The 144,179-nt window shown below is 41.2% G+C and overlaps 1 protein-coding gene and 1 long non-coding RNA gene across 5 annotated transcripts; both read right to left on the minus strand.

Moving 5' to 3' along the window:
- Nucleotides 1-37,506: 37,506 nt before the first annotated feature.
- Nucleotides 37,507-61,037, minus strand: PTBP2 (polypyrimidine tract binding protein 2). Of its 4 annotated transcripts, none has more exons than XM_084266146.1 (11): nucleotides 60,891-61,037; nucleotides 60,366-60,509; nucleotides 56,979-57,143; nucleotides 56,791-56,901; nucleotides 47,854-48,049; nucleotides 41,290-41,429; nucleotides 39,777-39,810; nucleotides 39,236-39,328; nucleotides 38,642-38,858; nucleotides 38,473-38,550; nucleotides 37,507-38,322 (listed from the first exon to the last, which is right to left on the minus strand). In XM_084266146.1, the coding sequence occupies exons 1-11, from the start codon at nucleotides 61,020-61,022 to the stop codon at nucleotides 38,193-38,195; spliced, it is 1,440 nt and encodes a 479-aa protein (XP_084122272.1). In that variant the 5' UTR covers nucleotides 61,023-61,037; the 3' UTR covers nucleotides 37,507-38,192. The 4 variants fall into 4 exon arrangements, with proteins under 4 accessions (XP_084122272.1, XP_084122271.1, XP_084122273.1 ...); XM_084266145.1 differs by having other exon boundaries at nucleotides 37,507-38,325; XM_084266147.1 differs by having other exon boundaries at nucleotides 41,290-41,444.
- Nucleotides 61,038-72,956: 11,919 nt separating this feature from the next.
- Nucleotides 72,957-87,042, minus strand: LOC311193352. Its single transcript, XR_014617384.1, has 3 exons — nucleotides 87,015-87,042; nucleotides 85,328-85,358; nucleotides 72,957-73,048 (listed from the first exon to the last, which is right to left on the minus strand). It is a non-coding gene; the product is annotated as an uncharacterized lncRNA (long non-coding RNA).
- Between the last annotated feature and the right edge of the window lie 57,137 nt (nucleotides 87,043-144,179).

Here is a 144,179-nt window from a genome sequence, read left to right on the forward strand (position 1 = left end):
CCAGTGGGTGGTTTCATTAATTTTAGCTTCTGTAAAAATAGGAATATTTGGTAATGAAAGAACCCAGACTCCTGCAGACGGAAGGTCTTTCCGATGCAACCAATCGAAACGATGTTTTGAAAACAGTGAAATGCAACATTTTCACTTTTCCCAGCTCCCCACATGCCAGGATTTACCAGCTCTAGCAATGCAGTAAAGCTGACAGGAATTTGCTAAGCAACTCCACAGATCAGAACCCGCATTCTTCAGGGCAAGCAGGATTTGACTGGAAGCTGCCACCCAGCTCTCATCACTAAGGACAAAGACAATTAGCACCGGGCTGGAGAGCATCAGAACAAGCTGCCTCTTCCTCCTTGATCCCCAGCACGTTCTGCCTTCCAGGGACATGGCACCAGGTTGCTGGCTGGGAAAGGAATGGCACTGCTTTCCCCAGAGCCCTGGCAAGCCTCCTGAATTGCTGTGTGTTCGAGCTGCAGGAGGGACATCATCCACTGTTTGTGGGAAAAGCCGTTGGTGGGATTAAAGCAGGAGCTGTGGAGGTGGTACCAGGCTGCATGGCAGCAATGTGACCCTCTGCCTTAGGGTCTGGCTGGAGGGCTGGGGAGGGAAGAGATCAGATCTCCTCGACCAGTTAAAATCACAGGAGGAGAAAAGTTCTTTGCTCATGTGGGAAACAAGGCTCAGGAGGTACCTTTGGTAGGGGCTTTTCTGTTTGGTTGGTTTGGCTTTTCTCCTTTTAAATCTTGGTATTTGAAAGCTCCCAGCTGTTTACATCTCGCAGGCTTATGCAAACTGCTAATCTACTACGACATTTTTTGGGATCATGGGAGGGTTTTTTCTGCACTAATTTGTCACAAAAATCATTTTGCTATTAAAGAACTTACCACCACTCCTAGCCTTTGTGCAAGGCTGGGAAAGTACCGAATGTTAAAGGCCTTTTACTTGAGAAACACCTTCCCTTAACCTACCTAACATTTCACTCAGGAAAGCCATAGTGAAATCAGTGCAGCCTCTGGCATATATTAAGCACTCACTATTGCTGGGAAGGCCGGTTGGCAACACCGAGCCCTGAGCTATCATGTGTCTCTTCCTAAGCTATATCTTAACTGCCATAAATAACCAATGAGGTGGGATCTCTTTTTGCACCTCAGTATTGTGCTCTTTTAGTATAAGAAAAAAAAAATATATCTATTTTGTACCATAGTAATATCACTTAGCCCAATAAGAGGATTTACTTCTCACCTGTCCCCTCCTGCACCAAGCACCTAGACTGCAGTCTGATAAATAAAAACCAAAGAAAATGAAAAATATCAATAAAATTACACTGGTAAATTGAAATACTTACTATCTTGGGGGGAAAACCTGTTATTAAAATAAAAATACCTGAGATGGTGTCAGGCAGTGTGACAATGAAGATGTCATTACTAAATAGGACTCTTTGGTCCCTTAGCTGTCAATAATTAATACATTATTTACACTTGCACATTCTCATTTCCCAGCTTTCAAGATTTCATTTACACTCTGATCCTTTGCTTAGCAGCAAATTTAACATCATTGTGACCTTCTTCTGCCTGACACTATACACCTATCAAGCAGAGAAAGAGAATAGCATCTAATATGTGCATTTATTAAAGCAAAAAGCTTCAGTTACTGGAAGAAGTGACAAATGCCAGTGTTTGCCACAAACTGGAAGAGAAACAAATTGCTCCCAAAGAAAAATCAATTAAGAAGTCATCTTAATAATACTGTTTGTGGGAGCCTCAGCATTTGCATGTTTTAAGGAAATACAGCTGAAGTGTTTCTAATTAAAGCCCAAAAGAATTAACAAACTTATAAAAGCCATACCACAAACCGCAGGCACCCTTATGATAAAGATGCACCACTCTGTCTATCTGAAATTAAAATATTCTGTTAGGTTGAAATACTGTTTTTCCCATGAAGCTGAGGAGATGTATACATTATATATTCCCAGGAGAAGCAATGTCAAATGGTCATATGGGATGTAAATTGCCATTACGTCACGGTGTACAAAAATGTACATATTTATTTAGTATAAGAACATGCAAACTATCAGCATATAATTTAACATATGTTAAAGCTGTGCTGTAAGCAAGGGTTGCCAGTACACAGCTGACTGGGGCAATCCTTTTGAAGGCAGTGCCAATTTTTCTGTTGGAGTTAATTTTTCTGTTTCAAAAAGCAAGTAACCCTGGACATACACTGGCACGCTTGGGACAGACACCAGATGATCACAAATGGGGAAAAGCCCATAAATTCAGGGTTTGGGGGGTCTCAAGGAATTTTTCTGTTGACTTCAGGGAATTTTTGAGCATGTCCTGAGTGCAATCAGAACCTATTACAAGTAAGAAGAGCAATAGCCTTTCTCCAAAGAAGGATGAGCTGAGAAAAGGAGATAACCCAGAGATGCTTTTCCACACCCACGCTTTCTTCCAAAGCATTAAATAAAATTGTAAGGAAGTTGCTTTGCCACATTGGGCTGTGCAGAATTTATCATCATCATTTAGAGGACCCTCTTCTAAGTCTACAGAAATCTAAGATTCTCATCTTAATTTCTCATAACTTTGCAGAAGGGGGTTGTATTCTCTTTGCCAAGCAGGCACTTCCTCCAGCTGGGGGTTGCCCATGCTGCCAAAACAACAGGGTTGCATGCAGCAGGAAAGAGGATTTGTGCAGCCTGACAGGTTCAGTTCATACCATTGACTATCTCAGCCCTTCCAAGCACCTCTGCCCAGTGCTTGGCGCAGTGCCTGCAGGACTCCTTGGTGGGGGGGATGTCCTGGTTAACCATACAGAGCCCTGGCTGGGTGTGGTGTGTTCTGAAATGTCACCTCAGGAGCTGTAATGGGAGGGAAAACACAGTCACTCCGGACAGCTTCCACAAAACACAGTACCGCCTGCTTACCTGAGAGCAGCACAGCAGGCAGGAGGAGGTGCTGAAGTGATGTGAGTGTGTCATCTCAGCTAAGGCCAGGCGTTCCCACTGTGTTGGATCCACACGCTGTGGATGTGGGAATCCACCCGAGCCTGACTCAAATCTCAGCCCACCTCCACCAAACACCACAGCGGTCCGTTCAGCAGTGCCAGAAAGGGATTGCAGGGACAACCAACTTCCGCCTCCTTGCATTGCCAGCACGCAGCTGTCACTGTCAAAGCTACCTAAAACAGCAAAGTCTGCATTAAAGACATTAATATAACCACTCCAAATTAAAGGCATCATTAATTGATTTACCATTGCATGACATATTGACTCTAGTTTCTACAGCCCTGTCTCCTCTTTGTCATCAGCTGGTGATCTCCAGTTGGCACTGGCACATACTATTGCATCCTTGGTACCTGTTGCATCCCTCTCTTTCTCCAACCTGCTTTACAACAACTGATTGCTACACAGCCGTAAAAATTAGTTGATATTCAGCAAAAGGGAGCTCATGCATTATTTTGCACTCTGAGAAATTAGTATCATCCGCTGCAAATAAAAATTTCCAGGATGAATTCCTGCATGCCAGTTCTTAGCCAGGAGCACAATATATTGGTTGAATTGTGTTTTCTTGTTAGCAATAGAGATTTTATAGCAGAAGCCCTGGCACAATCTTTATGATGGAGGAGCAAACAGTATTGCATCCACTCTGCCATAAAAAGTAATCATTTCTGGAAGGCTCTAACACAGTAAAAAATCCAGGCTGTGGACTGGATTCAAATTGGTGAGTGCCCAAAATGTGTCCAAATGCCACCCAGTTGCAAGAAGATCTGTTCTGAATTCCTGAGCTGTTATGGGAATATAGTGTTTATGAGACATGCTGGATTGATGGCATCTGCATGCAAATCCTTTTTGCTTGCCATACAATAAGTACACATGGAAATCAGAGTGTAAATTTCCCTCAGCTGTCCGTTTCTGCAAATGACTTCTTGACAAGTGATGGGACGGCTTTATTTAACGGGTTAAGAAAATGGGTTGCATTCTTAGTACAATTGTTCTTCATTTCTAATTCTTCTCATCATCACCATTAACAGAAATATGAGTTAATAAAAATGAAGGGCTTTGCCACATGAATCATTTGAAAGAAATTTTGTTCACTCATGGACTGCAAGGGGAAAGCCTGGCTCTTCTTTCACCACTATGCACCTCTGTGACTACTGATGGTTTTGTTTTCCCAAATGCTGACCTAGAAATCAGCCAGAGAAGAAAGGACCTGGCAGAGCACATCATTGACTAAGAAGCTCCTTTGTTTTTCATCCTTTCTGCCAATACATTAAGCATGCATTAAGTTTGGTAAGAAAAAAATCAGATGCAATGTTTTCTTCCAATTTGGCAAAATCATCCATAGCCCATTCCCTCCAGGATATATTTATCAAAGGCAGGAGACTGAAAAGCACGAGATAATCACCACTGCTACTTCTCAAGCTCTCATTCCCATAACAAAAAAGAAGGCCAGATCACAAAAAAAAAAAAAAATGCAGCTCTTTTTGTTTTTAAAAGAAAAATCATCATAACTTTCTTCACCAGACCCGAACACTCCAGTGTGCTCCATGAGATAAGGAGGACCCACATACCCTGTTCCTCCTGCATCCTGTACATTTTTAGCCTGTAGAAAGCCTGGCTGAATGGAGGAAAAGAAAGAAAGAAATGGAGGAGCTATTTAAAACAGGGAGGAAAAGAAACCACTGATAAAAACAGAACAACTAAGGAAACAAAAAGTAAGAGTGGCAGGAAGCAACCAAGAGACACACAACACAGGGGCAGAAACCTGCCTTCCTTGTGGGCCTGAAGCAAGGGGCCAGCTCTGCCAAGGGATACCTGAGCCCAGGCTCATACCTGCTGCGCCCAGTATCTCTTGGAAGGCAGCCACGCTGGCCTGGCCCCAGGCTGAAGGTGGCCAACGTGGAGCCAGCCTGGGCCATACACAGTCATCTCATGCTCCTGTTCCTTCACGTGTGCACACTGTACTGGCTGCATAGCCAGGAACATTACAAAGGGAATGTGGCACGAAAGCACCGCAGCGACGCGCACGCGGTCATATACGTGGGTCCATGAATGTACTTCAGCAGAGACATGAACAGATCCAACAGGTAGAGCTGGGAGGCCTGGCAGTGTGCTTCACCAAATTACAGGCTTTTGGATTGGTTTTTTTAAGACATCTTTTGTCTTGAAGACAAGAGGAGACAGAAGCAGCTGTGGGCTTATATGGTCAGGCTTGCTGCTTGTGATAGTTTTGGAAGATAGCTGCTGATACATTCATATAACACAATTTGGCAGTGTCAGCCCACACTGTGCTGGCCTGTTGGGTGGGGGTGGGGATGGATGAGGATTGCAACACAAAATGTGAACACTGTGTGTAGAACCCTGGTTACTTATCTCCAGAAGAGGAGTTTATGTAAATTACGATTAAAGCCTTTACCCTTGTTTGCTGATAAATTTATAGACATTAGCATCAAGGTAGCAATCAGGAATTCATCAGCTTTACTTTTTTATAATCTGTTAGTCTCTGATAACTTCTCCCTTCAAGTGACATACTGTAACATTGTGCAGTATTAAATGATATGCACAAATAAGTACCTAATGGTAGATTTAAAGATGTTGCAGCAGTCCAAGTTCTTTCATTTTCCTGATTATAATGGCATTTGCATAATGTATGAATTCAAACATTATTGCTGTTAAATAATGCATAAATATTCTCCCATGCTGAAATACATCTATTTCCTCTCCATGAATTATTTTGAATGTATCATTCAGTTGTTTTTCTATTTAAAAATGTAGTTAGAACTCTGCATATATCAGTATTATGACTGGAAGAAGTATCATCACAAGTAGTTGGCTAACGCTCCAAACTGTAAATGAAGTATACATTATTAAATGGGCCATCTCCTTCCTTCTTCAGAAAGCATTATCACCAGAATACAATATTTAGTATTTCTGAAATGCCAGAAAGAAATGCAGGTACATATTTGATTATCTTACAGGCCTCAGCAAAGAAAAGAAAAAAAAAAAAAAGAAAAAACCCGACATTTTGCTCCTCAGCCTGAAGGGAATAGGAACATGGTCATACATAAAAAGAGAGAAATCTGTAAGAGATGATTGTATGAGTTGTTGAATAGCTTTTTGTGAAACTAAGCACCATCAACACCCATTGACTTCCAATCCCACATCCCTCACATGACGGACCCTTTTATTTATATTTGATTTTATAAAACGCGCCATCCAGCAGACTTAGATAAACCCTGTCAATGCTGTCACAGAAGTCAGTTACATCAATGACAGATGACAGGATGAGTACAAGGACTTCAGGATTCAAGTATCCTAACTTGAGCACAAAAAAACCCTTAACTTGGTACACAACATTTAGTAATAAAAACGTCAACACGAAAAGAACATAAAATGTACGTCCCTCCTGGGTCTATAGCCCAGTTGAAATGGTCAAAGGAGGCAAAGAATGTTATAAAACCCATAGGATTCAAAAATATCTTGTATATAAGCCTACTTAGAAATGTGCAAACATGTAGACTTGTATGCTTCACCCTAGTGCCTTTGTTTCCACTGCTTATGCCATTCCAACATCTTTGCTATAAAATATATGCTTTCTGCAACTGCAATGTTTAAAGTAAGGTTTAAGCATTGACTGCTAATTGTATTGCCTCTCTCTTATCCCCTCTAAAACTGGTGGCTTTCATTTTTAATAACTTTATACTTACTGTGTAGGCATGACTGGGTGTTTCAGTTTGGACCCTAACGTCCTGGATTGTCTTGTGTCAGTTTTCCATTTGTGAAGGTAGGAAACAAGTCTCCAATAAACATCATCTTTTTTTACAGTGCATCATCTGTTATGATTTGTCATAACACCAAAACATTTCTCTTCCATCAGTGCCATCACCATTACTCTGCCCATATAAACCCACACACCTATGTATACATATGTGCAAACTATTAACTCTGTCAAATAGATTCTCTCTCACTGCTCCTCCCTTTTCCCTTTACTGCTGTTGATGGTATAGTGAAAATGCACTTTTAAAACCTAATAAGATGATCCAGGAGTAAAATGAACATATTCTACTTACACTTTATGCAGACTCACTCTTCTAAGTCTGCATAAACTGAGGGACATTCTGAACTGGATTTGATCAACTTCAAAATACTGCAAATAAAGCACAGAAAATGTCATAGCTCTTAAATTCAATACGCTTGTTAGCCCAAATAAAAGACTGTGAAAATTCATGTTGGTCTCTAATGTATAGACATCTAAAAACAACAGTAAAAATAAAGTTGCTGTGCAAACACTTTACCATTAATAAAGCCCTTGATTTTCAAGACTGACTGTCATTCCACAGATTGAACCACGGAGCCATGAGCATTTAGTTTAAAATACTGCAGTTTTTCTCAGGAAAGGTACTGCCATTTTGGCAGAGAAAGGTCCCACCTGTAAAACCTCACAGTGCCCACCCAAACACTACCTAGTGAGCATTAACTCTTTCTTCCCCTTTAGTTTGAAGTATTTTCTTTCTGCAGAGGCAGGGTTTTTCAAACCACTTCACACCTGCATCCTCAGTACAGCAGGAGTGTCCGGGTAAGGGATGCGACACGACCTGTGCCGAGCAGCTCTCAGGTAGCTGAACATCTGGTTAACCTTGCACAGACCAAATATCACACCTGGGGTTTTGGAAACACTAAGTTTTCACATCCAGTTAATAAATCTGGGTTACTTTCTCTTGGGGAGAAACATCCACAAGTCATAGCTAAGCCAGAGACTTTTTTTTTCACCTGTTTGAACAATGTAATCGTGCAGATTCCCAACGTACAACTAGTGACAGGGTGAAGAGGCAACCGGGCTGCCCAGAGCAAAGCAGCCCTGCGCGGTGTCTGCTGTACCTCAGCAATTTTCACAACTCGTAAAGAAAGGACTAGGCAGGTGGAAAGTAATACACTTTGGTTAAAAAAGCCTTTGTTTAATTCACAAATTAATTAATGAAGTATGAAACTCACCTCCTTATCTTGTTGTGGGCTTACTGTCAGGAGCAGAGGAGCATAGTTCAGAGCAGTGACAAAAAAGAGCGGTGGTGTACATCTGAAACGCTACTTCCCATGGGTCCCATGCTTTGATTTCTGCCTTTAATACTGATAAGAAGTGACAGTAGTTGGATAAAACAATCAAAATTGGAGTTGAAGAGCTTATAAACCTCCTGACACTTCAATAAACCAAAAGCCAATACAACCCTTAAAAAAAAAAAACATATATCCATTTTGCCTCTGAATGGCCACATGGAGCAGAAGTAACATGCGCTCAGAGGGCTAGAAGTTACCTCCTGATTTATTTTACTCTCATTTCATAAATTTTAAATAAAAAAATAAATGCCAAATTCTACATGGAGAAGTAAAATCTTTTATAATCTTTTAGACAGTTGCTGCCAGTTCTCAGGAGAGCTTTATGCCTGCTGCTAAATGTCTACAAATCAATATTTAATATTTTGGAAGATGAAGTCTTAATTATCCATCTCCCCTTTAAGCATCAAACCCACTTTTGGTGAAAATACAACCATTCGCTGGCTGATGGATTGACTGCTGCTTATTAGCTCATCTTTTCCTGTAGGTCAGAGAGAGAAAGGTTTCCAATCACATTTCTTGTTTGCTGAAGGTAGCATACGATTCACCTGACTTTACCCATCTGTAAATTGATCTCAGCTGGTTTCTAAAACTCCTGCCATAGTCAGCGGCATCTCCAAGCACACGATTCAGCATATCAGACTTAACTCCCTGCCCTGGGTAGAACTGTCTGTTTCTGCACATAGGCAAGGGACCATAGGTAACTAGCCTGAACTATATATCCAGCATATAGAGACAGCAATCACCAAGTGAGAGGCAAACAGCTGATTTCTAAAACCACAGCCCACTGAAATTAAATGTGAAAATTAGAGACTGATATTCCTTTAACATTTTTAATTGGCAGTCCAGACAAATCTTACTGCAGAATACATTTTTCTCATTTGCAAGTACAACAGTCAAAGGTATGCTAAGTTTGTGTAGGAAGTTCTGAGGAAGGCCAGACTTTCAGATTTTGGGGCGACTAAGAATTCTGATGTCTCAGTATTTAACCATCCTGAGATTTTTAAATCTTGCTCTAAGTGCTCTAGGAAGTGATTCACTCACCTTCTGTCTAATGAGAGAAAGCAAAAGCACCGAATCCAACATGCTCTGGATCTGAATCCTTTGAAAGTGAGTCACACATCAAACACTTGGACTTTTGATAACATCTTTTAGGTTTCATATCTCCAGACGTGAAGATTTTTAGCAGAGACCAGTGATGAATTCTACTGAAACTAATAGGGACCTTCCAGCTTATTTCAGTGAACCTGGATGAGCCCCCAGGAGCACAAAGTCATTGCCGAACTTAAATACCTATACTCCCATTAAGTGGAGATTTTGACACAAGAACTATCTGTTCAAGTAGGGCTGAGAAAACCAAATGGATTTTTCTAATAGATGTCTCTATTTCAGACACTTCTTTGCTCCATGCACTTGATCCTCCACTGAAGTCCCGGACTGAATCTCTGACATCACATTTATTTATCCAGCAACAAATTTTGTGGTCACAGGCACAAGAATCTTCTTCCTTGCAGAAAATGAGTATGAAATAAGAGACTATAATTTGAAAATAAATGAAAAATATATTTCAATTGTCAACATGATACTGAAAATAAAAAGCCTTTGCAAACTTATAAGGTTTAATGTAAATCTAATTTTTTTTTGGGGGGGGGGGTGTTTTTGAAAGCTTGAAAGAAGCACAGTGCATCAGACCAAAGGTCCCTCCTCTAACAGTCTTTGACGCTTAATGAAGGAGTTTAAGGATAAAGACAAGACATCTAAAGTAGTTTCTCCTTGCTGTTAAATGCTCGAGGGCCTGGCAATCAGCACTTTTCCCCTTAGAGCAAGCATTTCTCATACTAATATTGAGAAATATCAGAAGTTGCACTATTTGCATATCCAACATCTGTGTTGTCAAAACACTTAATGTTCAGGTTAAAAAAAAAAAAAAGCCCACACCAAAACAAAACACAACAGAATACCAATGAGGCCACAGCATTCAGCTTCATATTCCACTAAATCAAGAGCAGGCCTCGTGTCAGTGGGCCTGTGTCTGTACTCTTCTGAACCAGCAACAGTAGGCCCAATTGTTTCTTGTTGTGTGAAGAGTCTAGGTATGAGGAAGGACATCTCAGGTGCCAGTACAAATCCGGTTAGTGTGACATGGGCAAATCTTAATCCTGTCACAGAACTGAAATCCTTAGGGAATAAAGCAGCACAGTCTCCTCTGTTACTCCAATCTCACTTGGCCCGCTGAGCTGCCCGAGGAATGCACTAGCAACTTGGCTCTGCCTTCTTTTGATCAGTGTATATTTTTAGGGGAAATCTCTTGCAGAAGATGACACAGTGTCCACACGGGACATTGTTTTGGGTAAGAGTACTGTTTCAGGTAACATTATGAGTAGAGGTTTGCTGTCAGACCCCAGTCGGGCACCTAATTTCATTGATGGTGAGGCGATTCCTCACGCAACGCTAAATTACTTGATTACACGATGCTCTCCATGAGCACCTCCTTCAAACCACCTTTCCAAAGAGCCAACACAGTCATACATATGAGCTCATGGCCCTGTGTGGTTAATAGTTTTGTCTTTTCCCTTCCCCCTTTAAGCAGGCTACCTCTCACGCCCACCAAAACCGGTACTTCAGCATCAAACTTGTTTGAAAAACCCCAAACCAAACAAAACCACTGAGTGCACAAATAGAGTCTTGCAACACAAGCGCACAGAAGATGTGCTCCATGGTGGCATGGTCACTACAGGCCACTGTCCTGCATGAACCTTGTGGGTGCAGCTCCCAGCCAACTTGGCTGCTACCTAGACTTACCTTTCAGCCTTCTAGTCCATGCCATGTGGAAAGTGTTCCCTGGCTATAAGCAGCTGCCAGCAGAAACTGCTAGTGCTCTGCAGCAAGTATGAGGCCATGAGATGGGATGCTGTCCACAGTACCTGGGAAGAGCCCAGAGGCAGGCAGTTAGTCTGGACCAGCTGGCGTGGGGCATTCTGGCTCCCTTTGAAATTATGACCCCTTGGCAAGGTCTTTCCATGATCAAAAAGCATCTGAGAAGTCTCACAGGGAAGGAAGAGGGGAGAATGGAGCCTTCAGGGCATCACGCCTTCAAAGGAACCAGCAGAGCAGCCTGGCAGCCTTCCTAGTGCAGGGAAGGTTTCCCTATCCCTAGCAGTGCTATGATGTGCACAGTCTCCAGTCAGCTATTTTTATGGTGGATTTAGACAAATGGAGAGTATATCGAAGATGCAACTCTTTAGCAATCGTTATTTCTTTGAACAGTTCTAGCAGAGCTGTAACATCCTTTCACCCTTTCCTATTTCATACTTGTGTTCATGCATTAAGAGAATTTCATTGCATTATTCAATGACAACCACAGGCGACAGACAACAGCGTGGCTCTGTTGAATTCAAGAGCACCATGCTGACTTACTCAAATTTCTGGCCACAAGCTACTTCAAGGGATTTCATTTACTACACAGAAAATTTCTTCAAAAAGGGTTTGTTTTTTTTTTCCCTAGACAGAAATTGTCCTCAATACCATGAGAGCACAGCAGCTGTATCAGGCATTTGGTCCACTAATTAAAGAACTAGAATAATCAGCTTTAAAGCTCTAATACCCGTCTCTAAATACCCCTAAATGAACTCAAACTAATTTTTACACAAGAAGTAGAGAGCGCTGATTCTCACACAGAAGCAACATTTTGGTGTGGCCTGAAGCATTGTTACTTTTTTCCTGGTTATATTTTAGGGGGGGGACAGTCATTAGTGACCTGATCCTGTCCACTTTAGGTTGAAAAGGAGACTTTGTTCTGGCATGAGTAGGAGCAAGATCAAGCCCTAAATATACATCTTCCCTAGAGGACCCGGGTTATGCTGATGTGAGAGATTGCTTCAGCAAGCAGAAAAATGAGCTGGAACTTCTCCTACTTTTGCTTTGTCCTTTGCATTTTTCATACTCTGTATTGACAGCTTCTAGATGTGCAGCATTCTGTGGCTGGTGATCCTTCCTACGCCTATGTACTTTGCTGTCTACAGCCCTATTAACCTCAGATTTATTAGCTAATTTGTCAGCCACTTACACTGCCAACTTCCCAAGAGACAAACACATCCCTATGTGAGGATGCACCAAAAAGACAGCAACGGGAAAATAAAGTACAACCCATCTCGCCCTTTTAAACTTTAAGAACACTTAAACACAAAGTGAATATTCTACATGTATTCAACCAAGCTTTAACATTTAATTCAAGCTTAAAACACACGTAGCAAACTAGTATTCATTTTACTTTTAGAAACAATTTTCTTACTCTTTAGTATTGCTTGGGGAGGGAGAAATGTGTTTACTTATGGAAAAAGATCACAATGGATATTTGGTAGGAAAGTAAAGTGTTAATAATGAAAAAAAGATAGATTGCTTTGTGTGATTAAGGCTCAGCTATAATATGTCCATGAGGTGTTATGTTGATTGCTGTGCTTGAAACTCCATTACCATGCTGTACTTAAACGGTGGGCACAGCATCTTGTTTCATCACCTACACATGGAGGTGGATACGACACACAAGGATCATGTATGTTCTTGAACAACATGAAAATCTGGATCTAAGCATCAACTAGAGGTCAGAAAACAAACCAGCAAGGGTACAGCAGGACCCTCTGTGAGACTTTCAGCTGGGTGGAAACGCAAAGGTGGGGGTTTGGGGGTCACACATTGGACAAGCAATGAAACTTTGCTAAAAGATAATGAAGAGTTTATCAGTTCTCCCCGTGTAAATCATCAGATGTTTTTTAGGCATGCTTCCACAGTTAGGATACCTTTGAAGAATAATCATTGTTCTCAAAGGCCTTCAAAACATATTCATCTTCCTGCATGATTTGCTCTAGGGTGAGTTCACCAGGCAACATAATAAAACATCAGTTGCCTCAACGCCACGGAGGCTATTTTTAACAAAACCTTTTCCTGTGTTTTCCCTGGTGTACATCTTTGACATTTAAAAGAGTGGGGAAGTGGTTTTATATTACCTTGTGAAAAAATTATGAGAATGCATGTAAACCTGTGTAAAAGGTTATAGGGGGAACAGGGAGGCAGTGTGGGGATGGATATACCAGGAATTTCAGAAACTAGTGTTAAGTATCTATCCATCCTATAGTTTATCTCCCTCTGTCATCAAGGACTTGGTGGTAACTACTGCACTGAAACTAAGATGCACCTGGGACAAACAAAACCTTTCAAATAATTTGCAATAAGTTCAAATGAGAAACAGTCTGACAGAACAGACTTTTTAAAGTCACACGATAGGAAAAGCACAACCAAAAGTTTAGCAAAAACAAAATAAATGATGGGCTACTGAAGCAACCTATTTCACTTATGGAGCAAGTACATTATTTATTGAGAAAATAAAAGGAATAGGAAGGGGAAAGTAGGAATACTTGAAGTTTGACAGTAGTTTACAATGATGGTAGTTTAATTCTAATGGCTGTGTTCTCAACCCTATATTCTTTTATCTCAACACAGGCCTTAAAAAGAAAAGTAACAAAAATTGGGAACATGCTTGTATGAAGTATGTTGGGTGTGCTTTTGCTTTTTGCTTTTTTTCTTTTAGTTTCCTTGTGAAGATGTTGAATGCACCAAGTGTCCTAAAATGTGGAATAGTACAAGACTCAGGATGTGAAGGTGGGTCCAGGTTACCTATGGGTGTTGCAGTCACTCACTCCTTTAAACCTTAAGCTTGCACAATGTCTATCAATGACTTGGAATCCACAAACATAGTCCTCAGAAAGAGTTAGTGCAGACCATCACACTCCTTCAGAGTACTTAACTGGAGGACTAATTTGGAGGAGTATATTCATTGCCAAGAATGCTGATTCTGTGGCAAGACCTGTCATCAGCCCTGTGGGTGAGCCAAATAGTCCTGGTCTGGTGTGGACTAAAGGGTATACTTCATTTCTGCACCTGCTGCTCAAGATTGGTCATATTTTACAGTCAAAATATTTGGCCCATCACAGAGGAGCACAAGGGCTGCTGACATGCAGGAATGGGAACTTCTGACTGCTGACACACTGCTCTGGTCTGCCTTGGTGCTGCAGGGCTTCCTCTTCACTACACTAACAGAGTCCTCAGACGCATTTGGCTAACACCACAGTAAGTGTGGTGGGCAGGCAGAGCCCTAGAATACTATCCTAGGACAGTGTGACTCCACACATCCAATGTTGCTTCACTGGACACTGCAGAGCTCCTACTGTGGGCCAGAATTACCATTGGATGAGAAGAGCTTCATAGAAGGGACTGACTGGGCAAGATTTTCTGACACTGGAGAGTTAGGGTGAAAATACTCACTGAGACCATCTGCACAAACTCAGATGTTATCTCCAGATGAAAGACTGGAGATTTGTGCCTACAAATGTATTTATATATGAGGTTCCATCAACTTTGAAAGACAGAAAGTCTGTGCTGGAAAACACTAACACAGTCTGCATAAAACAGCTTCTTAAGACAAGGTAACACAGGTGCTCCACACTGGGATGTGTGTAGGCAGATCTTTGAAGTGTTAATTCATAGAAGTGGCATAGCCCTCTCCCTTTGTGCATACAGTTTTTAAACTAAGGTATTGAAAGCTTTTACAGAGCGAAGTCTGGCCAGCAGCTTTCTTGCAAGGTAGGCTGAAGGCAAGAGCAGGGAACTCTGCTACCACATACCCCATCCACCCATTCCTTTCCCTTTCTTCTCTAGCCTACACAGGAACTTTTCCAAATGTAATGGGAAATTGGTAATTATCTTGACTTGTGCTGTCCCAATTATGAGACCTTTTGTAAGATCTCACCAGGCTGATTGCTGGAGAATAAGGTCGCAATATGAAAGCCTTCTTCACTTCAAAAACATCAATCACATAATTAAATCTCCATCTAATTCTCATAGTCAACGTTGATTACTATGCCAGGAGATTTTGCCTACAAAATAAATAAGCATACCAATCCCATTTTTTTTAATGTATTTCTAAACACTTACTATATTTGACATTTGAAGTTCCATATTTACTGCTGCTTACTCTTCACTATTGGGTTTATTGCTTGAAATGCCACTTGTTTTGTGCAGATAAAAGCAATGCAGCTTAGCCTTTTTCTGGTTATAAAGATGTGGTCAAACAGAAACTTCACTTCATTTAAAAAGGCTTGGCTACCACTTCCCTTGAGTTTGCTTCCTGCATACACTCTTTAAAATTCTGACAAGAATTATGATATAACGCCTATCAGTTCACCTCCTGTTTAGCAGAAACACTTCTATCAGCACAGTGGCTCCTGCAACCCCCTTTGCTAATAGTTATGCAGCTGTTTACGTGTTGTTTGCATGTGTGTGTAAACTGCAATATTACCTTTAACTAATGCACCTAAAAAGGAGATTTGTTGAAGAAGAAGTGAAACACAAGGAACTCGGGAACATTATGGAGCTGTAGAATGCAGATCATTGTTCTAACTGATCCATCAGGATGCCTAACTTGAAACCAACTGCAAGCTCTTTAATGGCTACAGCTAAATAGGATTCACCCCCCTCTAGCGATTGAGAGAGAGAGAGGATACAAGACTTGTCCTTTTCCTGAGGCAGTTTGCAGTTCAGATTACGTGGCCAATACTCACTGACAACCTGTGGTCTAGAATTTTAAAACCCAGGGATTTTAAATGTTATGGCAGAACTTCCTTCAAGGGGAAAAAAGCAGTATAGTGGCAAAGCATTCCCAGCTGAGAAATAATGTTCTCAATTTTTTCCTTTTCCAAATTATATTTTCATCTCTTAACAACAAAAGGAGCGGAAATTGGGTAAAAATGGCAAGTTAATACCTTGTTTCTCCTCTCCAGCTAAGAATGGTCCTTTTATAATCCAGTAATAGCTGTGATAATAGTCCATTCTTTCCCCTAGGAATGATGATAAGAGTATGCATTTAACATGCAAATGACCTTGCAAACAAATGTAATCAAGTGTAGTGTCCATGCCTATAGGATGCTCAGCCTGAACACAAAGTTTACAGATAGGTAAAATTCCCAAACAGAATCAACATCGTTATGGACAAAGAGAAAGATGGGGAAGGATAGCAAGAGCCAAAAGCAGAGGAAGAGAGTTGTAAAGGTCCCCAACACTAAGAATGAAACCTACAACTTGATACTGCAAAACCCAGAAAAATATTCAAACCACAAGATTCTTACTTCAAACCAGTCAGCATCTGCATTTTTCTATAGTGATAAGACTTTTATGTACTTTAAAATAATCAGAAGAAGAGAGAAGACAGGAGTGGAGGCTGAGGGATGCCCACTGCCTTGCAACAGCATGACCACCCCTGTGCACAAACTCAACAGATAGAGCCACTGCTAACCTGAAAAGGAGCTCTGGAGTGAAACAGGATAAACAACACCAACCAAGAGCTGCTCTATTGCCAGTATTGCTTTGATGTCAGAGGGATGAAACAACAGCCACAACAGACTTCTGATCATGTTGCCTATTTGCATATCTGTTAGCATGAGCTGTTGTCTACCACTATAAAAGTTTGTTCTTAACCTGCTTCCTGATGCTCAGTTTAACCACAGTGAATGAGACAAATGACTGCCAGCCCCCAGTCTTTTGGAAATGCAGGGTGATAGTTATCTAAGTTAGCATAAACCCCTTGTGAGCCATCCACGATTTATTACAAGTTTGGAAATGAGTGCTGCACATTTTCTTACCCCATTTTCTATCTTCTGCCAGCTGTGTAAGGACTCAATAAAAAAGCCATCCATCCTCTTTTGTCAACCAATAGTTCTCTAGTCTCAAGCTATAAATGAACAGCACAATAAATTAAATGTTTGACAGGGAAGATGTATGGCTTCACAATACTGTTTGATCTATGTTTTTAAGGAGAAAACATTGAAACCCATAGCTCGTTATGCTATTGATTACTTGAAAAATGTGTTCAAATAAAGACTATAGAACATCTCTCTTTTTCATCCTACCTTGGAAATTATCCTGATTCACAATCAGAAGAAACACTAAGAAAATAAGAGGAAGTAATTAAAAAAAATTATGTCAGCAAATCCAGCTTGATGCTTCAAACACAAAGACATTATTAAAAGGAAGAATATTGATAACTTAAGTTGCAAAGATACTTTTGGAAAACAGAGCAAAGGACAGAGCTTCCCCCACCTTGCTGTTGAAGTCACTAAATGAAGTCAGGATCAGTGGAGAAAACCTGTTACCTCCAGAGATGACTTCAACCTCTATCTCAGCTAGAAACCCATCTCTACACAGGTCAGACTGTCCTGTTGAGCTGCTTATCTGATGACTAATTTTGAGACCACACTTGATGACTGGTTCGGATGAGATGTCTAGTATTTAGGCAGCTAAATTTAGGGGAGATGAATCACACAAGAGTTTGCCTAGCTGCTGTTAAAAGCCAATAGGAAGACAAGTTGTATTTCAGTGGTGAGCTACAAATGGCAAGCTGGCCATTTTAATGATTTAGTCATGCTACTGTCATGCTGTAACATGCCGTACCAAAACCTGTAAGTACTGAGCTGTTAGAAACACTCCAGGATGCCTCTAATCCAGTTTAAGCGCAGCTTTCTGTATGTATCATCTGGGATAAAGTGCAGCCCAGGAAACCACTGATGTGGGCAATTTGTCTGGGTGGTTAGAATGGGTTTCAGGCAAGTAAAGCCAGGGAAGTTTGTGTTTAGTCACTGAAATCAGCAGAGCTGTAGACTCCAACCTGCATTCGGAGGGACCTGTATCCATGGGGGTACATGGAGCTGCTCCTGCGGAACCGTGGAACCTTACAGCACAAGTCTGTGGATAAGGAACAGCAACTTGCACCGTGGTTGAGAGAGAAGTGTCAATAGCTGGCAGTCAGGAGTGAGCCATAGTTCCAGGAAATGAGGAAAAGAGGTGCTCTGTGGTGCTCTGTCAGCCTTGAGGTGCAACTCGGCACGGCGGGAAAGAATCCTGCCTGCGCTGCTGTGTCTGAGGGTAGGCAGGCCCAGACTGAGCGTAAGGAGCATCAGCCAGTCCAAATTAAGCCAAGATCCCATCTGCACAAAGGATAACTACTCCCAACGGAGCAGCACATGGATGTTTTTTTGTAGATAAAAAGTCTGTTATGAAACACTTTCTGTTCTTCCCATGTCCATCTTTTCTTGACATATGAACTTTCAGCATCCAGAGCTGTGTGAAATAACTGCAATTTTCCTTCAAGCACCTATTAACAGTGATGAGCTGACAGATGGGAAGCACGTGATCAGCCCACTCAACTTTCTGCATACCTGCCAAAACAATGATGCTACAGAATGAAACCTGCCTTCGTCTTTAGGTATTTTATAGAGAGAAGCTGGTGTGAAAACTTTTGGAACATCTGTAAAGTAATAGGAGAATCAGTAGCAAACAATTTGTGAGGTGTCAGCCTGACATTTGTTTCAGATAGTACCTAAATAATGAAGTTCACATGGAAGAAGATGTTTTCTGCAATTTAAAGTTTATGCAAAGCATAATTTTAAAGAAACTTCCTTCCACCAACAAGTCACTAATCTGCCTGTAGGAGGCAATTTTCAAGTACTTCCCACTCAGAGACACAAAGATTACAGGCCCATCTCTACTGGAAACCTTAGACTCCTTTTTATTTCTGAGCACATTTTTCTTGCAAGAGGAACTATAAAAGACTGAGTAATCCAGCAGTTTAAAACAGCGTTTTAATCAATTCAGTTATCTGATGGGAAGGAGTAACAGAGAAAGAAAGGATTTCAGCCCAAGTTAACTCCTTTACTGATCACACTCAGGATTTCAGCCCAAGTTAACTCCTTTACTGATCACACTCTTTTAGGAAGTTCTCTGTGAAGACAAGAATCAAGCTCCCACCTGACACCCCAGAAAAACTCTGGACTCAAGCAAGAAAGTCTGCCCAAGCACTCTGGGTCAGCATAACCTCTGCCTTTTGTACTACATTTCCAACTGAACCACTCACTGCAAATGCTGCCAAATTCAGACCGAATTTGACACTCACTGGACACTACTGGATGTAAGAGAGCACTTTAAAATACCACAGGGGAACCAGCCATCTGGTTTCCTCCTTCCAGCACCCTGCCTGCACTGCAGCTTTGCCCCAGCTTTTAAAAAAGGCCTAAATCCTGTATTTCTGCATGCTCCCCTACTGAGCACAGTCAGGCCACAGTCAGAAACGCTGTGCTCAATCCCCTACCCAAACTCAGGTGGACGAGTGCCACCCCACACCTTCCACAGTGCTCCCCAAGCCGGAGACCCACCAGCCGGATGTATCCCAGAGCGCTGCTGTGCTCTCTCAGACTCGCTTCCTCCCTCTCTCCTGGAAAAGCCAGGACAAGTCTGCAGGTGCTCCTCTTTTGCCAGCCCAAGCAGCACACGTCCTGCTCAGCTGAAGTTAGGGCCAGACCTTAGACTGGGCGCCACGGGCACAGCCAGGTATGCAATATTAGCGATTAAGTTCCTCTTTCTTCTTCCTGCTAAATATGAATTTAAATACCTTAAAGACCAGTGCAAATCGTCCCATCAGTAGGTCAGGTGGCATTTGAAGAGGTGGCTGCATGGGGGGGAGCACTGCCTATGGCTGCTGTCCTGGGCTGAGCTGCACAAGGCTCTTGCGGCCGCGTAGCCTGGCGAGTGCTCAGCGGGCATCTCAGTGCTGCACTTGGAACTGTGGCTGCAAGCCCTGCTGCTGGGTCACTCCAGGCTCACTATCTTTCTGGTCTCACCCTGTATTAGCATAAAGAATTACTATTTTAGAGACACTGCAGTCAGAAAGCACTGATGGGTCAGCTAGGAAAGACATCCATCCCCCCGAGCAGCAGTTCTCTTGTTAGAGTAACCTTACCTGCCCTGCAGGCAGCAACGTAGGGGGGACACATCTTTCCCTGTTCCTATGCTGCCCCACAACTCATGCAGTACAGTCCTTGTTCTGAACTCCATGGATACACAGTAATTTGCCAAAACCTCACAGGCACAAAAGAAATCAGAGCCTGGAGGGACAGCTTACAGACCAGGTCCCTGCCTGTGGCACTTGCCTGGTCTCAAATGCGTTTGCTGCTCATTCTTCAGCATCTGGGGCATCTGGTGACCTCGAGACACGAAAGCCTGAAGTTCTGAGTGAGGCGCCTCCAAAGTCCTCAGACAGCTGGCATAAAAACCATTCCAGAAAAAAACAGTGCCAGTTCCTTTTATGTTTGTTATGGGAAATGTTGGGAGTTTCTAAACAATAGGTGCTTCCCTCTGTAACCGCTGTGTTGATCAGAAAGTTGCAGGACCAGGTGGAAGGTGGCCAGGGGTCTGTTCCAACAGCATCACGGCACCTCAGGAGCCTGCTTGGTGGGAAGATGACAAACAGTAGGATGCAAGTGCCAAGAGTGGTGACTGTAAGATTTGTGGGGAAAAATATACAAGCTGAGGCGTTTGCTGCAATCCAGGAGCAGGCTGCCAGCTACTGTTGATACCTCCTCCTATGCTAGTGGGGTCGAGACTCGCACGAATGTGCCACACATAGATTGTCCCTCTGCTGTGTAAAGGCAGTGTGAGTGTTTCCAGAAGAAGCGAGCTCTGCTTAAAAGATAGCAAGTAACCACCACCTGAAGAGCTGCAATAGCAACTGAGACATTTTTCCCTGAAGCAGAGCCTGGAAATCACAGTAAAAAGAAAAATCACGATTGAGAAATGGAATCCTGAAAGACTGTTCCTTTGAAGAGAGCTCAGTAAATCTCTCTAAATTAGCTTCTGAATAGCTCCAAATTAACTCCTATTCAGGACTAGATTAAGGCAGTCTGGGTTCAAAGGTGCCTTATGAGAGTGCCACCAAATGATGCTGCAATCATCCAAATAACGGGCCAGGGTAGCAGAGTGGATGCACATCCTGGGCCCCAGCTCCCTCTCGGGGTTGTGCTCCTCTGAGAGCAGAAACCTTCATTGCCCAGAGGGGAGATCAGCTCTGACAGACACCGGGGCAAGACTCTGGGCACTTCTTCTCCCTGCCACTCCAGTCTCTCACTGGTTATTTCAAGATGGTGCTTTGGCCTGGGTAGGCACTGTGGTACTTGCTGCAGCTTCAGGCTCCGGGGAAGCAGATGCAGCTCAAGCAACACTGAGCACAGCCAGGCTCTGTTGCTTATAAATTGCTGGAGACATTGTGGCTCCACATAGACCTCCACACAGAAAGAAAACTAAAAAATAAACAACCCCCTGTAATATGATTGATAATTCTTTAAATGCTTGTTCATGAATTCCAAAGGATCAGTGCTATTTTGAAGCAAAACTACTATCACCTACATCTGAACTCTCAGATAATTAGATTACTTTCACTCCATTGTATTCATACTTTGCCCAGCTTCACAAGTTTTGGCCTACATCGTGCAGCTGTTATATTTGGAGGGATTCCTGTAGCCTGCAGTAAAATGGAAGGAATCCTGCATACCTTACCCTGCCTTCCCTGTTATTTGACCCTGCTTTCTTTGTCCGACCCTCCCATAAAATAAACACCCTGCCATGAATGATTTCCCCTGCCCCACTGGTGCCAGTTTTGCTGGGTTCTGTGCCCCAGTCTAACAAATTCCCTGGCCTGACTGTCGTGGTATCAAGTGTCAGGGTTGCCTAGTTGCTGTTGCCCTTGCAACACTGCTCCCAGCAGAGGCAGCTTTCAAAGATGAGGCCTGATCCCATTGCTTGCCTGCAAGGAGCAATTTCATTATTCAGAAACATTGATACATATACATATATTTATATATCTATATAGTAGAGAGAAACCTGTCAGCTCTTTGAAACAAGATTCTGTTTTTAATTGAAGTGATAATTTCAAGCATCTCATCATGTGACTAAGGTTTGACTTAAGGAAACACTGACTAAACTCCACACTCCACATTTACTGCTTCTGCATAAGAAACTGGCACCTGTACTGCACAATTGAAATCACGAAGCACCAGCAATTGTGATTAATGACTGATATTAAAAAGCCTTCATCTTTAGAAAGGCATTAAGGCAATAGCTTACCTCCACAGAAAATTGCCTTGGCATGAAGAGCATCCTGAATTGTTAGTATTTATGTGAAAATGTGAAGTGCTAACTACTATAGATGGTCAAAACCTGCAGAAATGTAAACCTGTTTTCATGAGTATGCACTGTCATTCAAGTAAATTTTGTTTTGTGAAGTGACTTTTGCTAATATCATTTCCTCTCTTTTGAGCATGAAGAATAAATCCAGGCACCTCACAACTCCAGCAGTTACATCTTTCCTGCGAATACAGACCTGGCTGAGGGTAGCGATAGGCACAAGCAGCAGCAGAAGTGTCTTAGCAGGAACTTGCAAACAAAGGGGTGGGCACCCACAATTTTCCTCTCTTTTTCACACCTTGTATACATATACCCTAAATCTCCTATTTAGGATATGCAAGGACTCCACTAGATTGTACCTGTGGAGCCTGTTCTCCTTCATTTTGAGGGAAAGAGTACATCGAAGTTATAGTCCTTATCTCAGAGGTTTGGTTTCTCTTTTACCTTACACATTTTTAAAGAAGATATAAACTGCAAATAGCCCTCCTCTTCCATGGGATAGTCCAGTCCTCTCTGATGACTTCAGAATTGATAATTCAGATTGAGTTTGTGAGAGGGCTTCTCAAGCCAGTGACATTGTTCAGGATTCTAGCACCTTATAGATTACTTCAGACTTCACGAGTTTTAAAAGACACTGTAAGATGTGCATCACAAAGTTCTTGTAAGCAGGAGTAGTGAACTCACACTAATCATATTTAATCTCTTACTCCACATAATAAGTGTGAGTAGGAAAAAAGAGCAAACAATTGAAAACTTTATAATAACAGGTCTTCAGCTTGGTTTCTATGTGATAACTCTGCCACCAGCAGCCCAAAGTTAATTAAAAGACACTAGACCTGCATCACTGACAGAAGAGGAAAAGCTCCACAAACTTTTAGCCTGGGAGATGAAGAAGAAAAAAGGTCTGCAGAACGATATTTTCAATTAGCACCTTATATGCCTCCACAGCCCACAAGCTGCCTAAAATTAATGACAACTCTCGCGCACCCTGTGCTGATTTATAGGAACCAGTCCTGCCCATAAGGAAAGAGAGATGGAATAACTCCTGCCTTTACCTTGGTACCAGCTGTAAATATCTCAAAGCAAAAATTCACCGAGGGGAAGCATCAGGCACTTGGGGATGGTGTTTCTCTCCTCCTCACACAATGACGATCTAAGTCTCTGCGAATCTTCTGCTGCCTCTTGCTATGGGGTTTTGTTTAGTTTTGAACAGTTCTTCCCCTGGACCTGAGATCCATACCACCGCTGCTGATTATTCTTTTCAGATGGTTTCCTTCACTAACATCCTGAGACTTCATTCTTGTTACAGTACGCTCCCTACCCCGAGGAGCACAGCTCCTATTGACCAATACTCTGCTCAATTCTGATTATAATTGTAAAGGCACTGCACTGAGATTAAACCTCCTTCTTCCACATCTCATGCACAGCAATCTGAGAGGGTTATTAAAATAGACTCCCTTCTGATCATCTCTGTAGACATTTTAATCTTACATTCAGTGTTTTTATATCCAAACCTTGCTCCTCACACACAGGGGGGAGGGAATTAATTGAATTGAGTGGGAGGTTGATTTGGTGGAGTCCATTGGAACTGAGCAAAAGTATATCTCATCTATTGAAAAGCACTTACTCTGAATTCTAACAAAATAAGCCCAGTTTTAAACCGCTCACTTCAAAGGGAAGAGTGGGAATTGCTTATGCTCCATCTTTCCCCACTAGTGCTTCTATTATCGTTTTTCTTAAAAACAAACCAGGCACCTGGGAAGGGATGACACAACCGTGATGCGCAGAGCGGAGCGTGGCGGGGCCTTTTCCCTGCTATGGAAACCTGAAAGGCCTTCCAGTGGAGGCATGGGATGAGGATGGCCTGTGAGGTAGCAGTACTTCATGCCCGCTGCATGAAAGCCAATGGTCTGGCTTCACTCCCCGATTTTCTCACGTCTTCTTGCTGGTCTTTCACTGTATGCAAAGGGCACAAAGAGCAGCAACAGCGGGAGAAAGCATTTGCCTGAAGCCCCCGCTCAGGTCTATGTGCACCATGGGAACTGGGGCTGCCTCCTGTCAGGGCTATCAATCATCCCCTAATGCTCAACACCTCCCAGGACAGAGCATGCTTTAAGGAACAGACTTCAAGGTATGCCTTGGGAGAGAAGGGGCTTGTGAGCAGGGAGGATCATAGAATCATAGAATTGTAGGGGTTGGAAGGGACCTCAAGAGATCATCAGGTCCAACCCCCCTGCCAAAGCAGCTCCCTAGGACATATCACTCAGATAGGCGTCCAGACAGGTCTTGAATATCTCCAGAGATGGAGACTCCACCACCTCTCTGGGCAGCCTGTCCCAGGGCTCTGTCACCCTCACTGGGAAAAAGTTCTTCCGCATGTTGGTGTGGAACTTCCTGTGCTCCAACTTGCAGCCATTGCCCCTTGTCCTATCCCCACAGACCACTGAAAAGGGGCTGGCTGATTCCCCCTGCATCCCCTGCTTCAGATAATTATAAACTTTAATTAGGTCCCCCCTTAGTCTTCTCTTCTCAAGGCTGAAGAGTCCCAGCTTACTCAGCCTATCCTCATAGGGGAGATGTTCCAGGCCCCTAATCATCTTCGTGGCCCTTCTTTGGACTCTCTCCAGGAGATCCCTGTCCTTTATGGATGCTGGGATCACATGGGGTACGTGGCTAGGTTTACTCTCGTGCTCTGCCAGCACCTCTGGAGAGACATATTCCATAGGAATGAATCGGGATTTGCATGAGCCAAGGAAATGAGAACACAAAGTTGTGTGACACCCTGCCCGCACATTGAGGACTCCCAGCAAAAAGGCAGAACGTTTGCTGGGAAGGCCAGAGAGAACTAAGACTAACACTAATATTAAACATGGAGATACCCCTGTCTGACCCCCAGATTTGCAACCAATGCTCCAAAACCAGACCTGTTAAATCCCGATCCCCTTCCATCTCTTTCAGTGCCCCAGAACGTCACACACTAATATAGTACTTCAATGTAACACAGGCACAGGGAGCTCAAAACCTCCTGTCCGTTCCTGGGCCGTGTTAGAGCTAAAACCTGCGCACTGCCCAGAACTGCTGCGGAGCTCAGCTCTTGGATTCCAGGACCCAGGGGTCTCAGAGAAATTGCAGGCATGCCTCAATGCCAGTTACGTGCCCGTGTGGTCTCTGGAGCTGCACGTTTCCAGGTTTGTTATCCTTATTTTGCTACGACCCATTTCCATGTCTTTCTGGTAGGTAGGAGAATCACAAGCAAGTCTGACAAACATGACACACCGCAGCTCCAGAGATGCCTTCCTCCAATTAAATACGAGTCTGCAAAAAACATCTGGGTACCTGCAATGCAGCTGGAAATCCTGGCAGGTAAGGGCCCTTCCAACCCACACCATCCTATGGCTGTACGACCTTACGTTCCACCTCGCTCCAGTGGTGAGTTCAGGGTGAACAGCATCCAACACTGGAGCACAGAGAGCCCCTCCAGCAGGACCTGAAGTTCTCTCTGGCAAGTAACAAGGAGTCACAGGTTGTCCCTAACTTCAGGTGCATTAGCAGTTCTGTAGCATCATCCCCTTATGTGAAAGCTCCCCTTGCTTTCATTCAACAACAAATTACTGTCCTCCTCACTATTTTTAATTAATTGCTTTTATTTACAAGATTTTACATTTGCTAATCTGATCAATATCAAATTAACCTCACCTTCAAGGTCATTAGTGAATATGGGGAAAGGAACTGCTTTCAGAGAACCTCCTTTTTGACACTGGCAATCACCCTCTCTCATTTCCAGCCCTCCCTTTAGTAGATCAGTAGATTCTCATGATCTAAAATAACTAAACTAGCAACTCTGCCACATGCAATGAGAAACACATCCATTGCTGAGAAACAGCCCGGGCCGATGGGAGTGGGGGACAGAACTCATTTGGCTTTGCACATCAATAACATGTAAAGCTGAGGAGTGTGTTTCCTGAAGCGCTGCTACCCCCACTGCAACGTCAAGTAAAACATCTCTATTCATCCTGTATGTACATCTGTATAAAGCAGAGCCCCAAACCTTTGGCCCCACCACCCCACACCCCCAACATCAAGACCGATGCCATTACCTGGACTCCTTGTGGCTAAACCTTGCCGTGTTCCTCACACACAACGGGTCTTGCTCAAGTGTCCCATTGGACAACTTCTGATGTGCTTGTAGACCAGGTCTCTGGGGCCAGTACTCCATGCACGGGACTTGAAGGATGAAGACGGCACATCGGAAGGCAGCAGTCTCTGGGTACAGCTTTAGAGCTATTCAGTTCTGGCTGGGGAAGACAAGTGCTTGCTGGAACTTCACCCAACAGCTCCCGGGGCCTTACCCCTGCAGATGGCCAACAACAGAATTCGGAAGCTGGGGTTGCCACAGGACCATTACACCTTCACCAGGGAGCACAGAGAGCCCACAGCAATCGCATGGGGACCATTTATGGGGGTAAGATGCTGTACAGAGAACAAGGAGGCAGCAAACCCAGGAGGTGGTGGTACAAGGAAGTACAGGATGGGGAAGAATTCAGGAGAGCAGCTGTCAAAAATCAAGCAGAGTGCAAACAGTGCAAAAGTTGGGGTGGGACAGCAGGCAGGTGGTGTGGTAGGGGAAAGAACATTCATTTTCTTTAAGGTTTAATGTATCTCACCTGAGCTAGATGGGAACACAGGAAAGGAGAGGAGAAAGAGTAAAGAGGAGCAGGTGTAGAATTTCAGATGAGATGTAAACTGAGCCTGGCAGAACTTTTCCTTTCTCTTAATGTTCAGTCCCCTTCAGCTCAGAAGAACGGAGCTATTAATACGCTCAGAAATTTCGCACAGGAACTAGTCTACAGCTACCTCTGTAGCATGTAATCAGCTGTAAGTATGACACCGCTTGCTACCTTTACTTTGTCACTAGTTATAAACAGAAATCTTAGTCTATTCCTGAGAACCTCCCTTATTACAGCTTCCTAAAATACTCTCGTAGTACTGAATCAACTTGGTAAAACAGCTTTATTTTTGGCTCACTTTCTTTGACATCCAGATCCCAGATCTGTGTTAATATACATGGCAATTATGTTCTAACTAGAAATGCCACAATATTTTACTTTATTCATTACTACATAAATATGTAGATTTATGTGCATGGCTCATAAGTAGTAAATATTACCATTATCTGTCACCACAAAACAGTAAAAGCCTGGCTTGAGAAGCACCGTTTTCTTGCCGTTCTCCTCTCACGCTACAGCAAGGGGCAAACATCAGAAATGCTTCTTTGAGAATTGCTACGTCCTTTAAAACATGACTGACACCTCAAAGAGAAAGAGAGCTTTGCCTCAAGAAACCGAAGGTACAAATACCAGCCCGACTCCATCGGGTAAAAGCAAACTTCATTCGCATCAATATCAACAAGGAACTAACAGACTGTTTCAAAACAACATCTCTGGGAACAGAACAACACGAAAATCCCACCAAGATGACAACCAGGAACTTTAAAGAAGTCGTGCCCAGAGAATCCTCCATGGCCCTGGACTGGCAATAGCAGGAACACAGCAACAGCAGCAAGACAGGGAGGAGAAGACAGACAAACCACAACACACCACCACATCCCGCTCCCAAACCCACGCAGAATAATCAGCATGTCAAAGACCATCATCGTTAATCCATGATTACAAATATTTTTTCCTGCCTCATTGAAGAAAAAACACATTAAGAATTTAAATAACTTTACTTAAGCAAAACATTCAGCATAGCTGATATAACCCACTAATTTGGCAGCATGTGGCAAACTAGTTCATAAACTGCTGTTATCAAGTGATGTGTTTATTATGTTAATTTATATCTCTGTATAATATTTTAGTATTTTAGTAATTAATAGCATCTAGAACCTAATGAGGTTCATATTGGCACTTAGGTCAGTGAACACTGGTGTGTGTTCGCTGATGTCCTAGACCAGCTCAGTATTTCCACCTGTGTCTAACTTGGAAGCACTTCAGCCTTTGGGCTGGGACAACTCCATCAGCACAAGGTGTTTTAAAGCTGAGGTTTCATTACATTCCAGGCAGGCAGCGTGGCCTTCCCCTTCCTCCCAGGAGTATGCTCCAGCCACTCCGGCACTTCTCTAACCATTTGGTGGCTGGCTTCAGTACACTGAAGGGCAAAAACTACCAAAAAACAGGGGGAGGGGAAGAGAGAAGGTTGAGGGGAGGGGGGTGTAGGGAGGCTATCGATTTAGCAAGTTGAATCATCCAGTTGCAGACGGGCATCAGAGCTGGCAGAACAGCGCTTAGCCAGGAACGGAGCAACGTGACTAACACCTTCAACAGGAGCAACCATGAGAGCAGCTCTGCCATAAACCCAGGGCACCTCCTGACCAACCCCAGGCTACTTCTTGCAGTGCCAGCGGAGCCTCTGGAACCCTCTACTGGCCTTGAGAATGGCATCAGTGAAGGGATTAGGGAGAGAAGATAAGGGTTACATTGTTAGTATCAATATATTTGAAAGATAAATCTTCCCAATAACATTGTGTTTTGTTCAAACAGGCAGTTGTACTTCAGACACCTTAAAAATCCAATTACAACTTTCTGTGCATTAAGTATATTGGTTCTGCCTTCCTCTTACCAGCACCTGTAATCCTGCAGTTTCACTCGCCCCAGGTGCACAAACCAGACATTTTCCAGCATAACCCACTCAGCATTTGTGCAAATGATGTTAACAAGTTTCAGGTGACAGGAGCCTTTGTCATCCTTACGTGGATCACTAATGGAGAAGGCAGGTACTGCTTCACCAGCCTCATCTTCCCAAAGACCAGGCATATATACTGTACGGCAAGAAGAGCCCTGGCGTTTGTCACTGGCCACCTACACCAGTTTCCCAATACTCAGCATGTGGATGTAAAACTGCAAGTCTTGCTCACAAATTTAAAATACTTCTGCATTGGAATTATTAGGAATGTACATATGGTTTGGAGATTTTTTTCAGTAACTTGTTTCCAGTGATAATAAGTTTAATTATTACATGTTCTGTACAAAGAAATTAATTGCGGCAGTTGGGGCAGTGTTGGGGGTTATCTAAGTGTGAGCAGCAAAAACTGGATTTGGAACAAGGCTGACATCCAGAATATTTTAATTTTATAACTGCTCTGTCCTCCTTGCTGCTTGAAACAACTGCAAAAGGAGGTAGTTAAATGTTAACAAGCGTAAGACATCGGGACGCTTCTAAATGCACCAAACACAGGGGAAGAATAAAGGAAGCCAGGAACAAGCCTGGTACCTCCCGTAAGTCAGGCAGTTCAAAACATCAGCTCCCTCTGAGTGGAAGGTTGTTGGTGTGTCTGAACAACACAAGGGTAGAGAAGAGGCACACGCTGCTACCTGACAGAGGAGGGCACCTCGACCTACAAGCGCTTGCTGAATAGATTTACAAAAGCACATGTGGATTTCGCGTTACAGAGTACAGCAGCACAAAGACCAGAGTTGGTTTTGTGATGACTGCTTACCCCTAAAAGATTTTACTAAAATCACCAGTCTGCAGAGCCTCAGCTCAACTCCGTTCCTCGGAAATTTCACCTTTTACATGAATCACACCTGGCCCCACAGCAACCCACAGCCCATCTCCACACCACCGCTTGGCAAGTTGAAAACAACTCTGAAAATGGCAATTAAAAAAGTTAGAAGTTCATTCTTGAAAGTGAAAAAGCAGCAAAAGTGGGTTTCAAAAGGGGCTGACACCGGCTCAGGCAGCGCATGGATCAAAGACCCCATCTCCTTTCACCCGATACGTGCCGAGGAAGCTCTGAGCTACCGTCTCATCGCTGCAGAGCCGAAGCTCTTGCACAGCAATTCAGTATGTGCAGCATTTTCTCCGTTTCCTTTCCCTTGCATGCTCAGTCGCTGCATCTGGATGAAGTTTTTCTTCTCCCTAGAAACGTGGTTTGGCAGGGCAGATGTCTGCGAAAGAGAAAACCTCAGCGCTCAGCCAGCCGTTGCCTAGATACAGCCCCGCACTGGCAGAAGTCTAGACATGGTTTTTCCAGCACAGAAAATTAATGCCCATTGTTCCAAGTGCTAATCCTACTGAAAGTTCATTGAGTTCTACGCTATTATTGAGTTCTACTAACATCAGTGTAAGAACATTTACTGACAGATGTACCAAAAAATTACAAATTAGAGGACTGACAAGTATAACACAGGATTTAAAAAAAATTTATTATTATTATAAAAGAATGATTCAGAGCGTAACATTAAGTTTCTAAAACATTTCAAACAATGCGAAGCATTTGAAGAGCTTCTGTCTTAGTATAACAATTGTGTTGGTTGCTCAGGATTCCAGCAGCCAGACTTCATTTCACTAACAAGATCGAAGGATTTCCAATCAGTCTCAAACCAGACTGGGGAGCTCCCAGATTTTTCTAGGGCTACTCAGTGTCTTAATCCAGAGCCTGAAGGGCATACAGTCCTTATTTCCTTCTGCAGCACACACCCTCAAAGTTCTGAGGTTATGGGTGCAACTTGCTATGGCCATGGAAGGATCTCAGCAACACTGGAGAAAAGTCCTAGAAGCCACGGAGCCGGCAGGTCTTGGGTCCCAAGGAACCTCACAGCTGCACTATGCCATCAGGTTTTGCTCCATGCACAATGCTCACTGAGGATAATTTAGGCTTTATAACACTGTGCAAGTGCACCAAGCACTATGTGTTTCCTTTCCAGTACATCTGTCCAGAAGTTTATCAAGCAGTTGTAAGACAGCTGGAGACCCACTCCAAATTCGGATGAAAATCTCATTACTCCACCGCTGAAGAAAGGTTATAAAGTTGCCTATGTTGTTCCAAATTACCTTGAAAGAAACCCCATTTTACAGAATTCCCTTCCTCAGAAAGAGAGGAAACTGCTGTGGACTTAAAAAGGATGTCAAGGGGTGTATTCTTTCAGATCAGCAAAAAAGGGAGCTTTCAACTGGCTCAAAACTTGCAAGAGCTGGAATCAGAAAAGAAACGTTGAATCCCTTCAGAATAGCCACGTACAGCTCAACCTAAACAAACCAACAGTCTATGTTCCTGGGGAAAAGAAGTTGCAATGGGCTGAAAAGTGAATTGCTTTAACTGTTCCCAGGTATCCATAAGGAAACAGCAAATCAGTGTTACACTGTCCCACTGCCACAGCTGAGGACACATCACTTGGTGGACCAGAACGGGCTGCAGACTTACTCAAAAAAGGCAGGTAGTAACCTGGAGGAAAAAAAGCTATTTAGAGTTCACCCAGGGCAGTGCAGAAGTGCTTGGTGTTAACCATTTTCATTCTCCTTTTGTAATCAAGAGAGCAATTCAGTCGGAGTACACCCGCCTCTGCGCAACACGATGGCACCACACACGCCTTGGATTTGAAGGACCGTCGTGACTGAAGGGCTCCCTATGAGGAAAAGGTCATCTACTGTTAACCACGCATTTTGAAGTAACTGCACTCCACAGATAAGGTTTAGCTACCCATAACAGAGGCATTTGAAAATAGCTGCTTTCTAAAAACCAAAGTGGACTGAAACTGCAGCGAGAGATTTAGGTCAAGCGCAGTTTTTTCCCCTCTGGTCCAAGAGTAAGCACAGCAAAGCACTGGCACAGACTGGTGACACTAGTTGTGTGACTCTGTCTTCAGAGTTTAAACAGGTTAGGCAAAGCTCTGCCCAAAATGCTTTCAGTTTACCAGAATTTTTTTTAAGAATTGGGAGGTGAAGGTGTCCTCTGGTCTGTTTTCTACAAACATTAGCAGGAAAATCTCTCTGAAAAGAGAGGGGAAGACAGAAAAAGCCAAATCCTTGTTCACAAAAAGTGTACCCAAATTACCTTGGAAGTCAAATCTGAAGGTTAATATTCAGACAACAAAGCACAGCACGCTGGTTTTGTTGGCACAGCACCACAGCTATTCACTAGCTGTGGCATGTCAATGCTTTACAGCAGCAGCGAGGCCGGTGTCCCACCACAGGCAGCAAATCGCTGGTGCTTGTCAAGTGCTGCTGCCAAGAAACCTCTCTTGCTTCAGGAAAGAGCCAACCAGTCCAGCATTTCAGCTGCACAATGGAAATCTTCAGAGGATGCTGATGCTACAAGAGGTAAGCCCAGGGCTTTAAGGAACTCAAGGGGACGGGCCAGGCCAAAGGATGCTGGAGCACCGTTCCATGAAATACAGATGGCCAGAAATTTTGCAGACGTTTTCTCAGGAAAAAAACGCCGGTTTCCCAACATGTGTCACTTCTGATGACTCCTCTAACAAATCTCTTACCAGATCCTGCTAGCTCACTTTATCTAGCTCTTTGGCAAGCCATCAGTGTCAATCATCCTGAACTACCCTGACATGCAGCCTATCCTAGGGCTGGAGGCTCCAGGCTTGCGGTCTCACTGGCTTCCAGGGATGATCAGCACTCATCCTGGGAAAAGCAGCTTCTGCAGCAGTCTGCATGCAGTTGCTAAGCTCTGACACCTCAATACCTGCTAAGTGGGAAAGATACCACTTACCTTATCAGCTCCACTGATTTTGACCTGACTTGTGAAACCCCGAACAAACAGTTCAACCAGTAACTCTTGCCATACCAACCATTTTTAAGGGCGATGCATGCATGAAAACACCTCAAAGGAACCTACTGAAACTCCCTCAATGCCCAGCAGTGCTCCTGCTGCACAACTTCTACACCCACTACTTCTCTCCCAGTTCTGCACCCAGCATCCCCAGGCCCATCACACCCGCAGACGGTTAAGACACCTCCAGGTGCCCACACCATAATTCCTGCCAAAACAAAACCAAGGGCAGCAGTTATTTTCCTTTCCTCTCCTATAGCACCGAAAGTAAAGTAAGGGCTTCAACCCAGCAAGCCTTGTGTGCACAGAAACAGTAACACCTACCTGAGACCCCCATCCCCTACGACGGACAGGAACCCAGCCAAAGGGTGCAGGAGGGACGGGGAGGAGGCAGGGATCATGGAGGGAACAGGACATTCACATGGAGACACAGGCAATTACACAAGCCTTGTCTCCATACGAAACCAGGCTAAAACTCATAGAACATGCAGAACTCTTCAATAATAGGAGCACTATTTTGAGCTCATTTTCTTTGAGATATTTAAGCCAATCCACATTTAATTCATGTTCACTTGAGGGAAAGTTCCTTGCTTTTTTCCTGCAGCCTGTGTGCAGAACTAATCAAGAGATTTTGAACATCACATTCTGCAAACTTTGAAGCAGGAAAACCAAAGCAACAGACTCCTCTTCCCAGTCAGGTTTATTGACCCAGGGAAAGTTCACTAAATCCAGAAAGTGACAAGAAAGGTGTATTGTGCAGTAAAATGACATTTCAGGTGAAGCAAGAACTCACCAAGCTCCTTTTATTAATCGTGCTGAAGACCAAACACGCGCACGTGTATAATGCACCGCAGAGGTTTTGAAAGCTCGAGTGACTCAGATGAAGTAATTCTAAATGAATTCTTCCTTCAAAAAAGAAAACCAAATCCAAAAAACCCACCCAAGGAACTCTCTAAAGCTTCATGATTACAGCACAGAACTCCTCTGCAAGGCAGGAATCTTGTGACTGGTTCCAGCAAGCTAACTGTGGACTAACAGAACAATTTATAATAGATTATCTATCGTTCTCTACAGTTAGGTAACTGCAGTGCTCACCAAGGCCCACCAAGTAGAAAGCAGCATGCCAAACCCCTCTGTTTCAGAAAAATCAGTCTCTCTCCTTGTGCCCAGGGCAGACGAGAGCTGCACTAGCAGGCTGCAGCTGCTCCCCAAGAGACCAAGAGGGTACTATACTGCAGATGTTGCGTGACCAAGACCTGGGGAAACCTTCAAATACAATCTTGACCAAGCTCACAACTGAGAGCCCTTACTTTAAAAGAAAGCCACAGACTTTAAAAGAAAATCTGTTCACCTTAGGAAAACTCTGAACTTTAGGTTGCCTCAGTCTCCAGAATGGAAAACGGACAGCCATCTACAGAATTCAGCCTCATCCCCACCTAACAGAGCCAAACTCTTTTAAGCAGCCTTGGTGACTGTAAACCATTTAATACTGGGAAAACTACTTCTTGGCATAGACAAGTGGATTTATATACCTATTTGAAGAGAAATACGTAATCCCTCACCTTTTCCTCTGCTATTTCAGCAGAACTCCTTTATTATCTAAATATAGAATTAGACAAACAAATCTGGAGTAGAGGAGGGCATGAAACTGCAGCACCTTAAACACTGAACATAAATGCCTGATTGGTGCTTTCGTGCTGTAACTACACTCCAAGAGACATGAGGAAAACTACAAGGAGTCAGAGGGATTTTTTTGTGTGATAGCTTATAAAGCTATATATTAAAAGAATATATTAAAACTGCAATCTACAAATAGTCATATGAGCTGTTACTCCTGCAGGGCAAAGGTGCCTTTCATTAACAGGTTAAATTGCAATACACAGAAACACTTCAAGGTTCATTCACTTAACTTTGACATTTTGAAATAATTTTTGGTCAGAATGGCATCAGATTTTGGTTTACTTCATTCATTCAATAAACTGTATCGGCCAGTGGGCATTTCCTGAGCAAAGAATCATTTTTGGACTTCTCCAACCAATTTCACTGCTTCATTAGAGAAAAATCTAACAATTCACAAAAGAAAACAAGGAAACCAGCAGCCGCCCTCTGTCAAAACACCAAATCTGAACTGGAGTCTGGAGTATCAGCACGCCCATGGTGAAGTTCTGCTCAAGTAATCTGAATACTCACATTCCGTGGAGCGTAAGAAGTTATTCATAAACCTTATTTTTAGTAAAATTTTAATAAAAATGATGTTTTGCATTTTCACATTCTGAAGAGCTGAAAATACAACAGAAACTTATTTACATTTTATAACAAGAAAAATGTACAAATTGCTATACAAAATGCAGTACCACCTCAAGAAAAACAAGTTTTTGAAAGTTGTAGCAGTTAGGACATTAAACCTCTATTTTCTGAAAAGATACCGCTTTAAAGACTAAGTATCAATACCTGCACAATGATTTTCTTCACTGAGTTAATAAAAAACCTTTCCATGCCAATTATGACTACCATTACTTTTAATTTTGGCTGATACAAATATAACCTTGTAATAAAACCTACTGAATTTATAACAAATCAAATTCAATACATATTCTTTCCCTTGAGGTTTTTGCCACAGAACTTTTCAAAATGAGAAAAGTAGTATAGAAAACTTATCTTAAGGAAATAAGCCTGGCAAGAGGCGAGCAAGGTACCGTTTTACAAAACCCCTGCATTTGTAAACACTCGAGTGCTACAGATGTTTAGAGTTATTTCAAAATTATATATATGGCAATCACTTTATGCTATCTGATACAGATGTTTTAGAGTGGAAATAGTTTGGCAGAAGCTGCACCCCCAGAATGGTGAATTTTGATTCACACTTCCTCTCGAAACGTGCAGGCACATTCTGATATGCAAAAGGAAAGCTAACACGTTTTTGCTTTAAAAAATACGGGACATGACACTATATAGATGAAAAATCAGCTCAGTCAGACCCTTCACTACTGTTGAGTCAACCGAGAGATAAGCCACATGGGCACGCTGAATGTTGAATCTCAGGTTTCAAGTGTGGATGAATCTGATTCTACCAGCATTTCAGATCGGGTGGTGCCTGTCGTATCTGGAGTATACCTTCTTGGGTGAATTTCTGATAAAACAGAGAAGGACCTAATGCATTTTATTTAATACAAGTCCCCTACCTTAGACCATGACCTTTAAAAAGCTGATAGCTATTTATTGATTTGAAAGCCAACCCGAAGAAGAGACATCAGGTCACAAAGTAATCTGACATCAATAAATCTACAGTAGTTGTACTGGAGAAGTGACAGAGAAACACTTCGAGTTGAAGACTGACAGCTTATACCAAATGTAATGCGTCAGGATCATACAGTTACTCTTACAAGGGGACTGCGTACAAGTTTTAATCCTATTTTTCACTGAGGAGAAAAACCCCACAAGGATCAGTTCCAAGTATTATGAAGAAACACTATTAAAGTGCCCAAACTGGTTTTACATTCATTTGAACCCACGTCTCTGAGCAGGCAAAATACCCTGGGTCTGGACTATGTACGGTCCACGAATCTCACGTTCAAAAATCTGATACTTTAACCCATGAGTATACTGTATGATTAGTAGAAAATCTTTAGCAGACACAAAAAAATGAAAGATGAAACTGCAGCAAGAGAGCATGGCAAACCTGAGAGATCTATTAGTGCGTAAATCTGCTTAAAAACTGAAAAGATAGAAAGAGAGAGCTAACGAACTACAATAAAAGTTATGTCTTTAAAGCAGTAAGTTTCAACAGGGTGGGAAACATACGCCTGCAAAGGGGTCGCTATCTTTCTGAACGCAAAGAGCTGGTATTTTTCACAGCATCAGATTTATGGTAAAAAAAGCCATAAATTGTGGTTTTTAATATTATGCTTTTCCCACCCTGGCAGAGAATAAACATGAATTTAGAAGCACAGTAGAAGTGAAAAACAAAGAAGAGGAGAGATAGAAAGCAGCAGAGAAAGACAGAAAAGGTGAATACAGAGCTACAGAAGTGTTTATTGAGCATGCTACAGAGGTAAGCAGAGTACACACAAAATGAAATTAAACAACCGTCAAACCTCCCAACTTTGTTAGAAAATTAATTTTTAATTGTGCCACTTTCAAACTATACTGAATTTTACAATTCTAAAGATGTAAAAACTCAACTAATAGAAAATATACATGACCTTTTTTTTTTTTTCTACATAGATAACAGAATCTATGAACCTTGAAACTAAGTACATCAATTTCAAAAAGTATTGGTCATTTAAACAGAATCAAGGTAGCAGTTCAGACTGACAGAGAACTGCTTTCAAATTAACTGGATCTGTAGATTCTGAGCCATGTTTATAGCAAAGTCAGATCAGTTTCTAAATACAAAATATTTTGAAGAGATTTATTAAAACTGAATATTACAATGCAAGGTAAAATTAAGACTAAAGGCACATAAACTTTGGTCCCACCTGGTTGTCAGTTTTAGAAAACTGCCACAAAATTTCCTGCAAGCATTTGCAGCAAACTTTCGTCATCGAAAACACATGCACCATTTCCTGAACTAGCTTGACCAGTCTGTACATGCTCAGAAATCCACAACCATATTCCATATCTTAATTACAAACTAAAGATGGCAATATATATTGAAATGCACGTAAGTCATGTCAACTTCAAAAACATCTACGAAAAATATTCAGCCACAAACAAGACATTACTTAGTGCTGACATTTATATGATACATCCCACAAGAGTGTGTACGAAAAGGTTAAGATTCCACAATGCTTTTCACGCAGGGCTCGAAGTCACAGAATTCACTTTTTGTCCTTGTAAAAATTAATATTCTGTACCTTGTTAATTTGAACTAATGCCTACGTTCGTAACTGAATCTAGACCAGAACCATGGAATACAAAAGGCCTTTTTTATAAAAAAAAGCGCAAAGCATCGACTAGCAGAAATCAAACATCACCATTTTACTCTTTCAGCATAACGCATCTTCGCCAATTAATAAGAAAAAATAAGTGACGAGCCAGCAGATAAAGAAATCTATCAAGCAGGAGAAAAAAAACTTAACCTTTTTACACACTCCTGCCTAAACATATTTAAATTTTCATGTAACAATGTGCCCCAGACAACCAAATTTCCTTTCCACTAGCTATGCAATTCCAGCAGTACTAGTTTTCCCTTTTAAGGCACGTACGTCAACTAAGTTGAAAAACTCTGGGTTTAACTTGAAATCTTCTAAACAAAATGATGGTTTATCTAAACAACAGTTGAACAACAGCAGTTAGTATCACTGCTTTTGAATTTTTTTTTTTTTTAAACAACCAAGGAATGATAACAGCATGAAAAAAATTAAAAAAACCAACAGAAGACAAACTCTGGTCCCCACTTTCCTGAACAGTCAATAGGTGACAACACCAAACAATGCAATACACCCTCATTCTCAATCTGCCTTTTTAAATAGTAGACTTAGAGAAAGAAACTCTCAGATGGTGACTTTCTCCGAGGTTGTAATTGTGAAGATCAATCAAAGCCTGAATAGCTTCTTCTACTGTTGACATCTGAAGAAGGGCCATCTTGTGATCTCTTCTGAAACAAAATAACGGCATTAGGAACGCGAACACTACAGGGTGTGCTCCTAATGTTCGCTGTTCTCCAGCGCTTCTCCTTAGGACATGACACAGAAACGCACTCAGGCAGCCTTTCGTTAAGGCTAGGTACAGAAAGGTTACTTACTGAAAAAATTTAAATGCTTTCACAGTGCCTCCAGTGTTAGCAAACAATGTGCGTAGATCCTCTTCTGCTACTGACGGTCTACAGACAGAAAGGATACAAGCATCAGCAAGAGGTCAGCGTGCTGTGGTTCCCCCGTGAATACCACAGGGTAATGACAGCCAATACTTACGGAATATTGGAGAGATGAAGGGTTGCAGAAGGAGGGAATATATTTTGGAAGTTTTTTGAACCAGGCTTCTTGAAGCGATGCAGGGGTGAATTACCAAAATCTTTAGTCAGCCCTTGGTCATCAAGTCCCTCTCGAGGTAGTTGTACTGTTTGGTGTTTAGAAAGGGTAACCCGAATAATCTTTCCATACATTTTTTGTCCATTAAGATGGCTCATTGCTGAAAAAGACAAGGTTTATTCAATTCAGTGTTACTTTTCAATAGGCTGTGGTGTATCATACAACCCAATAAATAAGAAAAAAACCCAAGTAAACCAAAGGTCAGTGTGCTAAGACTGGAACAAAGAACTCTGTCTGCAGGATGTGCATGAGGATTCATTTTATTTAAATACCACACGAGATTCAGCTGTTGAATTAATTTAGGACGTTGTGCAGACCTTCTGAAATACAAATAGATGTAGGAAGGTTCTGGATCATGTGGGTAACCAGGATAGAAGACAAGCTGACAAAGGTAAACATGCTTAATTCACCTGATTTTACACAGCGTAATTTCGAGTATGTAGACTAACGGGAATATAAACAGAAAACTAATCTTACCCAGCTGTGACTGGTTTCCATCAGCCATCTGTATAAGAGCACTGTCTTTCTTATTGTATAAAATCTTCACACGCTGCACATCACCATAAACACCTTTTCAAAGTCAAAGGTAACCCAAAAGAAAAAGTTCATTTTAAAGCCAGTCACCAACGTAATACATTTTGACATATCAATGGAACACTCAGACAGCAACAAGATCACTCGCTCAAACTCAACACTCTCACAAATGAATAAAGGAGATAAAGATTTTGAATAGTGAATTTTGAAAAGAATAATTTCTGATAAACCCTCAAAGCTATGTGAATGATATTAAATTAAAGACCATGCAAAATATATTAGCATGCATTAAAAGAAAATTTGTGTCTATGGAGAGTTTTAAACAGCAAAAGAAAAATAGCAAAAGATTTACTATTCAACTTTAAGCCAAAGTGCTAGCTACAAATAAGAATTAAGGTGAAACAAACAAAAATAAAAACCAAAAAAACAAAACAAAAACCAAAATTAAATCAATAATAAAAGTATAGTGCTAACAATAACATACCGAAGAGGGTAAACAGACTTTGGGGCGTAACCATCTTTAGAAGGAGAGAAGAGCAAGCAGCGTAAGACAAGAAGAGAGAAGAGTCGAGGAAGAGCGGAGATGAACAGATCATCCATAACGAAGGGTGGTTCCCGCAGAATGGTGAGGTGGTCATGGATCATGGTTTCAAGGCGGTTAATTGGGGCAAGTTGGTCCGAGGAACATTTTGTTCAAGCACAGAAGCATGAACATAGGGAATGAAGACAGGGAACACAGACAAAGACCAGGAGAAGGGTAAGACAGGGAGGGGCGTGGGAATTTGGGTAAAGACAAGGAGAGGGGAAGTTGAACACAAAGGGAAAAGGATGAAATGGGGAATACAGCAATGCAGAAGGAAGAAAAAAAAAAAAGGAAGTGGGGAACAAAAAAAAATAAAATATAGGTCAGTACATAGGAAATGCAGGAATTTGGTCAGAAAATGGTTGGTTTATGTACTGTACAAGAAAAACTGAGTAAAATGTAGTCACCCAAGACAAATATGGGTAAAGTACATTCATATCAAGAGTAAACTACAGCATTTCATCTCAACATGAAAATAAATCAAAAAAGACATGCAATAGAAATCTTAAACTTCGATCTTTAACTGCGTAAGCATGGCTGGCTATGAAATGCAGGCAAAAATCTTTCAAAATGGCACTCTGATCTAAAACATTTTAACATGCAAGACTGTGGATGACAAAATAGTACCAGATGATTAAAAAAAGCTTAATGATTTACAGTGACAGAGGCCAGTTAAAAATGGAACAGCTAGACTGATACAAACTTCCCACATTTCATACCAGCTTTCACAGCCATCAAAATAAAAGTACAGGACAGTAAAAATGCAAACTTAAATAAACCCCTTTAGACTTCAGAGTTAGCAAGAAAGGTACAGTTAAGGTGAAAATGCTTTGCCACTATTTTTTTATTATTATTTTTTAAAGACAAATGAGTAACTGCAAAGAAAAAAATTACTAAGAGAGACTGGAAGAGTGCCTCGTCAAGATCTTTGGGAGAACCTTCAAAGAAAAATGTGTTAGAGTAGTTCACATAAATTAAGACCTTAAAATGTGAGATATAAGCATGAAATGAAACAGCAAACAATTAGAAGAAACAAAACAGAAATTCTAGTTTATGTGATTATAATTGCAAAAGAAAGCTTAATTGCTATTTTGTAAAAACAAAGCTTTCAATTCAAATGTCAAACATGCAGTAGTTACCACATTTTTCTTAGAAAAAATAGGTAGCCGACTATCAAAGGACATTAAGTTGTTAGCTACCTGGGAAAACAAAAGTATTTAACAATAATGGCTTTAAAATTAACTTTGGGGGATTATTAAAAAAAAACCAAACCAAACCAAAACCCAAAAACGAGCAAAAATACTTTGAGCTTAAAATCCAAATGCAAGAGGCCAAATGCAAAAAAATTATAAAATACTGACAAATGAAGTGTGACTAAAGAGGGGAAAAGTAGTAAAAGAATTGTTTCACTGACCTCTTCATTTAAATTGCTAACCAGGAGGACTGTATTGCCACCAGCTGAAACTCCAGGCATCCCCACACGGCCAGCAGCAGCAGCTGCAGCTGCAGCAGCAGCATTCGGAATAGCCAAAGGACTCAGTGCTCCTGGAACAGCTGCAACAGGAAGCCCTAATTTTAAAATAAAGCATATTTTACGAAATACACACAAGTCATTTAAAAACATACCTATATCAGTAAAAGTGCTGCATACAACCCTCTACCAGGCAGAGCAGTCCATCGTTAATCATCCAATGGGTTGTTAAATTAACATGAAGAATAGAAATGGGATTTATTTTTTTAATTCAAATTGCATCAAAGTAGTGAGGTGTAAAAGTACATTCTTTTCAAATGAACAATGTTGTGCACCAAAACTCTCCACTGTACTCTAAAATGCATCCAGTGTCTAGTTTATAAAAATTGTCAAAAGTCAATCAAAGCAGTAAGAAGAAACACTAACTGTGCTCTCTGCATCACTACACCATTATTTTCCATCACCTTTGAGAGGCATTCCTCACTTCAAGCTGATACTTCATCCTAACACTGCAGCTGGCCGTGCAAAGAGGCTTATGTATCTCAGAGCCTTAGCATAAGCAAGGTGAGGGGGTAACCTAAATTCAATATGCAAGACAGCACCTCAGAGTATGCTCTGTGGCTTCATAATCCAATTCCCTGAAGTCCCATGTTACTGTTAACTAAACATTCAGCTGTGTTTTTATTTTTGTTTTTCCAAGGACATGTAGAAACCTGCTGCTGTTCCTGGTCAAGTCACTAGGGTAACTAGGTACTGTACACAGTTTATCTAGGAAGAGTTTTATTATTTGATCAATATTTTATTTGCACCTTTTACAGAGTTCAGTAAAAGGACACTGACACAGTGTATAAATATGTAAACATAACTTAAGGATTTTATTTTCTTTTACTGCAATTGGTTTCTCAGATTTCTGTATTACTGAAAAATTCAACTGTTTGTATGACCATGCTAAGCTAACACAAGTTTCTTACCCACCTTCCAGTATGCCAGGTAGACAGTCTAAGTAGAACCTTTATGTTATGTACCTAAGACTACTCTCCTTCCCAGATTCAGTTTTATTTTAAAGGAAGCCAGAAGATGAAATAAATTCTTCCATATCAGTCAATGCCAAAACATTAAGCAGATGAGAGTAAATGCATTCAGCCACTGATGTGGAAAAAATAATCCCAGATTCAGTACCAAAAGGAAATGGGGACAAAAGGGGGTGAGTAAACAAGGTTACAGGTTTTTTCTTCATTTATCTTTTATTTTCCTAGAAAAGATTTGTAGTTTTATTCCACTTCTTTATTTATGTTTTGTTACATAAATGTTTGAAAAACAATACAAAAAAGTATATTTTGCTGGCATGGCCAAATGAGGCCTCAAAGGGAACAGGGTATCTATCACCACTTATATTAACAGTATTACTGATCAAGCACTGAAAAATATTTTCTGGTCATTTCCAGTTAAACCCCATACAGAAGAAAAAACAGGAAGTGTTCAAAGAAAGGACAAAGATATGGAGTGCTTTCCAATAAACTTTAACACATTAAAAATGTTGGCATTCAAGGGTCAAAACCAGACAAAAAGAAAATTCAGAGTAATGACAATTCTAGTCATCTCTCCTGCAGGACTGGAGAAAAATCTCCTGGAATCAAAAAGCAACTAACATGATCTTTTCATTCCATATATGTGGTATCTGTGGGGCTGACTGTAATGAAAATAATAATTAAAAAAAAAGGAGGAGAGCGGGGACAAGAACCAACACTATTTTTACTTCCCCCCTTCCATCCTGCAAAAACAAGATTTGAGACTGTATTAAATGGCCTGTGGAAACAACAGCCAGTTACATTAACCAGTGACATACAGTATGTTCTATCAGGTAAGCCAAGCATGAGCTACCGAGAGGTTAGGGAAGCACTCCCCCAGGTATGCTACTGTATGATCATCTGTTATGAGGGCGGTGCTAGGTCTTCCATCAGAGAACACAGAAGTAACACCAGCTGTCAGAGAAAGGATATGAAATTAGCTGGACCACTGCTAGTCCAAGCACAGCAATTTTGTCCCTCAAAATCCATTTTGTGTGAAAGGAGAGTGTAACACTATATACTTATGTATATTAATAGCAAGACAAAAATCTAACACAAATACGACACATGCTTTGCTCCTGGGTTAAAGCTGTGGTAGATGATGCTTATTCCCAACACCAGACTAATGCACAAGCAAACCTGGGAATATCAAATTCAACTCAAGCAAATCTAGAGAAATCCAGCTGAGTTTTGGACACGTACTTCTGAGTGCTTTGCATTGCATATGCTGAATGTCACGTTTATTTAAACTCAGCTACTGTAGAGGCCACATAGACAGGAATGTGAAGGATGACAGATGCCCATCTGAAGAGAAGCAACTTATTTTATGGTAGGTCAACTGCAATCATTTAGGCATTAGAGCATGCCAAGAACATTTCGGATCTTCTAGTGTGTCTATGCACCTTTCCCTAACCTTAGAAGCTTTAAGCCAGTCCAGCATTTTTAGGAACACAGGAATCTAAAGATGGCTTGTGAAGTTTTTATGGCTCTTTCCATGGAAATCTTAAGAAGGAGCATTAGCATAAAGTGCTAATAAAGAACGGCAGTGGTGACAGCAAAGGATAAAGCTGTGGATGTCCTAACCACAACAATGCATTTCCAAATATAATATTAAGCAAATATTTAAATTGGAGTTATGGTATTATTACATATTAGTATTTGCAACTGTAAGTAATTTCTTGTTTGTTGTGGTTCAGTGTAATACAGTTGCTGTTTATTCAAAAGTTTGGGGTTTTTTTTCTCTGTAAGATCTGTAACTTTTGGGGGATGCAAGAGGAGTATGTATGTATTTTTCACATGCAAGATGGAAAAAATGAAAAAAGGAAAAAGTCAGCCCTCTGCTTCTGATAATTCATTTGGTTCTGTTCATTAGTGATTTTCTCCTTCTTTCAAAAGATAACAAGACTCATTGAAAAGATGTCCAATTTACAGTCTCAAAGATTTCTGACACCTTGGTTTCAATACAACTGAGGATGTAGTAAATGAATGAGTAATGATGCATGGAGGCCAGGATCATCTACTTGACTGATACGTTTCTAACCGATTACATAGCACACGCAGACCTCATTTCTTGGAAAGGTCAGACAAATTACAAACCCACAGAAAACACAACTCTTGTTCTGCAGGTCTCCACTGCACTCCGATTTGCTATTCTGATTTAAGCAAGTCATTTTTCATTTTAATAAACACAACCTGTGTTTTGATTACTAGTTATCATGCAACACTGCTTAAGATTTGAAAACTTACCTGAATCTATTTAGAAATATTAGTTACTTTGTCAGCATGATCAATTGGTATTAGAAAGCTTTGTCACTAGCTTCATTTTAGCTTCTAACAAATACAGACAACGGGTTTTTGCTTTTTCCAGATATTAATGAACATAAGTAATACTTTTTTACCTAGCCTTTTTAGGTCTCTCCTCAATGAAGTGTAAATGGAGCATGTTAGCACTATTTATCCCCTCTCAGCATACCATTTGCATGACAGGTACGTAGTAACTCTGAACTGGATTTTGTCCCTAGTCCTGTTCTGAACCCTGCTTGTAGCTTTCTGTTAAGTAACCATATCTTTTTTACTTGTTACTCTCCTGTTTCTTACACTTAGCCTGAATCAGTTTGTGGTAGGTTCTTTTAAAATCTCTGCATAGCAGCCTGTGAAGCTGCAGGTGCTACTGCACTACATCAGTTACATTTACTGAAGGGAAGGGTTAATTCCATTCAGAAGGAAACTAAGATATGTAATGGTTTAGCATTGATGCAGATTTAAACACCAGCACTCACATCCTGTCACTGAAACTCAGCTCACAAAATGACACTAAATCTAAACCTCACCTCTGACAAATACTTACAGTATACCATAAAAAAACACCACCAAAAGGCACCAAGTAGCACAACTATCCAGCATAACACAGGCATAAGTTAGAACTGTGGCCTTACCACATTTTCTGTTAGCAATCTCATTACAGACATGTAAGAGAACAGCCACAGGTTCCACCTATGGCATTCTTTTTGAGCGTGCAAAAGAACCTGAAGTGCATCACATGAAGCTCAAAACGGAGCTCCACTCTTTGATGGAGAAAGATGCTCTTTGGGAACCATCTGTGAATAGGGCATGGCAGACACTCTGAATACATATCTTTATCAACATTACAAAAATAAGAAATCGAAAGGAAATAAAATTAAATACAATGTAAAGATGGCAGAAAACAGGACAGGGATTGTCACTAACACTCTGCCATATTTCACACATCATAGTTTGCCAACCTCTATCCTATAACTCTCTGAACTTTTAAGTTTCCTCACTCTTCTCAATATCTGAATAAAAAAACAGCTATAAATTGTATGCACGAGCTTCCATTTAGGCTTTGAGGGTTTTTTCCTATTTCCTTTGTCCTTTCTCATGTCACTAGTATTTTGTGCCTTTTTGCATATTAACCAGCTCAGAAGAACCCTGTTCTTCCATATTCTAACAAGCACCATTCCCATTCTGACATCTATCCAAACTGCCAAGGCAGTTTTGCAAAGTTTTTCAGCTGTAGAGCTCAAATTCTGTAAAAACAAACAAAAAAGGCAACTAAGGGGGGAAAACCAACCCAAACACCACAAACCCCAAATGAGACAAAATCAAACTAACAAGAAATCACTGAATAATCATCCCCATTTGACAGATGATGTAATTACAATATACCAAGCTCACCCAACTGGCCACAAGCAGAGTTAGAAAACGCACCCAAGTCTCTTTCAATACGATGAATGTTTTTAGAGAGGAGAAAAAAAAACAACCAGGATATATCATCTCCAATACTCATTAAAATAAACATGACTGACTTCCCTGATGCTCTGAAAATGCCACACAGCTGCAATGGAAGTTACTCATGTTGTGTACCTTTTATTTTCCTGCTGCTTGGAAACACCATGCATTTAAAGAGGTCCATCCAGAGGGTCAGAATTAATAAATTTAATTAGCTAATACAACTGTCATCTTCATAATTTCACTATCAAAAACCTTTACTATACACAGAAGAATGTGTCTGATTAAAATAAAATGGTTAGAAAATTTCTGTAGTTTTGTAGAGAAAAAAAAAACACAAAAGCATCTAAGGAACTTTCAAGCCTAAAACATTAGAACATAAACTCTGCTAAAGTCAGTGGCACTTGGTCACTATAACAAGCACAATATCCACAATCATTTAATGTATCTGAAGTTATGCAAGGATCCAAGCATCCTCAGAGTGCACATTAAACTGGTAATTTGATGCATACTATAAGTATTATACACAAAGAAATATGTTAGTAAGCTTGATACTGGAAATCAACTTCTCAGGATTCAAAAGTGTCAGAATTAGTTACATAGGTAATGCTGCATTTGGCACTATTTTATAAATCTTTAATTCTCTCCTCTCCTAAATCACTGCTTTACAATACCTAATAAAGTGAGGCTCATTAATAGGTAGCTTTATTTTGCTTTTGTCTCATTACTACTCATACTGCAGTCCCATGTCTGTGTTACAGTCATACTGTGGTGACAGAAGAATTACCAACTGCCTCGAGCACTTCTACTGTCTTCATCTCTATGGTGACAAACTTCTTCACAAGCACTCATTTATCTTCCCTATCATATGGGAGATTTTTATGCAATAGGAAGTTAAAAGAGAAATAAAGTAAACTAGCTACAGGTTTTGCAGAGACTTCAGATTATTACTGTATTTTTCTTTCCAAAACTTCTGCTGTAGCTGCAAGCGATACACCATTTTGCAAGTCATACTGGAGGATGTGAAGTCAAGCACTTCCAAAATTTGTGGGAGGTGGGTGTGTGTGTAATTTGCAACTAGATGCAACATCTTTCAAGTAACGTGATACAGCACAGCATTCAGCAGCCTTAACTGTAATATTCACCCTCTTCCCGAGCTCACATCTTTCAGTGTGTGCCTTCTAACTTCTTTAACACAGAGAAAACAGAGGCCCCTCTACTACAGTAGCTCTGACTTACTTTAAAGTTGGCCCATCCTGTACAAAGCATGAAATATTTAAGCAAAAAGCATAACCTTTCCTTGCTGAAGAAAATTAATAAAACGTTAGTTTCATAACCTGATACTACAAATAAGCATTAGCACGATTGAAACATGCAAATCATGTTAAATTTTTGTTAGAAACTTGGGCAAGAGGGTGGGTGGTAGCAGTTGGCAGAACTTATCAAAGAGGGGAGGAGAGACTTTGGAATAAAAGTAGAACTAATTTGACTGCCCCTTATACTTTGTGCATTTCTTGTTTTGTCCTATTTTCTCATTCATTTATGCAGAACTTCTAAAGACTGTATCAGGCAGAACCCTGAATGGGTTTTTGGACACCACTGTAATTTAAGATCTTTAATTGTTAGAAGGATTAATACAAATTTTCTTTAAGTTACTTTGCAATACAGAATAGGAATGCCAGAACCATACCTAGAAGCGAGGTCTCCTTCGCGAAGGCTGCAGCGATGGCCGGGTCCAGCGCTGGCTGTCCGTCCCCAGACGGCAGATCAGGACGAGTGTAGTCCCTGCTTTTATCGTTGTTGTACTTGACATTCAAATTCACCAATTTGGAAAAATCAATCCGTAGGGTACAGCAAGCATTATAAATATTTTGACCATCTAAGGCCTGGAAAAGGGAGTCAATGGATTTTAAAAATACATAATACAGGTTGACTGCACAACCTGCTTTTTTAAAAACACAAGGTCAGCTTTTATCTGTCTTAGCATCTAGATTAAACCCAATTAAGATTAAAATTCAATCTCTCTTGACATGATTCCAGAAGCTCGATGTTCACCTCTCTTACCTAGAAACTGTTTATGCAGCAGGAGACATCTTAACTCAAACTTTAAAGACAGTCTGTAGTTTGTTGAATTAACCTGTACTCTATAGTACAGTCCTAGTGCCAAGTAAGTTTCTCAAGTTTTCTCAAGGAAAAAACCCAACACAGAAGTATGCTTTTACACAGAAAACTGAGGAAACACATTTTTAAATCTATACTTAAATACCAAGTTAGACAGATAACTGTTAAAGCAGAATATTTGCATTGTTCTGCATGTTTTCCTTCCTACCGTAAAACTGAGTGCAAAATTGAAAGAAAAGTAGCCTAATCTGCTACCGTAGTATTAATTACCTTTAAAAGGGTAGTAACAAAATGCCATTTTCACAATTAATTGGTACTTCTGAAAGGATGCAAATGAACAATAAAATCCACATGACATGACATCCCTTAGAAGTCTATGAAAACACTATCTAAAAAGGCTTAACTATATATATTTTGTCTATTTTTATTATACATCAGGCAAACTGATACACCTGTATTTTATGCCATATACATTCTGGGCATACCTTCCTTTCACATGAAACACTCATAGCTAAATATGAGAGATTAAAAAATGGAAACTTTTGTAACTTTTATATATTCTTAAGAAATGCTAGAAAGTGAAGATATAGCTCATCTTATAAATAAATCTATTCAATCAAGTCATTATGTTAAATACAGAACTACCTTACATATATACACATTAGAAACCCCCAAATAAAACATACTTTCAAATACAAAAGTCTGATCCTTTGTTTCTTTTGATTAATGCTGGTCTGAAATGTACCACTTCTGGACCTGAGCTAGCTCTTGCACAGCCAGCTCAGTCACAGCTGCAATGCACTTTCCAACACATTCAAGTTCTGGTAGGACACTATTTTGAGCCAAGCACTGCACGAACCAAGCACTGCATGAACCTGGTGTGCCTGCTGGGCATGGAAGCAACACAGCTATTTTCATACAGTGAGGCATCTGGAAATGGAACATCCTGCAGACACCCCCCTGCTAGGTCTAGGCCAGCAATGCTGTCCCTTCCCACAAAATGTATTATCACAGCTGACATCTCCAGGGCTTGTGAAACCACTTAAAAGAATTACCACCATTAGCAGTCAATGTACAAGAATAAGTCAGTATTATTAGAAAATAAAATAATAAAAAGTATAGAAACCTGACAATCTAGACATTGTCACAACAAATACTTAGCAATTAAAGAGAAATTCCTCTGCTTGAGATGGCTAAAACAACTTTTTATACAATACTGGCAAAGCAAAATCTACTATCTTACTCAGAATACAGGCTCAGGATTAGTTCTGTATTGTTGGGGGGTGGGGGTGATAGATGTCACCATTATAGAACACAAAATTTGTTAGCTTTTCTTTTAAACTGTGGTAAAAGAGAGTCCAAACCTCCTCATGCCGGTATTTGGGAAGAGAATCTCCCTCTAATACTTACATCTAAAAAAAAAAAGTACATGCTGAGAATCAGTAACCACTTTTAGAAGACTTCATACTTTCTAAAACCCATTAAGAGATGGATTAAAAATATGTCCAGTTTACGCAACCAGGAAATGTGGTATGAATGAAACCAAAAGCTTTGTCCAAATATCAGGACCATGATGATACAAAGCTCCAAGTCTTTAAAACCCACTCAAGATTGATATTATATGTCTGTGTGGAGTCTGTAGACACACTGATTACTGGCTGGCAGAAGGCTGCTGATGAAAATCTTTTAGTTCTAAAAGGTAGGAAACCAAAATATACTCATGTCTCTAGTTTCCAGGGAATTCAATGTTTAAAGGGAGCCACATAAAAAACTAAAACTTACACTGCAACAGCAAAACTTCCTCTTTCTGGCAAACTGAAGAGAACAAAAGCATATACAAAAGAATACTGCACAAGAGAAACCCCTTGTAGTTGGGAGACAGTCTGAAAACCATCCTGAACCAGCAAGGAAGGAGTCTTCTATTAACGACACTATTAACAAGCACTGTAGTCACACTCCTTGCAACAAATCTAAACCAAAAAACCTCAACAACCCACCTCTACCAGCAACATCACACACCTCCAATGACAATGCACAAAAGACTACCAGCAACTAGGGTTTTTTCAAGATTTACTGTTCCCATGTAAAGTCACAACTGGGAATGGATGTGACCTGATCTCCTCCTTATATGACAGTAACAGAACAGGCAGCAAACCCTCAAACCTTTTTCTTCTCAGACAGACATCCTGGAAAAAAAATGGTAAGACAGTAGCCATACTGTTAGTGGATCTACACACAGACATCTCAAAGAACTGTAGCTACTGCTAAGAAACATCTCTTTAAGCATCTGTCTATACATACATTCACATGTGACACAGCAAATACCATACACATGCCAAACCAAGGAGATCAAACATCATGGGACTCTTCTGCAAATGTACCATTCTTTATCCTTCCTGTGCCAGCAAATCCATTACTTAAGACTCAATGACAGAAGTATCAAAACTTACATCAATATATCATACTATGTGTAATGATACTCAATCATTTTGAGGCTCCTGCCTTCCCTCCCTCCCCCTTATTCCTACAAAGTACCCCTCTCTTGGGTACTTGCCCAAGGGGGAAAATGATTTAGGTGAGTGGGGCTCATGTCCTGCTAGAAGCTTGCCAGCAGATTCCTGGAAAAACACGCTGTGGTATTTGGAGCACCCAAACAAGACAGCTAGTAGAATATGGAGAAGACCAACAGAAAATAGTGGTATAATACCAAACAAAAATCCATTCCAGGTTCAGACTAACACAGAACCCAACACGAGGCACACAAGCCTGAACCAAAGACCTTAACTCTACAGTGCAAACACACCATCATCCGTACCAGTTTCTTTACGGCTACTCAGATTGCTTTTGGTAGGGGAAAAGATCACACACATACTCCTCCCCCTAAAAAACCCACCAGAAACCAAATCCAAAAAGCCCTGTACCAAACAAGCAAACAAAACATAACTCCTAGTAACTGGGCATGCTGCATGGCTGTACATCAGCTACAGTGGTTAAGAGAGAGAACCAACCAGAAATCAAGAAAATCACAATCCCCAATTCTTGTGAAAGTTCCAAAATAGTGGAGATGGCTGTCAAGAAGCTAGCATTTCTAGGCAACTACTACTGTAGAAACATTCCAAATATTTTAAATGGGTCTTAAAAACCAGAGTTATATTCACAAAGAATCCAAAATCTGCTCATGTCTCAAGGCAGCACCTTTCACTACAGACAAGAACAATCAAGCACGGGCTAACTTTCTCCCTAGAAAAGAGCAGAGCCAGCCTGGGAAGTTGAAAGGGTCCACACACATCTATGACTGTCACAGACAGCAAAAAACAACCATATAGAAAATAGCAGTGAAATGGAGGTCTGCACCACAAAACACAAAATGCTCTCATTTCCTAAGAAAAATGCCAAACCACTGTCTTTTTGCTCATGGCAGCCAGGATCATGGAGATGAACACTGCTGAGAAAAGACCCCACAGATTAACAGGTGAGACAACATTGTTCCAATAAAAAAAGTTGTTCAATAAAAACAGTCTTTTGTCCTGCTAATGAGCTCACCAGCCACACACAAGCTTTTCTACAAAAGGACAGTAAGAATTCCTATCCTCATGCTTGTCTTCTCCTTTCCCAATGTCATTGCTGATGATGACACAAGCAGGAGCAACAAAGGCGATCTCAGGTGGCATAAAGTACCTTACAAAAGTTAGAATAGGTAGTAGCATCCTGAGTGACTGATGCAGCTTCTTCATGCTTGTAAGACACCTATTGCATGTATCAGACTCTGAAGCAGAGGAAGAATATTCCTGGACTCATTTCTTCTGTCAGACTTTCCTCATCTGAATTAAGGGCTTTCTGATGTAATGTGTAAAATTCACTGCTGCTCTTTTTTACTTTCAGGCCTCAAGATACCTGAAAATCCTTGTGAAATATCATTCTCTTGAAAAGTGCTATATTCATAGGAATTATGCTCAGATGAGCTTCTCCCAAGGCCTGCAAAATACCACCTGTGCAGTGAAACGTCCCTACAGGAGGGTCAAGGTAGCCCTCTAAAATCAAGAAGAGATATGCCACTTACAATAGTCTTTTGCTAATACACATGTGGTATCTATAAAACAGACAAAAACACAGTTTGGAAGACAAGAAATTATTTCATGTTTGATATTCTCATCATCGAATTCAGAAACAGAGCCCAGAGATTTAGCTAGCAGATACATCTGGAGACACACAGCTTCGAGCTGCAAGTCTATCTGCCACTCTTTGTCAAGCACTGTAGGCACCTAAGATGATCCAAGACATGGAAACAGATCTCTTATGGGGTTCCTTGAAAGCATTTACCAAGGTCTGATAAAGACAAATCAAATTAGAGTGGAGAGGCAACACAAGAAACCTGCTGCCTTCCCCCTAAACTCATAAGGAGAGAGAGAGAAAAAAATCTAGTCTCTATTTTCCTTATCTTCCCAGAGCACACAAAGCAGGGAATAACTGCTTAAGGCACTAAATAAAAAAATTCTTACAAAATATATTCCCTATCAAGTACGTACCTCAACGTAACTGAAGGTTATATAGTAACTCTCTTGGGATAGATGTGCCCCAAGTGCATCCTACAGATACCCATTTGAATAAAATTTATTTCTTTTGAGACAACTATCTTGGATATGAGAAGTTTCTGTGGCTAAAATGTGTCTCAACCACATTCTATACTTCCTTTTTTTAATGTGCAGTTCCTTGACTGAAGGACCAGTTGCATTAACTTATTCTTTTCTACAGAATTGGAAAATTCAGGAAACAAACACTTGCTGCACTTCCTGCTTTTTCTGATACAATGCTTTTTTCTGATACCATCCAACACTCTTCTGTTGACCTGAACATTACTTATCATTTCTGATTCAAGATGCCCAAAACTTCTTAATGCAATAATCATGAATAATTGCCCTGAGTTAAAGACCTTATCTGGAGATGCCCTGAGGAGCTGAAGCTGCTGTTACAGATTTTAGGGCAATGTAGCCTGCCAGAGATCCTTTGCAGACTGTTGCTAGTGCAGAGCCATTCTGAAGCTGTCACTCAAAACAAATAGAAAGGATAACTCTTGAATTTAGAGTCAAACTTCAACATAACCTCTGTAGACAAACCCTGAATCACCTGTGAGACAAGCAAGAACCAACCGGCGAGCTACAGTAGGAACTTTCAACTACACTTGTGATACTTTTAACCCATGTTGGGTCAAGATAACTGTCATGGGCTATATATGACTCGCAGCTAATCCTCCATGGACAAGGCATTAACAACTGTGTCAATATCCAAGATTTGTCAGAGTACTTTTGGTGCTTTCACACAAAGGCAAAACTTGGGATTTGCCAGCTGTTCAGATGGAAACACCAGCACTCTAATCTTTCTATGACATACCAGATTACTGGTATTTAAAAATTTAAGTTTGCTGCTTATGTTGTGGGTACTGATCATTTACTATGAAAATGAGCTCTTTTTCATGCTTAGAGAATCTCCTTGTGCATACAGACATCTCTGGGTCCTCACCCTGCATTTTGTGAGGTGAAGCACAGTATTCAGAGCTCTCCTGTTGCACATTCTCTGATCGTTCTCCAGCTCATGGCTAGGCTGCTGCACTGCACAGCACCTCCAGTTTGTCGTCTTCACTTGTTGGTGTAACAAAATATAATGATCCCATCTGAGGGATCATGATCATCATGATCATCATGACTCAGTGTAGCCATAATCTACTTTTATAGGAAATTAGTTTCTCACAAAGCAAGTGGAGCAGGTATGCAATTTTTCACTGCTTGCTCATTCAAACAGCAGAAGTGTTCCCATCGGGCTAGAGGCTTCGTATTGTACATTCTTGTCAGTGTCACTATTTTCTCAGAACCTTCAAATGAATAGCATCTCTCCTTGGTACTTATATCACTTGAGTTTTTCAAATTGCTCTTTAACTTCCTTAATAAGTCTTCAATTTCTATTAAGGCCACATTCTGATTTCCTGTGAAGAGTGCCAGCGGAAAATTAAATTTCCCCATTATCTTCTATAGTAACAACTGATGGAAAATGAGTATTTCTTTATTCTTTTACCATGCTTTTAATTGAACTCCATGCAACTTAAGAGTAGCCATGGCATCCTCTTACTTACAGACATCCTCTCCTACTTCATTTCCAGATGTATTTAAACTGGAGAGGTCTCTTCCTAACATTTGACTGGTTCTTTCCTTTAGGTATTTTTGTCTTGGTGGCACTTCATGTTTTACCACAGTAGCTCAAACATAAGAACTATACCTATTGTACTTGATTTAATTTGGGAAGGTAGTGGGGAAATCAAACCTTCCTTCAACTTCAGCATTCTTCAATACCTGCAGGTGGTATTACTCTTAGCATTTTGTCTATTCACATATAGATTGTTTAGAATATGAAACTATAAACCTGACACTGCTTCAGTTTGTCACTATGATAGGCTCCAAGATCACTCAACAATGACTGTACATGCAGGAATCACTGTTATTCGATGAAGTTTAGTCACACAGGAGCTACCACTACTGAACCTTCACCAAAACATGCAAAACTGCAGAAACAAGTACATGCACTTTTTTTTTTTTTAATTATGACAAATACAGTATCCCACGAGCTAGGATCAGTTTGTCAGAAGTAAACAATAGCAAGAGACTCTTAGGTTCCTTTCATACTTTTACATACCTCATCCTTTTGTTATTTTGTCACTTCTTTATAATATACTCCTAGAATTACACTGATAATTTTCAAATCACTACAATCCAATTCAGAGATGCCATCTTTTCCATTACATCTTCTGAAAGTATGTGTAAAACTCAAAAAATGAAGTCAAAAAAATATATCACGATGTCATATTTGCTTAAAGAATGCACTTTAAAAGCAACATTAACATCTATTACTGAAAAATAATATTCCAAACATGAATCTAGAATGAATTGTAACATTCTGCAACACATCATTATGCAACTGTTTATCAAATATTTCAAGTATCAATCTAAATGACTACAGCCATATTTCTGTAGCAACTGCAGGATAAAGATCTAGTTTCTCTATTACTAATTTAAACCTACTTACAACCTGGAAGTTGTGTCCCATTCAAGCAAATTCTTATGAAGTACAGCAGCATATTTGCATCTCCCTGTATTCTGAGACACAACCTTGTATCTGATATTATTAATCTCTGAAAATTATATTCTTACTTTAAACTGTACTCCAAATCTATAAATACTTCCAGAATACTTTTCAGGAGTCAATTTTCTTAAAGCAGATCATCATAAATCAAGTTGCAAAGCTTATCTTTGGCTAACTTTATTTCTCTCAATTTTGAAAAATGTCCCTCTTTTCTGATTGCCCGTGTCAACCACCTCCCACCTTTAATCAATACCCAGTATTTCATTTGGTGATGAGGATAAAAATAATCAAGTCCTTTATCTCAATATAATTTCATCATTCTTTACACAAGAAAACAGCCTATTTTTTCTTTCCTCTACTAAGAGGTATTTGTTGCCAAGTTAGTCTAAGGTGTGAGCTTTTCACTTTTTCCTGAAGTTCAACTGTTCTGTCATCTATGAGCAATAAGCACTTTTTATGCTGCCAAACAGTACTTAACCAGCACATCAACTTTAACCACCCTTCCACAAACCCAGACTGCCCCGAGAAGGTTTGAAAATACAAATTAATTCCATTTACCTCTTGGGAAAAAAATAACAATTAAAAAAAAGTATCTAGCCATCCCCTTTGGTTCAACTTTCCTATTGCCACAGATGTGAAGATACCCCTTTCAGTTAATTCAAAACATCTGGTCTAGGTAACATGCCATTGATCTTTGTCACAGTTTATCCACACGCTTTCTCCTGCTATGAGTGAAACCAGTTACCTGCTCTTGCTTCTCCTACCCACGACATGAGAGTTTCCCAAAAAACAAAAAGATCCCATCCTCATCTGCCACTACTGCAAGGCTTCTTCATTGTCTGGTCCCATGAGTAGCCTGCACTTTCTCTTCTGGGCATTTATAGTTGTAATGAAGTCCAGATTATTTTTTTATTCAGGATACTAGAACTAAATGTTTTCACAAACCTATAGCCAATCCAAAAGTCACATCCTTGGTTTGAGGCTTAGAAAGTATCTACCAACAATAATCCAATGGGTTTATACTAGATCTGCAGTGAATTAATTAAGCCTCAACATTGCATCCTATGTTTTAGTTCTTGCTGGCATTTTCACTACTGCAGTCTTGCATATTACTTCATCTCTGTGCAGTCTTATATTTGTTAATAATTATAGATGTTAACCATTCTTCAGACATAGTATCCTTAAACATAGTATCTTTAAACACTGATTTCACACAATGTAAGAACTACTAAATAATTCCCATTTATTTTTTTATCTAAAAAAAACCCCTCAAGTGCTAGAAGAGCATGACATAACAACATGTACCCTGTTAAATTAACATTTCATGAACATTTAGAGTACAGTAAGATCTCCAACTTTAAAAGAGAACTATACTTACTAGTTTTGCTTGCTGTGCATTTACTGGATCACCAAACTGCAGTAAAGCTTGAAACTGGTTATTCTTTGTGAATGTGATTATCTTCAACACAGCACCAAATTTAGAGAATATCTGCCAAAAAACATTGTAAGGGTTTACACACAACTTCCGCCCAATCACTGCTCAAGTTAACACGGAATTTGGCTTACCTGATGAAGCACATCCAGGGTTACTGGATAGTACATATTGTCAATAATTATTCTAAGCACTGGGCTCTGAGCTGGAGTCACTGCACTCTCACTAACAGTGGTCCCGCTGATGGGAGCGTTTGTTGCCTGCACAGCCGTCACTGCCTGGAGAACAGCTTGGGCCCGCTTAAAAAAAAAGACACAAGACAGATTAAAATAAAAATCATTATTTCAAATTGATAGCTAGAAATTAATTAGCAATATTAACACAGTTAACTTCAGAAACAGAAAAGAAGCTACTTATTTAAAAACCAGAGCTACAGACATAACACAACAGAAGTGCAATGCAGTCCAACTCTGTGAGAAGAGACAATGAAATTGAAAACGTCAATTAATCCTTCTGTCACAGTAAGGAGGCACTTCAAATGGCACCAATATCAATCTTCCTAGTAGCAAGTTTATTGTTCTACTAGTAAGAATAAAGAAAATGAGGATTTTGTAGGTTTCAGTTTACAGACTCCCCCCAAAAAAACCCTACACAAAAAACCCAAAAACCAAGACTACAGAATCCAGAAGTATTTATCCTATTTTTAAGAGATTGTACTGAAGTTTGCACTACCATCTTAATTATGCAGAAGGCTTTGAGGGGAAGGGATAAGAATAAATTAACACTTCCAAACTTTTCCTTTTTAACACAACAAAATACTACACAAGACTGATAAGCATCAGTAAGTAGTATCCACAGAGATGTAAACGAACCGGTGTCTGATACCTGTTCTCTTTCATAAAAACAAAACCTCCACGTGTGGGGATTCTCTGGGTTTTTAAAAACAAGCAGGGTTTTAGGAATTCAAAGGTAACTACATAATGACATCACAAAAACACACATCTGTGTAACTACTTCCACTGCCAAAACTGACAGTATCAGAGAGATGGTTTTTCTTCTGAGAAAGAAAAAGTGCAGAAAAAAGGATTTCCATTTAATACTTTCATTACAATAACCTTATGAAGTAAAACAATACAAGAGACAAGTGAGCATGCCAGGTAAAAACAATAACCACCATATTAACGGATATGGCATATTTTAAAGGTGTGGGAACTACTAGACAATTTCATGTCTTACAACTTACATGATACTCCTCATACTGACACGAATCAATGAGTAAGGAAAGTTTGGGGAAAAAAAAAAAAAAGACCTGGTGAACACTACTTGGGAAATCAAAATTTACCTCTATGTTTAATGTTAATTACTGTAATTTTGTAATTGTAATCTTTTGAGAACATGTTTCCAAGTAACATATGAAATGCACAACTTGCAAGATGGCCAGATACTTACTCCCTACTTTTTCTGTAAGGACAGAAGCACACATCAGTTAAAATGTACTCAAGGTAACTGGAAAAGTTTAGACTGTGTAACTCAAAGAACCAAAAGCTGTGAAGTAAATTTTAACACAACCCTTGTTAGCTCTACAATAGACAACAGAACGTTAAGCTTTTGACTAATTTCACAAAATTTGAATTAATTTTAAAAAGATAAGTTACACCATTCAGAAAGAGTACCATTCATTTATTTATTTTTTTTCTAGATGTTGCTATGTCTGTGCAGAAAGACTAAACCCATGCATTTTTGACAGGCTGATAATTAAAGAGAATTACTGTTACAGAGGTCATCCTAGTTTCAATTCTTTTGAGTCTAGGTAAATTTATGAAGTAAGATAAGAGATGGTTGCTTTAAATCTGAGTTTAAATACTGCTCTCACAGTGTTTTGATGTCTATCAAAGAGATTTTCATAGAATTATAAAGCTGAAAGGAAAACTTAAATGGTCCCTTTCAGGTCTGTTTATTCAGAGCCAAATCATTCTGACTACACAGCTAAAAATAATCTCGGAAACTACTATTACTGAGAAATTCAGAATATCATAGCTAAACGGAACTTTCCCCACTTTCATTATTTCTAAAGGCCTGTATGTTTAAAAGTACCCCTTGGTTAAATATATTGTTTTCTCTCTTCTTTATAGCTAAGATATATGCAGCTTTCTCCAACTTTTTCTTCTAACTTTCGAGTTACGTGTGCTCACATACTTACTTCTTCCTATCTTTCTGCTTCAACATCCAGAAAAAGACAATTTCAAAAGGAATTTGGCTGGATGTGAAAGCTTTCAAATACAGATTAAAAAAGTAGAGTGCAAGCAGTGTCTATATCACCTTGCATTTACAGAATGCCTCATGAGATAACAATTACAGAATACTTACTGCTAAGTACCTATTCATATTATTCAGTTTTAAATTAAAGAAATAGAGACCTAGAAGAGTGAGAATATGTTGAAGCTGGGCATTAATGCATATGGTGGCAGAAAAGCTACTAAAAAGTCTGCACATCATGTGTGTCGAAAAGGTTGACACATGAAGTACACAAACAGTTTCACCACAGATGCTAGAGGACAAGGTAAGAGACAGCCCCTGCATGGTACGTCCACCCGTTTTATGTGCAGGCACAATTAATCTCTTCTCTTTCTTCAGAAGTAAAGGAAGCCATTTACTTTAGAAGTGACTTGGAGGAGTTGGGGGGAAATATAACTTTTTCTAAGGTATCTTTAACATACAAACTATCAGAAGATTCTAAGGAACTAGAATATTTAGAAAGATCAACAAAATCAACACTACACTTGATCTGACCCAAGATGTCTTTACCAATAGACTACCCTGAAATTGTACAATTTCAATCTTAAAAACTATATAACAGCTAAATTATTACTATTTACATACCTTACCCTAAGCCAGCACACAAGTAACAAACTAACTGGATATTCATATGTCTTTTGCAACATTAGAAAAAAAACTTAAGCAATTAATCTTAAAACAAATCATCTGACTCATGGTAAGCTGATGTCTCTTTAATCCCCTACAACGTGTGTAAAATGTTCACCATGTACTTTTATTAGTTTTCCTGTCCTACTAAAAACTTGGAATAGGTTCTGGAGAGGGAAGTGCAAAACTTTATCATGACTGTATTTGTCTCTACAGCGATCATTAAGTTATTCTTCTCCAGGAACTGAGAAAACTGAGGTTACCAGAGCAATCATTCAAAGCACTGAAATGCAGGCATTGGCACTAGGGAAATCCAAATCAGCAGCTGAATCTGAAGTTTCAGAACTAGAAAGTTGATTTTTTTCATCCTGCAGCCTCTAACTGCAGATGAAAACCTACTTTATGAAAAAACATGAAGTTAAAAGAAACATCATCATAATGGATGGACCACACAGAAAGCACACCCCCTTCAACGTCAAAAAAGGTAAGACTACAACATGCAGAAAACCAAATGATTTAAACATATGCTGCAGGAGCCAAGAATGCATGCCTCATCTTCTACTGTCTGCATTTGTAATACTACATCACAATAAATATACCTGGTTAAGTGTGTTATCAGTCTTCAGTTCCTTATGATTGGAATACTGGATATAGATAGGTTGGTTACGAAGATGAGGAGTCACAGCAGAATAGTAATTAACCATTGTGATAGCTGCTTCTTCTGTAGCAAGTTCCAAAAATGCCTGTAATTAAACAGTTAAGTTTCAGTATTTACAAAGGACATAATCTTCATATTAGTAACACATTTTAACAAATATCAGTCTACAGAAGATGTCATTCTCTACATACCAACTGTATTTGCTAAAGTACTTCAATGTCTAAAAAATTAATCTATGAAGATGCAGGACTTAATGCTTATCTTACAGGTAACTTTTTGCTTTATATAGCTGCTAATCATACCCTGTTCTCAAAAACAATTAAAAGACAGTATAAGTTCATTTTTTAAAAAAAATAGGAAACAAAGGCTTTTTTAAAAACACTTACAGTTATATGAATTATTTCAATAGGGTTTTATAAATCCTGTCTAATCGAAGCATACTAAGAAGTGGAAAGCAACAAATTACCTGATTTTTCCCTTTCAGCATCAGGATGTTGGTTACTTTACCAAAAGGTAAACCTAAAGCAATAACTTCTGTTTCTGTCACTTCCCCAGGTAATTTCCTGATATGGAGAACGCGAGAAGGAGCCCCATCCATTTTATCGTCACCTTTGAATTTCTTGTTGTCATTACCATTGGCTGAAAGACATATTCAGACTCAATTTGAAAAGTTTACTGATGTTATTAGTGCTTTATTAAGAATGCTTTTAATGGTAAGTGAGATAATTCTTAAGTAAGCCATTTCTTTGATCTAAATAAAATTCAAGGGTTCAGACCAAATTCTGAATAGACAAATGTTGTGTAGTTTGATGAAAGGTGGACTGTTCAAGACTAACTCAGACAGCCCTCTGTGATAACTCACTTTTTTAAAAAGACAAAAGCCACAGAAAATCCTTTTCATCTCACTCTCAGTTAAGTATCTCTTATAATACCACATAAGAACATTACTTATGAGTCAGAATGGCTTGCATAAGACCTCTGAAGTACATAAAAACCCCAGTTACCCAGAATTTGTTTGAAAGAAAAAAGTGGTGGTGGCTAATTACTAGACGTGTTTGAGAGAAGGAAAGTTATAAGGATTGTTCACACTAAAAACCAGACACAAAAATTAGGAAAGTATCAAAGCAAGATGGAAAGCATTATTAATGCTGAGAGAAGGGATGACCCAGAGGATCACAAGAGTCTGATGAAATCCACAACCTCAGAATTTAAGGACCAACTAAAAAAAAAAATGTCCATTATGAACTACGGGCTCCTTTACAGAAAAGGAAAAAAAAAACTTGGGGGGACAGGGGGAGAGGGGAAAAGAGGCAGGTAGACAGACAAGATCATCCTAACAGAAGCAGGGAAGTATTAACATAACTGTACAAAGCACCAGAAAGATGCTATTCAAACTACTGTGCAGAATTATTGTATAAAATTCCAGTAAAAATCTGGCTTGAGTATATTTTTCTTGAACATATGTAACCAAGGGGTAGCCAGTTGGATGTAAAGTGCTCTGGAAAGCAGGCCAGCAAATAAATTTACTTTGGTTAGAAGGTCACACAACCAGTGCCTGCAAATATGTCAGTTGAGTAAACATGAAAAAGGGTCAAGAGGTAAAGAACGCTGTCATAAGACACATGGGATGATAATGAAATAATCAATACAAGAAATCAGGATGCATTTAGATACAAGAGAAGCAATTGTTAAGACTTCCCTTTTTCTACTTCTGGATAGAAAACATCCAAGTGTATATGAGCTATTCAACTGCTGGTTTCATGTTAAAAAGTAGTTCAATAGCTACCTCTATTTCCAAAAACTACACGAAATGTGACCAGTAGAAAAATATTCCTAATTATTTGGGTTCAAATTCAGGAGTTGATGGCTTATACCAAAAGAGGATTTTAAAACAAAATTAAAATTATGAACGAGACTGCTTCTATTTACTCTCTAAAGATGTAGAAACAATAAAGCAGTGGGGGGCAAATCAATAGGAAGCATTTATGTATGTTAAATCCTCCATAAGCCTGGTCTTTGTAAGGAAGTTGATGGCTGCAATTTCCAGAGGGAAGAGAGTAAAGTCCTGAATTACAACTCAGCTGTAACTACAGAATGTAATTCTGAATTTGTGCCAGGATGATCATTTACACCTAAGCTGATTCCCTGCATAAAAATACTGCCTTCAGTTATGACTTACTTGAGCACAGAAAGCTTTGCTAAGGGTATGCTTAAATCATCATCAAGAAATCAAGTTCTCAATCCAGTTTGCCTAAACCAAGCCTACTTATTCAAGATTATAAAGACATAATCAAATGGACCTTTATTTTTACAAGTCAAGAACATTCACACTCCAGACCTGGATTTAAAGAGCCAAACCAGGTATGATTTTTAACTACCTTTTCAATGCTATTAGGAAAATGGGCAAGCTCATCTCTGACTAAACCTATGAAGATACTTGTTACATTTTAAGAATAAGGCCATTCCATTACAGGAGATGATGGCCTAAGGATAAATCTAAACATCAGGAACTGCTTCCATCACACCCTTACAGCTTCTTCCAACAGCTTAACAACTTCATTCTGATTTTAATTTTTCTAGATTCTACTTCAGCTATCTTCAGATTTAGTTAAATCTAAAATTCAAGACATTCTCTTAGTTAAAAATAATACGCTTAGAGGACAGTCATATCCTAAATTCCTCCCTCTCCCTTCACCAAAGAAAAGATCCAGAACTAAGCTTTTTAAAAACTTCTTGCACTGTCAACCACTTTATAAGCTTTTCCCAACTTACTGCAGCAGACAAAACAACAAAAACCTGATGACATCAGAACTGGTCAAAATTCAGCTAGCAGTATCTCCAACCACAATGCTAGAAGGGGTCAAATCCATGCAACAGTACATACTTTATTGTGGTCTGCTGCACAGAAGAACAAACTGATGGAACACAGAGAACAGAGTGAACTAGGACCAAGTCCATCCTATGTCTACACAAGGTTATAACCCTGTACCATTTTGGAAAAACATGGTGAGACTGAGCTTCCAGATACCCAGATTTCACCTGTTCAAAATGATACAATATACCACTTAATCCTCAAAGCAACAGACAACTCAAGTTCATGAAAAAATACTTGTAATTTTCACCTGATGCCTGTTACACAACAGTATTCCCTAGTTCTCAATTTAAATCCCTACAAAATACAAAAGGAAAACATTGTAAAGTGTGAAAGGCTTAACAACACAGACAGACTTGCAAAGAACCAAAGAATTACAGCAATACTGAAACTACACTTCGAATGCCTTTCATACCTAAGATTGCTGAATTATTTTAATTCATTACAGGTTCCAAAAATCAAACAGGAAACACAAGTGAGAAGTGAGAAAGCAGGTAGTTTTTTTTAACTAAAAGGTTTTCTGAAACTGGTAAGAAGCCTGGTTTCATTACATCACCAGAGAAGTACATACCATGAATGCTCAGATGAGGCCTTACAGAGCTGCTTTGTCTTTTATGTAGTTTGCACCATATAACTTTGCTATATTAACTTTTCCATAGCATAATGTTGAAGATGATTTTATCTTTTTTTTAAACTAAAGCTTGTATTTGGATTAGGCTCTAGGTAATCCCACTGTTGCTAGTTTAAGTATCACTGGCCCCTATATAATCACTCACATATATGTATTTGCAAAGAAATGTTTAATTTTTTATAAATTGTTTTTCCATCTATTAGCATTGCTATTTAATGTTCACATTTTAGACAGTTTATCAACTTTTGCTGCAAGTGAAAGGAACAACTTTAAAGAAGTGTTTTGCTGTATTATCTCTCTATACATACGTATATGTCTCAATACATATACACTTTCCTAAAGAACAGTTAACTGCTTTAACTTTTATATACAGGTCTCTCACATTATTTTATTTTTTAAATTATCTTAAACATCTACTGAACTAGTTTAAAACTTTTTTTACTTACTGTAAGAAAGAGCTACATAGACACGTGCCTGTGCTAAAACAGTTAAGTGAAAAAGCATATATATAAATGCATTAAAATAACACAGACAAAGAGACAGAATTATGCATTAAAGAACACACATTCCCAGAGCTGTGTAATTGCCCAAAGACCAGCAGAGCAAGCATCCATGACAAAAGCTATTCATTACTTATTGGCAGAAGTCTACCTTTCACAATGAAAGCTGAACTGGTAACATTCACATAGAAAATTAACCCCACCTTCCTGAAGTTAAAGTTTTCCCCAAAACATTTAACAACTGGTTTTAAGATGACAATAAATCTGTAGAACAAATGAATGTAGCTTTTAGAACAATCAAGAGTTTTTGACACTGTATGAAAACTTTCTTCCTAACTTTATTCTCCTATTTGTCATTTTAAATGATACTTCTCAGCTGGAGACACATCATTAAACTGCATTTGGGAACAGAAAACAACTGTTAAAGCACGGGTACACAACTTGTTCAGAGGCACTAAGAGGTGAACTCCAACTACTGTTAAAACAACAACTTCATTCCTTAGCAAACTGTACCAACATTATCAGTCTCCATAAAGGTTAAAAGTCAAGAAGAGCAAGGCACTCAAGCAACACTGTCTTGTGGAAGGAAAGGAGTCAATGAAGATAATCAACCCAGAAGACAAAAATGCAGACAACTAGGGGGAAAGGAGAGGGAAATGTCACAAGCCAACTAATAATTACTGCTGAGGAACTGCTATTAAACTGGAAGCTTATTGGCAACTGGAAGCTTCCTGGCAAGCAGCTATTGCACCAGGCAGTTTGGCTTTTACCAAACTTGAAAAGTCTGATCAAGTCAAACTTCTTGGCACTAACACAGCAAATACTGAAGTTGCACTGAGGAGTGTAATGCTACAATATCTACACTGAGAAAAAACCGATAAAAACTCACCATGAGAATAGCATGAATAAAACCAGTGTTAATATCAGTTTATTTACTAGTCAAGGTACAGCCTTAAATAGATTAAATAAAAAATATTAAAAAAACCTTAATTCTAACCCTGAATATTCATTATATTCAAATTACCAAAAAACCCCTGTACTCTAACAGCCACTGCACTGATGTAAACTATCTTTGGCTCTCCATTTTAGGAGAAGAAAAACCCAGTTTCCATATGACATCAATTGTCCATTCCTAAACAAAATCTCATCTCTACAAATAGCATTCAAAGCATTATTTGCCCAGCTATAGTCTAAACATAAGCCACATCCCTCTTTTGCAGAGTTCCTTAGAGTTAGCATAGATCAAGTTGTTGAAATTAAATACTTCAGGGTTGATAAATCCTACAAAATGGCCATTGTCTACACAACCTGGGTCCCAGTCATTTTTATTTAGAAACTCCTATTTTATTAAACACAGAAACAGAAATCTATAGGCGTGAGCAAGAGAACGTGTATGCAATACACAACAGCACACAAGGTGCACTCTTTTAAGTCTGAGGCATTCGATTGTTCAAGCTCAGAAGATTGAATGTTCCCAAGTAGTTTTTTGCAGAAAAACTGATCTTAAAGTTCAACAGATCAGTGTAACTCCTAGCAGACTATGAGTAACTTACTTCCTGGTGATAAACATTTTTAACAAGATTTCATCCTAAGGATTTTTTTCTCTGCACACAGATTTATTTTTTTAAGAAATAGATAAATACAATCTGAAGTATTCTGTAGCCCAAAATAGATAATTTACCTTGAAAAATGTATGAAGCCTTTATTTTATATGTGTAATTTTCTTTCACAACAGCCTTTTCTCATATTCACATAAACTCCTAATACAGAAATATAACTCTGTAGCTACAGGCAAAGATTTTGTATACAGTAAAATTATGTTTTCACCTATTATTTCCTGGAAAGAAGGGGGAAAATGGTAAAAATTCATCACAAGACACTGATTATAAACCCCTGTATATTTGCAATAATAAAATAATTAATAAACATCCTTTCTGCAGGAGTCAGTCTGTTTCACAACTCTCAGTGCACATCAAGAACCAGATACAAAAATAAATACTAGGCTTTCCTGAAACAATTATTTAATCCTCCAATACAAAAAGTTTATACATTGAAGACAAAAAAACTCACCAACAATATTACTTATGGTAATGTAGAGAAAGCATTTCCTGTTTCACATTAACTATTTAAAGTTATTAACAAGTAGAATATGGGACCCACATCCACAAAGGAAATACCCAAGCAGGAGAAGGGCAAGGAAATAACCTGCTACCTAGCTTACAACTGTGGGTTATGACCAGATAGAAAGTTTATATATTGCAGTGGCTCCTGACCACAATCATCTGCATAAATCAACCAGCTATGGACACCAAAGACAACCACGAACAGGAAAGGTGTAACACACTGTGTTTTTGTTTCTCAGGTTCTTTCCTTACATATACACACACATGGCCTGATGTCACAGACAGAACCCAGGAAAAAGACCTTTGGTCTGAATCAGTAAGAAACTTTCCCACAAGCTCCTGAAACAAGAAAAATAGGACCTCTGCTTTAATACAGACATTTTCAAAAGTTCAAGCTAAATTCTGGAATTTAAAACATTCAGAGAAAAAAAAAAAACAAAAAAGGAGATACTACAACCAAAAGTAACATAAAACCACGAAGAATGTGAAGTTGTCTGAAGTCTGCATTTTTTAACCTTAAAGGTTACATGTTTAGTGTTAATTACGGTTGTTTGGGGTGGGGTTGCTGTTCTTTTGGAGCTTGGAGGAAGAAGTGTGGTCTGCAAAATTTTGTACTTTCAAGTATTTTATACCTGACTATCCATGCCTTGCTGAGCCACCGCTATATTGTGGAAGTGTTACCACTTGAACTAAAGGATTAGCCAAGTAGTAATCGGTAGATTTTTACCATGAACATGGGCTATATGCAAAGGAGGATCTTGACCCATCAACAATAAAACTATCTTACAGTACAAAGAATGCCTTCTATCAGAAATAGGAAATTAACTAAGTAAATGTGATCAAGCAATTAAATAACTACACAGCTTTTCTCTAAGGACATGAACCGGCACGTCTGCACACAGGCTGCACCTCTAAAATCCACTGTGCAATGGTAAGTTTTCACAGTATCTATGGTAACACACAACACAGCATAGTGGCTGTTCAATGTTGCACAGTCTAAACCTAATGCACTTCACTTGGGCCCTTAAAATATGTAATACTACAGCTAGACTTAAATGCAACTGATGTGCAACAAAAACCTACCATGACATAGTGATGGAGACAGAATTCAACTATGTTAGTAGAGGTCATACTTTATTTCTCTGATCCTGAGGATTTTTGTTTTGTTGTTAGTTGGGTTTTAAGTATCTTAATTTACAAAAAGAGAGACATTGGTCAGACATACAGAACATTAAAATTCAGTTCATCCATATTCACAAGCCCATGTAAATTTGTAGAAAAGTGTAAATTATAGTCTCTTATTAAATTATTACACTTTCCAATCCAATGTGCTGTGCTCCCTCAAATTTTTCCCATTACTATCACTTGTAATCAATTTGCAAACTTCAGAAGTAAATTACCTATGCTTAGGCATCATTAATGTTACCTAATAACAAGTTTTATTAATGTGCCATCAAAACTAGCACATCTACGTGAAACACAGCACTTGAAATATTACCACCTTGTATGCCTCAGTGCTAAGTAATCTGTTGATACAATGCATTCCCTACCAAAGCCACTGCTAACATTCTCTGCTAATGAAGTAAAAACAAGATCAAGATTAATAGTATCTTTTAAAGCTCCAGGAGTTCGGTGAGCTCAGTTGCAAAATTATTTTTGAAACGCTTTTACTGATTGTACCTAAACACACAAATGTGAACAACGAAACTGGTGGCAGGCAGCTATAGTAAAAACCTGCCAAGTCTTCTGCTACAATCCACTGCCTTTGATAAGCCAATTTTCACAAAACTATTATCAACATTTTTCACTCCTTATGTACATCCTTTGAATTTTTGGGGGCCGATATGGATTTCAGCAATACAGTTCAGGGCATGAGCACTTTCATATATATAACTGTTCCTAAAACTTCCATTAAGCAGTCCTCTCTATCTGAAAAGAAAAAGGCCTCTCAAGAAGTTAGGCATGAAAGTAACTCATCACAGGGAACACCTTTTACAGCTCTTAAGAGAATGGACATTTTTTCCTTAGATTTGAAAGCTGCAAAATAAGCAACTGCAGTTGTGCATTTACTAAACATACAGGGGGATAAAAGTTAATGACACACAATCATCTACAATGTCTATAACTACTGTCTCTAAAAATGTCCAGACTAAAACATATTTTGTAATTATCTTGGCTTCAGCTTTAGTTTTTCAGAATTCTGTTACCAAACTGTTTAGTTTGCCTAAACTCCCCTTCTAGTCATTGTCAGCTGTACATCAATGCAGGGGAAAAAAATAAAATAATTCACATTCTTTATGAGAGGCTTATGCTGTCCAAAGAGATCAGAGCCAAGCAAGATTATGACATAAAATAAGAATGAACTTTGACAATATTTTCATAGAAAACAGTACTTCTAGCAGTAGTGAAAGACCTGTGGTTCTAACACTACAACTTCAACCTATCAACGTCAGCTGGTACTAAAAAGCTCAGAAACTTAAACATCTAACATCAAAAGGAGCAGGTCTTAGAAAAGCTTAAGGTTTTGCTGACCTGGGACCTTACAAGCTGTCTTCCCTTTCCAGTAGATGGGATTCTACCCTCAATACGTACAGAATGATGTTCTGTCATACTACTCAAACTAATTCAGGGAAAAAAAAAAGTCTTGTATATTTAAATATAAATGCTTAACTGAAATGAAATTCTGCAACAATAGGAATCAAATGAAGACCAAAACAGAAGATACAAGTGTTCAGAATTTAGGCAAATAACTCACATAGAAGTTTGGCTCTCAATTATGCCAGCCTAACAGTCTTTTAAAGTTCTTTTACAAAAGACACAGAAAGTACTTCATGTAGCATGTGTAAACACAACATACTGCCAAATTCCTTTCATCTCTACAGTCCTGAAGATACGTGACAGCTGATTAGAAAATGCTCAAGGATCAGGCCTTGTAATCTGAGGAATGTCACCTGGACAACAGTCCAATGCCCAAGCTTTTTCCTTAATTCCATATTGTTTATCAAACTACTGGTGGTTCAAACAAGCAGTAATAATACAAATGCTCCTCCAACACTTTTGCAAGTTTCTTTCACAAAAAAAAAAAAAAAAAAAGGGATTCACATGTAAGACTCCCAGTAGGGCAGAGAAAGCATGCATCTTTTATACCTTTCTATAAGAAAAGGAGAGCAAGAGTATTCATAAAAGCATTAAAGTGATAGAGGATTATACCTGAATGGCAGCTGAATTTAAGAACAGAAAAACTAAACTTCCCCCCCAAAACCCCACAGCAGAACTAATGGCACTGTTGCCATAATAAAATGGTGGCATGCTCAGGTTTGAAAAACACACCTTCAGTCCTACCCCTAAAGACACAGCTCCCAGTTCTACCAAAACCAGGAGTTTCCATGCAAAGGTCTATTTTCTCTCCCCACAACGGAGGCCATTTGGTTCTAATTCTGCAGCAGAGACTTCAAGGCACGAGGCTGGGATTCACAAGGTTTTGCTCCACGTTTAGCCTGCTAGTGCACAAGGGACAACTGGTCTTTTTGGTTGCATACACTTTCACCAATAAGGCAAGGCACCTTAAAAACTGTCTCTTCTGTTCATCTAAGTATCTATTTGGAAAAATACAACGGGAACAGATGTTGAAAATACCAAGGTCAGAACCAGATTAGGTTAAGTACTCCAGAAAACAATGACCAGGTCTCAAAGTCATGACACTTGCAAACTCTAAGAATGAAAAGGCAAGAACAAACACTATTTTTAAGAGTTACAAAGTAGGTTGATTGCTACGTGTCTGCTTTACAGAGAACTTAACAATTACAGATTCTTTTAAACCCTAGAAAATCTGAAGATACATCATTAATAAGCCTTGGCTACAGTGAAAATAAAACTGTGTTCACACAAGGTTTAAATTCTTCTAAAGAGGAACGTAACAACAGAACTAAAGGGAAAGGAGGACGTTAATTGGGACATAAAGAATACTTGAACTTATTTGACTTGAGATGGGCACAGAAAAAATAACACATGGGTCTCCATTTCAGATCTAATTACTTTAGAGTCTACAATCTTAACTTGTAAACTGTGCAAACCTGGAAAAAGTACTTCCATGTTCAAGATAAACAAGACAGATAGGGGAGGATATATTCAGAAACACCACAGAACTGTGCATTTAGCTTACTCTACTGTTTGTTTTTTCTTTATTGCAATTTAACAAAAGTAGGCAGGCAAAAAAAGAAGCTTGAACACAATCCCAAGAAATTGCTTAAAAACAACCCCCCCCAAGCGAAACGAGCCCCCTTTCCACTGACCTCTGTAACCTGCATTCAGATTGGGGTTTTGTGTTTAGGATTATTTTTTCACCATCAACTCTCCCCCAATATATTATGCAATAAATACAAAAATTTCTAGATCAGGCAACTGACTAAAGGAACCAGGCCACTACTCAGACCACAGCTGTTTGTTCACCACACCATTTCTAAGTCATTTATGGTTCTGGATGCCTAGAGACATAACGAGGACTGACTTGTATATAATGTCAAGAGCCAATTAATTTGAAAACTCTCAGAAACGCTTATTCTTTGGTAAGACAAAAAATTCCACTCTAAATCAGCTTATAAAGTGGGGAAAAAACCAAAGTGAGGAGGAGAATCTGTATTTGTTAAGTATGTCAAACTCCCAAGTCTACATAAGGAATCAAGGCACTCATTTTAACAACTTTTTGAGGAGAAAAGAATTTCTACTTTAAGTCGGAAGCTTTTTACACAAGTATCTATTTTTTCTTATTTTTTATTCTGAAAACTCAAAAGTTATAATAATTCTTATTTGAGTATTTTTCCCTTTAGCTGTTGATTCCCACCTCCTGCCCCTCCCAGATAAATTAACTCATTACGTTTTCCTGAACTACATTTCTCTGAAACCATATGGAAACCTCGACAAAGTTCAGGACTTTGCCCTGGCAACTGTGCTTTCCCTCCCCCCTCCTACTGCCCAAATCCAAACCCTCTCACACACACACAGCCCCCAAACTCCTTTTCACTCTAGTTTCTCATTTAAGTAAAGCAAACTGCTGAAACTCTTAACAACTAGGCCTTCAGAGGACATAAAGCAAATGAGAGAGGGACCTCTTTCAGAACCACAAGAAAGAAAATCAGAGAAGACAATCAAATGTTCAGGGGTTCTAACATGGCTATGAACACACCACTCTACATTTTTTAATCTATTCCAAAGTGATGCCATCTCCTCACCTTTGACTGTAGAACTGCCAAAGAAGTTGGTTGTCCTATCTTCAGCCACCACACTCCATCTCCACCCCACATCACACTGGATCTAACCATCAACCAGCAATGACAATGGACAGCAAACTGCTCCAGGGGAAACTTACACTTTTTGGCAATACAGTTTAATGCTGGATTAGCTCATTCTGCAAGTATGGGAGCACTCCAACATAAAGAGTGGGGCAGAAAGATACAGAGTTTTGGGGTTTTTTTTTGTGTTGGTGGCAGGTTTTGGTTTTTTCCTGCTTGTGCTAGGGACAAGAACTACCCATTCTGGCAATAGCTGCCACCACAGCACCCTAAACATAATGTGAAATTGCACCTAGATCCCAATCTTTACTACTAGTTTATAATAAAGAATCTGCTATTACAATCAGCAGCTATACTGCACATAAATACAGAAAAATTCATCAGGCTTATTAAAACAGAGAAGCAGGCAACTATTTGGAAAGCCCAGCAACACTGATGCCATAAACCAATTCCTCCACACCTCTGAGGAAAGAAGAGGGGGAGGAGAGAGAAAAGGAAGATCTCTGGAGTGAGTCCTCCAAGGGAACTCAATGCACATTCAACGTACAGAAGCATTATTTGCAATAGAAGGCATTTCAGTATGTGCCAATTAATGAAAAGCCTTCCTCTAGCATCACCAGAAATTTGACTGAAGAACAACCACACTCACATTCTGAGATTCTACAGTCACAATCTCAGGCTGAAGTAGCAAAACAGAGCAAAGCTGTTTTCCTGAATCCATAATGTATTACAAAACTGGGACAGTGTTCTTCCCTGCAATGCCCAGACTTGCAGATGCCTATGCATGGAAAAAGCTGATTATGTTCATGAAAAAGTTGTTAAACTGTTTACCTTTGTGTGGCAGTTGTGACTCCTTACTTTGAAGGCAGCTAGCTGTGCAAGTGTCATTTTTCATCTTGTCATCCACCAACAATTTAGCGTAGAGACATCTGAAAGTTGCTTTTTGTTTTATAGGATTGTTCTTAGTAACCCAAGGTTTGTGAGCATACACAAGGTCACTACAGACTAATGCATTCCAACAGTTTATTCCTCTATATAGCACAATGGATTCTCATTTCAGTCTTCTCCCCTTGTAAACAGGAAATGAGTCCAAATATAAATGATAGATTTCTCCTTTGAAAGGGCATCACTTACCAGTAACTACCATGCTGCTCATGTTAGAGTTCGGGCTATTGAGTACACTGCCTGAAAGAAGTTCGTCAGATCCTCTCTAAAAAGAAAGAGACAGTAAGAGATTTTTTTTTTCTTCTATTTTGTGTTTTTTAAGATGATATTAAAAATGTCAGTTTGACAGGGAAAACCTTTAGAAGAACTTAAACAAGCATAACCAAACCCATTCAGATATGGAAGACTTCCTTTATTCAGATAAGTGCAACAACTTAAAATCTAAGTAAAGCAGTATATTTACATGGCAATCTGAAATGAGAGCAGCTTAAGCACAGTTGTTTCCCCCACCACTGAAACACAGCCATCTCCATACACAAGAACTGCTGAACAGTAATTTTTCCTGCATTTCAAATTAAATTATAATTATATTTAGTCTATTTCAATAACATTTAAATTAACTTATTAATAAACACATATTATTCTATCTAGCTAAAATTATAAATCGAAATATGAAGTTTAGCTCAATTCTAACTCCCTTATTTAAAAGAAAGATTAATGGTCATAGGAAATTATCAATTTTGATTTTGGGGACATCCATTTGTCCTGCAAAACACAATTTAGGGCAGGGAATTACATCTTCATTTTAGTTCTTAAAACTTGACAAATATAAATTAAATGGTCTTTTGACAGGTGACTCTAAAGTGGGCTGCAAAAATCAGAGGAGAGTTTATAATAAATATGCACAAGACAGTATTTTTCTCCCAAATTATTTTCAAGATGGATATCTCACATAGATGAAGGGGGTTTTGCTTCTTTTCGGGCATTTTTTCTTCTACTTTCACCCTCTAACTCCCTCCATCCCCTAAGACTTCATCTCTCAAAAAGTCCCAATAAAATTTCAGTGATCTTTCATTTAAAATGTTTTTAGAATGGAATAAACCTGACATCCTTTGAAGATTATCTTTAATTTCTTATTGGTTCATTCCCCCCTTTAAAAATATTTCCCGAGCATCCTTAACACTAATCCAGGTCACTGGCAAAATGGAAATGAGGAAAGCAAGCTGTTACTACTCATCTTTATAAACATATTTTTAATTCTGTTGTGGACACTACAAGAGACTCTCAAGAACAGTTACTGAATATATTTTACAGGGCACCTCAATACTGCATACTAAATTAACCTGAGGACGTGACCTTTCTGGGGAGCACAGTTGCAAGATGCATAAAATCAAACCTTTGTCATTTGATCACAGTGCACGGTATGTGCATCCACATACAGAATCGTATCTTAAACTTTGCTTAATCCACACCTGAAATCCAGGAACTCTGAAAAACAGCATGTATGTGTATGCACAAACAGAGCCTGTAAAGTTTACTTAGGTTTCAACACAAACTCTGAAGAATCTTTATACAGTCTATTGAATTCTCTAAGCTCGTAAGAATACACAGCAATCAACAAAGCTGTACCTATTAAATCAACAACAGAATTTCTTTAAAATTCAAGTAATGCCTAATACCAAGATTAGGTAGGACCATCAGAAGGACCATGTTCTGTGCTTCTCACTGTAATAACAGACCTCTGATTAAAGGCAACTAATGAAAAAACTGGCTGGACAAAACAGAAACAAGTTAGAGAAGTTACGGAACCCCTCCAGTATTTAAAGTATGTTGCCTTCTACTGCAAATATAATATACTGAGCACCTGATTAGTGTCAATTGAAACATGAACATTCCTTCTTTCTCTATAATGTTTCATATTTCTAACAAAATATTTACTTGGGTAAAATATTACAAAGTTCAAGATTACTAGCAGTATTAGCTCACTCAGTGGTGACTGCAGTTAGTTCTACTCTCAGCTATCCACTTAGCCTTGTTTGGAAGCCCTGGTCTGTAGCCTAGCAGCTCAGGTGAATACACAGAAGCAGAAGGAGGGACTGAATCCGTTCATAGTCAGGCGTTCCAAGAGAATTCAGCAGCAATTTTTGTTTTCCTTAACATGCCAGGCATTGATTTGCAACTCTACAGGAATTACCACATAAACAGCTAAAGCATGCCTAGTACCAAATGAACGTTCTTTCCAAAACCTGAAGGAACTTTGTAATACTGAAATATCTTGAGTTGTCTCCAGCTTCCAAGAGCCACCTGTATCAGCAACTGCTGACTAGCACAACTTAAAAATGGTTCCTCCTAAATGAGGCTTTGAAAAGGCTTTTAGTTTCTTAACCTGCAGCAGAAAAATCCAAAAGGAGCATAAATTACTCAGAATGGATATTCAGTCACTGTATTTGTGTTTCATGAACAGTTAAAAGCGTTCTCTTCATTCTGAAGCATCATTTTCACATTTCGTGAATGCATTCAAAGTCAGTCACAAGACTGTCATTACACTTCAAAAAGTTTTTACAGTTTTGCTTCAGAAGAACAAAATATTTTGAACTCCTTATATTGGAATATATTAACTTCTACATTTAATATATTAACTTCTACATTTGTTTTATTCTCACAAATCGGTGTTCACAGGTTTGATTCACAACCATAGAAGTTTGTCATCCAGTTCACCATGAATTCACAAACATTCAGTGAATCTCTGCTAATTCACTCCCAAAAATACTCGTCAAGTTTTTGGTAAGAGACAAAGGTATCTCTTACCATGTGAGTAATCAGCTTGACAGGTACACATGGTTATTCTTCCTTAGCCGTTCTTAAACGGCCTAGACACCTCTGCATTTAATTCAGTATCTAACTTTAAAACCAGCTATACAGCAAAAGACAAATGATGTACTTTAAACACAGAGAGGTTAAACTACAAAATGAAAAGCAGTAACTCCCTGGAAATTATTTACTTCAAAAGGGTTCTCCTAAGATGACAGTCGTCTAGTAACGCAATTTAATATAAGCACTTTGAGAAAGTCATTGTGTACTCTTACACAGCCCAGCACTACTAGGTGACACACGCACCTCCTGAAGTACAGCATAGACAAAAATTCTTATTTTACTTACTTTTATTCAGCAGAGATAATACTTTATGCAATTTGTGGTTTAGGTTGCTTGGTTTTAGTTTTACATGCATCTTCTTCAAAAGGGTGCTAGGCCAAAAAGGACTGGGATTTCGCTCCAAGGGAAAAGCTCTTTGCCACTCCATCATCTCACACATGAATTTCAGAACTACAACCCATTTCCCAAGCATCTGGAACATTCACTAGCCTTTTTCTCAAGCATGCCAGTCCTGATAGTCAAATTATGCAAAGCAAGCTTTAAACTAATTTCGTTAAATTCTATCAAGTATTTCAGAGATACGGAAAGCAAGCTCAGATGTTCAAAGAACACAGCAAATCAGATTCAATGAAGAATGGAAGATCCAAGAGCAATATTCACTCTTTTCTCCATATGTACAAACTGCTGTGTTTCAAAGCAAGTTTGAGATTATATGACAACACTGAAGATCACACACAGACCACAGAAATCCCCAAATCTAAGTTAAAATAACAAATGAACAAAAAACACCGCAATTATTTTTATCTGTCATAGATCACAAAGGAAATTTCCCATAATAGCAACATTGTAGACACTAAATATCCATTTTAGCATGAGGGAAGGTGATCATGAAGGATAAATTAAGAAGTACAAACCACTATAATTCTATTAATAGGTCATCTTCTGACAGCTAGTCCTCAGCACTGCAAGCATTCAATGCCACTATTCTATTCCGACCAATGTCAAGAATATTAATCTATATTAGTCCTCTATAAAAGCTAAATCACTAACTATCCAGATCTGAGATATCCAGAACATTTCTTCATGAAACCAGCATCTGCCAAAATACTATTACACAATATAAACAAGGGAATTGCTGAACTAACTTATCACAGTTGCTTAACCTTTCAATGAAGGAAGGCCATTTTACCACAGCCCATGAGAGCATTTCCATCCATGGTGTGAAAACAGTATGACAGTGTATGGTTTATTCAAACAATGGAATTATGTAAAACTGATATGGAGGATCACATTCATAAAAAATGAAAAATATACCAGTTCAGACTTTGAACCCATATTTCAGAGAAACTTAAAAATTATACATAGAAAAGATTTTAGATACTGTAAATTGAAGACACCACTGATATTTCAGTTAATTCTACAATTTAAAAAATCAATTATACAAAGAGAAAGAAGTCAACTCTAGTTTAGCAAATTAATCTCCTAGCTCCTTACTTTAACAGACATAGCTAACACACAAACCCTCACTACACAAGCTGGATTTATGTAGCAGGATTTCAGATTTCATTTCCTCCCCATAACAGACAACTACAAAGCTTCACACTATCACAGGTTATATTAAGCAGCTATGCAATTTCAGGAAGTCATTGCAGTCATACTATCCTTCCAGGCTATTTACAAGAAAAATATACTGTTTTAAAGTCTTTACCAACTATTTTCCTCGCTTTCCAGATAAAGTTTTAAGTATTTTAAGAGTAAGAACTTCGTGCCAAATTTACTTCGAGTTAGCAAAGAGGTTTTTGAATACTATATGAAAAGAAAACATTATCACCTCTTTCCCCAATAGTTTAGGGCTATGAAGACTCTGACCAGAAGTTACAGCTGAACCTAACAAACCGTGTATTACAAGAGGCTTATTAGGAGCATGTGTAAATGCACTACAGACAACTCTATAAGCAATGCTACTAGAAACAGTAAACAAATGATGAAAGTGTCTTTTGTTAAGTCAACAGCACCATCTAAAATAATTTCTTAAATTCCCACTAGAACAGATAAAGAATACACTCAAAGGTACTTTCATTTGGTATTTGAAATTGCTGGTATTACAAACCTCTCTCAAGAACAGGATGCTTTTGCCCCCACTGCTTCCCTCTCTACACCCTCCCCCAGATAAAAGAAAGGAGAACTTTAGCTGCACTGCGCATTTACCACAGTCATTCGCAGCCTACAGGCATGAATTTCCCAAGTGGTATGACAAGCCAGGAGATAGATCTCATGACTTAAAGAAGTCTAACAGCATTGTAAAACACTTCATTTCTAGCAACATCTGGGAACAATTTAAAAGAAAAAGCCAGAAACCTGACAATATGGGAGAGGAATAAAAGCATGTGAGAACTCCAACCTAGACAGTGAACATTTCCCTCTTAACAGATAAGATAAACACTTGTAAACAGGCTTCCTCAGTATTTGATGTCTGAATTAACTTTGGGGACTGGATGTTGGAAACAAAAGGAAAACTGCAAACAACAAACTTTAAACCCCCATACATCTGTAAATTTCATTCAGAATTTAATGAATGGCTCATCTTTAGCAGGATACATTTTTACTGAAACAGTGCATAAATATACCCTCACATACTCTTCAGTGAGTAAGAAATGCTTGATCTGCCTTCTGCTCTGACTACATGAACTACTGTCAAAACACAAGATCCAAATTACTTAATTAACAGACTGTTATACCTCTCATATCTGTAAGATCACATAAGACTCAGGACAGGGACAAATACAGTGTCCAAAACAAGTTCCATGCAGGTTCATAGGTATGTTATGAAGCACACAGTTTAAGCTTGTTATCACTTCATCAAAACCTAACATACAAAGAGTACATCTATGTATTTGGGATTTTTTAAGATAACACTGCTTAATTATATTAGGATGACAAACAAGCCACAACTACATGGCTGCTTAATAATTCATCACTTAAAGTTCAGTATGAAGTTAACTGGATAAAATACAACCACCTTTTCATACTCTGTATCATCTTTCTTTATGCACCCCAATTCTTTTTCATACTGTCCTTAGGCAACCACATATTGTTCATATATCCTAACAGCTAATTTCACTATTTTTACATTCATAACTTTTCAGAAGGATCTAGGAGGAAATTAAGCTTGTATTCTTTTTTCTTGCCACTATACACATTGTATATGCCATGTACACAATTTATGAAAACAAATGAAGTTTCTAGAAATTGAGAAAATACTATCAAAGGAACCTAGAACGTCTTTAAGACTGAAAGGAGTCTCAATTCCTCTGAAGCCACCAGGTTCTCAACATAAAACGTGGAAAAGCCAAATCTCTCAAAGCATCTGGAGATCAAAATGGACCATCAAACCAGAAAGCTGAAGAGTCAAGAACCAGTTGGAAACCTGCAAACTTCCAATTGTAATGAAAAGTTCAAGCAAGAATCTAGTCCAATTCCAGCTGACATGTCAAACATCCAGGAGGAAGTAGAGAAACATGGTAATTCATTCCAGTATTTCAGACTGTTTACGCCACTTTTACCAGGAAAGAAAGTGCACTCCAAAGGAGCCAGACATAACTGGTATTAAATTAGAATAGGTGAGAACAACTCAGTAGAGCTATCACCTGGATGTGATTTCTGCTTAGAGACCAATGGCACCTAGATATACATATTTGGTCCTTCAGTAGCAGTCTCTACATCTCAAAAAAATATCCACCAGGGCAGTATTTTCTACTTGACTGTCTAATTTATTATTTCAAAATAATAAATAAAAGGTGCTAGTTTGCATGTAACTCAATATTCATGTTACATATTCATAGAAAAACTGATTTTATGAGAAGCTAAATGCAGCTGTATGTACTTGCAGCTATTAAAAAAAACAAAACAACCAACCACCCCAAGCCCAGAGTTTGCAAAAACAGAACCTCATTTGAGTCAACTACTACCAAAAGCAACAGTCCTACTGTCTCCCCAGCCCCAGCAACTTGTTCCTATTCTGTGCTCCCCAGTTTTCTACACTGCTACAAGCATTTATGCAACCACACACTTTGGTACAAACCTGACTATAAAGATCTAACTCCCTGTTGCGTCAGCTTCGTTTTCTCCTGGGTAAGTTCCAAGAGAGGTTTGTGAAGTGGTTGCCCAAACATTTGTTGTGTATTACAGTGACAGAGAAAACGGGAACGCAGCTTGATTGTCTTGTGAAAACATTGCCCAAAGCTCTAAGAAGTGAAAAAGGTACTTTTCATGCTGGTATTGGCTCATGTTTTTCAGATGGTGCAGGTGAGCACATTTCTTTTCCTACAAGCCCCCCAATTAAATGCAAATATAGGTGTTCTGTTACAACTGAAAAATAGGTGATTTCCAGTTAATGACAGACATAAAAACATACCAAATAGGTGTACTAAGTTTTCCTTTCACTGATGCCTCCTTGCTACAGAACACAAACTGACTTTCAACATTTTTCCTTTCTCTCTATTTTCAGGTCTCATTTTTCGAAATACATTACAGTGGCAGAAAGAGCACTAAGAAACCCAAAATAACTGGAATAGACTCTTTTGGGAATAAACATGAATGTAATTTCAAACAGGGTCAATTTACAGAAGTCACTGTTAAAAACATAGCAGATGTCTCTCATTGTAAGAAGTTATTTTTTGCCACTAAGGACATGTTCCCCATGCCACGGCTGTAAACACTAATCTCAATGTCAGTTCTAAACTTCTGGACATGACCACACCATTCTTACTTCATTGCTAAGATGTTCTGCACATCTTTTACTACCTACTGTTACTATGACCAAGTATTATTGAACACAAAAGCTTAATTTCGTGTTAGCTAAGATGTTTTTAAATAAACTCATAGACTACTTTTCTTTTATCACTGCCTTAGCAGAGTCTCTCTTATCTATTAGAAATCTACCAGTAACTATATTAAACATGAAAAGATAGCTCAAAGCTGTTATTCTAATGTTTTAAATACAATAAAGCCATCACGAGTCATTTGTCTTTATGAGTCAAACAGGTTTTTATCCTACCACTCCCTTTTATTAAAGTATCTAGAATGGCAACAGTGAAATCAAAACAGATTTCAGAAAAAGTATAAACTGCAAGGAAAATGTAATTTAAATACATTTTCTCCTTTCTTGAGTTTAATCTAAACTTATCTTCTGACAACTTTTTAGAATTTCTAAGTTTTTTTTTCTTACACATTTTCATTACAGTGTCTATACAGCTCAAAAAAAGTCACAATATATTCACAATACTTGTTTTCACAACAAGCAAAAAAGGGTCAGCATTCTATCATTTCTAAGAAAAGAGATTATCCCTCAGAACTTGATTTAAAAAAACGTGGAGAACACACTGCCTCTTTGTGCTCTTTGTTTTTTTCCTCTCCTTTCCACCAGCCATACCTCTTGGGGTTTTAGCTACTGTCCTTCCTCCACACTATTATATCCCCCCTATGTTAAATTTCAGCAGCCAGAAAAAGGGAACTTTGACACATTGCTGTTTGGGAAACTTTTAAAAGTACTAGGACAGTGCTACAACCCTAACATGAGCAACTGAATACACACTAAGAAGTCCCTCCTAAGTATACTGTGAGGGCTGATGCCCTAACTTTTTGGAGAAAAAGGCCATTCCCACATCTTTAAACATTACAAAAACTATGTTCACAGGCTATCCCCATTTGGCAGCTGAAGCTCATTTTTTGACTAATTCAGCCCAAAGCAGTGTCAACAACACAAATCCCCAAGTGTCATGTACCAAGTAACGCATCCATGAAGGAATGACTGCTTCTGTTCTCCCATCAGGTAGAAGTACATCAGCCATTCTGAAATGTGCAATGCACATACACAATGTGAGTCACACAGTTGTTCAGGCTCCATTAACTGCACAGCTACTCATGTCATCCTGAAGAAAGATGATGGTACATTAGACTGAACTGGCACACACTGAAATACAGTAAGACAACTATCATCTTCAATATGCACCAAAAGTTCACCTAAGTTATTCCCTGTGTATTCTTCACATCTTATGCCCCTTAGAAGATTCTTTCAATTACTCCAGAGAAAAGACAAATTATATACTCCACAAATTCACTACAAGGGTTGAAAAAGGATCTATCACTCCAAATTGTCAAATCAGTGTACTTATTCAGATTAAAGCATCATAACTGTAAAGAGAACACAAAGACAGTAATTCAAACTACAGCTATTAGATTCTGTTACTCAAATCTATATAGGCAGTGCTCAATGAGAAGCTTGAGAGTACAAGCTAACTAGCAGCCCATTTCATTTTCAATGACTATGGACCGTATGTAATAAAAACAGAGTAACTGAGACGTACCTTTTTAAAACAAACAAACCCATTTTATTTAATATGGCAATTTTTGAAACTATGCATGAAGCAATCTATGAAATTCAAATGTACAGAATTTCTTCAAGAAACCAAGATAAACCAAAGTTAAATCAATGGACTATGTAACATACTATCATTATGGGAATCCTCAGCTTTGTTCTATTCAAAAATACTTTACACAAACTGCTTATTACAACTGGAGTTCACAAAGCAACATCAGACACAGAGGTAAAGCTCACTCTTTCCCTATTATTTTGTAAATTGCAACATTAAGGGGTGAACTATGTGCAGAGTGAAATCTCCTTGCCTCCATGAATTCTAGGTAAGCAAAGCAAGACCTTACAGACCAAATCAAATATGAATTATTTCAGATGTACTTACAAGATGACTGGGTTTTGACATGTTCTAGCGCCCTGCTTCTCTGACAGATTTTAACAAAGAAGCATGCTCCCACTCCATATTTTGAGTTGTGCAAATCCCCACATTTACTCTATGTAAACCAAGTTTTCAAATAGTGAATGTCACTTTTTCCATCTCCATTTTCAGATTTATGGTTTTCCACAGCTTTTGGTGTCAAATTCTGGTGACTCAGCACATAAAGATTAAGCATTTGACAGTCTGATGAACAGAACTGTTTTAAATCGAATCAAAGCATACAGCCCAAATCAACAGCAATAGCTTCAAATTTAGCAGTCTTATTAGTGGCTAACTGTAAGACTGTAAAACTTACCAAAACATTACAAAAACCTATTCCTTTTACTTTATACTTGCCTTGCCCACATGCAGTCCCCAAAGCTCAAAAGCCCTTTTTTAAATTCAAGGACAATTTCCAGACTACAGTAGTTAGTTTCTACTACTACTCTTTTACAAATGGGTTTAAAAATCACAGTATTAAAGAATATATGGAGTTGGAAGGGACCCGTAAGAATCATCGAGTCCAACTCACATGTTCACTTTTCTGTTTAAGAGAGGAACCAGACAGAAAATAATGAATATTCAAATATTTATGGACCAGACTGATGATGACAAAATAAAGCAAGTTTCCCAAACAGAAGGATCATATGTGACAACCCCAGCCCTATGTCACAATCCCTCTCTCCAAGTATAACTGAGCATATCACAAACATGTGGCACAATCAGCATATACACAGTAGGTGCAAAAATTTCATGAAAACATCAGGTCAATATCCTGGATAAATTGATTTCACACAGGTAAATCCCTGCCCGCTTCCAATGGCTACCCAGAAAAAATAATAGCAGTGATCAAAGAGCATTAGAACTGCTGAAGCAACTCACTGGAGTCAAAACATGCTCCCTACACATTCCTAAAGAAAAGATAATGGCTAAAGAAAGGCATGATGAATGCTCCCAGTTGTTTATATACTACCTATAGGTAAAATATTCCCCAACATCAGTTCATCAAAAGCAAAGAACCAGAGAACATAGAAGACAAGCGTTTCACATGGCCTTTAACAAAACATGACTGAGGCAAGCATTGACTGCTACCCAAAATGCATGTATCAATTAGCAGGAAATTAAATTTTCCATTCTTATTACTATCTTGTGATAATTACAGAAGATCCAGAACACTGTCCAGTTCCCATATTTGACAACTTTCTTCAGAAAACTGCCACCCTATTTATTTGTTCCCACTACTCCCATGCAGAGTTTCCTTTTAAAATCCAGAGAACACGTACATTTTTGCAAGGGAAAGAGCACACTTTTTTGACACTTCAGTGCCCTTTCTTGTATTTATTTCAATCACTACCTCTGATATACCTGTCCTGCCTTCTTTCTTGTATATACTTTTAATAGAGCTTCTACAATCAACAGAAAGAAGCAGTTAAGCCAGCTTAAGCCGTTATTTCATTATCTGGCTATTATCTGAAACTACAGTTCCAAAATCATGTTACAGCTTATTCAGTGAGAATCATAGGAGAACTTCAGCACTAAGTCACTCATAGTTAAGAATGAAAGGGATTCTCACTTCAGGAGAAGTCAATGGATTGAGTATGTCAAGAGTGAATTGCTTCTTCATTAGACATTATTGAGGGCAATTCATAAATTGTTTTGTCCCAAAGCTACTCAAGTGGAGCAGTTTACTTCTAAAACTTGGAATTCCTTAGGTATTCCTCCATTCCTAAAGTTTTAATCATTTAGCACTTAGTTCTCACAGGCAACAGAGGAACAATCATACCAGTTTGTATTTCTGATTGGGATGAGCACCCACAGAAATACTTCTGAGAGTAATTTTAAGCTTATACTGCACAAACGTGTATCTAGATGGGTACAGAATCTGTATACCTGATTTCTTACACTCCCCTAGAAGCAACCTTGCTCAGAAACATAACACAAGTACATCTGATAGAAGAGCTGCTGCATCTACAGGCTAGCTGTGTTATGTAAGAACCAGTCCAAATCCAGCAGGACCAATACTGAATCTAAGCCAAAGAGCTTTACTAGACAAAACCTGACTTACCAAGCAGTTAACATTGATCACCTTCAGGTGAAACGGCAGCTATGTAGGACAGCTGCAAAGTCCCTGGACAAATGTGGAGACTTAACTGTGTACACTAGAAAACTTCTACATTTCTACCACTGACAGATTTGTTTGAATGCAATTATTAACAGAACCTAAAGCTCCCTTGTCCAATATACCTATCTCCACATCCTCATGGTTTCTCAGTTTGCTTCTACAAAGTACCGACCTAACTCCTGCAACAGATCTGAATACAAAAGTGAAATAAATCATAAATTAAAAGCCATCTGGAAGATCTTAGCTTGTTATAACAAATATGATAAATTCATAACTGAACTTGAGAAATGAAAAGTAGAGCAAAGCAAACACCCACTTCTCTGTCTACATAACAAACCCTACCTCATGCATTTTTGTGTCTTATTACAAAGTGTAGCTTTTTTTATAACTTCAGTGGTAACTGTTTTGAAAAAAAGGAGGGGGGGAGGGAGAAGAAAGCATGCCTTTTACAGTCAACATGCAACAATAGGAAAGTGTTGTTTTTAAAAAAAATCTCCAAAATTAAGCTTTAAAAGAAGAAGCTGACACCAGTACATTAATCAAGAGCCACTGTTCACAGTTCAGTGCCCAGAGAAGTCTTTTGTGCAGAGCCTCCAATTTACCTCTTCAGCTTTTTGATCAGTAAAACATATACTGCTGACTAAATATCAGCTGACAATGACTAGTTAAAAATCTTGCAATTTGCAATTACTGATGCCCAAAGTAGTTCATTTTGTAACAACATTTTGCCCCCTTATTTGCTAAGTGTACATCCTACCTTCACACCAACTGCAACATCAGTGACAATTCTGTAAAAAAACAAAACAAAAACAAAACCATGAACACAAGTCAACCAATGTATCCTCATAAAACCAGTTTTTCAATGTATTGCAATGCCAAAAAATGAGGAGTCAAAACAGCCAGTAACTTCCCCAACCAAGAAAATATGTTCAAAGAAAACAGCAGGGCTAAGGGAAAGTACAAAAGAAATCTATAAAAATCCCTGACCTCCCCCAGCTTATTGGCTTTTCCAAAAAAGTCAAAGTTTCAAGTAACTGTTACTGCAGAACAGCACTGCCAGGAAATTTATTTAGGAAACTTGGGTTTCTGGACTATATAACATCACAGGGTGAAAATAAAAGAATTTAGAAGTAAGTACAGAACTTTTCTCTCACACACTACAGATCCTCTTAGGGTAGAGGAGATCAAATTGTTCAAATAAACAATTATTTGAAATTTACTTGGAAAAAGGAACACATTGGCAGGTATACCTATATCAGAGAATGAAATTTATTGGGGTACACCTATACAAACAGGTATGCAACAGGTTATGTCAACGTGCCTCTTTCTTACAGGTTGTGACATCATAACTCAGTGTAAACACAACCCTAAAAGGACTCCAAGTCCACATTAAAAAGAAGAAAGAAAAACAACCCCATTAATATGTGAAAGCATTCCAGGAGTGGAATACTCATTAGTGACAAGACTTCTCAGATAGGATTTGTAACTCCCAACATTATAATCACAAGTAACTGTAAAAAGCCTTTATAACTCTCACAGTTGAAAGGTTATATGCTTAAAGCATGCCAAAGAGAGTACTCCTCTGTTTGATGCACAGAGAACAACTTAATAGGAAATTTGGAAGCTGTTGTATTTACAGGGACGAAGGTTACAACCAACAGCCTCATTTTTCCAGGTCCAACAGAAAGAAAGAAGGCCTTGTGTACAGTGCCTGCCCACCCAGCTCCGGCCAGGACCAAGGGCCCTCGCTGTCCCGCATGGCAGACTCCTTCAAAACCTTCCCTTCTTTGGCTCTTACAGCCAGGCTCCAGCATACACAAAGGCATCTTTCTACCTGGAGGGGGGGGGAAGCCAGAGGGCTTATTAGGCAGTTTCTGAAAACAAAAGAGCTCGACATCTGGCTCCCGCTCAGATTGCTCCTCCCCTCCAGCCAGCTCCAAAACAACCCCGCGCCCTACAGTGTGACCCTCCTCGCCCCAGGGCTGGGGCGAGGGGGAAGGAAGCAAAGGCGGGGGAAGGAGAGAGCAAGAGGCTCCAGGAAGGACGGGAATTGAAGGGGGAGTTCGCGGCGCTCTCTCCACAGCGAGATCCGGCGCCTCGGGCACTACACTGAGCAGGGGGCGGCCCAAAGCCCCCGGCAAATTAAACAGAAGACCCTACCGAGGGCCGCCCGTTACGGAGAGCCCGAGCTCACTCCTCTCCCCCTCCCCCACCCCCCCTCCGCACTGGGCCTGGGGCTTCGCCTGCCCGCGGCGGGCTGAAGGGCCACCCGTCCCCACCGCCGCGGGCCCACGGCCGCTCCCCGCACCCTCGGAGACGCCCGTGAGCCGCCAGCCGCGGCAGGGAGCGAGCCCCCAGCAGCGGGGCAGGTCCCACCACCCACCGACCGACGGCACAACAGCGGCGGCGGCGCCTTCGCCTCTACCGTCCCGGTCATTACTCACCCGTCCATCGCCGGGCAGGACAAAGCGCGGGCGGGCAGGGCAGACAGCCGCGCAGGCAGCGCGTTCGGGAAGGCTGCGAGAAAATGGCGGCCTGGCCTGTACGGAACCCGCCGAACGTTGCCGAGCGCCGGATTCCACTCCGCGTCTCTGGCCGCGACAGAGCATGCGCCAGCCGCCCGGGCATGCGCCGTCGCCGCCACTGAAGCTTTTGCCATCAGCTGGCCGGGTCGGGGCGGCTCGTCTCGTCTCGTCAGGCGGCGCGAGCCCGGCCCGTTTGGGGCGGGAAACGGCTGCGAGTTCTTCACGCCCAGGGTGGCGGGGCCGCCGCTGCTGCTGCCGCTCCGGCGCAGCGCTTCGGAAGCGCGTGTGCGGGAGAGGGGTCGCCTCAGAGGAGTTGGGCTGGCTTAACGGTCCTGCCTGGGAGAGCGCCTGAGGCCACTGGGGCCAGGCCGGCTTCGGGGGCTTCTCCGTCCGTCGGCGGTCACCGCCGCTCTGCCCGGAGCCGCAGCTGCCCCGCGGGACCGCGCTGGTGGTGCGAGGAGGCTTTCGGTGCCGGTGCTTGCCGGCGTCGGGAGCCGGTACCTTCTCGCCCTGGGGAAGAAGGTTCGGAGCCCGCGCCAGGCTCGGCACCCCGGCTCAGGCCGTGTCCTCGGGGGCCTCACCACCCCGTGCTTTCACCTGCACGCTTCGTCAGTCATAAGGGAACAACCCGCTGACTGTATAGCTGACCGCTTGTGCCGTTCCAAATAATTAAAATAATAAATCATAGAATGGTCTGGGTTGGAAGGGACCCCAAGGATCACAGAGCTCCAACCCCCCTGCCACAGGCAGGGACACCAACCTCCAGGTCTGGAGCTACACAAGGCTGCCCAGGGCCCCATCCAACCTGGCCTTGAACACCCCCAGGGATGGGGAATCCACCACCTCTCTGGGCAGCCTGTTCCAGCCCCTCACCACTCTTTCTGTAAAAAACTTCCCCCTAAGATCTAATCTAAACCTTCCCTCCTTTAGCTTTAGTCCACTCCCCCTTGTCCTGCCATTATCTGCTCTTTTAAAAAGTCGAATCCCCTCCTGCCTATAAGCTCCCTTCAGGTACTGGGAGGCTGCAATGAGGTCCCCCCGCAGCCTTCTCTTCTCCAGGCTGAACAAGCCCAGCTCCCTCAGCCTCTCTTTGTAGGGCAGGTGCTCCCGCCCTCTAATCATCCTTGTGGCTCCTCTGAACCCTCTCCAACAGTTCCACATCCTTCTTGTATTGGGAAAAAAGTGACTAGCAGTGAGTTCGGCTGTTCCTTAGCAGAACTGGAGCAGCTGTGGTCCTTCATAAGCTACCACATCAGAGCACAAACTATTTGCTTGTCATGGCTTGACCCAGGCAGCAGCTAAAACAACCGTGCAACCCTTTGTTCGCTCCCGTGCACTGGGGTGAGGAAGAGAATCGGAAAGGTAGAATTCATGGGTTGAGATAGAGCTTAATAGGACAGGAAAATAAGAATAATAGTATGCACAAAACAAGTGAGGCACAACGCAAGTGCTCGTCACCAGGAGCTGATGCTCAGCTACTTCACAGACAAACCCCTTGTTATGTACGGAGCGTGATGTCAGTGCCTTATCAATGTTACTACAAACCTAAATCCAAAACACAGCACTATAGCAGGAAAAAAAGTAACTCTCCCAGATGAGACCAGGATGTTGCTCTACAGGGCCATTAGGAAAGACTTTTCATGCCATTATTTTTTGCCAGGTCTTAGTATTTCGCCACAAATTTTGAAAGAGCTGTTCATGGGGCAATCCTGGATTGCATTCAAACAAAATGTTTATTCCTATGAAGGAACATTTGAAAATGTGATTCAAAGGGACCTAAAAGATCCCAAACACAGAAGGATACTACAAAGTATTCAAAACGTCTTCTGTATTTTTTCTATTTTGATCTGGCTAAACCAGTTTCAGAAATACATTTTGAGGAGGGAGCTCTTTACCTGATATCACTCTATCTTTCCAGGTTAGTGTAAGCCTTTTAGTCTCTCGCTGGAACTACTGCAGTGAAGCCTGATAAAGAATTCAGAAGCCAAAAAACCTGTGCCTATCTCTATAACAAGGATATTTTCCCTATGTTTTACTACCCCTGTCTCCCTCTCCTCTAACCGACCCATAAGTAGCTCAGTAACTAACTTAACAATTAGGAGTACCTGCAAATTCTCATTCTAGCCTGAGTCTTTGTTCCTTTGCTGTAGAAAAGTCATTCTGGTTCTCTTCAGCAATCAATTTACTAGGTGGAAAATAATAATTGCTTCTCCTAAGTGCCAATATCATTTGGCTATCTGTACCTACTTTCAGCAACACTTTGACATCCATCACTGACCACTAGACTAAGTGATTTATTATTCTCATTCTTACAAAACTGCTATTAAACATTCTGGTTGCTTAGACTGTATATAAAGTTCATCGTGCCAACTGCTATTCTTTTGCTTTCAGCATTATTATGATTTGTTTTGGTTTTGTTTAAATGAAGCATCTGGTTGTAGCATTCTTTACTGATTGCATGAAAGTAACGTCAAGGACTTCAGAGATTTAGAATTGCTTATAACCATCTCTATAAATCCACAGTGCATTTTTATCTATTTACTCTATATGTATCCTTTCTGTAGATTCCATGGAGGTTGGGGTTAGAGTTGCTTTTACTCATTTGCCACTGCCTTCACTCCTGTCTGTTGCCACATTGTATTGGGGGTTTTCTCTCTTTCCCCCCCTTAGAAATCTAAACACATCTTGCCCAGTTTTCTCTTGGTAGAAGCACTGACCCTTCTACTTTTTAGCAATTCATAGAAAATCTGTATTCTCATCTGACTTATCTATCTCACTGCCTGTCTGGCTTACCTCTTTTGCCTTCATAGTAATGCCATCTCTGAACCTGTGTTTCTCATCTCTTTTGTAATATTCCTGTTTTTGCCTTTCATGACACCTACCAGAATCCATCTGATTAAGTGAGCTAATACTCATTCGGTTTATACTCAGAGTTAGATGCTCTTCCATATAAGGGAGGCTGAGGAGCGTGTGTTGAGTGTTTAAAGCAGAAGAGACACTGGAGCCGAGTTTGCAGATCTTGGTAAATAACAGATTTGACTTTGTGGAGTAAAACCCCTGTCCCCCTGAAATAAAAAAAAAAAAAAAAAGTGATAATTAATCAGGATTTTACTTACGGCATTTAATTTTAGAAGGGAAAAAAGAAACAGTCAGTGTAGTACTAATAAAATGCCATAGCATCCTCTTGCTCATTTATTTGTTCAGCATGGTATTCCACTTCCATCTTCATGGAACTTTGCCTTTTCGTACTATTGGATTATTTTTAGCATGCTTTTGGATGCCTTGTAAAATGTCTAACATATTTTGGAGAGTATCATAGTATAAACAATAACTTGGTCATCTGTTTCTCAGTAAAGTATTTCTTTGTTTTGTCTTTCTCCTATTTTAGAAGGTCAGGAAAATAACTGTTGCCAAAATCAGCCCCTTGTCCTTAGGACCTTCAGCCTTCCTGCTGAAGTCCTGCGTCAGATGTTTCTGAAGGTGGCTAAACTGTCTAGTAACAGATAACCTTTCAGTAAAACACCTCTAGCAAAACCCTCCATGTTCAGCTGCTATATTATGAAACATAAGAGTTTATATCCTCTACCCATTTTAATCTAAGCAAAACTTAAGCATAGGTATCATTATTAGGTGTACAACAGTTCCACACTTTTTAAATCCTAGTAATCTTATTGCAGCAATAATATTTTGCTTTCTGAAATAATTCCCATTGATCATGGATGCAGTTAGATGTTTCACTTTCATTGGTTGTTTCCTTTCTATTTCAAGAACAGCTAATAAATAATCATCTCTGCAGTTCAGCAGCAGTATGAGTAGTTAGTGGTGTGTGCTTAGTGAAAGATTGTAGGAATTAGGAAGCACACAAAGATATTTTCTGCATTACATTGTCCCAAATTGAGTCCCTGGAATTGCTAGGGGAAAGAATAGCACCTGCACTCGCAGAGAGTATTTTGTCTGAGAATTTTCCTGAGCACTTTTGGACATCTGCAGTGTTCTCAGGCAGCAAGTTATGCAATTTAAGAAATCTTTGCCTGAAAAATACTTTCATTTGTTTTGAACCCACTGTCTGATAATGTTCTTTAATGTCCATCATTTCTTTCTTAAAAAAAGAAGGTGGATAATTGTGATAATTTTCCCTGTTCATTTAGCCATGTTGCTGTTCATGGATGTGTATGCCTTCATCGTCCAATCTTCAGCCACAGGAAGTTCAGTGTCTCCTGTATTAGACGTCGTTCCGTATTTTCAATAATTTGGTTTGCCTTTTTCCACATCGTTCCTAGTCCTGTTCTGGAAGACCATAATGGTCCTCATTATTCAAGTTACCAATACAGTGGCTTTATATAAGTGCATAATAAATGCTTTCTGGTTTAATTCTGGGTTTGTATCCCCCCCCCCCTTTTTTTTTTCCTGATAATACCAATCTCTTTTGCATGTCTGAACACTGCTGAGCCATGAGCTGATGTTTTCACAGAACCCTCCACAACTCAAGCGCTCTTTGCTGTGTGGAAGTGATTCATTTAGATTCCTGGATTTTGCATGTAGAGTTTGGCTTGTTTTCTCCCTTGCATATTACTTCCATTTTTCAGCACAGAATTTAACTTGCCATTTTATCATTCAGTCACACAGTATCATGAGAGCTTTCCACAATTCTTCATGGTCAGCTTTTGTTTTTATTACCATGAATAATTCAGCATCATCAGCAAACTTGGTTGCCTCGATAATCACTCTTTTTTCCAGATCATTTAAGAATATGCTGAACAGCGCAGGTCCCTGGGTACACTGCCAGTGACCTCCCACTAGTATGAAAAATAGACCATTTTTTCTTGCCCTTCGTTTAATATTTTAAATAATCTACTGTTAATAAATAATAATAAGTTGTTAATATATCAAATGATGTACCTGCTAATCCTATATCAGCTTAGTATCTCTCAAGAGCTTTGGGTAGAGGATTTCAACACGTTCTTTTTTTTACATGATACCATGTTGTTTCAGTCGTACTGTGCCAAAACTCATACTTTGTGACTCCTTCAGAGAACACGATACTTTTTGCTGTGAGATGCACTTACACCGTAACCAGTCTCCATTTGTCCCTATCGCCACACTAAATAGCCCCGTCTCTTTAGTTTCCTCAGATTATTAACAACAGTGTCCGTGGACAGTGTTGCTTAGTACAACAGATCCTCTCAGTGTTATGGGAAAGGTTGATCGTTTGGTTTACCAGTCTTTCTTATATTAAACCACATTGTTCTATCTTAAGCCAGTTCATACCAACTTCATAAATTCCCAAGATGCCTTTGAGCAAAGTCCCAACATTTATTACTAGCTATTCATCTTTTTGTGCTCCTGTAAACAATACCCTTCATCAACATTTCTTCCCAGCAGTCTGTGTTCATTTAGGTTGTTTTATTGAACTACGTTTTGAAGCTGTCGAGTAGCTCTTACAAGCACAGTGCCCTAAATAAATGTCTCTTTTTCAAGTTCAGGTCAGAACTCGTCTTGCTGGTCTGAATCCCACAGGCTGCTCTCCAGCATTTTATTTCTAGCATCCTTGCTAGAAAGACAGCCTATCTTGGGCGGGCTGGGAGCGTCACTGCTCTCTACCATCTCAAACACCAAGACGCGTGACATAGCTCAGACTGCACCTCAGTAAACATTCGTATGGGACCAAAGGTGCATCTCCTGGCAGCCAGATTATCATTTGCCTGTCCACTTTCCCTCTCTTGCTTGTACAATACCCACCTGGAAATTTATTTTCCAGACCAAATTCACTTTTTTTTCTACTACTGTGATTAAATACCCGTACATTTACTTCCTTCAGGGCTGGAGATCAGTTCTACTTTCTGTTACAAACATTATATGCCAGTGGTGATTGCAAGCATCTTTCATACTATAGGGTTTTCTTGTTTTTTGCCACAGCTGATTGGTAGTGGAGTGAAGATCGCGTTGTGGGTGGTGTACAGCCAGGGTTGCAGCTCTGGGAAGAGAGTGCTGTACCCTGTCATGGAAAAGAAAGGACATGAAGAATTTTTTTTCTGACTGCAAAGGGTAGAAAGTTCTCTTCTTGACCTAAACGAAGTAGAGATCCCTGTTTAGTCACAAACAGGCATGCAAGTGCTGGCCTGGCACTCTACAAGACACAGGTGAAGCATTCCAACAGCAAAGCTGTGATTGCTCTCCAAGGATGTTAGTAATTTAATCACTTTTTGGGAACCTGGTTTTCACCTGACTGTGATATGGCTGTCAGGACAGATGAGGGCTGCTCCCTTCATGATGTGTGATCTTTATGTTGCAGACAGCATAGCTGTCCTACCTACCTGGCAGTCATACAACCCATCAAAACATCTCCATGCAAAATACTTTAAAAATCATTAGTTAATGTTTATTTTCATGTGTGAGTTACGTAAGAGACCCACAATCAGGAAAGACTGGCTTTAATTCATAGAGACTCCCTCCTTACTGCCATAGCTTTTGCTGATCAGTAATGCAGGTATCAAAGTGTCTCCATTTGAGGATCTCACAAAGTATAAGTGTAGGGACTTTGAGGTGATTTTTATTTTTGAGCTGAAGATAACCTCTTTCTGGCCAATGGCACTTTTATACAAGGGTTTGGCTAACAGAACCGAGCTCAGTCATGTAGCCCACCACCCCCCAGCAAGCTGCTGCTTTGTGCAAATTAGTGCCCAGCCTGGCATAATGTCTCCGCAGGAGCTGACTGGTAGCAGAGAGGTGGCAGTGACTAACCTCCCCATCCCATATGCCTGCTTTGGCTGGGAGGGGGACACAACTTTTCTTCTGTTCCAGTGCAAAATCAAGCAAGTCCACTGGTGCAGGTGATCTAAACTCATCTGGTTTGACTTTGCACTGAAGCTATCTAGATGGACTCAGTAATTTTTATCAGACAAGAGTCCCAAGACCCCAACCCTCCTTCCTCTGCACCCTGCAGAGAGGAGCAAGATCAGGCCAGAGGTTTAAGACACAGCCTGAGTAAATAGCTCAAAACTAGGCTTAGATGTATGCTTGAGGGGCTGCTTTTGTATTTTGCATTTTGTATTTTGACTCGTCCTCTGTCTAGCTCACAGACCAGCACCGGACAGAAGACTTGATGTAAAATACATATGAGCCCAGTCTTGCACAAGGTCTGAGGTTGTCTAGTTTTGCAGTCATGGTAATTGTGATTACTGAAAAGGTAACCAAAAAAGAAATGGAGAAAACATGTATGTTTAAAAAACTCAACACTGCCAAGGAAAAGACTCCAACCCCCTGGTAAATTAAAGCAATACATTCTCAAACAAAGAAAACTCGCAGAAATTTCAAAGACTGTTCTTTGTACAGCTGGACTGAAATGGGACTTCTGCTATTGATTTCAGGAATACCAGAACTTGAACTCTGAACTCAAATAATTTAAAAGGAGGAAAAAGTGTCTCACAGTAATTTTTAAAAGGTCATGTAAGTGACAGATGAGCTCACCTTTCCACTTCACTCTTTGATGTGAGAAAATAGAAGTATTTTTGTACTTTTTTTTTTTCCAAAATTGTGTTCTCATAACATCCCTGGGCTTTTTAAATAGGGATTATTTTATGGACTCCTACAGGACTCTATAAATTATCAAGAATAATATCATAGAAAAAAACATTTTCAAATGGATGCTGTCCACAGTGGCAAAAGATATTAAAAATGGAAACCTTTTAACTCTTACAGAAAAATGTCTTCAAAGAGGACACCCCAGAAATGCGACTTTTTTAAAAAAAAAAAATAAATCTTCAAAGCAGGCACCTCTTTCTGTGAGGAAATCCTCAAAGGGGCATTCCTCCAGAGTGAGAATCTTTGAAAATGAAATCCCTTAACTGATATGAAAACTTTGAAACCAATAAACCATTCCTAAAATTGAAGGCAGTATTTCCTTGGCAGAGTATAGAGTGTTCTTAAAGAGAGAAAGGACTGCACCATTGTTAACTGCAGAGGTGATCAACCCTTACTTCCCTTACAAGAAGGAAGAAAGATTTTTTTAAAACTTTTTATCATAATCACAAAGTTATTAAACTACAATATTACAATATTTTTAACAATAGAAGGCATTGGGGGCAGAATACTCTTTCATCACAGGGCGGGCAGTTTCCTACCCACTGCTGACTTGAAAACAGCTTCTTCATTTTTAAAGATGTAAGAAAGAAAGTCCATGGATTGGAGCTTGTTGGAAATATTTCTGTGAATTATATTCCCATGGAGCAATACTTCTGTTATAAAAGTAAGACTTTTAACAGAAAATGGCAGCTCTGCAGTATATTTTCCAGTTGAGAATGGTATGTGTCTTGGAATCTGGACTGCTTTCCCAGGATGGAAATCCATTCCTAATTTTTGTCCAACTACTCCATGGAATCATTTCTGGTTAAAATCATGCATCCTTCTGTAGAAGCATGGATGTGACAACACAGCAAATAGCCTATATCTGGGTTAGAAAGGAAACAATAAAAAGACAACTTGTTCATTTTGCCACAGTGAAACATCATGGCAGCTGGCAGCACTTCAAGTTTTAAGATGACTCCTGTCAAGGCATTTATTTGAGCAATGCAAGGAGATGGATCTATAGTATCATTTAAAGAGGCTGACCGCTGTGGCACTAGACCAGCTGTTGGAGTGTGAGTGAACTGCAGCTGACCCCAAAGACCAGGGCAAGCCAAAATGATTTTCAGGGCAAAACATATGTGTTTAAAGCAGCTGGAGATACACAGTCTCTTTTGAGTTGAGAAATTCAGCAATTAGAGGATAAAGTACATGTTGCCCACCTGAGAGGCCACTTTCTCTCTTACCTGTGAGGCTCACGGGAGCAGCGTTCTAGTCAGCTTCTGCTCCTGGCTATGTGACCCTACAGCGATGCCTACCACCTTCACACAGTTCCTACACCCAAAAATACGGTGGGTATCAAACAACATAGTGTCTCCCTCACTCTCCTCTGTTGTCCTCTTGTGTTGTCCTCACACGCTCCTCACTTCAGGATTTAAGTATCCAAAACACCCTTAGGAAAAGGCAGCCAAGGTGATGGATTGTGGCACTCTGGTTTTTAATCGCTTTACTGTACATATTCTTCCCACTTGTCTGTTTGTCTAGCAGCAATTTAACTAGGATCATTTAAACATCTCTCTGTGCTAAATAGTCTAGATAAAATTATTCATTCATATGTACTCAGCTGAAATACATACCCATTTCACAGAACACTGATTCCAGTAACACTCAGTAGCAGGAGATGCAATAAGTACATATAACCAGGAGGCAAATTTGACCCAAATGGCACACCCTATACAACCAAGTTCTTAAATAGTAGCTTATAACCAGGGTCTCATGTTGGGTTTTAGAAAAACAGCCAGCCACAAGGAGTAGAAGGTACACACAAATAGTTGTTTACCTCAGATCAGTAAAAAAGTCCAGATTGCGAGGACCAATTGCGGTGTTCAGTTGCTGTTGCTGTCTATTCAGTCACTGAATAAACACAGGCAACACAGCTGGCAACACTTTGAGAGTTTAAGTCAGTGCTACAGATACCTTGTGAGACCCTTTGAAGACGATCTGCCCTAAACTCCTGAACTAGGCTGCAGGCTTTCATTGCTGCCCACGAAGCCAGCGCAGATGGAGCACCCTGCCTTTGTGGGCATCAAAGAGAGCACCCCTTGACCCACCTTCCACAGCCAACACCCCCCTTCAAACAGCCCCCAGAGCTGCCAGTCTGTGTCCTTTACTGCAGACACCATTGAGCTTTTCAGCACCTAAAACTCTCCCAGCATCATCCCCAGTGCTTTACATCAATCTGTGAAAAAATATCAAAGCCCCTTCCCAGGCTCTTGCTCAAGATCTGCCTGGTAAATTTACTCCCATTTTCCAAACGAGATTTTCGGAGAGGTGGGTACCCTGGCAGCTCCCATGTGGCGGGGCTGATCAGGTGAGCAGGGAGCTGTGGTGTCATGAGCATGAATGCCTGAGGAACCGTAAGATGAGACTTCACTATCACAAGCAGAACTAGTGACTCTTGCTGTGCCTTAGGCTACAAGGCTAAAAAACCACTAGAAAGCAATCCACAAGCTAAAGTTCTGTTGTTGGATTGTGGGTTTTTTCCTATTCCTCACGCTCCACAGAAATTTCATGCTATGTTAGCTGTAATTTAAAGCTGACCTGCTAAAGCAAACAAAAATCTCACTTATGGCAAAGTAGGGACAACAGATCAGTGGCACCTCAGTAATTTTCCTTATCAAACCTTCTTGTCTTCGTAATTTGAAAATGATAGAAAAATCCAAATGTTTCCAAGGTCGCAAATATTCCTCTCTAGACTAAATGGTATTTTCCAGTTGAAAATTGTCATTTGACCATACACAGCAGATACAGCTTGCTTTCTTGTGTTGCATAAACAGTCTCAGAAAGACTGTGTGGTGAAAGGCACATCGACGCACTCTGGAAATCTGAAAAACGGGCACTGGATGGAAAAGCAACAGATTGGAGATGGAAGTTGGAAATAATCCTGTTCTTAAATTCATTATGTTTCCAGAATGGATATTATTTAGTTTGAAACCTTCAGATTGCCATCCCCAAAACTAGTGTACGTTATCATTTTGAGAGTAATCTTCTGTGTAGTCTGCTGTCCTTTAGGAGTGCTGATGTAGCTGGAGAACAAGAACAGCTTGTCACACTGCATAACTAACCGTCTGCTTGCAAACTTCAGAGAATTTCTGGCCATGTGTGACATAATATCTCATTAACCTTTTGCAACATCTGAACCCAGCAGAGATATCTGCATTCTGCGAATAAACAGCAGCTCACATCTCAAGTCCTCCCACGAACAGCAGCAACTTTTAACAAATACCATCAGCAGTATAAGATGCGGTCCAGCAATGTGTTGGCTCTTCAAGACTTGGTCCGTAGCGATCGTCTTCATGTCAGATTTACATGTCTATAGTTCTTTACTTATTTTTTAGTTCAGTATCAGCCCAATATTGTACTTGCTGTCTAATGTGGTGACTTAGCAGATGTAAAATACGATTTTAAAAGGGCAAAACTGATAGTTTACAACCATTATAGGCACAGAGCATGTAATGCAGATGTCATCATCCTGTGATAAATAATCAAAATACTGTGCTCCTGTAGTCCCAGTGCGGGTTTGCAGGGGGACTGGAGTTTCAGGGTAGTCATATCTCCCCACTCTTTGCACAAGGGCCGGCAGGGTTAAGCCTTGGTCTCTGGCACTGGAGCTCACTGTCTGAAGCGAGAAGGGTTGGAGGCCACTGACACATGGAGGTGCTCGTCGGGGAGGAACAGGGTAGTCAAAGGCACAGAATATCTCATGGCTCCAACCCAACCCGAGGCAACGCAGCTCCCTCTGATTCAAGATATGAGCTGCTGAACAAAATATGGCTCTGCACAAACATGGTCGTAAAAGCTGTGGAGACTGTTTACATATCTCCAGACTCCTTTTTAGCTCTCTATTATTATTTTAGTTCAAACTGCCCCGCACTGGTTTTCATTCTTAGTTGTATTTATATTTCAAGATGTTACCGAGATCATCCCAGACTTAAAGCTTAGGGACCACCAGACCTAAACCTTAAAAACTCTGGCTTTTGATAGATTGTCTGACAGTGCTAAAGGCATTTTCTTACTGGTAGAGAAACAGCAGATGTACGTGCTCAGTTGAAAAGGAAAAGGCTGAGTTGCTCCTATTCAGACGCCACATATTTTTATAACTGGGAAACAGTAGAATAAACCACCAGTCTATCACAGTATCCAGGGTACGTCGGCTCTACAGCTTGCTGCTTGCTTGCAGCATGCTTCCTCAGCCTGACACTTGGGGAATTAGATGTGACACCCTATGCAGTGCCCTGTTAAAACCATACCTAGCTGGGGAGGTTGAGAGCAACAAAACACAAAGCCAACAACAGCTTCAGGACTAATTTTCACACTCTTCTGCCTTCTCTGCTTTTTGGTGGTTTTGTTCTTTTATTCTTGTAAGGAGACAAGTAAAACAAAGCAGGCTGAGGTTCCCCAGAACGTAGGAGTTAATAGCATTTGTGTGTGAGGGCTTATTCTTCCTGAAGCAAACTAGTCTGAGTATTAACTACAGTTAAGGTGCTGAGGCACGTACAGAGAAGGCTTGGCTGGAACTCTCTGTTCAGGAGGGGTTTGTACCAAGATGGGAAGATTTAATAAGGCACTGCACTTAGATGCCCGAAGCACCTTCCATCCAAAGTTCACAAATGCTGTACCAGTATAAATTAAGGCTCATAAGTTCTCTGTAAGGCATATAATAATAATTATATGTTTTTATTGTTGCACAAACTGATTCATTTCAAATCACAGAGAAGCAGCATGGCAGCAGAGGAAGAAAAAGAGGTTTAGGGTTGAGTCCTGCATCTCACTGTAACCACAATGGTACCTTGAATACTGTAGCACTCACAGTGGGATTTTTTGATAAGAGGACAGTCATACCTTTGATTTTCATATATGCAACAATAAAACACTCCATAAAGAAACAAATTAAAATGCAAATTTTATGGGACTTACAAAAATGATATTTTGAATTACCAAGTATGCAAGAACACCTAGATCTTGATTGGCTACAGACTTCTGCTATGGTGGTATTTACTCTGTAGGCTCACTTTTCAGTGAAAAATATAATGATCCCAACTGTTATGGTCAGAAAGATAATTTTTAAGCCATTTCACTCCTGGAGGTACAGGCAGCCTGACAAATTAGCTGTCTGAGGTGTGCAAGCTGCCTTACAAAACGGAAGCTGAAACGTCAGCTTAGTGATACAAGTATCAAGGTTTTTAACTGTTTGAGAGACTACCAGGGTCTCTCTAAAAGATAGGACGTGAAGTCAAATGCCTCAAATCTATGATAACCCTAAAAAGGTTGATGATGATCATGCATAGTGTCTACCAAGAGCAAATAAAGAAACCACAAGCATTAATCTTCGTCATAGCCTTGTACTAAGTATGACACATTTATAGATTCACTGTCTTACCAAGAAAGTATATCACTTCTCAACAGACAATGGTTTTTGCATAGTCTCATTAAGTACCAGGGATTTTGGCGCCACATCTACAAAAGGGAAATGAACATACCCAAAAATGTGGGGCCCCTGAATTATCCAGAAAAACAACTTTGATATTGTCTCCTAAATTAGCAAAGAATCAGTAATGCATGAAGCAGAGGGGAGAAGAGATTGCATTTTGAATGACCTGCAAAGCAATCCATCAGACAGGGAAGCAGGAGGAAGAGGGAGCCGGTTAGCAGGTGCCTGGGCTGGAGGCTGTCTGCAGCCCTGGGGCTGAGCAAGTGCATTTCCTTACGGCGTGGATCCACTAGCCACCCACAGCCCATCAGCTGCATAGAGAGAAGAGAAGAAGGATAAGCTACTAAATTTGATTTTGAGATAGGTGTGCTTCTCTTCCTGTATTTGCCATTGTAAGTTTGTCTATTTTGGATTTTGGAAAGAAATATTTCACTTTAGCATGGCTTCAGTTCAGAGTAAGATTTCAAGGTTAGTGGCTAAACCCACACTCTTCCATCTCTGTAGCTGTAACGATCCATAATTCGCAGTTACTGGAACGCTTTTGCAGTGCCAGCTCTCCATTCCCCTAGGTATTGAAAGGCGAGCTGCACAGTTCAGGTGATGGTGTTGCAAGACGTACCTTTGAATGACCTGCATGAGCCACGCAGACAGAATATCCAGAAAGAAGAATGCTGGAAAAGAACTATGTTCTGTTTATCCTCTACATTTGCAGGCATCATGGCTTATTAATAAAAGCATGCAGGTTTTAACTAAGCTGAAAGTGGTGTAGAATTTCAGAGCAGCACTGATCTGGCTGCAGAATTTAAGTTGTTCTTTATTCTTGATACATAGGACCTTTATTAAATGTCACAAGAGTAAATGTAGTTTGAAGACGGGAAGAGCTGCTCTTACATCCAGAGTTTTACTTAATTTAAATGCAATTAGACTAGCAGAAATTCTAACATGACTTGTAAGTGAAAAACATTACACACTATTAATTCACTCTTCATTAAAATTTTAACAAAATCTAGAAAATGGTACTCCTGAAAAGATGAAGAAGGAAAGTGACTGCAGCAGCCCCTTGGTTAAACCGTTGCATTCATGCAGTGGGATTTCTGGACAGATGAGAGGGAAAGCTGGGGAACAAACTTTTCAAAATATTTTTCTTTCACAACCTGGTAGAGCTGCCAGAAGAAATTCCTGGCGGGTGTAACGCTGACCATAGCTGTGAGGCGGAGAGCTTTTAGCTACATGCTTATCCCCTGAGTCATAGGCTGTGGTAGTTTTTCCCATTGCTGCCTTGCCCCAGCCTACATCCTTATAAAGAAAGAAGCAGTATTTAAGTAGATCATCAATAGCAGCATGACATTAAGAGAGTCAGTCCCTGGCTGCTCCCACACTACTTTCCTCCTAGACCAGCACAGGTCTGTCTTTTTCTCTTAGCACTCATCATTTAATGTGATATAAAAAAGAAAAGAATAGCTTGTATAAATACTGCATTAGAGGTATCAGAATGAGCGTGCATGGATGAGGGCAAAGAGATGAACATTTATTCTGCCTCTTTCTAGCTGTTTGTAAGCATATCAGTGCTGATAACAGCCAGGATATTAGAAGCCATGGTCTAGAATATAATTTTTATGTGAGGAAGAAAAACAAGGAAAATATTTTTCCAAAGCCATGGAGGGCAGTTAGTGACCTGGAAAAAATTAAAATGTTTACAAATAAGCATAGGTCAAGAGTGAGCATCTCCCATCTTTGCATCAGAGACGGCAGCCGAAGCTGCGGCAGCGGCACTCGGCTCGCGGTCGAGGAGGGCCCCCATAGAGCCCCTGACACGGGAAGAGCCGGCCAGGTTTCCAGAGTTGAAGTGACCCCTCCAGCAAGCAGTGACACAAGCGAGACTGGAGCCCAGCTGGGTGACACTCTGTCCAGAGCTCTGAGGAGAGGAGAGATTCCCTGGCTAGGAGTAAATAGCTACTTAATTAGTACCCGAGCGCTCCCCAAACTGGAGACCCTCCTTGCACACAGTGCATGACCCATTCCGGCCCTGGGAAACGCTGCCTTCCCTACTGCTGCCTCCCTTGCTCTGCAGCCAAGGTTTTGCATGTCCACTGTCTGTGTTTTAGGTTTGTTTCGATGTTCTTAAAGAGAGAACCTCTCTCAGCAATCTGGAACAATGCACATTGCAAGCTTTTGGTATTTAGACAGCATGATTTACCAGTAGCATGCATCAGCCCATGGTATATTTCTTTAAACACTGTTTATCCCACCTTCCATAATACCTTGAAATGAAGAGTGAGCTTTTTTCCCTTTAACCAAGATGAAGGATGGCAAAATTGTAACGACTGTTGAAACGAGCGCTTCATTACCCAACCTCCAGCCGGTTCACCAAGGACATAGCTTTTGTTTGAAACAGCAGCTTGCTATGCTGTGGTACTTGCTTTGAGAGATCCAGCTTGCAGACAACTGCTCCTTCCTTTAAGTAGCAGTAACTTTCTCATCTGCCTCGAGCAATTCTTTGGGATGTCACACATCAAAACACAGCTTTTCTTTGTTCGTTCTAATAGGAAGCAAAGAGTTCAGAGTTTTTAGGTTCAGAAGCTGATGTAGTCTTGTTTTGACCTTTCTCAACATGCTGAATGCCCTCCAGTGCTCTGCACTGGAGTGTGGCAAGCACAGCAGAATCCCCATCAATCTCATGAAGAGCAGCAGTACGGCGGAGCTGCACCACAGCCTAAGAGCATTGCCCCTGTACATTAAAGCCCGCTGTTGCAGCCCATTTGCTGTACCGGTAGGTGCCTCAGTGGCTGCATTTTGCCTCACTGAATATTCAGTGGCAGCTTCCTCAGCGCTGCCAGTTTACTAGCAGCATTTAATATCTTTTAATTAAAAGTGAGTGATAATAACAGTATACCTTCACCAAATTATATCAATAAAAAATGTTTTTATTTGTTTGGAGTGAGAAAGCCATCACCATCCCTATGCCAGGACTCCTCTGGTTAGGATGTAGATCTTGCCAGAATGACACAGAGCATTACACTTCCAATCCTGCATAGCCAACAGCTCCTTGCTTCCCTGGGGTTAGTAACTTCAACTAGGGTTCAAGATCTGCGCAACAGCTCATTGTAATGTGCTGCTCTTATTTATAAAGCTGTTCTTTTCCTAGCACTCGACAGAGGCATGTACCACTACCATCACTTGGTAGCTGGAGGAGTGGAGACAGGGTGAGCTATTGTGCACTGTCACAGCGCAGGAGGAATGCAGCTTTTATCACACCATCCCAAGTTTCTTGGTGCTAAGTCAAACCCAAGACAAAACATGTTATATTTCCAGGTTACTGGGAGATTTTTCAGTGTCCTGACACTTTGAGGGATAAGAAACCTAAAAAGAACAAGAAGCAAGAAGGCAAATGAAGAGTATACTAAGCAAGGTAATAGTAGATAAGAGGTGTCCATAGATTTACAAACGAGTTTGAAGACCTCTAGGGAAGGCACTCATATCATCTGTTTTAGACAGCTTCTGGCATCCACATTGGGTGTGAGGCAGATTGTTTCACCTCCTCATCTACTGCTGTCCTGTTACCCAAACAACAGAGCACTCCCCGTTCCCTCATCCACCAGGCCATGGGATATGTTCCCATTTGGTCATAGCACATAGATGGAGTCCTGGTTACAGGACCAGGCATGCAATCGCTGGTTAGTAACACATGGCATCTTGAGGCACAGGGAGCAAAGAGAGCAGCAACTCACAAGCAAGGTTAGTTTTTTCTGGAGGACCCTCAGGTGGGGTTTCCCCTGATTTTTAAAATTCTGAAGCCTAAGCTTCCTAGATTACCCTTTCCCTACTGTCTGTGGGTGGTATAATTCAGACACTTCACTGTAAACTACAGTGTGCCAAAGCACTTCTGCACAACTCTTACTTTCTGCTTTCTGTGCAGTCACATCAGTCACTTTGTTTTACGTGCAAGCTGTGTAAGGTTAAGGCATGCTTCACCTGCTGTCCACTCAGACAGCAAACATGGGGACATCCCCACAGTTTCTTATTTCTAAGGGATCTCAGCTACAAGCAAAGGAGAGAGAACGGGAACCTCTGAGCTGACACTGGGCAGGGAACTGCTATCAGACAGGCTCCTGAGCACACAGCCCAGGAGCACCCCAGGCCGACCCAGCAGCTGGATGACTCCTGTAGTAGAGCTCAGATACCAGAACCACAGATGCTACTGCTAAATAGTCAACCAAACACAATTTGCAGAGCAAAGCAGATGATAGTTACTACTTCAGAGCTGTATACTGTTGCATGAAGAGAAGCCAAAATCACTCTTTATGATAAAGTTAATGGTGTACAGTTTGTGAGTTAGTTATAACAACACCTGAAGCATTTCTACAGAACTTAATTTAATATTCCAACTCATTAAAAAATTTTATTATAGAAACCACTTACAGGCTTTATAAACACATTTTTATATTATTAGGGAAGGATCTTAATAAAGAACAATTTGAATGCAAACTGCACATGTAGAGTAAGTTGCTTGTAGTAAAACCAGCTAAATGAAATTGGCTGTCAGCAAACCTCCCAACTAGTTTCGTCATCTGAGTTACAAATGGACTATATTTCTGTGTACTTAGACCTTTTTTTCTAATAGAAAGGGTATGCTGGAGAATTCAAGCAATTGAGATAATAGTACAACCATTGGCCCTAATCCCCTTCTGAGGAACAAAACATACCAGAGCAGACAACCATGAGCATGTGCAGTTGGTTATAACAAGTGATGTAACTCACATCCATAGAAATGTCTCTGTCTTGCTACCAAAAAATCTTTAATAGTGAAAATGAGAAGCAATATTGAATTCTAGGACAAGGATCTACTGTAGCTCGGGTGGAATTGAAATTTTGATCTACGTAGAATAGTATTTGTTATATTTAGCCACTAAATAATTAGCATTTTATTATTTTAATTGATTACCGTATTGTGACAATGTGTGGTGATATACCAGTGAAATTATTCATTAAAAGAATAACCTACAAGTGAGTATGTTTCATCTACGTAGCTGATTTTTAAATGAGGCAATAGACAAACAGTGATTAATGAATGATTTATCATTGGAATAGAAGCCAGTAACGGTTTACATCATCTGCATTCTTCACTGACATTATTTGTAGTCGCTATTCATGGCATGTAAATTTTAGATGCCTGTAAAAATTTGAATCTTATATGATATTTTTATACTTGCATTTTAAGTTTTTTGCACTAACAGGTTTGAGTAGGTTGTGTTTTAAATCTTTACAAATAACAACATTTCTTGTTTGCAATAACACTTAAAATGTTAATCTGCAGATCCCTATCTTAATGAATTAATCGTGTTTTCTATGTACAAAATAAATGCAAAAGGTCAGCTTATTATCCCCTCAAACTACTGTGAAGTCATAAGAGAATTAATTCTGTTGCTCTGCTGAAGCTGCTTGCAATCACCAAGGTTCATGCAGGTGAAGTATTATTAAGTTCTACTCACTGACACACACCACAACACACAAAATAAGAGCTACGAAGCACAGGCCACTGAAATTACTCCGATGTGCAATCAGAGGGCTGGAGAGAGAGAAGGAGAACCTGTTCCATTTCCCACAGCACCAGGAACAGGTGGGAAAGGATGGGAAGGGCTAAGAAGCCGAGTCTGCAAGCTCCAGGTAGGGCTAGCAGTGAGATGTATAGTTATTAACAGATGTGGATTATGAAAATAACTGTAGCAGACAGCAAGATCCGCAGAGCTGTTCAGGGCAGCACTAGAGGCACCCTGCCCCTAGGTAAACTCTGGGCAGAGCCAGAGCAGGCTGGGCAGGCTGCAACAATCTTAAAAACAACTTTGGAAAGTTAGTATTGTATTTCACACACCTATGCTATTTCATCATCCTCCTGTGCATTTACTCACAACCCTTTCATTTATTGCAGTGGTAGGTCTCACATTTACAAGTCAGGAGAACTTAAAAAGAACAGGTTTTTTTTGTTCTTCTCAGTGTCTGTTCGTTCCCATTGAAGCTGCCCTTGTGGGCTTTCTGCTGCTGTACCTCACTCCCAATGCAAATGTCATCATCAGGTAAAAATAAACTTTAAGACTACCTAACAAAGTAGCTTTGTTTGCCTTTAGCAATTTAATATAGCTTCAGCATAAAAGTTTGCCCACATGCGGATGAAAAAGCTTCAGTGCATCTGTGTGCGCTCCGGAGCTGACTTTTCTCTCCTCTGGGCCCACGGGCTGAACTGATTTACAGGTGCCTGATCATCTTTTAAGTACATAACCACAAAGTTCAAGTCATGCTTTGTGATTAGATCTCAGCTCAGAAGCCAGAAAGCTGAAGTGGCAGCACTGAGCCCACAACCAAACTGCCTTTAGCGGTTCCTTTGTGCGGAGACTGCTGACACAGAGTTCAAGAAAAGATGGTAGAAAAACGTAGCTATAATGTACTTATGACCACACTCCTACATTTTTGCAAATACCTGGTGTTCAAGTGAAGTAACAAATGCTCATTTGTTACCAGCCTTCACTGATGTAAGCCAAGAGCAGATTGAGATGTCGTGTTGGTTCAAGCCACGGATGCTCGGCTATGTCAGGAGAACGACAGCAGGTTCTGAGGCAGAAAGCTGAATTTTTCCACCGTATCTGCTCTGCTATCAAAAAGGTTGTCGTGATCACGGCCCTTACCATGACATGCCAACAAAACCAGCTTTATATCACTTCTAAGAGTTCCATAACAGGATTTTATTCTGCTGCTAATGTATAGTCCTTTGTAAAAATGCAGAAAGAATCTGCGACAGGTCCTAGCGTATCACCCTGTTATTTTTAGTCCATGCACATAATTTACCTTACTCATTGCTACATGGGCTCCACAGCTGATTCAGGGCTGTGATAGAGCCTCAAATCCAGTTAGAAAAAGAGCATTAGCATTACAATCTGTACAAAGCACAAACCAGAAAACTCAGATTCAATTTAGGGAATGAGAGTAGGCTGGAGATGCTTCACCTGCTCCTAATAATGTCATGAGTGCCACACAACCAGATACGTTAGATAAGGTTTTCCTGATTTAATGGTGAGCATAAATAAAGAGGAACGGTGCTCTGATGATGCAAAATTACATAGCTCTGTTCAAATAATGGAGCTACAATGGTCCAGCAGAGTGTCTGGAGACAGTTTAAAGATACTGTTTTCATGAAACTTGGCAGGACTACTCAAATCAGTGAGATGAGAAGGAGCTGGCAAACAATCAGAAAACATTTCGCCTGTCAAAACGGAAAGCTCCTGTTTCTGGGCTTTCTGAAAAGCAGGAGGTGGGCAGACAGGTTCTGTTTGCTCCTCCTTTAGTGCTACCAGTTAAATATCCACCTAGTAGACTTACAGTTACCACATCTTAGTGTGACAGTTAATCTTCTCTTCTTTCATGACACTGATACATTGAATATTGGGGCCCAGGTTTTATTTACTGCTCTCACTTTCTGTAATCCAATCAAATGAGTCTTCCCAGCAGCCCTTAAAGCAAAGTAAATCTTCTTTTCTAAACCATTCATAAACAAATCCTTAGTGTTCATTGTCAGATCTAAGCCAGGAGGTATTTTATGTGACCTCAAGCAGTTCATTGTCAACAGAAAAAATCAGATGTTACATCACAAAATACTTCCAAGCATATTCCAGCAGACAAGTGTACATGAACAGCAGATTTTTTGAGACAGAGAAATCCTAGCATATAGTCCCACCATCCAGTCTGTGTAGCATATTTCAGGTACGCGGATGAAATGTATAATTAATAACGACCACATTTCTCTCCTCCTCAAAATCACATTCCTTCCCATGCAATCAGACCTATTTCCTGATCAAGCTACTGTTCTGCTTGTAAAAATAAGATGCAAAGTATCATAAACAGTAATGGGTAACTTAAAGTCTTGCTTTGCATATCCATAACGCTCTGGCTCCAAGGATCTTGGATCATGCTTCATAAACTTTAATTGAGCTGCCTATATCCTTATGACATAGGAAAAGATTACTTCCTGTGTTTTATAGCTAAGTGGTAGCAAGAGAAAGTCAGAGGCAAATCACACCCTCAAGCAGATGGTCACAGAATCTCCTCTGTGCCAGTCAGCAAACAGGACTCAATTTGTTTTATAGGTGAGGAACAAGAAGAATACGCTGTAGCTTTCAGTACCAAGGAGCTGGGCTCCTCTGAGAGCAAACAGGAGCCTGCTAAAGCAGTTGGCAGGGGTTCTGCAGCTGCATCCTCTCCTGCCCTGCCAGCGGTCAGCACACCTGCACGGTTGCGTGCCTTGCCAGACGGCACTCTGACGGCTACAAACGCATCTCTGGTCTTAAGCAACTTTAAAATTCCCATTTCCATATTCTTATAGTCCTCCCAAACACAAGTGAGATGAGGAATAGGTGGAAACTAATTCTACTGTCTTGAAATTAAGATTTCTGTGATGAGCCAGGAATTACAGCTTTTATTTTACATAGCTTCACATTTCATACATCTGACGTGATTCCAGAAACTGTACCACAAGCACGGGCAAGCAACATGTTCGTGGCTTTCCATTTTTCTAGTTAACTCGTTACTTGCATTGTTCTTGTTGTTCTCATTGCTTGGCATGTCCTGGTGACCTACAGCCACCTACTCCAGCGCCCCATCATTTCACCTGTGCAAAGGTGCAGGAGATGCCCCCTGTGAAATACAGCCATTGCAAATGGAGAAGCCATTTACATTAAAAAAGAAGCAGGGAGCACAGCTAGCTGCTGACAACTAACATTTCAAATGCACCTCAAGTAGAAACCCCTTGTAGATAAATTTAACAACCAGTTGGCACGGTTCTCTGAGCCATCACCCCCCTTCTCTGCTGCCAACACGTCAGTATCAACAGAGTCCTTCTTCCAGTGGGGAATGCTCCTGACATTGCCAGGAGGGCTGGACAGGGCTGTATATGAAACAGGATGCCCAATACATGATTTATTATACCAATTTCAGTACCACATAAGCTGAGCAACACTCACACAACAGCATGATCCTGCCCCAGGATGGCATTCAGTGGCTGTAAGAAACAAGTGACCGCTTCGCTGAGGAAACAGCATTGTTCTACGTAAGTCAAAGCATAAGTCTCAAACATGTATAATCAAGAGTAACAAGACATGTGACAAACAACAGGACACAAAGCCTTTTACTGGGGAAAAGGGCAGCATGACTTGATTTGCAGTCCTCCTCCAGATATATGGCTATCAATGCTCTTAGCTGCCTGTCTAGAAAGGCATTTGAAAACTTTTTAACTAAATTAGCTTTAGTTTGGTTTCTTAGTGAATGCTGCATTTTGCATTGCAGTTTCCAAACATCTTTGCTTCTCCAGCAAGGGCTTTCAGTTAAGCTATGGTAAAAAAAAAGGTACTGACAAACAAAAGGTTTCTTCCCAGGAGAAACCACCTGCCTTTGCTGTTCTGCCCACAACAGAACCATCTCGTGTTCATCTCGAATCATTCCTTAGCAGAGAAGTAGCTAATGCAATCACATTGTTTTGAGCCTCTCCTGCAAGATAGCTGCTCCTTGACCCCCCCACTGTCTACCCAGCCCAGGTTCCTGTGATACCAGGGACCAGCAGAGCAGAGCAGTGAGCTTGTAGGCTGCGCCCAGCTTTCCCAACAGCATCAGCACCAGTTACCAGGTGGAGTATTCAGGCTATACATATGTGGCTCTCTGGAGATGCTGCATCAGGGGTGAATAGACTACATTTCACCAGACAAGCTGCCAAAAAAGCATCTACCTTGAGGTTTCAGCCCTCGTCCTACAGCCAACTGAGCTGCCCAGCTGCATAGCTTCACTGGACCACATCTGCCAGGGACCAACAGGTTCAGCTCCCCACAGGGTTGGTCAGTGCTGCATCTGGTTCAAGTCTGAACTGTCCCCCTCCTCCTCCATTGCAAAATGGAGGCAGGAGCCCTCTGCCCTGGACACGAATTGGGGCCTGGCGTGTCACAGCAGGATCAGCCTCCTGCACAGTGGCTGCAGATTTGCCCAGGGCTCGCAGTGCACGGACCACCAATTGGCCCCCAGCTCGCTAGGGCTTCTGCAAGAGCCACCTTCATGTCAGTGGAGAGGCCAGACACCCTCCATTTACATGGTGGCTTTAAATCACATGCATTGCTAGCCTGGAAGTCTGTTGATCTATCTTTCTGGGGACTTCTGGGGCGTTCCCACTACAGAAACGGCAGCAACATAACACATTTCTGTGCGGCGCAGCTATAACCTGCAGCATCTCTGGCTGCTCTGAGACAACCATAGCCCAGCCTCCCCACACAAAGGCAATCCAGAAAAGGCTCCTGAACAAGCATAAACTTACCATATCTCAGTCCTAAGGAAGAACTAGATTGAAACCGGCTTTCTAGGATTCTTGTTCAACTGTTTATCCTGCCATTATTGGAGATCAATACCTCTTCAAAGGGAAGATTTCTATGAATGGCCAGAGTAATATTTTAACTTCAAATAAATTGCTTAGGATTCCAATTTGTCCTGAATCCCCCAGGGTCCCCCAAGGTCACATGCTGCCAGGCCGCAGCAATCTCTCTGACTGAATCCTCCTGAAGGAGCGGAAGGCAGGGCACTGGGTCAGGTGTTTAACATGGCCAAGTGCAGAGTGCTGCACATGGGACAGAACAACCCCATGCAGTGCTACAGGCTTGGGGGAGGTTGGCTGGAGAGCTGTCAGGCAGAGAAGGACCTGGGGGTGTTGGGTGACTGCAGGCTGAATGTGAGCCAGCAGTGTGCCCAGGCAGCCAAGAAGGCCAATGGCAATCTTAGCTTGTATCAAAACCAGTGTGGCCAGTAGGTCTAGGGAGGGGATTGTGCCCGTGTACTGGGCATTGGTGAGGCCACACCTTGACAACTGTGTTCAGTTCTGGGCTCCTCACCATAAAAAGGACATTGAGGTCCTTGAGCAAGTGCAGAGAAGGGCAACCAGGCTGGGGAAGGGGCTGGAGGGCAAATCCTATGAGGAACGGCTGAGGGAGCTGGGGGTGTTTAGCCTGGAGAAGAGGAGGCTGAGGGGAGACCTTATCACCACCTACAACTACCTGAAGGGAGGTTGTAGAGAGGTGGGCGATGGTCTCTTCAGCCAGGTGACAGGAGATAGAACAAGGGGCATTGGCATTGCCAGGGCAGGGACAGATTGGATATTTAACTGAAAGAGTTGTCAGGGTTTGGAACAGGCTGCCCAGGGAGGGGGTTGAGTCACCTTCCCTGGATGTGTTCAAAAAAAGGATAGATGAGGTACTTAGGGATATGGTTTAGCATAGGATGGGAATGGTTGGACTCAGTCTTCAAAGGTCTCTTCCAACCTTGTGATTCTGTGATTCTGTGGTGCGATCTCCAGGCCACTCCCGTTCATTATGGCAGAAGGCTGCTTAACCTGGGGAAACACGCGTCGTCTTGTCGCTGCTGATCTCATTCTCTCCACATGTGCATGTCAAGCAGCGAAGCAGATGAACTCTTAAGAAACAAAGATACTTTTTTAATGCAAATGCTTCCAGTAACTCAGAATAAAGATAAGGAGATATAGAAAACATAGGCTATGTAAGCAGAATTGTTCTGACACAAAGAAACATTTAGCAAGACTTTCCATAAGGCAGCTGCGGCTCTGTGAAGTCAGCAGAATTGTGAAATGACAACATCCAGTGTTTATTGTTTATAATTAGTGATTTATCTCACCACTTTGACTTCAGTGGCCATATTGCTATGTAGGAATCCAGCACAATTATCCTCATTTATGGATATTTTGAAAACTATCTTATCCCAGGGATTGTAATTCAAAATTATTTTGTGTGTGTTTATGTACATTTAAAGGTGGTAATATTATGGGTAGGATAGATGCAATTTAAAAATAAGCATCCTTCCCTGAAAGTGTAGCTAAACTTTCTATGGAGAGAAAGTGTCTCATTCTTTATATTTTTAAGGAATAGTTTACATAGCTCCTCAGTGATGTGAAATGCAGCACTGAGCATGTGACCTTCTGAAGGGCTCATCAAGGAGGCCAGCTTAGTCTGGCAATTAGAGACAACGCACCAAGAAACACCTCCACATCTCTTTGTAGAAAGAAATCGTGGTTGACTGGAAAAACCAGCATGGTGGAGCACGACCCCCTGTACAGCTGGGACGGTGTGACCTCAGAGACCTGAGCACACAACGTGCTGCAGCTCCGCACGAGGCCACAGGTTTCATCCCAAGCTGGGAGGCCCAGCTGTGACACTGTGCAACGTGGCTGCCAGGAAAGCACTCAGCAGACCCGAGTTCTGATTTTCCATCTGTCTTTTTTTCACTTCAGAATGCTTCAGAACCTAAAATTTACAAGTTCCCCACAAAGTGAAATGGCCAGAAGTGGTGCTTTGCACATGAACAAGATGTTTCATTTCAATGAAAATGAGATGTCTTCTGGTTTTGACCTCCCTGGCCTTTTACCATAGGACACCATACCATGCTGAGCAAAGTCACTTCACAGCTAAGATATCAAATTAAAAAGCTATTCCTTTGAAATATCAAAACAGGTTGATGTTGGTACCTTTTTTTAGCCGCAAAGGTGGTCAGGTTCTGCCCACCAGGAAAATCCCCTCTGGTTTGACAACAAACCAGACTGGGACCAGGAGGCTGCCCCACATCAGCAGTGGGAATTGCTCCCACAAGCTGCAACGAGCTTCTGCAGTTGACACCAAACACCCCAAAACAGTTATGCTGCTTTTCAGCAGTGATTCCCAATTTCTGTGCTTAGTTTGAAAACATCTGAGATGATGGTGTGTGATGAACGGCCATCATCTTGTGACAGATAGATCATTATTGCAGCAGCTAATTACCCTTTGCTGATTCCTGGACAATGAGATTAGTATCAATGAGGCTGGGAAAATCTATTGAGAACAAAAAGGGACATAAAACACAAACAATGGAAATTAAATCCCTTGGTTAAACAGAGCAGGGAGACTATTCCAGAGGCAGGCAGACTTCAGGCTTCGAGGTTTCCTCGGCCCCTCTGCTGCAGGCAGAGATGGGGACAAAAGACACCAACAAATAACGTCTTCTCTGGCAGTGGGCACTGCACAGACAAGATCCCGAACCAGCCGCTGCCAGGCTGGCTGAGCTGCCTGTGCTGGATCCTGCCCACAGCCATGACCTGGGGACAGCCCAGCAGCTTTGCCCAGGACAGCCCTTCACTGGAGCAACACCAAAATAACCAACCTGGTGCCTGGGCATCAGCATATCACAAAGTGTCTCAGACTCCTAAGCTAGAGGCATTTGAGCATATACGCTAAAGATAATTCTATGCCTACAGATTCAGGTCTAGAGGCAGAAAAAACAGGGTGACATTGTTAGAAGCACTCGGTGGTGATAAACTTGCTTGTATTGAGGTCAATGGGATTTCTTTCTACATGTCTTAGGTGGGAACTGAATTAGGTCAGTGCCAAAGTGCTTTTGTAAATCAGACCTGTGTGGTAAGCAAACAGGTACAGTGTGTTCCTTGCCTTTAACGACAGCTTAGGGACATCTCCTTCCACGCAGTGCAGTATGAAGTCCTTTCTGATGACAAAGACACCATTGTGTGTGTCTGAAACCCCAAGGTAATTGTGTACATGAGTGCAAAGAAAGTGCACTTTGAAGCATTGGAGAGGTTTTAATATGTACAAAATGACGTATTTGAAATGTTAAGAATGGATGGAATAGACCTATTTCAGGCTCCTCCTCAGAAATTCCCCACCCAACTCGGAAAAGAAATGCACCTGAGCTAAGAACAAGAAAGAAATCACTCCTTTTGCAGTGGGGGATTATTCACCACTAAAATGTCAGGAAAGTTTGGAATAGAAGAGTTTCCAAATCCTTACCCCTTGCAGTAATGTCCCAGTAACAGTACATGAGAGTAAGGGGTGTGGAATGAGAAAAATCCTTAGGAAAAAAAAAAGAAAGGATGATTTATGAAAAGATTAGACACACAAGTGTGTGTTGAATATGCATGCACAATTGCATGCTTAATTTGCACACCCAATTATTGCCATTGTGCATAAAATTGAATAATTACCCATGAAAATAACTGATTATGGTTATTTACTTCCATAATTACTTGATTTGCACATACAATCATGGTAATTAGGCACACAAATTAGTCATCACACAATTGCATGCCTAACCTTATTAAGAATCAGAATCAATGCATTTATTTTAAATTGCATTTGTCCAATTCTGTTGTACTATGATTTCTGTTGTAGTTGGGTTTGGAACTGACATACACTGGGGGGACAGGCTTCCTGGTGTGCCTCTGTCCTGGTGGCGCCCATCAGGCACAGCAGAGCATCCCCACAGCACAACGCTCGGCTCATAGGCAAACACTAAAGGAAATGGCAGGCAACAGGGGAAAAAAAACCACAAGCAACCCAAACAGTCAAAATGTGACAAGAATTTGGGACTGGCAGACGGTTTTCAAGTAGTTACTTTCCAATCAGGAACGAATTAGGAAAATGTCTTAAGCATTTGTGGGGAGCACATGGAAAGTTCACAGAGGAAACAATGCTTCAATGACGGCTGCAGCATTAAAACTTCAGAAAGTTTGGAGTACTATAATCAGTTAGTGTAATGCTTCTGAAAATCCAGATAAACTCTTGCTTTCATTTTATAGGCAGAGCCAGTTAAGAGCAGAGATGTTGAACCTCCAAGCCTGCATCAGTGCTCTGCTGCACTTCCAGAAATAAAATCCAATTTCAGCTCCCAGATTTGTGATTTCACTTATTAGTCTAAATGTCTTCCCCTTGTAGATGTCCTGTCTCCAGGTGCAGTAGGTGAGGATACCTTTATTAACTTTCCTATAAATCACATTTTGCTAGGAAACATAATAAAAGCCTGGGGAATTAGTCAATAAAATAGTGCTGCTTCTCTATCACTTAATAAATGCCTGGGTCCTGTGGCTGGAACTTGGTACGTTCTCTAATTAAAAAGAACAAATATGAGAAAAATACTGGCAACTTGAAATATTGAGCTGTTTCTTGTTTGTTATTGGAGCCTTCTTGAGTACAATTTTCTAATAATTGGACCAGATGGACAAGAAAAAAAATTAGCATGACAGTTTAAACTGAGCAGATTAGTCTATCAAAAGGATGGGGCATGACAGATCTGCCACTTTCCCTACGTAAATCACCAAAATCCCTCCCGTGTCTGTGCACAGAATCTATACTTTTTCTGCCTACCAGTTTTGAGTTAATGCCAAGGTAGTTAATGCCAGAAGAAATATAGGGGTTAAAACATTTTGTCCTGAACGTATCTTTTTGTTGTTGTTGTTAATTATGTGCCTTAATTTAGTTCTTGCTTAATGCACTTTAGGATGAATTGTATTTCTTGTAATTGCTTTATTATTACTTGACATCAGACCTTATGCTAAGCAATCAAAACGGTATGGCAGAGTGAAAAGGAGGGAAGACGATCGAGATGCAGTGAAGATGAGTTTGCATCTTCAAAGCAATCACGTAGTCCCCCACAGCCAGAAACGTTGCAGGATTAACATTACACTTCCTCTAGATTACATCCTATCAAAAAGAAATGAAGAAAGAAAGAAATCCCTCAGCGAGCAGCTATTCTTTGTCGCAAGCCCACTCAAGGCTTGCCTGGAGTGATTGCAGGGGGGCTCTGTCGCCAGCCTGACCCTTTGCTGCTGCTTTGCAATGGAAACCACCACGTTTGGGGAGGCACGGCCCCGGCCACGTGCTTCCCTGTGAGCATGTGCACGTTTGACACATTTGACACGAAATTGGTGGCAGAAATCCCTTAGGAAAGACAGTTGATGCCACGATGCAAAACCTGCCTCCAAATCCCTTAAAATATTAGGTGTCAGAACATGCCAGAAAAATATAGTACCTTTGCATCACAGGCCCATTAGTATTTTATAGGCACTAAGAACCTTAAGACTCCCCTATCTTAAATCCTAGGGAAAGCCATTTAATAGAAATAACTCAGGACTTCTAAAGTACATGTTAACACCTCTTGCCCGTTTAATTCTTCCACAATGCTACTTTTATAAATCACAAGTAAATGATGGTTTATAATGTAATTGAAACCAGTCTGAAGTTAAGACATGAAAGACAAACTCAACCCCAGGAGGTGTTTTAACTTTAAACCGTTCATTCTGCAGCACGTGGTCCTGCTGTAGCCTGCCAGCACGCCAATTCCATGTGCTGATCAGGTTCTAGTCCTGTGAAGGAAGAAGAAATTATTAATGTGCATAAGGCTACTTTTAAAAAAAAAAATCTTAAAAAATCTGTATGTTTCATGCTGCTAAGAGGGTATTTGTTTAGTTGATGTAATATTTTCCATAATGATTTCTGATTACCAAAATGCATAGTACAAATGGTAATCAGTGCCCCTTTCAAAGCAAATGCTGCTGCTGAGTACCTCCTATGAGTTTAATCACAGTGTGCAATTCACACCGTAATGTGTTATAATTGCCCCCTACAAAGTTGGTCCCGTTTCATTTTAATATCACTGGACTAACTACTGAAACTCAACATGAGTTCCTTGAATGCTGCATTCTTCATTGAGAATTTTACATACATAATTAATCTCAAATAAGGGTACCATTAAAAAGGTGAGGGTTTTTTTTAAAGAAATGCCTTGGGTTTTAATAGCTGCAAAATCAGCAGCAGTACTTTGAAAAGTTCACCCTGTTGGACACTTTACTCTGAGACCCAGTCTGATTGCCACCTCCTTCAGATAATTCCACCTCTTCTTTTGGCAAGGGAGAGGTACGTGGTGATGCAGTAGAAAGCTTTGTGTTTTGTTGTCTGCTAACACCAGGCAGTTTATCCTCATTTCGTGCACCTACAAACGCCGTTCACACTGAGACAAGATGAGAACTCCCTTGTTACTTTTCGGAAGAGCTGTCGAAGCCACCCAGGTGTCCAAGCTGCGGAACGTATCGCAACGCAGCGCTGTGAGCCAACGATCGGAAAGAGCAACTGGAGATGGAGCACGGAACTCACCTGCTGGCACAGGCTGTGCAGCCCATCCCTGATTCTTACAGCAAATAGCATCATTTGCATGGTCACACAGCTAATGAAGTTACTTGTTATGAGTACGTGTTTGGCTGCTTGTGACCTATCTGCAAGGCAGCCTCTGGATTTTCCTCGTTACAGTGTGTGCTGCTCAGAATGGTTGAGCCATCATCCCCCAGTGGTTCCTGGACACCTGCCTGCTTTGCCTGTCCACGACATGAGGTGCATTTGGGGTGACCCATCCCTGCCACAGCCAGGGGAAACCCTCCCCAGAGCCACCTCTTGCAAGGCCTACCGTGGGGGGAGAACGAGAGCGCCGGGTCAGGGATGGGTCAAAACCAACTTAACCTGCCCAGCTGCTGGCTGCTGGAGTGTTTGCTTTTCCTTCACTGGGGGAGTGAAGGTTTTAACCTGAGGAGAAGCAAGTGACAGAGCATCCTCATCAAGTCAGGTCACCGGAGCGTGGCACGCTGCCTAGTTAACTGCGAAACCCGGCGCAAGGCATCGCATCAGCTTCCCACCGGCTGCCACTTCAGCTCAGGCGGTCAAAGGCACCGCAAGGCACAGGTCACCAGCCCTGGAAACGCCTCCTGCCCCTCTGGCACTGGGCCTGCTACAAGTGATACGATCGCTTTAATTGCACTGATTGCATCAATCGGGGCTGCCGGTAAAATTACCGAGGGAAGCCGTAGCTTGGGACTGAAACGCTTTTTAATAAAACTGATGAACTCTTCCCTTACTTTATGCCTGTCCCTGACCTCCCAAAGGGAATCACCCGCACACCCCCTTCCTTCACAGCAGACACGCTGCCGAGCTGGGAGCTCCCACCTCCTCATTAACTGCAGCTCCCATTGCTCCCCTAATGAGGGCTCGTTCAAGAGCCAGCCAGCCCACCGCTGCCAAGCATCCCGCACCCCACACAAACCTGGAGTGTTTCCAGCCCCTCCAGTCTTGAATGGACACACAGGGTAACCTAGCATGTGCAGAGAGGAGAGGTGCAAAAACCCCCCTAAACATTTGAGTGGCCAATGTTAATGGTGTGTGGCTAGTGACAGCTTACTCGGCTGCAGTGCCTGAAGCAATGGCTAGGAAGGATAGCTCATGGGAAGCATGGACAGGATTTTCTGCTTCCATACTGCCCCCATCATTTCCTAAAACCTAAAAAAAGCAGCAGCATGCATTTCTCTGAGCCTTTGTTGTTAGCTTCTGTGAGGCAAAATGTCCAGATGGTGATGACTGATGGCACCTGAAAGTGGGCTGACCTCCCAAGTCGGACTGGGACATGCGACATGAGTCCCTGCTGCTTGCCATGGCCCTCACATGACATTTGCTTTGGATCTGCTTATGTCTCCTCTCTTCTCCTCTTACCCTTTTTGGCCACATCATCTTATCTCCTTGCCATACAACACTGAGCAACCAGAAAGGGCAGTGAGAAGCAACAAACTCAACAATCCACACCAACACGTTTTTCCTGGATCTTAAGAGTAGCACTAAAATTATGTGCAATATCTGGCCTTTTGTCTTTCTTCTTCCACCCCACATTTATCCCAAAGATGGCAAATTCCTTCTACTATTTTTCTGTTCCCTCCCTATCTTCACTCTGGATTTTGTGTATAAAGAGAAAAAAGAAAAAAAAAAGACAGAACTTGTACAACCAAACCTCCTGCTCCAAACCACTTCAATCAGGTAATGCTATCTTGAAAAGTGTTTGCTAATGTCAAACCCAACTGAAAATATTCCACGCAGCTCAATGGGTAGGGAACAAGATAGCAATTTATTTTAAAAGTTAAAAAATAATGTGATATGTAAAATACAGTGTGCTTTTCCAACCTTTAACAGGAGACAAGAACAATAGCATTTATCAAGAGGGAGATGCAGTGCTGATTAAGCACAGAACTGCCTGTCACTGTACTATGTTGTACCATTAATTGCTATCAGGGTTTTTTCCTGGGCTGAACCCCAGCCCTTGACTGAGCCAGCACACCATGCTCTGCCCTGGTCTAGGACATGGAGTTTGGACTTTTCCTTCTTTCGTAGTAGCCCCTTTGGTATTTCAGGTGTGCTCAGGGTGGAACAGGGCTGCAAGGGAACAAGCAGCACAATGTACACACGCAGGAAATGCCCACAAAGAAGATGTTTACATGAGAACTGACTCTGAGACCTTTTATTCCCAAAGCCTCTAATAACCTGGAGCCACACACAAACATGCCAGTTCTCTATTTTAAGAAAGCATTAATTTAATGCGTAACTCTGCAAATTTCAGACACAAGGACCATTTCAAATGTGAACTTCACAACAGATCTTCCAAAGCTATTATAACCATTGTCAGGGAGCATTCATGTTTTCAGAAGCAATTAAGGCAGAAGCTCTTGGTTATGTCTTGCCAAGGTCCTCTGAAGATTATTCCCCAAGCTGCATTGTTTGAGAGGGGAGGGGGGAAGAAGTAGTGTGAATTGTAATTACTCAAAAGCAGTGCAGAATAAAGCTACAGTAAATTCCTTCACAGTTGAACTCAACTGTTTAACACATGAAAACTCTAATTGACAATTCTGTACCAAAGTGTAAATTTGTCAGGGAAGGATACGCAACAAGTTTTTGGGCTTTGTTTCTTTTTCTCCTTGTACATCACAGCGAGTGCTGTTGTGATTTGGATCTATTACTCCTGAATATTGCATGAAGCTGACAAGCACTTGTCATTTAAAGACCACATGGAGGCATTTAGTTTTCCATTTAGACATAATAACACATTATGCAAATAAGCTTGCCAAGGAAAGCTGGAGGCTTACATGAAATAAACTGTCAAACACCAGTTGCTAATAAATGAACATTTCTTTATAGATTGTCTTAATTTGGGCAACTGGAAAATAAACGTGGTTGTGCGGATAGACAGTCTTTCAGTATGAAATTCTGTGGATCGTGCGGAACAGGAATAGTCCCAGAAAATTAACGCTCCTTGCCTTGATGAAGTTAAACAAACAGGCAGAACTTTAAGCAACCCTGTACAATATTTACACTGCAACACACAAAACAAGAAAGGGTTGGAAATCAGCTCCCCACGTGGCAGACGCTGGGGAGAGCTTCGCTGTGCCAGGGGCGAGAGCAGGGTGCGTCCACGGGCGCTCAGCCCGCAGCAGCCTGGCATCACCCCGGGTGCTGGCAGCATCCTCCCTCTCTGCCCCAAAGGGAGCCCCCAGCCCCCAGCACTCCCTGGGGCTGCTAAGCCGCCATCCAAACCGGTGTAAGGCTCCCCTGTAGCTCCTCTCTGAGCCTCACACGGAATGCAGGAGTACTCGCAAGGAAACCTCAGGCTGACTCCGTAACTGGGGAGCAAAGTCGAGCATTTAAAGTAAACAAACCGAAACAGGGGCAGCTGGGATCAGTAGTGGGCTCGGTCTTTCATAAGCAGCCAGTTCAGATGCTTATGTGCACGTTCACCAAGAATAGACACAGGCCTCTCAAAACAACTCATCAACACACAGCCCCTGTAGCAGCGCATCCAAGTTAATGTGTGGAAGCTAAAGGCTACCTGAATCAAGGGAGGGTCTTTTGAAGTCAACAGCTTTCTCCTGACTCAGTAACATTAGAAACCATGTATTTCTGTATCGTGAACAGCTTTGAGCTGCTCTGTGCCACACTCAGAGACTCTGACACGTGGGAAGAGCAGGAGTGTCTGCACACCAGAGCCTGCTGGGAAAGATGCACCAGGAGGAAGGGTCACCCACCCTGCCCACGCTCTAATCACAGTCACAAAACAACAGGGGTTGGAAGAGACCTCTGGAGATCATCTACTCCAGGACAGCATGCCAACAGGCAGCCTATAAGGGAGCAGTAACAGCCAAACCAGCCAACCAACCCACCACCAAGCAAGTCAAAACACACCAGTGGTTGTGCTCTGCTTGTGCAAATTAAAAGCTTAATGGAGGATATCGATTTACCAATTCACTCTGTGCAAAAATAGCCTAATTGCTATGCATCTTTAATATTGCTTTGGAAGGAAACTCAAGCCATTGTGTAATTCCACTGGTTAATTTATTATGTCATTCCTTGTTTCTATTTTTTAATAACATTAGTTACATACAGTTGTTTCTAAATTGGCACCTTTTCATCCTTTAGGAAACTACACCCTAAAGTAATATTCTGTCAGAAATCCTCTCTTAATTGGGCTAATCAAATAGTATTTCCACTTTAGGAAGGAAGGATTAGAGTCTCATTTACTGAGAAGTTCATATGACAGTTGCAGACATTTATATTTGAGTAGCTGGTTTGGGATCTGTCCAAATCTTTCTTTTTTTGCTTCTTTTTAATTAATATTTCAGGCATACATGATAGTTTCTTCTTTTTTGGAAGCTGAATTGAAGGATTTGATTTGCACTGGGCATTTTGCCATTGGGGGGAAACAAAAATAATCAAAAACCTAAGAAGGAATTAATGAAGTTTTGCCTTGTAACTAACCCAAAGTTTTTCACAACTAAGGGAAACTTTACCTGATGAAACCACGCTGTCCCTTTGCCATACGGCATGACTGAGGGGACCACTGACTTGCCAGTTATTTTAAGACAAAGTAAAATTAGGAAGGTGATGTTTTGTGTGGTCTGAGTGCCCCTCTCCCCTACCCAAGTGACCAAGAGAAGTTATACTCAGAGTCATCTGAAACTGAAGATTCATATCCAGTTTAGGAGTTTTTGCCAAGCTTCCCAACAGTTGAAAACCTCCCCATCTTTCAGCAGCCTGAGCAAACCTCGCTGTACCTTCACTCTCTGCAGAGCTGCAAGATTTAAACGTGGTTTTTAATAAAGCCTGTCAACTACTTGTGGGTGGAACAAGCGCAAAGCAGCAGCCCAATTTTATTCAGAATTTATCCCTGCGGTATGAAAATGAGGAGGCACCGGGTGGAACATGAAGACAACTCGTTTAAAAGAGGTGGAAGGAAGCGATTCCTCACATGGCAAGCAGCAAACTCCTGAAACTGCTGCCACAGGAGCCTAGAGAAGGACCGTGCCAGCAGATGCAAGAACATTCAAACAAGTTCGTGGTCCATAGACAGCTATATCAGAGTCCAGACAGATTGTAGCTCTTCAGTCAAGAAACCTGTCAAGGTTTGCGTACAGCACTGATGGGGTTAGGAGTGAAAACAAAAGCTAAGCCCAGAGCAAACCCACTTCCCTAGTGTGTATTCCCCTGTTCACTTTATTCATGTGACAGCTGATTTCAGAAAGCTACCAGCAGCTCCACTAACCCTAATCCTCCGTATTGTGTAAATACTGCTGCGTTGCCACGGGCTTATATGCAGAACAGTGCTAATGTTATTAACTCTGATCAATTAACTGAAAGAGGATCCTAATAGCAGGCACGTTTTGGTGTAGTCTTAGCACTACTGAACAAAACTGCTTTTGAATTTTGGGAATTAGCTGATGCAATGTGGTGAGAAACCAAACTACTGACTCTCATATTGGGATCAGACAAGGGCGTCAGGGTAGAATTTTATTAGATTATTATTTCCTTGCTCTCCTCTTGACACAGTCAATCTTTCTTGCAGGGTTTACATTAATAAATAATTACCTATGGCAAGAGACAGAGATGCATAAAAAGACCATACAAGTGCTCTCATACAGCAGGCAGCCTTTTAAAAAACAAAGATGGAATTGAAAAGTTTCACTAATCCAAGCCTTGTCATCCATGGTGCTGTTGAAATAACCCCCTAAAGCACCGTTGAAAGGCACAACAGAGCAGCACATAAAGCAAGAATCGGTCGACTTCTAGATGACAGTGTCTTGACTATGAGGGCATCTCTTTGTAGCACAGATTAAAGGGACAGTGCCTTATCCTGACTGCTGTTGACTTATACAACTACCATTCAGCAACTTGCTTTTCTTGCTGTGGTCGAGAATGTATTATTAATGCACAGTCCTTTAAAGAACATGCTAAAATCCTCCTGCGTTTGGCACTTACAAAACACACAGAAGGGGGGAAAAAACCACCCACCAAAAACCCCAGTGGTTTTCACAGTCTAAACAATAACAAAGTGCCTCCAGGATTCATTCTAATGAGAGGCGCCAGCATTGCGCTGCAGAAGTCTTGAGATGGGCAATGCATAGCAGCAGATTAATTATCCTTGAGGAGGCAGGAACTATGTGGATTTTATAACGCCGCTCCTAGAAAATAAATATTCTGTTAATCACTGCAAGAGTTGCATTTCCTCAAAGGTACCATTAACCTATAAATATGTGTGCCACATGCATTTAGTAGGGATAAGGAAATGAAAGAGCCCTTCCCCTCTCCCCTCTCCAAAATTACAATCCAAACGACTTTGTTCCTTTACAGCCAGCAGCAGCTTTGTGATTTCTAATTTGAGTCGGGGGTTTTTGTTGGTTGGTTTTGTGGGTTTGTTTGGGGTTTGGTTTTTTTTTTTTGATGTTGAGATTAGTGTAAGTTTTTCTGAGCTTAACAGAGACTTCAGTGGGCGTGCAGCGTGACACCCGCGAGTCCTGCGCGCGCCCGCGGGACAGATTTATCACCCTCGGCGTGCCATGTAAACGATGGCTTCAATCCCTGCTGGAAAGTCATTGACTTTCATGAAGGTTTTATGGATCACCGAGTCCAGGGGCGTCTCCCAATATCTTTTCTGGACTTCTGGGTGACATTTGCAAGGCAAACCCCTCTCTCCGCCCTCCCGCAGAAAGTCGCGGCTGGAGAAGGCGCTTCCCTGCCTTCGGCAAATCCATCCGGCAGCTGACACTCGGATGGCGGCAGCCCTCGGAGCGGGAGGCGATAAGAGACGGGATTTCAACAGTGCGCTGGCTTGATTCATAACCTCACTGAGCATATTTGATAACTTACAGTCTAATTTCTGGTTGTAATTCAGAGGAGGACTGCATTGTTTTACAAGATAAATGTATTAATCCCTATTCTTCTGTGGTGGGTATCTAGGAGATTAACTACATTGCTGAATGTGTGAATTTGTCTGTGACCAAAACCTGACATGAATACAAACTATACGAATGATCTCTAAGACTCTTTTGTTAGGGAATAATCTCCAGGCAGATGTCCACAATATCTGAACAGTCACTCCCACACTGGGGGATTTGGACTTTGTACCCCAAATAACACTGGCTGTATGTACTACAGCTTAATTTGTAACTTTGCATCCTTCAGCCATTCCTATGTTCTAGCCTTCCCTGATTTGCAGCCTTTGGAGGCTGAGGGCTCATGCTCTGGCCCTTCCAAAACCCACACAGAAGATGAAATGGGTTTGGTACAGTCCTTTGAATAAGACAGCTTGTTTAAAGTAATACTTTGATAGCTTTCTCCAGGAAAGCAGCTCTGTGAAGTGGAAACATCTTCCATCTACCAGTCACAAGAGTACAAAAATGTACTTCTTCCTCCTACTATTTCAAATCCTGCCAACGCTACTGATCTTAGTCTCCCACCAAAACCTTCATCTTGGCCCCAGCAGCGACAGTCACACTCTCACACAATCCAGCTGTGTGCAGAGAGAGGAGAGCAGGGCTGCTCGCTCCTGGCCCAGCCCAGGACCTGATGCCCAGGACTTCGGCAGGGCCCTGGCTGCGTGGGTACAAGCACATGTGCTGGAAGTGCTGGCACTGAGGAGCCCACTCCACCTCGCTGTCACTGCTTTGTGACCCAGCTATTCATGCTAATTAATTATCACCAATAAGAGCAGGGCTGCTTGTGCCATGCACATGCCAGCTGAGGTGTTTGAGCAAGAGCTTTTGGTATCCCAGTATTACACACAAGGTGGCAAAGTCCTTTTCCTGGGACTTGCAATGCTGCTGGTGAGCCGTTAATTCTGTCTCAAATTATAGTTTGCAACTTCTGCATTTTTCATGCATGCAGGCTGATTCTGGTTCCTCTGAACAGATCAGTTACTATAAATGTTCAGGTAATCCATGCAAATAGATTGCAGTAGGGTTGTTTATTATATTTTTTTTCCACCTGCTACGAGTACATGATGCAATTTCTCATTTCTTGAACCAGTTTTACAAGCAAGTGGAAAAAGTGAATAACAGTAAGTAATGCATATTTAAATTAAATATTTGGATCCATGTTGAAATTTGTGAAGCTTTTAGAATAAACGAGCATCCCCCCCGATTACTTTCAAAGAACAAACTCTCTCTGCATTTATAATTCAAAATACCCTAGCTGGATCCCAGGACAGAGTACAGAGGACATTGCATACAGATAAGATCTTCAGAGGAGATGAAACATTATTGTTTTCCAAAAAATAGAGGGAACAAAGCCTGCATCCCCAAGGTGTTCCTCCAAAGTGGCCCCTCCCCAGCTGGCATTCCCGGCAGTGTGGAGGAGAGGGCAGAGCAGGGGTGCTGCAGGGAGCCGTGCTGCCCCTGCACCCCGAGGAGGGGGGCAGCTACAGCACCCCCCCCCACTGCAGGCATCCCCCCCTCTGCAGCCTTTCCCCTTCCACCACCCCACCCTGACCCCGCCGCATCAGTGGAAGCCCAGCTCCCTGTCCTGGCCGCCCAGGCAGGGGAGGACAGTTTCAGTCAGCGCTCAGCCCCACATCTCATGGACACTTGCTTTCTCCTAGAGGTCTTCTCCTGTTTGTTTATGCCTAAAGCTAGCTCTGTAGAGAGGAAGGGGCTGGCTGGCTGGATAGCAGTGCTCACCCATGCATGGGTCTACTGTTGGGTGCTTGCTGATGTTCTCACAGCAGCTACCAACCCACTGCCTGCCTCAAGAGGTACCTGCACGTCTGCTGCCAGGCAGGATGGACCACACAGCCAGGCTAAGCTGCAGCTGCCAAGCAGCCCAGAGCAAGACTTGTCAGCAGGGCCACCCAGGCCCTGGCATTTGTGTGTCTGCAGCAAAGCATAAAGCCAGCAACAAAAGCCACATAAACCCACAGCCTCGTGGGCACTGCGGTGGCACGGGGAGCCCCTGCTCAGATCCCTGCTCTAAAGCAACGAATTATTTGAACCAAAGGTCCCATACCCCAGCTGCATGGGCACTGGTTTAGCCTAGATTTCACTCCTCTTCCAGCTACTTGACTTTGTACAACTAACTTCAAACTGCTGGGATAAAGCCTCAGGTGTTATTTCCCCATTCCAGGAAAGTGACCTAAATAAGCCTGTCCCCATCCCCAGCTAATTTGCCAACAGCACACCTCCAGCAGCAGAGAATGAAACAAAGCACAACAAACAGCCAGGATGTCCTCTCCAGGCTGGAGGTGGCAGAGGTTCAGGTTCCTTCCCTTGAAGGCACGCAGTATTTCATGCTCAGAGCAGCAAGATGACTCACACCAGGCAGGAGTGAGGACACTGAGCTGCTCAGGAGTCTTTCGGTATCCACTGCAGAATAACTGCCTTTACCACTGAGCCTTTCAGCCGGGAATATTAAAAGCTGCTCTGTTAGAATGAGGGAAACTTTAACAATTGTTATTATTAATTTTAGAATAATTAAGTGAGGAGCTGTAAGGCTATCATTTTCTCAGCAGGATCACAAAAATCTTTCAGCTCTGTGAAATGTTTTACTATGCCCATATGTTTGGCTACAGCTGAGTCCAACTATAAAAGTATGACATCTTTTAATTACATTTTAATGAAAGCTGTAACTAATCCAATAGCTCATTTGTTAGTACCTTGTGGGAGAAAGAAAAGCTCAAGAACAACCTCAGAATTCTTGTTTCTGGACTCTGTAGGGAGATACAGGATGCTAGTTATGCCAAATTCCTGTTGAATTCTAATGCTGTGGGCTTTTATTTGCCAATGACCACAGAGAACACCTGCATTTAAACAGGTACATGCTTTGGTGCATCTCAGTAGTGCTTCCCTCCAGTCATCAGCTCTCTCAAACAGAGACACATACAAGGGGCACACACAGGGACTAGGAGCACGTTTAGCTTGAGGGGCTGCCCACTGACTGCGCTAAGCCTTGAATCAGACCTTTGCAGTCATCTCTTGTTGAGACCTTTCACAATCTCTTCTTCAACACAGTGAGCAGGATCATTTCAACCATTACATACATTGAAAAAATTGGGTTTGAGCCTTCAATAGACGTAACTTCCCTGTCTCTGAAAAGTGAGATCTCTTACGTTCACCATCAACAGCTGGACTCCTGTATCTTGCCTGCCCTATAGACAAATACATATTCATGATTGCCACATGTTCTCTAGAACAAGTTAACTGCATCGTGTGGCTTCAGCCTGAGACTTGGAGAGCTCAAGGACAGTCTGGAATTGAATACATCAAGTAGTGGGCTCAAAAAAAGAAACCAAAGAAAAAAGCATGCCTTTCCAACAGCCGGGGAAGAGAAGAGCTGCCCAGAGGAAGCGAGGGTTTGGCAGGCAGAGCTTGGCCCCTAGTGGAAAGCAATCCTCACTGTCACAGCCAGGCGTAGCCGTCCCCTCGCAGGAGCCAGGGCACAGCAACCCTGGAGACTGAATTACCTCTCGGCTTTGGAGATGAAGCTTGCGTCAAGCCAGACCCGAGATGAATCTGCAGTCTACAGACAGAACTGGAAGCTAAACAATGTTTGCCTCCTCAGCACGACTGCCAATACGTTTAAAATCCCCATCCAGAAAATGAATCTGCCTCTCTCCTCTTAAGCTACAAAATATTCATCTGAATGGAAAGGTCAGTGAACATTTTCCTCATCCCTTGTTAATTAAGAGGCGAGTGATATGCTTAGTTTGCCAAGAAACTGGGTCCTGGTATTTCTCATGTTGAGCAGAAGGCTGCAGCAAATACACTTGATGGACCCACGTCCATGGCATCTCTGTAGATGGGGGCCATCACTCACCCCAATGAAAATGATGCAGTTTGCTTGTGATTATAGACTCCTATTGATTTCCAATTTTCACTAGATGTGCTCCAACCCCTTGGGATCTAAGCATTTGTAGGTCCCTATCAGTCTTGCAGTAAAGAAACAAAAGTGTTGGTATAATTGGCATGGTGTAGCAATAAGACTCCCCCATTCTGCTTTCGATTTAGTCCCTTACTGCAATTTCTTGACAGTAGATTTCTTCTTAGTGCTAATGGCCTCATATAAGGTTCTCAAGGACCAGATTAAACTTTAAAAAGAAGTGTATGTATTTGGTCTTTTTAAACTTAATAGCCTTGCTCTTAATAGGAATGGTATCTCCAGAGTCAACTGTATTACATAATGTTGGGTTTGTTTGTTTTCTTCCACAGGCAGTACCAACCAACAGTTTCTGTGTTCCTGTGCTGCTCACACACAATATCTAGGGCACATTGGATCAAAGCACGTCACGTCAGTAAAGCATCCTCTTAACAACTGCAGATTTGTAGTATTAAAGTATGGCACACAGCCTCAAGTTGTTGCAAGAGTGATATTTGCATAGGCTACAGTACAAGCAAGGTGATGTGAATATGATCTCCCCCTTTAAGGTGTAAAGGGAAAGTTGCATCAGCGGTATTTCTGTTTAGGGCCACTGTTTTAGCACAGAAATAGTTCTGGCTCTCCTGTAATACCTCTGCTCCAGTCTGAAACTATAAACTGCTAACTGAAATCTGCTACAGAACAAGGCATTCACACTGGGAAACCAAAGCAGAAACTTTCTGTTTGCAAGCAGAAGGTGGCATGACATTTGTCATTGCTCCCCTACATGTGATAGGGGCTGGTGGAACAGACCTGGGTTTACAGGAGGGTAGCAGGGCTAATGATGCCATTTATGGCTTGATGAGGAGTTCCATCAAGTAGCAAGAGCTTGATTTCATCAAGGGACAAGCAAATACTCATTGAACTCAGTATTTGGAAGCTTAGTATCTCAGGAACATCTTGGAGGGGCATTCCATGCAAAAAAAACCCAGTGTTTGACCTGTAGGTGTTGTACTTTGCTGTTTAACCAGGCAGTATCTGAACCTGCCCACATCCTAAACAGACTAGGCTTGATCATACCCTCTTGTCTTATAAATCAAACCCATCTGAGACAGACACAAGATATGCTTCTTATCTACTAGAGATGGAGGGAGCACATGTATCCTTAGAGCGTGCATAGTCCTCCCACACAGATATTGAGGGAAGACAGACATTTAAACAAGCAACAGACACTGATTCCTGGGAAAGGTTGGTTATAAGCCCCTCAGGATTGCAGTCAAGCGTTTGGAAAGACTCAGCACCCATTGTGGGCACTACTAGAACCAAAATAAATTGTAAGTGTCTAAATGTATTCATAGCAATGAGAATCATTATAGCCATAATGATCTAAAGATTCAAGCAAAACAAGCTCTGTAAACTGAAGTAATATTTTACACTAGACATGGGAATATAGGGAGAAGCAGTTTAGGCATACAAATCTTTCTTTGGACAAGAAATGCTTCAAGGGGATTGCTTTCTATTTGAAACTATATGCCTCCTCACAAACCTCATCCAGTCTAAGAGTAGGTGTCCACTTGATAAAAGCCAGTCCAAAATACAGGTGCAAGGCTCCTCTAGGACAAAATTATTGGAAAAAAAAACACACACAGAAAAAAAAACCACACCCCAAAACTACCAGGATGGTGAGACAGACATGCAACAGTAACATGTTCCTTGGGTGCTTTATTTTTAAAATAAAGTTCCATTGAAAAAATTACAGAAAACTTGCTGTAGTCAACCTGAAAAACTATATTGCTAATTACAACTTGATTTACTGATTTATTTATTTTTTTTAAACACATCCATACTCAAACATAAAGATGAGAGGTCTTGATGGTTTCCTAAGCAAGAGCCCTGGGCAACCTGCTGAAGTTTACAGCAGGAGTCTTCTCAAGCTGAAGCTGCCCAGGATCAAATCAAGACAAAGAAACAGGATTTACAAGGAATAAAGAAGCAGGAGACAGGATTTGAATAGCATTGTTGGAGATGGAAATGGGGTTTGCTGTTGTGTGTTGGGATGGGGTTTTTGGTGTATTTTGTTTTTTTTTCTAAGAATTATTCATAAAGACGCAAAAAATACTGACAGTAAGAGTAATAACATCCTGGGATAATACCTCATACCCTGATTCAGTACTGACAGTAGCACAGATATTTTTTGCAAACAAAGTAAAAAGCACCAACATACATCACCTACCGACATCATGTGCTCCCCACACAGGGCAGCTCAAAAATCACACTAACATTCTGATGGATCAGTTACTGGTGATCCAGTTTGATCTAGTTACTGAGGGATCAAAAAGATCTTTAGAACAGCAACTGGTTTATGAGAAAAAACACATGTTCCTTCATAAAAAGAAAATGAAAAAGAAGATAATTTGAAGTAAGAAAAGCCCATTAGATTCTCCTTTCTACCAGCCAAGGGTGAGGAAGGCGCTTCCAGTAAAAGAGCCTAGCAGCAATCCTTAATTTCATCCAGTGACTGCTGCCTTAGGAAACACACATACTAGACAAAAATGTTATTTTAAAACCCTTGTGATTGCCACACAGTGAAATCAGTAAAGAAATCAGTAAAGCACTGCTGTTATGCAAGGACAATGTCCCACCTAGCAGACAGACACAGGTTAAAACCCTTAAAAAGGAGAAAATCGAGCCTGAATGACCTACCACAATGCAGGTCACTCTAAATTAGCAATGGCCATGGCACGGCAGTAAAGCCAGAAGCTCACATCTCCAATTCAGATGGGGAATCACTGTGATGAATCAGACAGACGATAAATGACCAGCACAGCGATAGAGCCCGGCCTGGGCAACAGCACGGCCTGATATGCAGAGAGGGGAAGCCACAGGAGCTCTGATGAAGCAAAAGGCTAAAGACAGTCAACGGCACACTTGCTTTGCCTGCCATTATTCATCTCTCTGAAAAATAAAAGGAGAGAAAGAGTTGCTCCTGAAGAAGTCCTTGTTACCAAAATAGTCTGTTAGGGCACAACCGTGTCCCAGTGCTGTAGCTTATGTTTTGGGTCAGCCTTATTCAGAGCCAAACTTGGAACAAGAACGGAGGATGGTGCAGGTCCAGTGGCGTGTGTCAAACAGCAGCACAGGCTGAGGTGCCTCAGGACCACAGACTTTGGCTAATATGAATTTCCTTCCACACATTGCTACATTTTGAGCACACATGGGATACTAATCCCGAAACTTGCATGGCTGGGTTCCTACGGCCAGCTGTTTTCTCTGAGAGGCATACTTAAGCCATACCAAATACTTATTTTGAGTAAGAAACACAGCATGATCAACCCCTTTGGTCAAGAGCTTGTCTATCCTCGTTCTAAGTGTCTGTAGTTACAGAACTGCCCCAGTTATCCCACAAGGAGTGCTTTGAGCCCCACCACAGAAAGGCCAGCTCTGCTTTTGTCATGCCACATCTTTGCCTTGCCCACACCCTCAATAGCAGGGGCAGAAAGTTGAGAAGATGAAGGGCAAGCTTCCTCCCTCCTGGGGAGTAAGGAGCAAAGCACAGGGGTTCATGGGCTGCCCCAGACAGACCCGCTGAGCCGGTCCTCCCTTTGAGCCAACACCATGTGCTCAGCCCTTCTTGATAATCACTATCTCATCATGTAGTTTCTTGAAGCTGAGCCCATTTAAAAGATACTCAATCTTCTTCAAGGCTCAGAGTATGCAAACTGAGCTACTCTGGTTGCATTAATGTTTGTGCAAAGGCAAAGGGATGCAGCACTCATTTGAGAGCAGCAACAGGCAACGTGCAACAGAATCCCAGGTTACAATTCTAAGCATAACAGTATAGGACACTGCCAACCTGAAATCTGATTTCAAAGAAAATAAATCCAATTTATAGCATTTCTAGGTGTTGTGCCTGACTGAGTTCAAATGAACTCTTAAAAATCATTTTGCAGTCATATTTTCCTCTTCTAAAGATGTTTCCCTGCTCTGCTGGGGTAACACACGCACAGGAAAAAAAGGAACCGCTTCGTTATAAGGCTACTGTTGTCACTGTACAAAGCACATCATAGATTTTAAGGAGCAGAAAGTAAATACCCACTAATCTCTTTCAATTACAGTTGTCTCAAAGATTTAACCACAGTGTGCCTCAGATAGAAGCCAATTTTGCATTGTTTACTTAACCTATTACACATATTAATACACATGCAAGATATGTATGTGTAGATACATATAAATACATGCACACACACTAACGTTACACAGCAAACCAATATTATGAGCTGTGTACTATATGGCCTTGGTGCTGTAACATTAACTTCTGTTCAGTAACAGAAAAGCTCATGGCATTTCATTGTCATTACAAAAAATAAACCTGGGTAATTTTCCATACCCTTAAGTGGTCTTACTTGCGGTTTAACTTTCAAAACTCAGCGAAATAAATAGCATGCTGTAGGAATCAATTCCTACATTTGCTCTCAATTCTGCTTGCCTGTGATAACCTTCTATTAAAAACCCTCAGCAGAAGCATTTTAATAAAGCAAAGTCATATGAGTTTGGATTGAGATCTTTATGAAGTGTAAAAATGATCTGTATGAGAATTTTATCATTCCAAAAATAGAAGTGAAATTATGGAAATATCTGAAATAGAGTAGATCGGTTGTTTCCCACCCCCCTCTACCTTACCAGCAAGCAAAGCTGGTCAGGACCTTCCCTTTACAAAAGGTTTTGCCATAAATGTTTCAATTTGATATTTCAAATCTCTCTTATGCAAAGACGACTCCCATGAAATTAACTCCTCTCCGTGCACTGCCGCGTAACGCTGCCGTGACAACTCCGGTAATTGCTTTCATGGGGTAAGCAATACTCAGAAAGCATGAATATTCCTTTGTGAAATTTAGCAATTACACATAACTGGAAGGCTTGTGGCGTGTGATCACCAGCACCGCAGGGACAGGCTTTGCAAAGGGCCGTTTGGGCACATCACACCACCCCATGACAGCCTTGCCGGGAAGGGAACTGCTTTCTCCTCTCTTCACCCTCAAGACTAGCAAGGATGTGGGGCACAGGACTGCTGCAGGTACGTATGGTGGACCCCAACAAGGCACTTGGTGGTGGAGGACTGGCTGTTGGTGTGGGCAGCGTTCAGTCTGGTCCAGACACACAGCACCCTGCTACCCAAACCCCGTGTGTCACATCAAAGGGATGTCATGACACAGCCTCACAGAGGTACAATGGCAATGCCTGTGGTGTATAACACAAGCATCAAGCCACTTCAGCTTCTCCTATACTTCCCAGCTATAAAAAAATGGATTTGCATCCCCGTATTAAAGAACAGGTTATAAAGTTAGGCCTGAGTTGATACCTCCAAGCAAAAAAAAAACCAAACCCAAAGCAGTACCGGTGCCTCCAATGGCTCTCCCAGTACAGCAGTGCCTGGATCATCTCAAAATTAAATATACCTTGATATTTGAACTGCTCAGTCTTCAGAGCCTCAGCCTCTGGCATTTCATAATACTTGGGTAATAAACGAACAATCTTCTTTTATCAAAAAAATAAAGAAGGGGGGGGGGGATACAGAGGAAATAGTAGCTGTGAAATGGAATCCACGGTTTCAGACACCAGGACTCATTAATCTTGCTGATGAATAGGATCTTTATAAAAGGAGACCCCGCAGTCGAGAGAATTGAAAGGAAATAGTATGGAAAGTGAAGCAGCAGTTTCTTGTACAAGTTCTTATGTGTTTTAAATTAAGTGGCTTTTGTGGAGGCTTGAGTCAAAAAAAAAAAAAAACAGAAGTCCAAGTAATTCCTGCTTTAGAAGAAAAATGCATGTGGAAGACACTGATGCTCCTTTTGCTGCAAGCCTTTTCTGGTGAAGAGATTAGATCAAGAATGCAGCCAAAAAAGGAATGGAAATGCACTGTTCGGCGATTAGTTTATGACATCCTACCCTATATATAGTGCCTATTTGGCAAACCCTCCTGCAGTTCTGTGTTTTTCATTGCAAGTGGCTTATATCAGTACTGACATCTTGCAGATGTTAGTAGCTTTGATTTTTTTTTCCCCCATGTTGCAAATGAGTTGGCATGGAAACAACTCTTTTCTGGCAACATGACATATGATTCAAGGCAAAATGCATTTAACACAGATGAATAGTTCAGGAATATGACTATAACAAAAAGTCATCTTGAAAGCTGCTTTGCATTTGTTGGTGTTTATGACAACTTTTTCAAGACACTCAAAAAAAAAAAAGAGAGAAGGAACTGTTGAAGACTCGGTACCAATGACAATTTCTCACCGCTTGATGCCACATACTGTACTCCAGCTTCAATAGATTTGTTTTAATAACAACAGGGAAGTATTAAGGGAAGAAAAACGTTTTGAGAGGTTATTTTCCTACTCTTTTAAACAACCTGTGCTGCACTGTTTGTTACATCTAGAGATGGGTATGCTAGCCAGGAGTTAACTCTGGACCTGCTGGAGGCAGTCAGAGCGCTGCTGCTTCCAGAGACTGACCAGACCACTGCTTCCAGACCAGCACTACAGGGAGCAACAGCAGCAACTCAGAGCTGCTCACCCCACACCTTTCCCCTGCCTCAAACACCCTGTGACACCAGCACCTTGGGGAGCAAAAGCAGCAGGGAGGCTGCCATGAGTGGGACCACACTGGGTCCCTCCCCACCCACTGTCCCCACCGCAACTGAAGCAAGCTGGGAAGAAGTAGCAAGCCCTCTCCCAGCTGTTCACAAACACATCTTGCGCCTTGGAAGAGGCCTGGCTGCACTTTTCATCTTCTAGAGGTATCCCTGGTAAAAAGCTGAGGGAAGCTCTCTTGTTTCAAGGAAAACCAGAACCCAAACTTCCCAGCGCTAGAGACAAGGAAGGAAAAGCAAGGGGAGAAAAAGCATTCCATCAGCTGCCTCCTCCAGCAGACCCCTTTACTGCAAACATTACAGGCTTCGCCTTCCAAGACAAACAGAAAAATCACTTTTGTATGTCCCCAGCACAACCTAAGGCCTCCAGAGACAGGTGTACAGTCTTGCTACATGCTGCTTGCTACAGGGCGTTTGTGACACACACTGCGTGACTACGCGGTGCCATCAGCTGTGCACTGAAACACAGTCCTCCTGCCAAACAGTTTTGTTTGTAAACTGTGAAAGTGGCTGTGAAGGGCTACATGGCTCTCTGGTAACAGGAATTTGGGGCTTTCTTTGTAGTACACATACATATAGGCAGCATGTTCCGTGGGTTTCGGTGTTTTTTTGGGTTTTTTATTTTTTTAAAAGGTGGCCTCAAAACTCCCTTGCTGGTGTTTAAAAGGAGCAGACAAGGTCACTGAACCTGCAGCACAGAAGAAAGGTGCTTGCACAGGAAGCCAGGAGAAAGCAAGGTGGGAGATGCTCCATGGGCCGCAGTCAAAGCTGGACATGCAAACAAGCAACACCTTCCACTGCTCGTCCAAACAATCTGAAATTCAAACCTTTTGAAATATTATTAGTGAAGGAGTCTGGCAAGAACTCACCTCAGTGATTTAGAGGAGTCTGGATTCAATAAAATTAGCATTTAAATGAACCCAATTAAGAAATGCTTTAAACTAAGAAGGCAAGAAGGGAGTATGTGCAACTTGTCTATTAGACAGCTCCGGAGGGCTCCACACGAAACACCAAACCCTTCTGGGGCATTATAGCAAGGGCAGCAAGCACTAGGTGCTGCATGTCACACACACTGCCCGGTAGCATCAGCAGGTGCATTTCACATTTCAGTGTCACAGAAAGACAAAAATAACTTTTTGCCTTATTTAACAAAATAACCCCAACACACCCCTCAAAAAAAGGGCAGGGTTGACATAAAAAGATGGTGCCCGCTGCCTGCTCGGTGTTTACCTGGCTTGCCATTCCTAAGCATTCAGATGAGAAAGGTATGTAATAAACATAAATGTCTGCCATGTAACAAGTGTGTATTGAAGCATCTTTTATGTACTTGGCTTCCACAGTGTGGAATAACCTGAGCATCAGAATAAGAAATCTGAACAGAATCCATTTATTTTACTGGTATTTGAATGCAACTTTTCCCCTAATAAAGGCATCTATTTTGGATGATAGATTATCCATTAGAGAAAGCTCAAGCAGGTTCTCTCATATTCTGTTTTGATTACGCTGCCGTTAACACGGTGTGATATTTACTATTTGAATTCTATCATTGTTTCTGCCATCAGCCACACGCTACAGAAAAAAATTGCCAGAGTGAGCTTATAATCACAAGTATTTTAATTTATTAAATAAATGACCTAATTGCTTGCCTGAGATCTATTTTTCTGCTTTCTCTTGACCTTATTGAGAGTTAATCAGTTTCTTGGTGCTAATTAGATGTCAGCATTAGTAGCCTGCTAATACATAAGAGATAATGACACCATCGTGCAAGACACAGTGTCCAACACATGACCCTGTTTCCTTAAATTATACCCCAAGGATTCATAGCAAAGCCAAAAGGCTTTGCAGTTGTACAGCAGCAGTTCCTCCTTCTGAACGTGGACAGCAGCAGGAATTTGACATACTAGAGGCGAATGATGCCTGAGATACACCATCCCACTGCACGGGGCTTCACTGGGAGTGCTAGTGATGCTGTTCTTGTCCCACCTTGGAAACTCAGTACGCTGCGTTTGCTCAGTGTGAAAACAATGATACAAAGAAGGCTGAAATAACAATTTCCTATTTCAGTTTTATAGACTAACGAACTGCTGGCAGGGAATTCAAACACACATCTTGCCTTACGACCGTGGAATCCCACCTGTGCGCTGAGGGAAGGGCAGGGAACATTCTGTGCAAACGCTTCTGCCCACAGCTTTGCACAGTACTGCCTGCAGCAGGGTGGGCACAGCTGGAGAAGGGAAGCTCTTCACATGCAGGGGAAAGCCAAAAGGTGCCTGGCACATTTACCTCAGCAAAGCAGAGTTAAAGGGAATTCCACATGTACAGCCTGATACAGCAGAGTGTGTGCTCTCAGGGTGGGGTCCAATGCATCTGTATGGATGTCTGCAGTTTCCCAGCCTTCGCCCATCCCAGCTCTCCCCAGTGGTCTGCATCCTCTCCCAGGTCACTACAGCTAACTCAGAGCTGCAGTGAGGCCATTGATGACACGCACCCAACCGTGGCTTGGAAGTGCTTGCCAAGTGCAAGAAACTGGTCTTTCTGGGGTGCCTGGGACAAAAGCATCACAGAGGACAGCAAGAGAAGAGTGTCCATAACGTCTGAGCATGGCATGACAGGGCAGACCAGCTGAGCAGTGCCCAGGGCAGCAGCTGCTGCTCAGGAGATCCCAGGATGTCCCAGCCAGCATGGCCAAGCCTCTCGCCACACACAGGGTGTACAAGCACCACAAAGGCTCAGCCATGGGCACACAGGAGGGTTTGCACACAGGCTAGCAGCAACACACCCAGCTTTTTGATGTTTTTTTTTTTCCAAGTATTCCCCTGCACAAAGACATTTTTGGAGCTTGTGTCATACAATCATAGAATCATAGAATGGTCTGGGTTGGAAGGGACCCCAAGGATCACAGAGCTCCAACCCCCCAGCCACAGGCAGGGCCACCAACCTCCAGGCCTGGAGCTACACAAGGCTGCACAGGGCCCCATCCAACCTGGCCTTGAACACCCCCAGGGACGGGGAATCCACCCCCTCTCTGGGCAGCCTGTTCCAGCCCCTCACCACTCTTTCTGTAAAAAAATCTAATCTAAACCTTCCCTCCTTTAGCTTTATTCCCAGGCGAAGGCAGCAAACCCTTGCCAGTAAGAGCCTACTATCCTCTAAAACAGCCTCCAGCATTCAACATCATCATCATCTCTTATTTAAACAGGCTCCCGTGTCTCTGCAAGCAGACTAGGAGGGAGCAAGAACTTTTGCAGCAGAACAGCAATGAATCACACTCTGTGCTTGGACAACCTCCCCTGCCCACAGCGCTCAGCTTCACTGTGGAAAGCTGCTGGTCCTAATCCAGTCCCTCAGTGTCAGAGGAAAAAAAATTACCTTACCCGCTAGGAAATCATTTCTGATGAGAGGAGAACCTTCAGTGAATAAATACATCAGCAAAAACACCTGCCAGCACCGGACTGCTGATCAGAGCTGGAGTTTTCAAAGAAGTTTCTGGATCAACACAAGTTCTTGAAGTGTTAAGCACTTAAACAAAAAAGTAACCTGCCATCTGGCAGCTTCAAGGTGGCAAAAATCTTCCAGAGTAGAGTTGACCTTAAACACAAATATGGGGAAGGCAGGAAGCAGACCGGGGGAGAGGCAGCGAAATTGCAGTCTTTTCATGACTGCTTGCTCTCAAAACACTGTGACCAGTTCTGCACCTGAAAGTCACTAAATGCATTTTCTGTTTGATATTTTTAAGTGCTGTTATGCCTGAGAGGTGTTAATGGCTCATCCATTAGTTGTGACCCAGACTTCACAACTTCACCCTGACTTCATTAGAGCAATTGTGGGGGTTAATGCACTCTACTTTTATCTGGCAGTTAAACCTCTGAGGTTCCCTTGTATCAAAGCTGCTGTACAAAAGAAGGGTCTCCTTTGAAGGCCCATGGTCCTACAGAGGGGTCTTTGAACTAGACAGGTTCCAAAGGGGACGGCTGGAGTAGGGAGGGAAGCTGTGTTCCCTGTGCAGAAAGCAATGAAAACTCCTGGAGGTGGTCACACCCAGCAGGAGACCAGCGAGGCCTTGCCAGGTTTCTGAGGGAGGCCTTCTGAAAAGTTAGATTTGCTGGTGCTTCACAAACAAGTAACAACAAGATACTGCCACTGTCTCCTGTGTTGGAGGAGGTACATCAGCCTTGGAGGCTGGAAGGAATCTGGGACTATGGGCTAAAGTAACGGTAACCTCCAGGCACTGTGCATCAGGCTCCTCTCAAAATTCAGTGCTGATGGCACACAAAGCATGAGTCTGGGCAACACAGACTGGTAACTTTGTGAACCTGCTCACACAAATTCCTACCATCCAGGTAAAGATGCTTTACACTTGACAGCATGGTCCTCAGGTGCAGGATGCTGAGTTTACCTTCCTCATATGGAAAAGACCCCAGAACAGGAAGGGAAGAAAAATTAGCTTGCCTGGCTCACAGGTGAACATATAGGGAGCCCATGCCTACACACAGCCTCTCAGAAACATCCCCAGTGCAAGCCCTCTAATGCTATTGGGAGTAAATTTTGTTGATTACAGATATTAAGCATGACTAACACAGAAGTTACCACTGAAAACTCTGTAGCCTCCAGCTCCAGAGCTATTTTCACCAGGCAGTATAACAAAAGAGTGAGAAGCAGGAATCCCACCTTTCACAACGTATCCAGATCCCTGACATGCCCTGGGTATGAGAAGATACTGGAGATAAACACACAAAATTCTCCAGTCAGAGAAAGCACTTCTTTCTTTATAAAGAAGTGCTGCACTGTTGAACACACTGTCCCCAGATGGGCAGCACAGAGCTCTTGCACTTGGAGATGACAGAATTGTAGCTACCCTACAGTCCAGCAGTAAGCTCAGCAACTAAAGACTTTGAAGCTCAGAGGAACATGAAGAGGAGGATGAGAACCAGAGGGCAGGAACCAACATGACCCCACTGGGCCTTGTGGCATGTCCCTGCCAGGAGCAGAGGTAAGGGCCTGAGTCCTCTCCAGAGCAGTGCCCCAGGGTGCTCAGCCACAAGGCTGAGAGAAGGTGGTGGGCTCTGCCCCAGCAAGGTGGGCAGGATGGGGCCTCGCAGGCTGTGCCACCCTGGTGGGAACAAGGGGGCTGGCGGGTGGGTTATCCCCAGCTCACCCGAGGCAGCGAACAAAGCAACATGTCCCCTGTCACAGCAGCTGGGACTACATCCCCATGGCAGGGGGGGTCAGATGGCTGCGGCTGTTGGCTGACAAGGAACCACGTTCCACCCTTCAGCCCTGGATCAGCACTCACCTCACTCTTACCCCATGCACACGTCAGGAGGGTGTGTGAACATAACCAGATCCAATTCTACTACTAACTACAAGAGACTGATTTACATGCTGCCACAATGGAAATATTTATACAACTTGCAGAACAATTTTAATTCCACTTGCAAGACCAAGGCTGGGAGGACAACAGTTAGATCATAGCTTAAAGCTCCCTGAAGAGAGAGGAAAAAAATCCACATGCCTTTTTTGGTCATCTTAAATAAACATCCAACAGTTTTGGGTTGCAGTGAAAGGCTGCTCCACGAAAAGGCCCTTGTCCATGGCATCTCAGGGTCTCTTGCTCAAGGGAGATTTCCTCAAGGCTGTGTGGAGTCATGGTCTGGCTCCACACAGCTCCCAGGCTGATTGCTGGGATCCTTGCACCAAATCCTGCAGCTCCAGTACACCTGGCAAGGGAGTTTCTGTAGCAGAATAAGGGAGGGGGTATTAAACCTAAAACCTTTCCTGCTTAGGGAGAAAGTTTATAACTGCATGTGGAAACTTGCTGTTTGATATTGCTAGCAAGGTGCTCAAAATGCAGTATTACCCCTGAGTACATCATGGTATTCAGGACCATGTGTAGCTCTGCTATGAATTATTCTCTATAAATACCTACTATATTTAACCAAAAGAAAAACCTGAAATAAAAAAGGGAACCAGGCAACATATTTGCCAAAAGCCATGGGAAAAAGGAACCAAAGCCTAAAAAAAAATTAACCCAGAGTCACATAATAATAGATCACTAATTAGCAAGCTCCTATGCTTATTTACTGAGTAGGTGATAAGTTAACCAATATATGCCTGACCTTTTAAAGTCATATTTCTAGCCAGGAAAGTCACGGCTATTAACTGCTACCAGGGTGCCATGGGATTCGTGTTCAGAGGCTTCCTTTTCACTTTGTTGTTGTAGCCTCTCATCTTTTACTGACATTACACACCACTCATCACGATCAGTGTCAGAAGCTATAACAGCATCTGTTGCAGTGGCAGCTTCTGCTGGATGAAGAGTCTCCTTCTTTACCTTAAAGAATGTCAATCATTTCTCATTCTCAGCATTCAGACTTGCTCATCAGTTAGTAACAACACTTCCAGCTACACCAAACATGATTTTTGAATAAACACTGGACTGAGATCATTGGAAATGATTGACAGCTTATAAACCACGCTTCTTAGAAACCAGTAAGGAAGGGAAAAAAAATCCCACCTATCTCTCCTTATTTCTAATGTTTCACTGTCATTCAAAACAGCTTCTACCTGAGGGGGCAGGGGACAAAAACTTGATTTTTGACATGTGAAGGCCTCACAGGTGGCTTTCTGTAGGGTCCCCTACAGGGTCCCCATCTCCTTTCTGCTTCTCACCACACTGGAGAGGAGTTATTTAAATTATCTTAATTTTGTTTAATTATCTGACACCTAAGTACCCAGTTAAGTTTCCCCTCTGGAATGGCTGATATTCATTATTCTCAGCATAACTGTCCCCTTAGGAGCTTTATTTGCTTGCTCTCCCTGGAATGTCTCCAACACCACTGGTTGGAGGTGTGCCCGTGTCAGTGGGTAGGTGCCCATCGCACACACCGGGACGCTGCCCAGCCCTTCCTTGGCTGCTGAGAGGTACAGGCAGGGACCTAAGCTGCATGCATAACAGAAGTTATTTCTAAAACAATACCAAGTAAACCAGATTGTTATGGGCACAAGAGAAAAAGAACATCTGGAAGTGAAACATGGCAGCAGCCCGATTTCCAGGGAAATCAAACGACTCGGAGGGAAGGTGCCTGTTGGCCTGCAGGTGCTGTGCTCCACCTTCAGATCTGCCTGCCACTCCCACACCACCACATCTCCTCAGACCAGGGGCACTGGTTGGGACTGCTGTCATCCTTGCACAGCCCTCTGGTACATAAGCCCAGCTCAGCCACACCAGCACTTGCCCCTGCCCAGGGCCAGGGCACAGATGTGGTACCAGCACTTTCTCTCAAGGGAGGATATGAGCACATCAATCACAGCTTAGAAAAGAAAAATTGTGAGCAGTTAAGAAAAGAGGAAAGCTGAAAGTATTTACATTTCACTGCCTCTTGTGCCTGAACTTCTGACTCAAAAGCTTAGCATTGTTTTTCCAGGTTTTCATTCAACTTTACTGCATGTCAAGAGCTGCTGCCTCACCAGCAAGCCTGGAGAGTGACGTGCTTTCCTAAAATTTGGTTCAATTTACAGAGGCTTCGTGCAGCCTCTTTTGCTCTGATGTGGCTTAATCAGGCACTTCCTCACCACTTCCTTCTCCTCCCATTAATTAGCAGCTCACCTCACCACCCTGAAGCACATGCTGGCATGGCTTCATGCCCCAGCAAGGAGCATGGTGGCTGTTGTAGGAGGGTCTCGTCTGGGGCTGGGCACCAGCCTGGGGAGCAAAGCAATGCATCTTGTAAGCCAGGAGGAGCTGGGGCTCTGAGGACAAGGCTTCCTGCTTGATGGCATTTATTCTCTTCCATCACCAGGACCCAAGCACCCAGCTGACGCCAAGAAGACCTCAAGGTGGGACCTGCTCAATAGCCCTGCAGCCAGGCTTTCACATCACCTCAGAGCACAGGAGCTGCCTCTCCCAGACAATCCCAGCCTTAGCAGTAACACATAAAAAAAGGAAGAGATAATTTTTACTTGTTGTTGGGGTTTTTTTTAAGAGAGTGGTCCTTTATGTTAATGTTTCCTGTAATAGCTGATTCTTTCAAAGCTTCCCATGCTGTTCATGTGCTATGTTCAATGCTTCTTTTCCCTTTCTTTTACTACTGAGCTTGATAAAATTGCTTAGGAGCTCAGTATGAAATATCTCTCTTAAAAAAGAAAGGCCTGCTTTTTAAAATGATCCGGCTTTTGAGTGACAACTGGATACTCTCTAATGTGCTCTCGATGTCGGATGTGGGGCAGGCTGAAATCTGTGCAATTCATTAAACAGGATGGGAATAGTAAATTACCACTTTTCAGTTGCTGGTTGGAAGGAGAATTTGGGCACTGGGGCTTGCCACCAGGGCCATGACCTGAACTCAGAGTGCTCAGACCTTTAGGTCAGCGATGTAGGGTTACGCTGCCTATTGATCCTTATTGAGCTCTTGAAAATACACATGCAAATGCTCAATCTCTCTTGCAGAAGTTGCCAAGAATCAAACTAACCCTCAGCAGCTTTTCTATGAAACCCACCCAGCCCCACAGCCGTAGGATGTCGTGGTTTGTTTGCCCCTGTAGCGCTCGGTGTTTGCAGCCGAGCCTGCGACTGGGCGTCCAAGGGGGGTCAACACCCTTGTCCCCTAAAGCTTAGCACTGTAATTTTGCAAATGATTGCATGGAGAAGTGCTGCTCATAGTGTGTAAATGGCAAGATGGGGGCTGGCAGAGACCAACTGGTCTTAGTGCTACCTGGGATTTGTCAAACCTCTTAACTAAGCAGTTTTGAGCGAGACGAAAAGTAGCGTCGCTCAAAGCGAGGAGCATAGAACATGATGCAAACAGCCAAATGGGAGACAATATTAAAAGAAAAATGGAAAGCAAAGTCAAACCCAGTGTAGAATGGCAATATATTGAATGTCAAAGAAAAGCATGGGTTAGTCAATTCTGGGTTTCTTTTTTTCTTTTTCCCTTTTTTCTTGCCAATACATTATTTTGCACTTCAGAATTCAAAGTTCTGGGCTAATGTCTCCAGAAATAGAACTGAAGATTTGCTTCATGAAGGTTTTCCTTTGTCTATTTTCTATTTATGTTTTACCAATTTTGTAAAGTTTAAAATAAGTCTTTTAGGATAGATTAGACTGCCACCAGAAAAACATATTCAAAGCAAAAAAATAAAATTGCAAGATTAGTCATTTTCAGTGAAACAGTATTCCAGGTCAAGGATTACTTGCTGAAGAAACACTAGCTGAAGATGCAGCATTATAAATGGTCTTCTCTCAGCCACTTGTACCAGTGGTCGAATAATTCATTTCTCAGTAAGAAATATGATGGTCTATTAGCAGAAAGAAAGATTAGGTGCACATTAATCAAACATTTCAGAGAGGTATAAACATGCATATAGCATCCAGGAATATCCTATTACCCTATTTCAGAAGATATATGTAATCAATATTTCAAATATATCTAGTTAGTTTCATATCATTGAGTTTTAAGTATTTCCCCCTTCTGTAAAATAGGCAGGGCTTTCGAAGGCAGCACCAGTCATTTCCTGGAGCACTGCTTGAGCAGAATCAGTATTCCAGCTAGGTTCCCTGCTGC

The sequence above is a fragment of the Gallinula chloropus genome (assembly GCF_964237585.1).
Source record: "Gallinula chloropus genome assembly, chromosome: 6".
Taxonomy (NCBI): Eukaryota; Metazoa; Chordata; class Aves; order Gruiformes; family Rallidae; genus Gallinula; species Gallinula chloropus.

Coding starts and splice junctions, on each gene's coding strand:
- PTBP2 (XM_084266144.1), bottom strand. CDS start 61,022: ATGGATGGGGCTCCTTCTCGCGTTCTCCATATCAGGAAATTACCTGGG. Junction 38,859..39,235: donor TGGAAACCAGTCACAGCTGG/GTAAGATTAGTT, acceptor TGTCTTTTTCAG/CAATGAGCCATCTTAATGGA. Junction 38,326..38,472: donor AAAGCATTTAAATTTTTTCA/GTAAGTAACCTT, acceptor ATTTTGTTTCAG/AAGAGATCACAAGATGGCCC.